Genomic DNA, 144,179 nt, shown 5'->3' on the forward strand with positions numbered 1-144,179 from the left:
TAAGACCCTTTTCTGATTAAGCTACACAGCTCGTAGAATGTGGTATTTGCATAGCGCAAACTTACTTATAACTTATTTTATTGTTATTACTCTGGTCATGGTTTATGTAGCCCGGTGGTCTCCAATCTTTTGAATAGTCAGTGCTACATCTGATCAGTGAAACCCATGCAGAACTACTGCCTAGATATTATATAAGGGTAAATGAAGGTCAAGTGACTTAAACGCTGACCCTTGACAACTCAGTCCTGTAGCAGTGAGCACAATTATGACATTATGCATAACAGTTGTATCCTGTAGTGACCCCGAAGAGCTCTTTAATCCTTTTACTTTGGTGTCTGACTCACCTATTGGAGGCGAGTGTCACTTTTTGTCACAAAATTGATGAAATTCACTCTCAACTGTGGCCATTAGAAATATGAAAATGCAGACTTCATGAGGGTCTAGAAATAAACATATTTCTGCAGATAGATCCCTATCCATGGGTATACATTTGAGGCAAAAATGAAACACACATTAATAAACAAGGTGAGTGCTTTAGAAATTAAATCACTCTCGAGGAGAGAAAGAAAGAATGAAGATAAAAGTGAGAGAAAGAAAGAAATGAAAGAAAAATGAAAAAGTGAGAAAGAAGAAAGTGATAAAAGGAAGAAGGAAAAAGGAGAGAGGGGACAATGGAAAGGAAGGAAAAAAGGAAGGTGTAAGAAGGAAGGGAGAGAAAAATGAAAGAGGGGTGGAAGGAGAGCAAGAGAGAGGGGAATGAAGGAGAGCAAGGAAGGAGGAGAAGGAATAAAGAAAGAAGATGATGCAAAGGCACAGAGAAAAAAAAAACATCTGAGAAGGGAAGTAAAGAAGGAAGGAGCAAAAGGTAAGAAGAGCAAAGAAAGAAAGAAGAGAATGAACAAAAAGAGCAATGAAAAGAAAGAAGGACTGAATGTGAGAAGAACAGGAAATAAGGAATGAAAAAGGTAGCAGGAAAGGAGAAACCAGGAAAGGCAATGGGAAAGGAAAGAAGAATTGAAGATAATAGGGGAACTTGAGACGTAGATAGTGAAGGAGAAGGAGAGAAGGAAATAAAAAAAGGAAATCCTGAACACAGGCGAGAAGGAAGAAAAGTAAGATAACAAGAAAAGAATAAGCGAAGAAGAGACTAAAAGAAACAAATTTGCAAATTAGAGGGAACAAAAAAGAGGCAGAAAGTAGAAGAAGAAATAAGGAGAGAGAAGACAGAAAAGAAAGAAGAGGAGAGGTGACACAGAAAGAACCAGAAACAAGGAGAAAAAGAAAGGCGGGACCGCTTTCACAGTAGGAAATATATCAGTGGAAGTATGCATTATCAAGAACATTTACACAATAAAAATTCAACACATCAGTGCTGGTATTTCATTTTTTCAAATTGAGAATTCTTGTGCTTCATTCTGAACATTTTGTTCCCAAGACTTTTCCTTTTAATCAGTTGCATTGTCCACTATGCTGATTCCTGGGCTATCTGAAAAGCAAACAAGTGTTGAGCAATCAATTTTCTGAGCAGGTGAAAGTTTTGTGTGAGAAAACACTCTCAGGGGTACAATTACCAAGAAGCAAGCTGTGGTGCTATGTGTGAAAGGGCGAGAGAAGACATGCATCATATCTATTAAGATATGGTTTGTGTTTCTGTATCCTAGCACTGGTGCACCTGTGGCAGCCAAATGCCAATGCAGGCTCCCTTGCGCCATGCTGCAAGGGGGCCTTGTTTATGAGCACAATTGTTTTTTTGCAGTAAGGGACACCTTCCTGCATAAAAATAATTTGAGGCATTTGCATGCTGCAGGATGTAGTACGCATAGAAAGGGAAAGTAATGAAAAGAAATAAAGATATTTCTCTGTGTTACTCCTCGGTAGGGGAAGAGCAGCATTTTGCTGTAATCCTATGTTTACTGACTTTAGTAAATTTGGATTGTGTAAAAAACCATGGGTGGATGCATTGGAATGTCCACACTCCACTCATAAAACGCCTCCCTGCCACAACGTAATGCAAAGCAGCAGTATTTGCTGCTTTGTGTTACTTTGGATTTACTAAACTATTCAGAGACATTCTAAGTGTCTTTGCATGGCTCAGTAAATACCATTTAATGTCAGGGACTCAGGCAATGACTGGTGGCAGGGTAGACAAAGTGATTTAATTTTGGGTACAGAGCTGCCCGAGATCACACAGGGAGTTAGTGGAGAAAAGGGATCCAAAGGGGAAACTCTGCACAAGGGAACAAAATGGTCAAAGGTCCGAAATGACAGGCACTCAAGAGATAGTTTAGCATTCAGACTAACACCCGGATGGACATGCAAGACGTATATGTAACATCATTAACAATAATGGTAATGTAGGGGTCAAGCACTTGGGAGTGGCACATGGTAAGTCTGAAGCTCCGTACATTCCTCACCCACAGTGCTGTCACAGATAGTGACTGCACATAATCACATATGGTATATACCTGCAAAGGCACGATCTGTGGCGCTGATATCTACGTTGATGTATGAAAGTAACACAAAGACAGTACTGACAGTGGACAAGAAACACCACCTACATTGTCAGCTGTGCCAGCGGACCGTAGTTGTCAAACATGAACACTCAAGGTGGTAGCAGAAAGGGTACACCGCCACGACAGACAAGGAGTTAGCAAGGAGGTTTGCTTAACAAGAAAGAAATTAAAAGAGAGGGCACACTGGGCAGGAAGCAAGTCACAACCACACAAAGAAACTAGAAGCTAACACAGCAGGAATGATAAGGTAGCAAACGAGAAACTGAATCAAATGCAAAGGCAAAGAAAGCAGGCACAGGGAAAAGGTAAACACAGAAGGAGAGAAAGCTCTAGAGTGCACTAAAATAGTGGCTGCTCAGAATGTTCAAGGGACCATTGCAAGTACTGACAGGTGAGGAACAAGGACTAGTTACAGCTCAGCAATCAGGAATCAAGGAACAAGGATAGTAAAGCAAGGACTCTCAAAGGCTTATGAAACAAAGGCTCAGTCCAACATGAACCTTGCTACAATGATCAATGCTGGACTGAAGGAAACTTGAGCTAAAAGAGCTCAGTGTGATCACATGCGTCATGTGTGAGCAGGCTAGCACCTGCCAGCCACGGGTGTAATGAATTACTCCTCCCATCCCAGGTGAAGATGAAGCAGTGAGCAGGGTTTCTAAGTAATGGAGTTTTTAACATGAGCAGACTCCCTTCCACAAAACCCGGCATGGATAAGAACTAGATGAGAATTTTTGAATTGTGTCAAAAAGCCTGGAAATCAGCAGATGAAAACAGTGGAGGGTCCAGAAGCTTATTAGAACACCGGCGTGTCCCACAGGTAGGCCCCCTGGTGGTGGGCTCTAGAAAGCAGGGAGCGAATAGTGACAACTTAAGGACTTGCGTTGACTTGTGATGGCTTGGCCATGCAAGGGCAATGCAAGCACTTAGTAAATATGCCGCTCAGTGTAGCTTAATATTGTGACAAAAACTGTTGCTTTCCTTCCTAGATATTCCACTGTAGTAATGGACCTTTACTAACCTATGACAGGGAATGCTGCTGTTGTGAAACACGAGTACTGAGACCAGGCATTTGCCTTTGCAGTCAATAAAACAAATGTTAAACTCGCCCTAGTTATCTACAGAATTAACGTTTGAATATAAGTGACCATGACATTGATCTAGTGTGTCTGTCAAAATTATGACAGCCTTTGATTTTAAATTAGATAATTTACAGTAATTGCAAAGAGACCACTAGCACAGGCTTGGATGAGAACTAAATGAGAATTTTCGAATAGTGTAAAAAAGCCTGGAAATCAGTATATAAATACAGTGGAGGTTCTAGAAGCTTGTTAGAAAACTTGAAAGTCCCACAGGTAGGCCCCCCGGGAGGTGGGCATGAGAGAGCAGGGAGCGAATAGTGACAATTTAAGAACTTGCGTTGCCTTGTGATGGATTGGCAATGCAAGGGCAATGCAAGCCCTTAGTAAATATGCCCCTCAGTGTAGATTAATGTTGTGACAAAAACTGTTGCTCTCCTTCCTAGATATTTCACTGTAGTAATAGACCTTTACTAACCTATGACGGTGAATGCTGCTGTTATGAAACATGAGCACTGAGACCAGACATTTGCCTTTACAGCCAACAAAACAAATGCTAAATTCGCCCAAGTTATCTGCAACCTTAATGTTTGAATATAAGCGACCATGACATTGATCTAGTGGTCTGTCAAAATTATGATAGCCTTTGATTTTAAATTGGATAATGTACAGTAATTGCAAAGAGACCACTAGCACACTGCGTCCTTTGTTAAGCCACTCACCGTTTGGCCTTTCTATCTGATTAGGGACGTTTGGCTCAAAACAGAAGTTCAACAGAGCAATCAGAAGTAATCTGAGACACATCTAAGGCCGTGTTTTCCAAGTAAGTCTGAAGGGCCGGATACATGCAACATTTTCTGGATATTCGCTGACGACATGAACGATTTTTACTTAGATTAACTGTACGCCAAATGTATCCTAGGTGTATGTACTAAAATGCTGTCATGGTTTCAGCCTTCCTGGGCATATGTTGAACACCTTTGACAAAATAAGTAGTTTATTAGCCCATTTTCTGAAATGTATGTACACTAACTATCGCCCTTTTCACTTTCTAAATTCTAGCCTGTTGAATAAAATAGCAATGCATAGTAATTTACGAAGACTAATGGTTCTATTCCCGCGAGGTTGCTTTTTTTTTAAAATGTTGAACCTACTTGCAAGAATTATTTTCTTCCTTTTTAGGTTTTTGTAAAATAACAGTAAGGCACCATTGCATGGCTGTTCAGTTTAAGAAGTATAAAAACATAAATGCTATGGTAATGCAGTTTTACATTTTGAAGGAGGTACTGTGGATGTTCATGGAAGTTTTGTGCGATGTTCTTTTGCAACCAGAATATTCCTTACAAAATATGCCGACAGAGTTAATTTATCAATGCTATAAAGCCTGCAGATGATTTCGATATCTGATGTTCCACCATTTTCCAAGAGTGCTGTCCTGGACAGTTTAACAGTGGTAAAGGGGAGGCGCTATGCTAGATCCTGCAAACGAAGAGCCCGCTTCCAAAAATACTTCTCCTAGAATTGTCTTGCTACAGTCGGAGGCTGCTCGTGAAGTAGGCTTAGCTACTGCTCTAACTGTCAATCATTTGTAAACTCCCCTGAGGGAAGGAGGAAGGCTCTGCGACATATAGAAATCTTTCACTTTCACCAATTAGATTTCCCATGAAGGGGGATAGTTATTAGAACATTTAACCCACATTGGATAGACTATGCTTTTTTTTTTTAAACAGCTTTATTTACTTTCTTATTGTTAGACTTTTCATCCTTGGCGTGATCTCCCTTAACTTTTTGCCTCTGTTCCCCAGGTTGTTGATGTGTGCTGGACTCTGATTTTGCGGTTTTTGTTACTCTGGGCACTTTACCAATGCTAACCAGTGCTAAAGTGCAAGTGCTCCTTTACAAAATGTGTATGTAATTGGCTTATCCAAGATTGGCATATTTGATTTACTAGTAAGTCCCTAGTAAAGTGCACTAGAGGTGCCAGGGCCTGTAAATCAAATACTACTAGTGGGCCTGCAGCACTGGTTGGGCCACCCATATAAGTAGCTCTGTAATCATGTCTCAGACCTGCCATTGCAGTGTCTGTGTGTGTACTTTTAACTGTAAATTCGACTTGCCAAGAGTACCCACTTGCCAGGCCTAAACCTTCCCTTTTCTTACATGTAAGGCACCCCTAAGGTAGGCCCTAGGTAGCCCAAGGGCAGGGTGCAGTGTATGGTTAAGGTAGAACATGTAGTAATGTGTTTTAAATGTCCTGACAGTGAAATATTGCTAAATTCATTTTTCACTGTTGCAAGGCCTGTCCCTCTCATAGGTTAACATGGGGGCTACCTTTAAATCTGATTAAAGTGTAGATTCCCTTTGGGAGCGGATGGACATGTGGAGTTTGGGGTCTCTGAGCTCACAATTTAAAAATACATCTTTTAGTAAAGTTGATTGAGCATTGCTTATACCATTTCTGTGACTCTGTCTGTTTGTTGATTTCCTGTCTGGGTCAGTTTGACAGTTGGGCTGGTTGCACCTCACACTAGACAGTGACACAAAGGGGACTGCGGTGTAGTCTGCATTTCCTGATGAGCCATCTCTGCTAGGAGGGAGGGGAGGAGTGGTCACTTACACCTGAAAGGGCTGTGCCTGCCCTCACACAATGCTGTCTCCGACCCCCTGGTGAGTGTCTGGTGCCTGGCCTGGGAAAAGCAGTAGGCCTACTTCAAAGGAGAAATTGGGTATAAAAAGGGCACCCAAAACCACAGACTTTAGATCACTTCTGGACATCAAGAGGAACCTCTGCCTGGAGAAGAGCTGAAGAGCTGAGGAGAAGTGCTGCCCTGCCTGTGACGGTGCTTTGTGAAGCTATCCTGCAGTTGCTGCTTCTGCCAGAGTAAGAGGGCAAAGACTGGACTTTGTGTGCCTTCCATCTTGTGAAGAAATCTCCAACGGCTTGATTTAGACCTTGCCTCCTGTTGTTTGAAGTCTCAGGGACAGCAAAGACTTCTCTCTGCCAGCACCTGGAGTCTCTGGAGAGACTCCTGCTCCGACAAGTGGTGCCCTATCCAGTCCCTGGGCCCTTGAAAGGAAAGCTGGTGGAAATCTAAGTAAATCGACTTCGGACCGACGTCGCTGCTGAATCCGGTGATGCCACCTGCACCCGACGCCGTGATCTTCGCTGGAACACGATGACCTTCACAGGCCCGACGCCGCTGCAGCCCCGCTGAAGTCCACGACTCTGTGGAAGTCGCCGCACCACGTTGTGACCAACACCGCTCGAAGTGCACGGATTCAACATTTCGCACAGACGCCGCGATCCCCGACATTGCGCATCAACTTGTTTTCACTCTTCACCAAAGGTACTGTACATGGGGGTCTACACAACTCCGTGTCCGGCGCCGCTGGTGTCAGCTTGTTGGGAACGACTCCGTCACGACGCTGTGTTAACACCTCATCGAAGCATTTTTTGTTTCTAAACGCTATTTTTGAGTTTAATCTTTAAAAATTCATAACTTGACTTGTGTATGTCAGATTTTTGTCATTTTGGTCTTGGTTTGTTTAGATAAATATTTCCTATTCTTCTAAACTGGCGTTGTGTCATTTTGTAGTGTTTTCGTTTAGTTACTGTGTGTGTTGGTACAAATACTTTACACCTAGCACTCTGAAGTTAAGCCTACTGCTCTGCCAAGCTACCATGGGGGTAAGCAGGAGTTAGCTGAGGGTGATTCTCTTTTACCCTGACTAGAGTGAGGGTCCTTGCTTGAACAGGGGGTAACATGACTGTCAACCAAAGACCCCATTTCTAACACTTATGAACAAACATATCTTAGTATATTCAGCCGAGAGGGTATTAGCAGTACAGAACTCTAGAGTATCAAAGTCTGGATTTAATTTTCATCAAACATAGGGTATAATAGTTGTACGAAAGCCCTAGGCATAAGTCTTTACCTGACCCATCTTCATACAGTCTGTATAAGTATTTCACTTTTTAATTCTACCTTGGTCGTTATGTAACACTTACACAAGAACATAACCATGCAGGGAGTATAAAACTGAACTATAACCACGCAGGAAAGAATCACGCCTGCTAGTTTGTGGCACTTTACAATGAGAGCCTTTACCACACAAGTGTTTTTAGTTATATTTAATAAGGGAATTAAGGTGAAGTAAGGGGTGTACAGGATCAGGAATGGGGATGGGTACAGAGTAGAAAGGGGGTTTTAGGATTTAGGGACGCTTAAGGGTATAGGTTAGTGAGGAGTTTAAAGGGTTACTAGGGTTCAGCGATGGGTAAGGTTAGGAAATAGTAAAGGGTTTTTAAGGTTCATAAATGGCTTCGGGTATGGGATAATAATAAGTTTTTAGGTGTCAGGATGTAGGCTAGTAAGGGTTTTTTAGAGTTTGAGGGTGGATAAAAAGGGGGGATAGAAAATGGCTAAAGGTGTTTTTAGGACTCAGGAATGGGTAATGGTACAGGGTAGTGTTAGGACTGAAAACTCCTCTGTATGGTAAGAGACAAATACTCCTGCCCTGTGTGCCCAACTGTACTGTTGTCTGGATTCCTAATGCTGGTTTTTGTAATAGACAGAAAGCGGATCATGCTTGTGCTCTATGAGATAGGCCTGCCTCATTGATTGCGGTCAGGTTGGACCGTGAGGGTCCCCCAAAGTGCTGCCCTCGTAGTGGTGGAAGGCTCCCGCCATCACCAGGAGTTAAGCAGCAGAAGCACGGTGGTGGCAGCATACTGTGTAGTGATCAGTAGTAGTGAACAGGACCTATTTATTCTGTGTCACTAGAGTGAGGCCTACAGGCTCACTCACCTTTTTAAATGTTCTGCTGCTGTGTGCCCCTGGCCTACATTAGGAAGATGTGGAAAAATGTTCTGAGTGCATGTGTGCTTACAAGAAGTACATGGTAAATGTGTGTATGCTGGCAGTATTTTTCTTTTAAATAACACACTATGGTACAATACAGAAAGGATGCAGTACTAAACAGTGTGTGCAGACTAAATGTGTTGCCTGCCCATAGTTATGCTTATGGTGGCATAATACATAAGGATAACAGTGCTGTGCAGTAAGTGTGCTGTACACTGAGTTCAAGTGTGCCTGCACTGGTACATTACATGAAGGACCTTGAGTTCCATTAATGAGAAGCCCAGGCCTGCCTGGTGAAAAACATGATGAGTTGAGGAATTCCCCCGGATATATTTATGCATTGCTGCAGCCCTGTAAGCTGGGAGGAACAGGCACTGAAGGATGGGAGAATCAGCCTATTTTGCACATTTCAAAGGACTCTGATTCAATAATAGACCACAAGGAAGGGTACTGGAAACATCTCACGAAGACACAGATGGGACTGATAAGGTCATCATAAAGAGTAGGGCTATGAGCCCAGGATTAAACTTTGAATGCACATATCATTGTGGCTAACATCTAGGTGTGATCTCTGGCCATGCCCATCAATATTGCTGTGAATTAATGAGCTTTGGAGTCCTGCAATCTGTGAGAGACATCCTTCAGGTGGACGAAGAAAAAGTAAATAAGCCAGTTTCAAAGAAACAGAATCTCAACATAAAACTTCAAAGACTAAGGGCCTGATTCACAAAGGTAAACTGAAACAAAAAGTCTAAACTTAGACCAAAAGTCTAACTTTGCCATGAGTAATGTTAGTTTTTAGGTCTAAACTTAGACTTTTGGTCTAAACTTAGACTATTGGTTGAAGTTTAACTTTGTGAATCGGGCCCTCAGACACTAAATTACATTTTGTGTCTGGAAAAGGACTATAATAGGGGGGAATTTGAGACCCCAAACTTTGTCATCTGCAGAGCAGCCAGATGGTCTGTGTGAGGAGGGGAAGCTCTGCAAGGTTTCTGCCTGTGACTAGTATTGGGGGTCCAGGCATTCTATTCTCCCTGCTGGGTGAGGGGACGTCACCCAGGGAAACCAAGTCCACCTGCCCTGAAGCCTGGAGCAGCAGCACATGACTGCCCATCAAGACCAGTATGCCCTGTGAGGAAGAGGAGAGGGTTGTAATGAGCAAAGTCCAAAGGGTACTCCTCTCGTGAGGATTCCCTATGTGAGGTGTGAGGAATCTGCTCTTGCACCGATCGAGCCATCGCCTGTGTTCTGGATTGTTTCAATGATGCCCACGTGCCAGGAGGGGCTTACTGGACTAAGGTGAGGAGCCAGTTATATGTGGAGGTTGCCAGAGCTGCACAACCTTGTGGTGGGTGGCCCCATGAACCAGAGAGGGGCAAACCATGAACATCAATGCCAGGTCAGCATGGCCACACTTCTGAGTGCTGTGGCGGAGATCTCATATGTCAGGAGAGACCACCGTAGACACTCAGGTTGAGGGTTTGGGTCATCACTCGGGACTGAGAAACTGGTGCTGTGACCAAAGCAGGTCTGGCCTGCATACTGCAAACTGCAGTGAAGGAAGCCAGAGGATCAAGGGACATTGCCAGAACCCCATCGGATCAGGCAGATCAACCTTCCCTTTTGTGAAGGGAAGTGTGACTTACCTTGTGATCACCGGAGTGGGAGGCAGCAACAAGCATATCATTTGAACCAACCAATAACATGGCTCAGACGAGAGAGCCTGCACCTGCTGAGTGCTGCCACTTGTGACTGTGTGCAGCCTGAATGTGCCAGTCTGGAGCAGGGATTCGCTGTGCTGCTGAAACATGCCATATTTTCGGACCGAGTAAGCCATGAACTGGGCCTTTAGGGCCCCAGGGGACATACTGCCATTGTTACTGCAACCTCATAAACTTTTGTGACTGAACTTCCAAAAGGAGTCAAAGGGGAGTAGTCTTGATTAGGGTCTAATAGTTCACATTCCCTGGACGTGGCCATCACTAAATGGGGAATGCGTTCAAACCTGCTAGACTAAAGTTAGTGGGACAGGGAGTGGCCTGACAGCTACTAGATCCCCGACTCAAGGGGGTTTGAGTTATTGCCTTTGAATGTCATTTACATTTGCATGTGTAGAATTAGATTTAAAATACTTCTTTTATGCAAAAACAAATGTTTGACTGGACATTTATTTATTGTCTGTGCTGCTTGCACATTGAGTTATGAGTCATGTCTACTGATATGTATCTGTGCTCCCCCCAAAAGAGCCTTGACTGGTAGTCAGACACTACCTAAATGAGAGTCAAGTGCAGACGGGGTGCTTGGACCAGCTTAGCAGGATCCATAGTAGATCGGGCCTCGGGACAACAACTTCTTGTCTGACATATAGGGGGTCATTCTGACCCCGGCGGTCTTAGACCGCCGGGGCCAGGGTCGGCGGGAGCACCGCCGACAGGCCGGCGGTGCCCCGCAGGGCATTCTGACCGCGGCGGTAAAGCCGTGGTCAGACCGGCAACACTGGCGGTCTCCCGCCAGTGTACCGCCGCCCTATTGAATCCGCCGCCGAGGGGATTCCGCCCCCCCCTACCACCATCCAGTTCCCGGCTGTCCGCCCGCCGGGAACCGGATGGCGGTAGGGGGGGTCGCGGGGCCCCTGGGGGCACTGCAGGGGCCCCCGTAAGAGGGCCCCTACGAGTATTTCACTGTCTGCTTGGTAGACAGTGAAATACGCGACGGGTGCAGTAGCACCCGTCGCACCTTCCTACTCTGCCGGCTCGATTACGAGCCGGCTTCATCGTGGGAAGGACGGTTTCCCCTAGGCTGGCGGGCGGCCTTTTGGAGGCCGCCCGCCAGCCCAGGGGAAACCTCAAAATACCCACCGCGGTCTTCCGACCGCGCCCGGCGGGAGTCAGAATGACCCCCATAGTACTGTTAGTGAGATGATTGCTGCTTCCACTGTGGTAACATTTCAGTTTTTTTTGCTTCCAGGTTTAATTTGGCATTTTGGCTAAATCATTGTTTCATTTTATAAAGTAATTTTCACATTATTCAGTTTTGATTTCAGCTATATGAAGGTATTCAAATACTATTAGACCTGAACAGTCAACTTAAAATTTGGGCAGCTCTTGAGTTGATACTCTTTAGTGCCACATACCATACAGGGAAGAAGTGACCTGGTGGTATAGGAGAAAATGCAATTTTTAGTAAAGTTTACCATATAGCATTGATATAGGACCAACAGACTATGGTGGTCATTCTGACCCTGGCGGTCTTTGACCGCCAGGGCGGAGGACCGCGGGAGCACCGCCGACAGGCCGGCGGTGCTCCAATGGGGATTCCGACCGCGGCGGTAAAGCCGCGGTCGGACCGGCACCACTGGCGGGGTCCCGCCAGTGTACCGCGGCCCCATTGAATCCTCCGCGGCGGCGCAGCTTGCTGCACCGCCGCGGGGATTCCGACCCCCCCTACCGCCATCCAGATCCCGGCGGTCGGACCGCCGAGATCCGGATGGCGGTAGGGGGGGGTCGCGGGGCCCCTGGGGGCCCCTGCAGTGCCCATGCCACTGGCATGGGCATTGCAGGGGCCCCCGTAAGAGGGCCCCTACAAGTATTTCACTGTCTGCTGCGCAGACAGTGAAATACGCGACGGGTGCAACTGCACCCGTCGCACAGCTTCCACTCCGCCGGCTCGATTCCGAGCCGGCTTCCTCGTGGAAGCCTCTTTCCCGCTGGGCTGGCGGGCGGTCTGAAGGCGACCGCCCGCCAGCCCAGCGGGAAAGTCAGAATTACCGCCGCGGTCTTTCGACCGCGGAACGGTAACCTGACGGCGGGACTTTGGCGGGCGGCCTCCGCCGCCCGCCAAGGTCAGAATGAGGGCCTATGTAACATACCCCACTTGTTGTGCTGGGTCAAACAAAAAAACGATTTGACATAGGTCCTTAAGAAGGTGGCTAAGAGAATTTAGATCCAGCAAAACGTATGTTGATCAATATTGTTTGGTATCCCAGACAAGGCACAATAATGGAAGACTGAAGAAGGAGTGATCTCTTTGTTGGACCTCTGAAGGATTTTTAGGGGTAATGTGGAATGGGTGTATGGAGTGAATGTGAGTGTGATTTTTAGTTTGAATGAGAGGCAGTGACCTCTGAGTAGGGTGGTTTGTATTATATGTTGTTTTGATTTAGTCTTTGCTGTTATCTGTATGTCAGACTGTTAGCAGGATAAATGAGTATGTGCTTGGGGTTTTTTGAGACAAATATGAAGAAAACGATGATGTATAAAAAATGAAACAAAGGTAAATACAATTAGAAAAAAGTGTATAGAAAGAATGATATGTATAAAAAGAAAGATTTTTAAGTGAAATGAATTTAGAAAAAACAAAATAAACATTTGAATGAATTTTGTGGGTCCTTGCCTATGTAGGATTAACCCCATTCATTAATACAGATAAGCAGGAATTCTTATTTAGAAATTGGCGGAACCAGCAGGAGCACTGCCAGCAGAATCATAATGGTCTGTCAGACTCTAAATGGAGTTGGAAGGCCATCAATTGAGGAGCGCTGCAGTATAACAATGAGGTGAGATCAGAGGGATTCAGGATAACCTATCCCCCAGCATCAATACAATACACAAAGACAAATGTAGCAAGACCATAAATTGAAAAAAAACGCTTCCTCTTTTTAAGGACATAGAGCCCTCAGACACCATTGGAACTCATGAGAATATTTTTTAAATGTATTATTTTTCTACATTTGCCTTTGCATGGTGTAGAGAGGAGTGATGAACCATCGTTTTATTATTAGGGGTACACTTCAACTATCACTTAGTATCAGACCTTACCTCGCCTCCAATTAGAAATTATTTACAGCTTATAAATGCCACTATGTTGCTAACCAGTGATGCTAGCAGCTCTGTAGCTGGTATCACAACTGCTTCTCACTTGTTGTGACATGGAACTTCTTTCACCAAGCATATTCGTCATCTAGAGAAAGTGGGTGGATTTTCAGTGGGCCTAGCCACATCATGAACCAAACCTAAAAATACCTGTGCATGGTTCAGAGTGTTTAAAAGAGCACGTTTCACTTGTGTGTATTTTAGCGTGATGTCTGTGCATGCACTCAATACCACACGAGAGCAAAGCAGCTGACATTATTCTGCAAAGGACAGAAGATGCCATAGGACCTTTCTCTCATCCACCTCTTCTCACCCAAGCAATTCACTGGGGACTCTAGCTAATAGTTGCTGACTCACTGAGCTGACACGACAGGTAGACACAGCCCAAGGTCCACTTTCTTGATACGGTCATGAGTAGAGGTGACATCAGGCATATATCATATCAGCTTAATTCCAAAACTAAGGATTTAAAGCAGACTGTTCACCGTCAGCTTGTAATTTATGGTGTAGTTTTATTCAGATCGTCAGCTTTGTAGGACAGTCAAATTATGGTGTGAAAGTGCAGCGTGAAGGGAGTGTTTTATGAATATCATGTTCACAAATACCTACCATATTGACCAAATAGTGAAATTCTGCCTCCTTTTCAACTGCCAACCAGTATCATAGTCTAGACCTATGCTGAAGAACGCCCATTTCATCTGTCATCATATAGATATCCATTGGCGATATCAAATGACTACCTTTTGTCACCAAAGTTGATTAGGGTAATGTAATTGGCTGGACAGTGCCCATTACCAGTGTTCAATGTTTGTGTAGACTGCAAAGGAGAGAAACCCTAGAAACAATTCTCACTTTCTCCTTTGGTCCAGCTTGCAAAAATCAAACACCTTACACAACTACGTTATTAGTTACATTTTCCAAGAATACTCATAATTCTTGTTGTTATAAATGAACCTTTTTATGGGTTAGGAACAGTGCTTAATTTGTGCTTGTTGTTTCCGGTGCTGAGCACCGGCACTTATTTGTGAGGGCCGGGGCTTATTCTTATGCCTCAAGCATTTGCTGCAAGCAAAAGACAGATATGTGAAAGACTGAAGAAGGAAAAACTAAAAAGCGTCATAAAGGGAGAAAGTAGAAAGTTGCAGGATGAGCTGAAGGTGCAGGGGTGGCCGTAAATGGATTGAAGAGGCCCGAGATGGCTTCAGGATTACGCTGCCTCAGTATTCAGTGCTGGCAGATTTAATTACAGCAGCCTTGTGTTTAAGAGAAGGGCTTTAAGCACTGGTTAGGAATCACAGAATCTCATACAAGGTCAGATCCTGCCTACTTGCATTTATGCTGTACCATGTCTATACACACACTGCAGATGACAACAATGGTCAAGCAATCTCACACTGGGTGAAAATGCCCCCTGTTTAAATTCCCAAGTGCCCACCTAAGGTAACTGTTGAGTTTGTAGTACCACTACCTTGAATACTTGCAAATGCTGCAACAGCCGTGAAGTAGCTCCTAAACAATCAGGCACATATTTATACTTTTTTAGCGCCGCATTTTTTTTTCACGCTAAAGCAGCGCAAACTTACAAAATACAATTGTATTTTGTAAATTTGCGCTGCTTTTGCGTCAACAAATGACGCAAATGTGGCGGTAAAAAGGTATAATTATGGGCATAAGTGTTCTAGCCCCAAGACATACTCCCGAGTGCTCAACTATTCATTCTAGGTATCCCTAACTCAGTCCTAGTTCCATAACAAATGCCCATTATAGACACCAAAAGACATTTATAATAATTCGTTTTCTGCTCCATTTCTGTCACTGCTTTCTCAACTTTTTTCACTTCTCCAGTGTGCTGCTAAGGAAATTGAAATATGGCCTATGTATTTCAAAATGCCCTCCTTAAAGACTGAAGCTGCTGCTACTTTTGGTTCTGAAACTTCACCAATCTTAAAATACTGGGTTTCCTTTTTATATGAATCAACCTGACACTCTTTTTCAAATGCTAAAACATTCACCTTTTCAAGTAATCCGCTGGACATAGGCGACTTATGACAACATCTAAAATGACTCACTTGCCATTACCACACTTAAACATTGTTGGTCTTCTGCAAACTCATGACAATTCCTCCCTTTCCTACTTAACAATCCTTAAATTATACCGCTCCGTTGTCACCAATATTCTTTCTTGCATCTGCAGATTCACTTATCCCTATGCAAAGACAGGAAATACCTTATTATTATTTGTTTTCTTAAAAACAGGTGGACATATCTAAGGCAGCATACACAATATGCACTCAAAGGCAGATATGGAGATGGCCTTCCATTTTTCCAGGTACATCATCTCAGCTTTTCCATCAAAAAATCATCATTCATCTTCAAATGAACCCAAGAGGTGCCTACTTTTTCTTCCTTGCCTTTGTTAGGATGGATGATGCTGCAAACATGGGCCCGGAATGACTAAATATGTGCATAGTCCTTTCATTGCGCAAACTAACACAAAGGCAAAGGAAAAGCTTCAGTAGGGTTTACAAAGCTACGCAAAGGGCAATTTGCTCTGCCTTGTGTGGCTTTATAAAAAATGTAGCACAATGCAGTGGCTTTCTCTGCATTACTCTCACATTTCGAGATGTTAGGAATTCCATGGGTGGAGTATTGACATTCCCGTTCATATACCCATGGATATGATGCAATTCCAGATTTACAAAAGTTTGTAAACCTGTGTCTAGTGGGTACACCTCCCAGAGGATGGCATAACAAGGAGAAAAATACTTTTTCCTCTATGTTATTTCCACTTTCAGAAGCATTTTTTGTGCAGTAATGTATCCCTTTTTGCACAAAAACAATTCTGCCAGTAACACAGGCACCCTTACACTATTGTGCAAGGGTGCATGCATTAGCACAAGGCAGCACACAGAGTGCCAGTGCAACTCTTTGAAATGGAGCTTTTCTGCTGTCCCTTTCAAGCAAAGCAAGCAAGTTCCGTTGCTGGGTTGCATTGCGATAAACAATAGTAAAATGACCCATGACTTTTCCCCCATGACATGAGTTTATCTTTCTAAAATGCTCATTGCCCAAAGGAGAAAGTGGCGTCTTCAAAAAACCACTCTAGGTATAAGTCCTATAGAGCCTGAGATGGTCCTTTTACATTTCTACACTGAACCCTTCTGCTGGTGCTAGCATCCAGGCAGTATCCATCTTAACCTGAGATAAGGATTAATAATCTATTTTTTCCAGTCATGGGCAATGTGTTTTCAATTTTATGCACTTAGATAAAGACAAGGAGTATTCAGATTGTGTCGAGGAAATTGTATCTAGGTTTGCTCAGTGCTTGCACAGTGGACGGGTTGTCCATCCAAATATATATATATATGTGTGTATATATATATATATATAGATATATATATATATATATTAACCCAGTTTCAGCACGTCATTACAGGTCTGGGTTTGACTTTGCACTGATCGTACCACAAACTAGAGAGGCTATGAATATTATGGTACAAGAATATTGTGGACAAAATATTGCAGATCAATATATTGAAAGGTAAGTATATATAGAGGAAGTATAGATTCCTAGCTCATCTACATCTATGTGCCTTGAAGATATATATATATATATATATATATATATATATATATATCTCACAAGGTATATATATGTGGAGTAAGGTATAGAAAGTCGATACTTACTCACCTTTCAATATTTGGCACTCAATATTTTGACCTCTTTATTTGACTCCCTTGAAATTCTAGCTTCAAAATTCAGAGTGCAGACCCTTTGCACCCTGTATCTTTGACAGTACCTTACAAATGGCTAAAATGTTTGCACTTTTCCAAATCCTTTTTCATACACTGATGTTACATCCATTAGAAATAAATCCCACAGTAAAAAATCTTGTTTAGCATTTACTTGAGCGATTGCTCTAATAACAACTCTGACACTTCCTAAAGGTGGCAGTGGTGGCCCTGGTAGAACGTTTTCCCTTAGTGGTTTCCTTTTGGTTATAACATTGAAATGCCCTATTAGAAGGGAGTGTGATTACTTTAGTTTAAACTTCAGGCAGCTTGGCCTGGACTTTTCCTACTAAAGGAAGGTCAATACTGATTTGCATTTGGCTGGTTGCAAACTAAGGTGGCATAGTGGGCAAAAGAACAATGGATTGAATGCTGCCCCAAGTGATTACCAGGGATTAGACTAATTGCAAGCATTCCTCCCATCACCTCTTTTGTATGTGAGCTCCATCATTCAGGTGGCAACTGAATATCCCACCTGATGAGGTATGAAAACTTCTTCCAGAGCAGGACAAATGTCTTAGGTGTGGGTCGGTTTATCTGTTCCTGTGGAAGCATGACCATCTGAAGAGGTCTACCTATCACAGGCATACGTTGGCTGACACATAGACAGGGCCCTTCTTTGTTCCCCCACTCAGGCTGATACCAATCCCAGTAGAAGAGGAGATGACCCCAAAACTGATTTGAAGTGACCACTGAAGAGGAGTTGCTCATTTTCTTGGCTTCACCACTGGTGTGAACACAAAGGCTCTACCCAGAGGGAGAATGATTCCGTGATATTAGATTTAGGTAGCGAGGTCAGTGCAGATTGTTTTCATGCTTTGATCCCTGGCTATGCAGAGTGACTCCAAGGGTCAGTTGGCTGACCCCTTTGGGATTTATAGGGACACAACAAGCTTCCAGAAGCCTCCCTATTACAGCCCAGCAGACAAGCACCAATTGGACCTGTCTGAGTCCTGGTGCGTGCTGGCCTCTGCTGGAGTGAGCCCTGATCCCTCCAGGTCCTGTGGTCTTTATTGCCATCAGTGTGAGCTCCTTCACAAGAAAAAGTTGAAAATCCTGAGATTTGGGCTCTTTGTAACCATATGGGGACCATTCACACCAAACCTTGCCACCTGCAATGACTGCCTACGTAAAGTTCCTGTGAGACCTGCTCTTTGCACCAACAGTGACCATCTTTGGTGGCCTGCAATGCGAGACCTGTGTTTCAAAATTCAGCAATGACAGTCCACAGCAATAGCCAACAGGAACCTCCAGCAACGACCGGCTCTTCCTGATACAACTACGACCATTAGCAACACTTGACCTGCTCTTCATGCCTAAAGCCTCTTTCTTGCAGTCTCCAGAAATCAAACCGAACTCTTCACGATGGTCTTTAGAAGGTAACTCTTCAGCGGTACTAATCTGGTCCCTGTATCTGGCCCAGCCTCTGTAATAGTTGGCCTAAACTTGTGACTTGCCCTTCGGTTCAGCACGGACAAATAACCTCAAGTGATCTGCATCTTGCCGCTATTTTCACTCAAGTTTAAAAAATGAATATCTCTGGCTCTATTGATTAGATTTTGTTCATGTTTATGACATTTTATTACACATTTATTTTAGTTGGTTACATTAGTTTGAGGTTTGTCTTCTGTTGTATTTTCACTTTATTATTGTTTGTGTGCCACATAAACACTTTACACATTACCTCTATGTTAAGCCTGGCTGTTTTTGTGTCAAGATGCTAGAGACTTAAACACAGGTCAATTTAGTGACTTTTGTGGTTTACCCTGACATAGATTGTGGTTGTTGCTTGAGTGAGGTTTCTTCCTTTTTCAAGCACAAAATTGTTTTCTTACACTACTGTAATGGACAGGTTTACAGATTCTGAATCCCACAGAAATACCTTACAGCAAAGCATGGGCATTCATTCTGTCTTTGGATCCCTTGATGTCTTCTCCAATTTATCCATTACTATCTGTGTTGACTTCCTTATCAGTAAATCCCTGTATCTCTTACTATTCTTTTAATTTGTTTCCTTGTTGGCAAGCCCACGGCTTACATCTTCCTCTTCATTTACGCTTTTTTTTTGTCCACTGACGCTCTTTCCATTACCCGTTACTGCAGCTTAGTCTTGCCTGGGATCTCCTATGCTGTATTAATGAGTACCTTGAATGACATCCCCACCTGACATTGGCCTGAATTACATTGCCATAACAAGCCTCTTTAATTATGCACCTCCTTAGGATGCAAAAGTGGCTTCTCCTTGGGTGTCCTTTTCAAGAAGCGCTGGTCCAGAATACCTCACATTTCTCCCTTATTAATTTCCCTGCTTCATTTGGCCTCTCCTAATCTCCTTCTTTCTTTAATATTGCTTGCTTTCTGTTATAAATTTACTGCCTTTATTAATATACCTTCCACCTCTTAACCCATTCCTCAGCAGGGCTTGATGTACCAGACTAGTTGCTCTGGTCCGTATTCTGTTTTCTTTTGTATGTAGTCTTTTTCCTATCCCTAATCTTCCTTCTGCTCTCAGAGCTGCTAATAGGATTTTAACTTCTCTTACTCTTCTCTGCCCCTCGTCTTTGTTTCTGACATCTCCTGCAAACCTCTACATGAGCCTCATAATCACTGTGCTTGCTTTATTTATCCATTTCATCTTTCTTCTCCTTTTTCTGTGCACCCCTTCTGCCTTGTATTCCCTGCCTCTTGTAATATATTCCCACTGTTTGCAAAATGTTTTTCCCAGTCCTTTTGTTTGGAACTAATTCTTCTGCTGTTTTGTACTTACTCCGATGGGAGACGAATGGGGACGCGGGGAGTCAGTGGTCAAGCAGGAATGATGGAGTGACAATGATAGTAAAAACATATGAACAGGGATGGGGATATTGAGACATCAACCACAGGAACAGGTGCACAGGGGCAAGAGGGCACCAGAGAAATCTGGAATGTGTTGTAAGGTGAGCAAAGAAGGAATTGGGAAATGAGCCAAACCAAGTTCCACAAGAAATAAAGAAAAAATAGAAAGCGTGGAGCATGGGAACCCCCCAATTTATAACAAGCATTTGCAATGCATTGGGTCTCGCATTTGATCGAGTTTGCGCTATTATTGTTGTAAATTCCTAACTGGAATTTTCTTGCCACATAAATTGAAAATGAAAAGTAAAACAGTTGACATAAGCAAGCCGATTCAAAGCGCCATGGTCACCATGAGCATGAGAGCGAAGAAGAGACAAAAAGAAAAATAAGTTTGCTCGCAGTCAAATGTATCAGCAAATGTGCAATTATCCATGTAACAGGGGCAGTCTGCAAGGCGGTAACAAACCCGCCCCAAGGAGAGACAAACAAAGCATACCAATGATGATAAAGGATTTTTGGAAGGCAAAGCAGCAAACAAGTGAAAATGATGGGTGTGCAGCGGGTGTGGTTAAAGGTCCACAATACTTACAACAGGTCAAAGCGCTTGCGCGCTCGACCAAAAAACTAATTAATCACCAGATAATCAAATTGTCACACCCATAAAACTAGAACCCCTCTAACCAACTTTAGGTGCCACGACAATGACCCATTGCACCACTAAAAGGCAAGTTTCTCAAGCTAGTATCACACTTCTCAGGCATTTCCCAAGCCAATATAACACACATACAGGGACTGCCCTCTGAGGATTATGGCACAACTGCTATCATGCCTCAAGTCTGCATTTGGACCTTGAAGTCTAAGCAACAATATCTGCACCAAAGTCCCTGTACTAGTTTCTAATGGCCATTAGAGTTAAACTTGAGGCAATGAGGCTAACCTATAAAGCTTTCAAAAATACAGTATGCAAACATAAAATCTATGCAGGCCTCAGAATTCGATGACTTTCTAATCACTATCCCAGGTGCAGCAAATCATGTTTAGTAGTTCAATCAATCGGATTCTTGGAACCTCGACATCACCTCTGGTAAAGGTTCCACCTCTACATCTCGGACACTAAAAATAAAATTCTATTTTCTTATCAATTACCAATATAGATAGCGGTCCATCCAAGCCAGAAGAGCCCTAAACACTGCATTCCTTCAAGCCAATCGGTGTCCTTTGTACCACGCCCAAGCCTCACTCCAGAAATACTAAAGCACAATATCTTGAAAATAGAGCTTTCAATATCATAGTAATGCATTCAACAAATATATAAATGTGGAGAAAATATTAGCAGTGGCTTCATTATTTTACTGAACACAAATAAGAGTAAAAAAATGAAACGAGTTTAAAAAAAACTGAGTAATGGCAGAAATAAACATCTTATACTATAAATATGATACAAAGAAGAGTCCTACTTATCTCTAGGCAACCCGTTATTTTAAGAAGTCACTGTTGTAAAGTCTCTCAAGCTTGATTATGTGGCGAGCAGCCTTAGTTGACAAACATTGCTTTAATAAATAGAGCAAGATTTACAATAGTCTCGAGCCATCCACGGCAGGTTACCCACAAGTCTTACAGTGTTATTTACCGCCTGTGATGCTCCACGGTGTCTCTCCTGTGTACTTGGTCGCCCATGGCAGCTGCTGTCACTGCTCGATTTGTTGGCATGAGGCGTGAAAATGAATTATCCTGGATACTACAAGATAGTTCTGCGTATCTTTAACAAGGCTCAAGTATTTTCTGGGTAACAAGAAGAGGAAATGAGCCCAAATGTTTGGTTTACATTTCTAGATCAACGTAAGAACTTGTTACTAACAGACTCATTCAGTATTCTCTGCACAGTAATGGTCACCATAGGCTGGTGGTCAGTATGTGCCCTAGCAAGTGCCTGGGCAGTGAGTCCCACTCAGGTCATTAAAAGTTGTGCTTCCTATGACCACCTTTATAGTAAGTGCCCAATGTTAAGAATCACGTGTCCCCCAAAAATTAAAAGCTCATAGTTGACTCCACTCTTCAAAGAAAACCATTTTGACTGAGTGGTATAACCTTCCAGGTTCTTGTGAAGACTGCTGCCTGGCAGCTGCAGCTCCAGGAGAGATAGATGTGTATACAACTCTAGGTGACAGCGGCTTAAATTTCAATACGGAAAACTGACGGAGTCGAGTGTTTCAGCCAGTCCATACTGTGCTGAAAAATGGTGATAGTACCTGGTTAGAAGTCATTTCAGCATTCTAGAAAAAAATACCTCCGTACTCGGCTTTGAAGGCTCATTAAGTTATGTGAGACACCAGCTGTGGCTGTGTCAGCATTTTAAATCATTCCTTACAAACCGTTCATGACCTACGCTCTAGAAGAATTTCCCACAGTCATTTACATTCCGACAGTAGACAGCGCTTCTAGATCGGCGCTATCCATCCTCGTATTTAACAGTTACACAGACTGTTTCCTCACCAGTGTACAAGTCTACAATGGAACAGAGGAAATCATTAAAAAAAAAAAAAAATCAACATCAATAATATGCAACGGGTCTCGCGTTTGCTCATGTTAGAGCTGATCGCATTGTAAACTCTTAACCCGACTTTTCACCTATGGGCAAAAGTGTATTTATGTACATAACCCGAAAAAGTGAAATCAAGTATGTAAAGCACTCGACTTCTGCCAAGCGAGATCGCCCTGGTAAATTCGAGAAAAAAAAGTCCACGAGCCCGATGGAAAACAGAGAGCCTCGCATGTTTTCTGTACTTGGTCGCTGCGCTCGAGGAGGGCTTGCCACCGGAAAAGGCATGACATATGGGTGCCTTCCACTAATGAAAGCAAGCAGATTTTATTAGGGAAGCCCACTAACCAATAAAAAACATTGACGTGAAGTTGACAGGGCTCCGAGCCCTTTTCTAAATACAAAAGAGTCTCGCTGTGATACGCATGCGCGAGCGCATGCAACGCAGGCTCGACCCAAAACAGGAGGGCTTATAAGTGGGTGGGAACAGGCAGAAAAAAACCCTCTAAATTGAACAAGTAGCAAGGTGCTAAAAAGAAATATGAAAATAACATTTCCCAACATGAACGTTGATGAAGTCGATGAACAGGAGGTGTAGTCCACTTTGCTTTTTGCCAAATCTCATACAAATGGGCTCCATTACATGCTCTTTGTTCTTTTTAATGGTGCTAACTGTCCTTCATCATCACTGTTAGTGTGTCAGACCTTATTAAGTAAACTTACAAGGGAGACGGGAACAGGTCGATGGACCTTTTGACTGCACTTCGAATTTTTCCCACCATGAACCCTATACCAATACAAATCAATAACCATAACAATCAGTAACATCAATAATCTATAGGAGTCAATAATTTCCACACACCATGACATTGCAGTCATGAATAACCACGTTTTTATGTAAAAGTTAGAATGTTTATTTCCCTATATTAACAATGCTATTGTCACGTAACTTAGGCTCAGAATCAAATGATAAACATATAACATCCATACTGGCTGACCAAAGCGGCGAAAGAATCGCAATCTAATCAAAGCTTGAGCCACTACATATTCTAATGTAAGACTACAAATTCACAGCAAGAATGACTGCGCAAACGATATAACATACATTTAGATCTTGCAAAGGAAAGACATCACCTATTATTACATGTAGTGAACTTCATCAGTGAGAACCCTAACTAACACCAAATTAGAACAGCATGTTTGGACTTCATGTAAAACATTTCTGTCACACAAATTTGGAAAAACATCTAACTATGGCTCTATCAAAATTAGTGGTTGGTACCTAGAAACAAAACCAAACAGACATAACATTCAGTAACGTCATTTTATACCTGTCCTCAATATGGTTCAGCAAGCTGTGACAGTCTTCATCAATAGGACATCAGTTCGGATCTAGCTAGACGTCAGGATTCAGCATCAAAGTTCAAGGAAAGAATGATAACTAAACATTAAAAAAAGAAATCGACAGTGGCTCGGGATGGCTTCTCTCTTCTCGGTGCAGTCTGGCTAAGTTAGACTGCTTCCCACGTCCTAATTGGTCAAAGAATAGCATGTTTACATTTAGTCCAATGAAACTAAAACCTAAAATCTACAATTTTACTACTGCATGGTTCACATATCAATGATTGGCTCCTCTTCTCCCACTCCTGTCATTAGGCTCGGCTCGTCAGGTATCAATATTGCTGCAGCTTATACTCCAGTCAGTGCATCCATTGTCTTTTCCTGGGAAGGTCAGTCTTACACACATTACATTAAACATTGTTTCACCAGTAAGTACAGCATCTTCAAGCAAGCTGTTTCTCATGAGAACTAACTTCAGCTAGAAGCACATGGTCACTTGTCCTTTCATTTACAGTTCTTGTTCTGCCCACAGCCATTATTGTGTGCTCTTCAGAGAATACTTTTCTTCAATGTTCCAGGACTAGGTAGAAGGCTGATTCCTGTGAGACAGCTGATGCTTAACATGGGGTGAGGCTGCTCTGTGGCAGTTCATTGTCATTGGATGGACAGAGAGTAATCACAGCCGAACAGAAAACCTGTAAGCATAAATAATATCAGGGAAAAGAGCCAGCTACATTTAAAATAACCACTGCTGTGTCTCTTTTCGTCATTTCCAATAGAATTATCGCTGCAATGTAAAACATTAAGGTTAGTCTGATGGAACATATTTGTTTATGGACTTTCTTCGAACTATAGCCTGGGATAATTCACTCATATTTGAAATCATATTTTCATATAACTCATTTTTGTTTTCTAAAATCTTTTTGCGAACAGTTGAACCAAAAACATATGGAAACTTTAAGGACCCTAGCGAGCCAGGAAGATTGTTGCTAAACACAACCATGTTGCTGATATATTCGATTTACTGTGTAATGATATCTTGAAGGATAGCCGCAGGTTCAATTGCTTTAGATTAATTGCCAATTTCCATTGATGTTTAAATAATCTATGCAGTGTTAGCGAGACCCCTTAAATTACTCCATGTTTAAAAGCGTAACTAGGTCCGAATCCGACTCTTTTTAAGAATACGTGTTATAAATTACAACCTTTTGGAAATTATTTTTAAAGTTAAAGTAGTTCCAATATAAATTAGCAGTGGCAAAAAGCCAATAGGTGTAGCCCTGACAGCGTGCTTTGTATTTGTGCAGCATGTTTTTTTAAATACTGCAATGTTTAAATGATAATGAATGGGATGATTTTTTGTAAAGCACTATTTAGTTTTTATAGTATAAAAATACAAGCACGCTTTCCCTCGGATGGAATGTCACACTCACGCCCCCATTTCAACAGTGAAAAGAAAGATAAAGTGCCTTTCCTGCCAACTGGGGCACAGGCGCTACAAGAACGAAATATTTATTTACAGTGCCTTTCACAAAGCAAGTTAGTCTTTCTTCTCTCTTCCTCGAAGCAATCACAAGTCCATGGTTAAAAGAATGCTAAAATAAATACTAAAATAGGGGTGCTAAAACCTAATTTGAGAGGAGTGATGTCATTCACTATGGAAGAGCTATTTCCCCCTTGAATTGCTGTGGTGGGCAGAACCATAGAGTGGCTACAAGGACCACTTAACACAAGTTAAATATTGGATATTGTTAAGGAAGAGTTACACAGAAGAGTTGCTACAAACTTACAGCACATAGTGTATCAAAGACTAGATATAGGAACTTGCCAAATCCTTTATATGGACTTGAATGTAAAATCTAATGTAGGCTTACATGGAGAAAGCCTGAGGCACTTTCAATCTCCTGGGACGTAAAAAAGCGCTACACCATGGGTTCTCACAAACGTTCATCCAGGGACCACAAAGTATGGTCTGTAGTGTGCCCGAGGGCAGCACTGATGCAGGCTGGGTGGGAGTGGTGCTTTGCGGGGGAAGAATAAGGGGAGGGGTAAGGTGGGTGTGATTGCTGGAGCAGGGACCTCAGGTTAAAATTTGGGTTGCAAGAACGTCTTACCAATTTATGAGTGAGTTAACCAAGCATTGGATAACTATCTTCGGGTCTCTGGATCTTTGACTTTGAGTGAGAATCAATCAGGAGTTGTATATCAATAAAATGACATTACAAGTGTCTAATCTAATTAGAGTCAATAATAAGAGTTTGGTCTCAGTTCAAAAGCTTTATTAAAATTGAAGCAATGCATGAAGCATGTTCCATAAAGGAAAGACTTCCTTTTCTAAGGACAACGGGCCAAAGGTGGCAGCAAAACCCATAAAGAGTTTCAAATTGAGAGGAAGTGAAATCATAAGCATGGAGCTTTGGCATCTATATCAGCAAAAATCAGTAATAAAACAGAACTTCTCATAAAGAGATGTTCAAGAAACTCAGTAGAGTCTCAGAATGAGCAGCGTGCAATGGGTCATTTGTGTAAATCCTACAAGGTTTCCCTACAGAAAATAACAGCAGAAATAAAAAAATATTGGAACTGAGGTAAAAAAACAGCCATTTTGTTCCACGTTTCACTCTGTAACTGTTTCCTCCGACATCAGATTTTCAAAAGCAATATACTGTTACGTTTGCTGGACTCTTCTGATTGCGGGGTATTTAGGGCTTGTAGGTTCATCAAGAACCCTAGGTACCCAGAGCCAATAGAGAAGCTGCACCTTGCAATGTGTTTTCATTGTATACCGGGTATACAGCATTTCATTTGGTGAAATATAAAGAGCAAAAAAAATAGGTATCAAGGAAACCTTTGTATTTCCAAAATGGGCACAAGATAAGATGTTGAGAAGCAGTGGTTATTTGCACATGTCTGAATTCCGGGGTACCAAAATCAGCATGTGAATTACAGGGCATTTCTCAAATAGACACATTTTTTACACACTGTCTTACATTTGGAAGGAAAAAATGTAGAGAAAGACCAGGTGAAATAACACTTATTCTTATATTCTGTGTTCTCCCAAGTCTCCCAGTAAAAATGGTACCTCACTTGTGTGGGTAGGCCTAGTGCCCGCAACAGGAAATGCAACATGGACACATCACATTTGTACACTGAACTCTGACGAGTTTTTTGCAAAGTGCCTAGCTGTGTATTTTGGCCTCTAGCTCAGCCAGCACATAGGAAAAGTTACGAAACCTGTGCATTTTAAAAACTAGACACCAAGGGGAATCCAAGATGGGGCAACTTGTGGGGCTATCAACAGGTTCTGTTACCCTAAATCCTTTGAGAGAGTCTCCTTCTGGTATCCTGTCCATTCAACATAAATGTTCATTTACTCTGAAACAAAAACATGTCTACATTCACTCTTGCCCACAAACAAAGTGTCAGAGCTAGATTTAGGCCTATATACACCAAGCTTTCCTACGTGTTGTACATCTAAAGCTAATTTCCCTTGTGGTTTTATTGCATTATAAGCATAAGCATAATCATTTCTAAAAGTCCTTTTCTCTAAGTCCTTTTCTAATTTCTCCTTCAATGCCTTTCCCCTCTCATCTGGGTGATCTCAGAAGCTCTTCTCTTACGGTGTAAGCAAGCATGTCAAGTTGTTTTGGTGCGCATAAGCTGTCCCAAACGTAAATGTAGGCTCGAAGAAACCCCTCACTAATACTATGTTATTGTCCTTGGCTACTCTACTCAGGTACCTAATTATGGGGAGAAACGAAAACCCTACTTCATAATTTGAATAGAAATATTGAATGTACTCCTGGTTATACAATCTTGTTAGTAACAGACTACAGCTTATCCCATACGTAAGAGGCAAACTATGATAGGTAACTCCTTCTTCAACTGCTGAAGGAATCTGCGTACACACATAACAACTCCTCGCATCCATCGTTTCAACATACTCACTCAATAAGCAATAGAACACATTAGAAGAAAGTTCCTTTTGAACGTTATCTGTGTGCAGAAACATCTCATCTAACCTAAACTTCTCTCTTGCCGTTAATGCACTAATTGTCTCTAAAGCTGAAGTATGGTTGTCTTTAATCTTGTCAAGAACAGTCATACCCACATTCAATATTACACACAATATCACACATACAATTGCCAAACCAATACTCATATATTTACAGCACCTGTTCATCCTACCCTGTTGGCTAATGTTACTCATGATCTGTAAAGAATCAGAAACTAGAAGGAAAAATTTAGAAACTATGCAGCAAAAATCAAAAACTAATATCTTCTTTCAGCAGTTATTTACAGCTCTCAGTCTCACTTCCAGGATCCTTTTTCTCAAAAATCGGTAATTTTGTCAAAATCGGTTTAGCAGCGTGTCAAATCAGGTTATCTTGACAAATCAGGTTTTCAAAAGTCTTTTCCAGTTACTTTCAACAGTATCTTTCTCTTTGTACTTTTTATCAAATTTGTCTCCACAGTTCAGTTCATCAGCTTCCTTCAGGTGCCAAAAGTTTGACCTGAAATGTCTCGATCAAAACAAAAAGACAAAAATTCTCTTTGCGATTCACTTGTTGTTGCATACACCCATTCAAGACCTGCGTACTTTCGACTTGCTATTCTCTTTCTTTTCAACTTTTGATCTCCATTTAATTCTCCTTCACTTCGGTCTTCCCTTCTTGTCGTATCTACTTCTTCCTCTATTGTTGTCACAGCAACTTCTTCCTTTCTCTTTGCTTGTAATTCCGGCCACTTATCTCCTTTCATTGGACCCCTGGTCAAGGCTCTTTTCAGTGTTGAACTAGAAACTTCTTATTGCTCTTCAGAATTTTCTCTTGACAGATCTGCAACTGGTTGAGGAGGAGTCAGACCACATGGGTTTGATCTGTCTCATCTCCTTCTCCCTCAGGGTCTCCCTCAAATGTATCTACTTCTGGGAGAGCCCTCCTGCCTCAATTGAGATTGGCTCACTGTCATCCTCCTGGAGGTCTTCTCCTTCGTCTCTCACAGGAGTGACTAAACTGTCCTCAATGTGTTCAGATCTTGTCTCAGTTCCTCTTTTTTCTCCTTCAGGCTCTGAGGATTTTCTGCTCTCAACAACTCCTCTTAATCCTCCAAAGGACATGGCACTTTTCTCGCATGGTTTGCGTGTATCCAATTCGGAACTCCAGCACACTTCACAGCTGTGGTAGTGGTCAGAACTACCTTGAAAGGGCCTTTCCACTGAGGTTCCAAACACGTCTTCCTCACATGTTTCCGGGCCACCACCCAGTCACCCGCCCTCAGGGTGTTTCCTTGATCTTGGATCAGTGGCAGTGTGGTGGCTTCCACCTGGTAAGAGAAAGAGCAAACTGCATCAGTCAGACCTCTGCAGTGGTCCAACACCACATGATCTGTAATGTTCACAAGAGCATTCGCAGGAACTGCTGGAAACCTCATTGCTCTGCCAATGAGGATATTGTGCGGTGACAATCCTGTCTTCCTGTCGGGTGTCTTTCTCATTGTCATCAGAACTAACAGCAATGCGTCAGGCAATTTTAGATTTGTGGACACACACATCTTCGCCATTCTTGATTTCAAGGTGCTATTCATCTGTTCCACTAGAACTGATGCTTCAGGGCGGTAACTACAATGCAACTTCTGCTCAATGTTTAAGGCTGCACACAGTAATTTCACTACTTGATTGTTGAAGTGACTTCCCCTATCTGATTCTAAAGAGATCGGAAACCCAAAAGGTGCTATCAGTTTCATAAGCAGTAATTTCAGTAATATGAGGCTGTCATTTCTTTGTGTACGGTACGCTTCAATCCAGTGACTAAAGATGCAGACAATCACCAACATGTATCTCAAACCTCCACACACAGGCATCTCAATAAAATCCATTTGCATTCTGCTGAATGGACCTCCTGCTCTTCCAATATGGCTCAAATTAACCACTGTCCCTATTCCTGTGTTCATTTGTTAACAAATGACGCAACAATGGCAAACTGCTTTAGCGACTTGTCTAAACTTTGGATTGAACCAATTATGTTTAAAAAGGCGAATCATGGCATCCCTCTCAACATGGGCTTGACTATAATAATACCTAGCCATTTGAGACAACAGACTGTTTGGCAAAACCAATTGACCCTCTTCTGAAACCCACCATTCATCCTGTCGCTGTACACATTTAATTTAGCTCCATGATCATTTTTCCTCCATGCCAACATTATTCTGCAATGTTTTAAATTCTTCCAGTGTATTTATTACATGTAATGCATAACTTAGACATTTCATCTTCTTCAGGTAACAATTGCCACTTCTCTTTGAACGATATACAGTTAAATGCCCAAAACCTTGCAACTTAATCCGCATCTCCATTTCCCATTGACAAAAAATCTTGCAGTTTCAGATGTGCACTGCTTTTCAACATGGCAATCTTTTCAGGCATTTGGATAGCTTGCAACTATTCTTTAATTCGCTCACCGTTTCTCACTGGTGAACCAGAAGAGGTCATGAAACCTCTCTGTGACCACAACTGGCCAAAGTCATGGACTATTCCATACCCATACTGACTAGATGGTAACTTAAAGCTCAGCAGAAACATGGCACGCTCTAATAAGGGCGACCAGTTCCACCAGTTGTGAATATTCTCCTCGAAACCAAGATGCTTTCAGAATACCAGTTATTGTGCACACCGCATATCCTGATCTCAGTACTCCTTAATTGTCTCTTAGACAGGAACAATCAACAAAGATAATTTAGCCATTTTCTTCCAATCGGGTGTCCCTGATATTAGGTCTTGGTTTTGAGGCACAGATCAGGTGCTTCAAGACAATCATGCTCAATGTCTTCCAACTTTTGAACTTCAACATTTTCATTAGGAAGCAAGGTTGCCTCGTTCAGTACTGTACATCTTTTCAATGACACATTTGGTGACCCTAGAATACTCGTCTCATTATGCATCAATGTTGCACCTGTCAGGTAATAGGTTTTGGTTCGGGTAACTAAAACTTCAACTTATTGTCAGGGGATGTCCCAGCACAATACCTTCACACTTTGTGAGGCTCTGTCCAACTGCTGCAACCGCACGCAAACAGCCTGGTAAAGCTGCTGCAACTGGGTCCAAAGTAGCTGAAAAATATGCTGCTGGGCGATTTACACCTCCATGGACCTACGTCAAGACAGACAAAGAACATGCATCACGCTCATGACAAAACAACGTGAAGGACTTAGGGGGTCATTCTGAGTTTGGCGGGCGGCGGTTGCCGCCCGCCAAACTTTCCCCGTCGAAAGACCGCTCCACGGTCAAAAGACCGCGGGGGCCATTTCGACTTTCCCGCTGGGCCGGCGGGCGACCGCCAAAAGAGCGCCCGCCGGCCCAGCGGGAAAGGCCCTGCAACATTGAAGCCGGCTCCAAATGGAGCCGGTGGTGTTGCAGGGGTGCGACGGGTGCAGTTGCACCCGTCGCGATTTTCACTTTCTGCAAAGCAGACAGTGAAAATCCTGCTGGGGCCCTGTTAGGGGGCCCCTGCACTGCCCATGCCAGAGGCATGGGCAGTGCAGGGGCCCCCAGGGGCCCCACAACACCCGTTCCCGCCATCCTGTTTCTGGCGGTGAAAACCGCCAGAAACAGGCTGGCGGGAAGGGGGTCAGAATCCCCATGGCGGCGCTGCAAGCAGCGCCGCCATGGAGGATTCTCCCAGCCGGGGGAAATCTGGCGGGAAACCGCCGGACCCGGCTGGGCGACCGCGGCTTTACAGCCGCGGTCGGAATAGCAAAGGAAGCACCGCCAGCCTGTTGGCGGTGCTTCCGTGGTCGAGGGTCAGAATGACCCCCTTAGTGTAGTCAGGCATACCCAAAGCCGAAGCTTTGCACAAACTCTCTCTCAATTCAGAAAACACTTTCATGCAAGCCTGGTCTAACACTATGGGATGAAAAACCTCCTTATGGGTCAGATTCTGCTATGGCTTGGAAATGACTTAACAATTTTGAATCCATTGGTGATAATAGCCTACCATCCCTAGGAACATCCTGACATCTCTCTGTGTGGTCAGGGAATTCATCTGCAATATGGCTGTGACCCTTTCTCTGGATATTCTCCTTATTCCTTTCTCAATCTGGTGACCCAAGTATTTCACTTGTTCCTGAAAGTATTGTAGTTTCAGTGGGGACACTTTGGCCCGTATTTATACTTTTTTTAGCGCCGCTTTTGCGCCGCTTTTTGGCGCAAAACGGCGCAAACCTACAAAATACAATGGCATTTTGCAAGTTTGCGCCGTTTTTGCGTCAAAAAACGACGCAAATGCGGCGCAAAAAAAGTATATATACGGGCCTTTATGACTATTCTTTCCCACATGGTTCAGTAAAGCAATCGTTTCATACTTGCAGTCGTCCCTTGTTTTGGATGTAATCAACAAGGCATCAATGTACTGTACCAATGACGAAAGGAAAGGCAATTCCAATTACTCCAAAATCTTTTTCAAGATGTGATTGAATATGGAAGGTGACTCTGAGAACCCTTGAGGAATTTGACACCAACAGTAAACTTGGTCTAAAAATTTGAAACAAAAGAGAAATTGTCTGTCCTCGTGAAATGGCGAAAAAAAGAAGGCTTGTGACAAGTTTATGACGGTAAACCATTCAGCATCACATGGAATCTGAAACAAAATCACATCTGGATTTGGCACCACGGAGCAACATTTGATCACAATGTCATTCATTTTTCTCAAATCCTGGACAATTCAAACTTTCCCACAGGGCTTTTTCAATCCCATTATGAGTGAATTACATGGGCTGTTCAACACCTCTTTCAAGACCCTTGTTTTACGAATTCTGCAATTATATGAGCAACCTTCATAAGGATATCCTGTGGCATGTGGTACTGGGGAATCTGAGGAAAAATTGCATTCGGCTTCACAGGAACTTTAACTGGCTCAACTCAACCGTTATCAGACCTATTTCTTTCCATGTGAAAACCCACACTTTCTCTTTAACCGTTTCCTGTAAATCAGGAGGAAGATCTTTCACTGTGAATACTGGAAAGAAATTAATCAGGGGGTACTCCTCATTTATTGTCTCACACTCGGTCTCTGAAGCTGGGTCATCTTCATCATCACTATTCGTCTGTATCTCGATTCCATCATTTGAGCAAGTAATTGAGCACCTGGTTTGACACAGCAAGTCTCTTCCCAGTATGGTTACCGGCCTTGAATCACAGACTACGAATTTGTGCAATCCTTTAAAGTTGCCAATTTTAACCTGAAATGGTTCTGTGATTGGATTGGTCAAACACTGATTCACTACTCCTACTATGTGGACTGTCTTTCCTGACAGGGGCAAATTCAGAACTTCTGCAGTTCTCATGGTAGAGCGTGTGGCTCCTGTGTCAACCAAGAATGAAACCTGGTGACCCATTGCCTTTCCCTTCACATATAGACCTTTCTGATCTACCTCTGGAGAAGCTGCAAGCACAAATTCCTCTTCACCCGAACTCTCGCTCACCCAGTTTATTCCATTCTCACTGTGTAACGGGAATTGGTGAACTATGTTATTACTTTGGTTGGACCTAAGACCTGTGACCCATTGAGGAAGCATCACCTGCTGCTGTTCCATTGGGGCTTGAGGTACTTGAATTTGTTGTCGAGTACCATTTGAACGTGCTGTTGCATTGGCTGCAACTGTATCATTTGTTCACATGGCATTTGCACTTGCGGCATAGGTGGAAAATAATTTTTTCGATTCATATTCGGATTATGACCTCTCATTTGGTCCTCTCATGTTTTGAAACAAACTGATGTTACTTGTTTGCAGAACAATACCTTCCTGCTGCATCATCGGACATTCCCGCTTCAGTGTCCGAATGCTCCGCAATCGTGACAAGGCAACACTCTCTTCATTTCCTGCACATCATTCTGGACCACAACAGCATTCAAATCAGGACTATGGTTTCCATTACCAATTCTTCTGTGACCTCTTCCTCTCAGCTGAATTTGAAACAACACATTTCCCTGCTGCTGCTGTGGAAAATTTCCCTAAATCCCTGTTTGTGCCGCTTTAATCTGTATCACCATCGCCTTTTCTTTCAGCTTTCTCTGCTTCAACTCAATCTCGTCACTACAATATTTTGCATACTGCAACACCTCATCAATCCGTTTTGCTTACCAGCAAATCAAGTGACTCTCAATCTGCTGGCTAATTTCATAACTTCAAGTCTCAATCTTTCCACAAATCTAAACACAAAATTAATCATGTCTTTCAGCTCAATTGTCTGTGTGCCACTGTAATGCAAATAATGCCTGCAACAATTTCTCGTAATACACTTGTATCGACTCCTTAGCTTCCTGAGCAATCCTGTCTATTGTCTGCCAGTCAATGTTTTTGGGCAAAATTCTCATGTTCAACAATTAAATCACTTTATAGTAATATTTCATTCCTTCAGGAGATGGCTTACCCGTATTCTCTCTGATTCTTTTGTCGGCTAATTTATACACTTCTTACACTCCATCCATAAATCAGCTGGAACTGCTATCTCTAATAGAGTGTTCAAGTCTTCCCACAGGCACTCTGCAAGCTTCACAAACCTGTCTGTTTGCTGGTACCATTTTACTGGCTTCTCTCTCAACCTGAGATAGTCATTTGTAAAGGGCAGAATGTGGCTTCTGCTCCAAGGGACATGAACAAAATTCCCTCCTGAAATCTCTCTCATTGGTAAAATTTTCACTGGATCATTGCCCTGCAGCACATTTACAGTCAGCTCCGCAGAATCCCTTTTTCTTTGCCCATCTTCCTATTTGTCTAAGGCTCCCCATGTCTGAACACTTTGGAGTAACTCCCTAAGGTGTGCCTTCATCCCTGCAGATCTCATGTGTTCAAAGTCTTTTGCGTCAAAATCTAACCTGTAACTTCTTTTCAAATGCTTCATTTTCTCTATTTCCATGCCGTACTTCTCTACCAGGTCTACTAACCTTTGATGCACATTGCTCACCTCCCTCGTAATTGTCGGGCACAATTTTCTCAATTCTGCTTCTGTGTAGGACTCTAATCTGTTCACACCCATAGTCCCTTCAATGAGCTCACCCGCTTCCATTTCTAGTCTCACATAGTTCAAGCACTCCTCTTCCCTAGGAACACTCTGCGGAGTATTCAGCTTGTCTAACCATACATTCAATTGTTGAGCAGTCCAACCTTGCAGCAAAATATTGTTTGCCTGGTGATGTGGCACTGGTTGCACCACTGTATTCGGTGACTACGGCGTAGGTAATTTTAGACTCTGACTAACATCCAACCCTATGGCAGTATCCGGAGGAACTCTGATGCACTAAGGTCTAGCAATGATCTCGATCCGTCAAAGGTCTGTCCCACAGGAGAGACTACTCGGACATTCTCATAAAGTCCTTCCCTCATTGAATCCTGACTCAGGACTCCCCGTCCACTTACACTGTTTTTCTCTTGTGTGACCAAAGGTACAACTGGACCAATGGTAACAGGTACATATACAGTATTTGGGCTTGGTGTAACACGCAAGTTCGTTGGGTGCATAGTTCCCATATTCTGGCTCATCAGTATGGACATATCTGCCTGTGTCCCTGTTATCGGAGCATACTTTGGTATTGCTTGTGACTGCACTTGAGGCAGTAAAAGTAGAGTTGGCTCTGTCTGAACCAACATCAGTTTTGGGAAAACCTCTCCTTTCAACACTATTACGTTTGTGGCAGTTTCCACAATTGGTATATCAGGGTAACTTTTTGGGACATTTGAGAGTGGCACCTGATTTTGTGCTACCAGAGTAATAGGTGCATTAAGGCTTCTCTGCATTGGGCTCCGTGTCATCCTTGGATTAACCTGAACTGGACTCGTTGTTACATTAATCTGAGTCGGTGCTGAACGATTTACACTGGTGCTCGGACCATTCTCTTGTGCAGCATGTGGTGGGGGATGATTTCTCAATACCTGCAAAATAAACTCATCATCGTCTGATTCATCCTCAAATGGCAATGATCCTCTAGACTCCTTTGGTCTCCGCTCCCTTCTCTCGGAAGGGCTCCTGTTTGTTTTTCTGGTAGCTTTCCTTCCTCCTTCCTCGCTGTCTTGTGTTATTGCTGAAAACATTTTAATAGCCTGTAAAGTCTTAGCTCTTCACAATTTCTGAGCACTGTCCCACCTAGCCTCCGCTACTGTTTTTTCTGCCGTTTTCAGTCACCTCTCAATATTTCTGTTGCTGTTTCTCTCTGGCTACCAACTCACAGATTTCTAATGCCTCCAACTGTGCTGGTCTCGGAGGGATTTTAAGATCATACAGCACCCTCCTCAGATTCTCTAAGCTCCTCAAATTAAATGCTCCGTGGGCAGGAAACGCTAAGTTCCCAGCCTTCTCTGTCACTTTGCACCATTGCTTCAGCCAAAGACATGGCACGACACCCTGCTCTTCGTTTACAATGTAAGCTGATGTACCTTCTGGCGATCCAATATCCACTGTACTCGATGTAATGTATATATCTCCCCTCAAAGCACTCTTTAAAGTATTGAAAAATGTCATTTTTGTGACCTTTATGTTATTCAAAATCAAATCAGGAAGTACACAGAATTCTCTTCACCCACCTTCTCAACCAATTGTGCTTCACGGACTGCTGCCAATCTGTGCGCGACCCTTCTCATTAACAAAACTGTCCCAGCACAGCTCCAATGACGTCACACTCACATGTACTGCAGCTGACAAAGTCTTGTGGCTTGTTCTCCCAAACCCAGATTCACACGAAACTAATACAAATTTATTGTGCGAACTAAACAAAATCAACACCCAATTTGTCTGTTTACTACAAGTGAGGTAAAACAATTGCTTCAGGAACTCTACAGATTTTTCACTGATGGCATTTTGCTCTAGAAGCTACTCCTTCTTTCTCAGTTTTCCTGATTTGCAAGCAAAATTCGACCCACAAATTTCACTCTCAGCTGATCAGTGGGTCTGTCCTGTGCACATAGGACTCGCCAGATCTCAGTCCAAAATTCTTTCACTCACTTTGACTCACACTCTGACTTGTCAATCATGTCCAATGGACCTATTAAACCAGACAAGTTACAACAAAAACCAAGTGTCTCATACACTTTTCAATATACTCCGGAATCTTAGAGCACGCAAGGTCCATATACCAACAACCACATGGACAATTTTTGAGCACAAAGCACCACACACATGTGAAGTTCGACGACTTTCCTACTCCCACACTTCGGAGGATGCACACTCCTTCTAGAACTTCATTTGGAGTACGCAAACTTCCTAAACCCTCACAAACATCACAATTCATCTGCAATTTGCATAAGCTGTGCAAGCGCAAAACTTTCTTCATTCACACTGTCACTAGAATGCCAGGAACATCCTCAAACAATCATTAGTAAGCTCCAAGATTTTGGGAAAGTCATGTTAGGTACTTAGGGGAATATTTTCTCTCCACTTTGTATAATCGAATCTGAACTAAAAAGCTAAATTTCACCAATTTCACCCAATTTGCTAATTATTTTGCTTTTTCTAGCAGACTAATCCTTACCCAACTACCATCTCCGGGGAGACCTGTTATTTCTCACTTACAATCTCTGGGGCCTAATACTCTACTACCTATCTCTGGACTGTATGATGGGCTCTTAGGGAGACAGATCTTGTACCGGGCATCTATGATGGTTCTTAAGAGACAAACCATCAATCTCTGCTACCATCTCAGTTAGCGCATCAGACCTTATTATGTAAACTTACAAGGAAAAGACGAATGGGCCAATGGACCTTTTGAATGTGCTTCGAATTGTTCCGACCATGAACCCCATACCAATACAAATCAATAACCATAACAATCAATAACATCAATAATCAATAGGAGTCAATAATTTCCACACACCATTACCTTGCAGTCATGAATAACCACACCTTTATGTAAAAGTTAGAATGTTTATTTCCCTATGTTTACAATGCTAATGCCACGTAACTTAGTCTCAGAATCAAATGATAAACACACAAAAACAATACTGGCTGACCAAAGCGGCGAAAGAATCGCAATCTAATCAAAGTTTGAGCCACTACACATTCTAATGTTACAGTACAAATTAATTTCAAGAATAACTGTGCAAACAATATGAAATATATTTAGATTCAGCAAAGGACAGACATCAACTGTTATTAAATGTAGCAAACTACATCAGTGAGAGCCCTAACTAACACCATATTAGAATAGCATGTTTAGATTTCATGTAAAACATTTTAGTCACACAAATTTGGAAAAACATCTAACTATGGCTCTATCAATATTAGTTGTTGGTACCTAGAAACAAAACCAAATAGACATAACATTCAGTAATGTCATTTTATACCTGTCCTCAATATGGTTCAACAAGCTGTGACAGTCTTCATTAATAGGACATCAGTTCGGTCAGCTAGACATCAGGATTCAGCATCAAAGTTCACAAAAAGCAAAGTCTCTTTAAGCAGTTCGGGAAAGAATAATAAATAAACGTTCAGAAAGGAATCGACCGTGGCCTGCGATGGCTTCTCTCCTCTCGGTGCAGTCTGGCTAAGTGAGATTTCCTAAAACTGCTTCCCACGTCCTAATTGGTCAAAGAATAGCATGTTTTCATCTAGTCCAATTAAACTAAAACCTCAAATCTCCAATTTTACTAGCACGTGGTTCACATGTCAATGATTGGCTCCTCTTCTCCGGCTCCCATCATTCGGCTCTGCTTGTCAGGTATCAATATTGTTGCAGTTTATACTCCAGTCAGAGCATGCATTGCCTTCTCCTGGGAAGGTCAGTTTTACACACATTACATTAAACATTGTTTCACCAGTAAGTACAGCATCTTCTAGAAAGCAGTTTCTCATGAGAACTAACTTCAGGCAGTAGCACATGGTCGCTCCTCCTTTCATTTACAGTTCTTGTTCTGCCCACAGCCGTTATTTTGTGCTCTCCAAAGAATACTTTTCTTCAATGGGCCAGGACTAGGTAGAAGGCTGAAGGTCATAATTCCTATGAGACAACTGATGCTTAACAGGGAGTGAGGCTGTTCTGTGGCAGTTCATTGTCACTGGATGGACAGAGTGTAATCACAGCAGAACAGAAAACCTGTAAGCATAATACATATCAGGGAAAAGAGCCAGCTACATTTAAAATAACCACGGCTATGTCTCTTTTCGTCCTTTCCAGTAGAATTATCGCTGCCATTTAAAACATTAAGGTTAGTCTGATGGAACATATTTGTTTCTAGACTTCCTTTGAACTATAGCCTGGATCATTCACTCATATTTGAAATCACATTTTCACATAACTCACTTTCGTTTTCTCACATCTTTTTGCGAAAATTTGAAGCAAAAACAAATGGAAAGTTTAAGGACCCTAGCGAGCCAAGAAGATTGTTGCTAAACACAACCATGTTGTTGAGATATTCGATTTACTGTGTAATGATATCCTGAAGGACATTGGAAACTTGCAAAACGTATTATGCATGCCACAGGTTCAATTGCTTCTGATTAATTGCCAGTTTCCATTAATGTTTAAATAATCTATGCAGTGATCTTCCCAGTGTACCTTAGCAACACCAAAAACTGAGTTTACGGGAAGCCGTTCATGTCAAAATTATAGCTCCCCATATTGGACACCTCCTGAAATGCATAGCGTGCTGCAAAATGAATATGACACACACAAGAATGAATGTACTATGTGTCAAAATAGTTATGATTCCTGACAGAGTGAATCTGAACTGAACCAAAACAAATATGAAACCTGGCAGAATGAATATGCTACTTAGTGATTAATATGAATAACACACACACCAAATTGAATAAGAAATATACTGAAATATATATAAGTCATACTGAAATTAATATGGCCCTCACTGAAAACAATAAAGCAATCACTGAAACAAATACAATATTCACCAAAAAGAATGGGGCATTTCTTGAAATGATTGACTTACATTGAAATTAATATGGCAGATTGAAAATAATATAAAGTATTGAAACAAATATATTATATTCTGAAAAGAAAACAATGCACATTGAAACTAACACAATGTACATTGAAATAAACATTAAACATGTTGCAATGAATTTGAATTGTGTTGAAAAAATTATTACCGAGATGGCAATGAATATGAGACACACAGAAATGAATAAGAGATGATTGAAAATGAATATGGCTTGTGTTGAAATTAATGCAACCCCATTGAATTGAAGTTGACATGTCTTCAAATGAGTATGACCATAGCTAAAATTGACATGAGATTTGTTCAAATGAATATGGCATGCCTTGAAATTAATATGACACATATTCAAACTAATATGATACATATTCAAATTAAGATGACATATGTTAAAATTGATAAGGTGCATCTTAAAATTAACATAACAAGTGTTAATATGAATATGACATTCATTGAAATAAACTTAACATTGATTAAAAAGAATATAACACATGTTAAAATTAATATGACCTACGTTGAAATGAATATGACCTTCATTGAAATGAATTTGACATGTTTTTAAATTAATACGAGTAACGTTAAAATGATCATGGCATTTATCACAATGAATATGGCTTGCATTGAAAGTGATGTGAAACATACATTGACATGATTACAATATATGTTGCAATGGATATGATTCATGTTAAAATTAAGATGTGTTAATATGAATGAAGCATCCATTGAACGAAATATGACACATGCTAAGATGAATATGACATGCATTGAAACAAAAATGAGCTTCACCTAACTGAATTCAACATGTCTTAAACTGAATATGACAAATGCTGGATCTATGTTGAAATGGATATGACCTGTGTTAAAATTATTATGACAGGTGTTAAGGTGAATATGACATCCATTGAAATGAATGACATTCATAGAAAGGAACATGACACATGTTAAGATGAATATGAGCCACTTTGAAATTAATATGACACCTAATGAAATTAATATGGCCCACATCAAAAGTTATATGACATTCTGTAACATGAATATCACACTTCTTGAAATGAAAATGAAATGGTGAGATAAGTGTAACATGCTTTGAAATGAATTAGGCAAATATTGAAATGAACACAAGCCATGTTTAAATGAATATGTCTGCTGTTTAAATGAATATGGCTTGCTCTGTACTTATGTGGATTTGCTTTAAAATTAATATTACATATTGAACTTAATGTTACATATTCTCAAAGGGTCGCATTACGAGTTTGGCGGTTTGTGCACCACCATGGCAGCGGTGTGACCGCCATCTGCTTGGCAGTCAGACCACAGTATTACAATGCTGGCAGTCCCACAGGGAAAGGCTGCCGCAGTCCCGCCAGCACCACCAGGCAGCGCAGACCACCGCGGTGGCGAGGCAGGCCACAAAGGCCAACAGAGCCGGTGTTTCAGATGGAAACATTATGATGTTGCCTACCGCCAGCGTGACCGTGGCAGTCCAACCACCACATCCCAGCAGGTGGAAACGGAAAGCATAAAGGAAGCAACTCACCTGCAGGCAGTGTTACATGACCTGTGACGCCATGGAGCCCATCACACACACGTCCTGCCGCAGGTGCTGCTCATCAATGGACCCACACAGCACCCACATTGCAACATAATGGAAGGTCAATGGGATGCACAATAGGTTGTGAAACGAATATCCAAAGCTCACAATGCAAACAATACCTGCATAATAGTGATGGCGACATCAGGAGCATTCATGGACACATTTCACTTTGTACATGCCCCTAAAACAGCATTTGCATAGGAACTGACCCTTCATGTATCTCAGGGACAAACAATATTTGAGCCAAGTGATATGCCCAGCTGCCAAATGTGTAAGTGCAAGTCAAGAAAGCACATACAGCGGCAACAGCATGGTCCACACATCTAGATGATAAAGCTGTAAGGTACACATATGAAAGTGGACACATGGTCAGTCAAATCCAAAGGAAGCTACCACAATTTAACACCCTCCATGTGTGGACAAACAAAACTCTAGCTCCCGCACATGAAACGAAAGTACAATCTATATCAGGGGACAAATCTACACCATACATGCTGACATTGACCAACACAAGATTAAATACTTACCCTAGCAAGCATAACACAATGCAATGACACCCCAATTGGATCAACACCCACATATCCATACAATGAACATCTACCCTTGTCTTGGTTGACCAACACATCCCACAAAGTCAGATATAAAAAAACAACAGCAAATGTGGTGGATGTGTCTGTGGGTGTTGTGGTGGTGTCTGGGGGTATGGTGACTGAGGTGGGTGGGGCTGTGGGTTGTGAGCTGTTGTAGGAGGCTGGCATGGCTTGTAGTGGGTACCTTGGGTACTTACACCTTATACCAGATCCAGTTATCACTTATTAGTGAAATGTAGTAGTGTTCTAGCAGCTTAGGCTGATAGAGGTAGCTGTAGCAGAACAGCTTAGGCTGAACTAGGAGACATGCAAAGCTCCTGCAATACCACTTATAGTTACACAGTACTTATACACAATAAAAGACAATACTCAGTGTTACCAAAAATAAAGGTACTTTATTTTAGTGACACAAGACCAAAATTATCTTAGATGCAATACTCCTTCTGGAGGTAAGTATTATACACAATATATACACTAGAAACCAAAATCAGGTAAGTAAATAGTCATAGGATAGTGCAAACAATAGAAAATACCATAGAATGCAATAGGAAGAAATAGGCCTTGGGGCAACACAAACCATATACTAAGAAAGTGGAATGCGAATCACAAATTCCCCCCTAGGCAAGTGTACTGTGTAGAGGGGCACTGTGAGTGTAAGAAAACCACAAAGGTTGGTAAAATACTCCACCCTAGAGCCCAGGAAAGTAGGAGTAAAGTACTGCAGGTTTCCTTAGGACACACTAAAAGTCGTGAATGGAGTTATTGCAAGAAACAAGCAAGATTGCAAGCACCAAATGGTGGATTCCTGGGTCTGAAGACCTGTAAAGACAGGAGACCAAGTCCAGAAGTCACAGAAGATTCCAGGAAGGACAGGAGCCCCAGACAACCTAGAAGATGGTGCATAAGAGGATTCTCCGGTTGGAAGAAGTCTGCAGAAGAGGACCAAAGAAGATGGCTGTGGGTTCCTGCATGATGCAAAGTATGTCCCACATGGAGATGTTGGATGCAGGTGAGGTGTAGCGCTGGATTAGTCCAACAAGCCTTGGTTCAAGAAATGTCACGGATTGTGTCAAAATGGTGCTGCCTGGACCCAGGGGGGGACCTGGGGGCCTCAACTCAGACTGAGGAGGCAGAGAGGGCTCCCAACACTGGAGGAAACCCACAGATGACCAGGCAGCACCCACAGAGGTCCCAGGACATGAGGACAAAGAAGGTGCAAATTCCGGTTGCTGCAGCACTACAAAAGAAGGTCCCACGCCGCTGGAGAACAACTCAGCGAGTTGAGCATCACAGGATAGAGTGCTGGGTTGCTGGGCCAGGCTGTGGATGAAGGATTCTTACAAATAGTGCACAGAGGCCTCAGGAGGTGAAGATGACATGGAGCACAGGGGTACTGTCGCAAACTGGGAAGGCAAGCTCTTACCTCCTCTAAATTTGGACAGCTGGACCTTAGGACAGTCTGTGTCAAAGGGGTCCACCACCTGTGTTCCAAGGAGCACGCTCGTCATCAGGAGAGGAGTCCTAGAGAACCTGTTGTCGTCTTAGAAGGTGCCTGCTGGAGCAGGGAAGTGACTCTGTCACTCCACAGGAGATTTATTTGGTCCTTCTGGTGCAGGGTGAAGACAGGGAGTCCCCAGAGTGTGCACACCATGGAAACTGTTGCAGTTGCTGGCTGGAGCTGAAGTTGTAGAGTCGCAGTAGCCTTTCTGGATACGTTGTTGCAGTTACAGCGGTTCCTGGAGCAGTCTGTGGTTGATCCGAGGTCAGAGGATGAAGCAGGAGTTGCAGAGGATTCCTAGTGGAAACTTGCAAGCCAAATCTGAAGAGGAACCCACAGGTGAGAGGGGGATAGGCTACCTACCCAGGTATGCACCTATCAGGAGGGGTCTCTGACAGCACCTGTTGGCACTGGCCACTCAGAGATTTCCAGAGTGTCCCCACACCATGGAAAACAAGATGGCTAACGCACGGGACACAATGCAGGAGCTCTGGGCACCAGCCCTGGAGTGGTGATTGACAGGGGAGTGGTCACTCCCCTTCCCATTGTCCAGTTTTGTGCCAGAGCAGGGACAGGGGGTCCATGAACCGGTTAGACTGGCTTATGCAAGGAGGGCACAATCTGTGCCCTGTAAAGCATTTCCAGAGGCTCTGGAAGGCTATCCCTCCCAAGCCTGTAACACCTATTTCCAAAGGAAGAGGGCGTAACACCCTCCTACCAAGGGAAATGCTCTGTTCTGCCTTCCTGGGACTGGCTTCTCAGACCCTAGGAGGGCAGAACCCTGTCTGTGAGGTGGCAGCAGGTGTAGCTGCAGTGCAAGCCTCAGAGAGCTGGTTTTGCAGTACTAGGGGTCCATGGTGGAACCCACAGGATGCATGGAATTGGCCACCCAATACCAGATTTGGAATGGGGGGACAATTCCATGATCCTAGACTCCTTACATGGCCATATTCGGAGTTACCATTGTGAAGCTACATATAGGTATTGACCTATATGTAGGGCACGTGTGTAATGGTGGCCCCGCACTCACGAAGTCTGGGTATTTGGCCCTGGGCTGTGTGGTGTATGAGGGCACCTTTGCTAGTGCAAGGGTGCCCTCACACTTAGTAACTTTACACCTAGCCTTCAGTAAATGAAGGTTAGACGTATAGGTGACTTATAAGTTACTTAAGTGCAGTGAAAATGGCTGTGAAATAGTGTGTGCACTATTTCATTCAGGCTGCAGTGGCAGTCCTGTGAAATGGTTTGTCTGAGCTCCTTATGGGTGCCAAAAGAAATGCTGCTGCCTATTAGGATCTCCTGGAACCCCAATGCCCTGGGGACCTAGGTACCATATACTAGGTACTTATAAGGGGGGGGATCCAGTGTGCCAATTGGAATTGGCATATGAAGTCACTAAACTATAGTGACTAATTTGGAAGCAGAGAGAGCATAAGCACTGAAGTTCTGGTTAGCAGAACTTCAGTGACACAGTTAAGCACTGCTGAAAACACACACAGTAGGCCACAAACTAGGGGCACTGGGGTCCTGGCTAGCAGGATCCCAGTGAGACAGTAAAAACACACTGACATACCCTCACAAGCCAAAAGTGGGGGTAACCATGCTACAAAGAGGCTACTTTCTCACAGGTGTTGCCTGGGTGTATGGTGGGTGTGATGGATGTGTCACTGGGTGTTGTGGTGGTGTCTGTGGGAATGGTGGATGTGGTGTGTGGGTCAGTGGGAGTGTCTGTTGAAATGGTGGCTGATGTGGTGTCTGTGGGTGAATGTTGAGTGCCTGCATGCTGGCGTGCCTGGTAGAGTTTGTGTTGCTGTGTGCTGCTTGTGTGTGTTGAGGTTGGTGCATGCAGATGTGTCTGTATGCTTAGGACAAGTAGGGGAATAGGGAATTTCGATAGGGAAGAGAGAGGATGTGGGAGGGATAATTGGGGATAGATTGCTGTCATCATTGAGGAGGCCAGAGCCTGAAAAGATTTCTTTAGGCCAGACACCATCGAAATCATGAACATCATCCACTCCGGCTCTCCATATGACCCCTGCACTCACCACATCCTCAACAAAGCAAGCTCCATCATCGCACCCCAACTATGGAAGATCATCAACAGCTCCTTCGAATCTGCCACCTTCCCAGAGAGCTGGAAACACGCCGAGATCAACACCCTCCTCAAAAAATCCAAGGCGGACCGAAAAGACCTCAAGAACTTCCGGCCTATCATCCTGCTCCCCTTCCCGGCACAATTCATAGAGAAGGCTGTCTACACACAACTAAACCGCTTCCTCAAGGAAAACTGCACTCTGGACCCCTCCCAATCCGGATTCCGCAGCAACCACAGTACCGAAATCGCCCTCATTGCCGCCACCGACGACATCAGAACCATACTGGACAAAGGCGAAACCGTGGCCCTCATCCTCCTGGACCTCTCGGCCGTGTTCAACACCATCTGCCACCACACCCTACGCTCACACCTCAGCAATGCAGGAATCCGCAACAGAGCCCTGGACTGGGTCACCTCCTTTCTCACCGGCAGAACACAGACCGTCCGCCTCCCCATTCCGAGACCACCAAAATCATCTGTGCCGTATCCCAGGGTTCGTCCCTCAGCCCGACCCTTTTCAACGTCTACATGGCCCTGCTTGCTAACATCACCTAATCCCACAGCCTCAACATCATCTCAAACGCCGACGACACCCAGCGGACCCTATCCCTCACCAAGGACTCCGCCAAGACCAACCGCCACGAAGGAATGAAGGACACCGCCGAATGGATGCCTCAAACTCAATTCCGACAAGACGGAAGTCCTCATCTTCGGCTCCACCCCCTCTGCATGGGATGACTAATGGTGCCCTGCCACTCTCAGAGCCGCTCCGACTCCCACAGACAACGCACGCAACCCAGGATTCATCTTGGACTCCCCATTATCCATGACCCAACAAGTCAATGCCATCTCCTGCTCAAACACCCTCCGCATGCTCTGAAAGATCTACAAATGGATACCCACTGAAACCAGAAGTACAGCCACCCAAGCCCTCGTAAGCAGCAAACTGGACTACGGCAATGCCCTCTACGCAGGAACCACGGCCAAACTCCAGAAGAGGCTGCACTGCATCCAGAACGCCTCTGCACGCCTCATCTTGGACATCCCCCACCACTGCCACATCACAGACCACCTGAAAAACCTGCACTGGATCCCAGCCAACAAAAGAATCACCTTAAAACCCCTCACCCACGCTCACAAAGCACTGCACAACACCGGACCAGAATACCTCACCAGACGGCTCTCCTTCTACACTCCGACCCGGCATCTCCACTCCGTTCCACTGACCTCACCCTCACAAGCGTCCCACGCGTCCACAGAACTACAACCAGTGGTAGATCATTCTCTCACCTCGCCACCAAAACGTGGAACACTCTTCCAACCCACCTGCACCAGACCAAAGACCTCCTTACCTTCAGGAAACTTCTAAAGACCTGGCTGTTTGAGCAGTAGGAACACTCCCTCTTTCTCCCCCTCTCCTCAGCGCCTTGAGACCCTCATGGGTGAGTAGTGCGCTTTACAAATTCCTGATTGATTGATTGATTGACATGTCACTATGAATGTCTTCCAGGAAAGCATTTGTCTGAAGTTGGCTTACCAACCCCTGGATGGTATTCACAATGGCATTCTGCCCCACAGAAGGCTATTGACCTCCTGATACTCCTCAGGAGGTCAATAGCCTTCTCACTCAGGGCAGCAGGATAACATGGGCCGGCACTGAGGTACCTAGGGCAAAGGAGACGCCTACCCTCTTAGGTGAGTGGGCATGCCCAATTGGGTTGGGAGCAAAGAGGAAGGGTGGTGCTAGTACTGGGGGTGGCAGACAAGGATGGTACAGGAACAGGTCCTGATGGGTCCCCCACCACTAGGGAGTGGCCACTGGAGGTAGAATCTAAAGATGACGAGGTTGATCCTTTGTCCTCGGTGGCACTCCCCTCACCTTCCGGGCCACTGGGTCCCTCCGTGTCGGTGGTGTAATGACTGGATGTACCGTGGCCATATGCTTCCCCACTTGGTTTCGTCCTGTCTCCTTCACTTGCCTGGGATGATGCTCCAAATACAAAAGGGAAAAGGGTCTCCACATGTTCCTGATCACACCTGAACAAAAGCTGTGATTTACAAACAGGACCATGACGTCAAGTAGGCCCCAGCAACAAACTACTTCAAGGTGACTCCTACATGAATCATACATATGCATGTATGTCATATGAACTGTCAACAGTTGCCCACAGAAAAATCAGGTCTCAGATCTCCAATTGCATGGGTGAAGTTGTGCAATCATAGTAACCATTGAACAAGTAGAAGACCATATCACCTTCAATGCTTTGCCTCATGGACCATACCTGTTACCTGTTGTAATACAATCAAATCAAATCAAATCAAATCATTAACATTTATAAAGCGCGCTACTCACCCGTGCGGGTCTCAAGGCGCTAGGGGGGGAAGGGGGGGTTATCGCTGCTCGAACAGCCAAGTCTTTAGGAGTCTCCGGAAAGCGGAGTGGTCCTGGGTGGTCCTGAGGCTGGTGGGGAGGGAGTTCCAGGTCTTGGCCGCCAGGAAGGAGAAAGATCTCCCACCCGCCGTGGAGCGGCGGGTGCGAGGGACGGCAGCAAGTGCGAGGCCAGCGGAGCGGAGGGGGCGGGTGGGGACGTAGAAGCTGAGGCGTCTGTTGAGGTATTCCGGTCCCTTGTTGTGGAGGGCTTTGTGTGCGTGGGTGAGAAGACGGAAGGTGATCCTTTTGCTGACTGGGAGCCAATGCAGGTGTCTCAGGTGTGCGGAGATGTGGCTGTTGCGGGGTACGTCGAGGATGAGGCGGGCCGAGGCGTTTTGGATGCGTTGCAGGCGGTTTTGGAGTTTGGCGGTGGTCCCGGCGTAGAGGGTGTTGCCGTAGTCCAGGCGACTCGTGACAAGGGCGTGGGTCACGGTTTTTCTGGTGTCGGCGGGGATCCAGCGGAAGATCTTGCGGAGCATGCGGAGAGTGAGGAAGCAGGCGGAGGACACGGCGTTGACTTGCTTGGTCATGGTGAGAAGAGGGTCCAAGATGAAGCCGAGGTTGCGGGCGTGGTCTGCGGGGGTCGGTGCGGTGCCGAGGGCCGTGGGCCACCAGGAGTCGTCCCAGGCGGACGGGGTGTTGCCGAGGATGAGGACTTCCGTTTTTTCAGAGTTCAGCTTTAGGTGGCTGAGCCTCATCCAATCTGCGACGTCCTTCATACCCTCTTGTAGGTTGGTCTTGGCGCTGGCGGGGTCCTTGGTGAGGGAGAGTACAAGTTGGGTGTCGTCGGCGTAGAAGGTGATGATGATGTCGTGCTTGCGTACGATGTCGGCGAGGGGGCTCATGTAGACATTGAAGAGTGTCGGGCTGAGCGATGAGCCTTGAGGTACGCCGCAGATGATCTTGGTGGGTTCTGAGCGAAACGGAGGGAGGTAAACTCTTTGGGAGCGGTTAGCGAGGAAGGAGGCGATCCAGTCCAGGGCCTGGCCTTGGATCCCGGTGGAGCGTAGGCGGGTGATTAGGGTGCGGTGACAGACGGTGTCAAAGGCAGCCGAGAGGTCGAGGAGAATGAGGGCGACTGTTTCACCGTTGTCCATCAGGGTTCTGATGTCGTCTGTGACTGAGATGAGGGCGGTTTCCGTGCTGTGGTTGGTTCGGAATCCGGTTTGTGAAGGGTCGAGCAGGTTGTTGTCTTCCAGGAAGGTGGTCAGCTGTTTGTTGACGGTCTTTTCTATTACCTTGGCTGGGAAAGGTAGAAGAGAGATGGGGCGGAAGTTTTTCAGGTCGCTTGGGTCAGCCGTAGGTTTCTTTAGTAGGGCGTTGACTTCAGCGTGCTTCCAGCATTCGGGGAAGGTAGCAGAAGAAAAAGAAGAGTTGATGACGGTCTGGAGGTGCGGGGCGATGATGTCGTCGGCTTTGTTAAAGATGAAGTGCGGGCAGGGGTCCAAAGGGGCGCCGGAGTGGATAGAGTTCATGATGGATTTGGTTTCTTCCGTGTTGATGTGGGTCCAGTTGTTGAGGGTGATGTCCGGGGAAGCGGGTTCAGTGGTGTATGGTTGGGTCTGGTGTCCGAAGCTGTCGTGGAGGTCGCTGATCTTGCGATGGAAGAAAGTGGCGAGGGATTCGCACAAATCCTGTGAGGGCGTGACGGCGTTGGCGCTGGCGCTGGGGTTGGAGAACTCTTTGACGATGCTGAAGAGTTCTCTGCTGTTGTGGCTGTTTTTGTCTAGTCTGTCGGTGAAAAAGTTCCTTTTGGCAGTGCGGATCAGGTGGTGGTGTTCGCGTGTAGCGTTCTTGAGGGCGGTCATGTTGTCAGCGGTGTGGTCCTTGCGCCAGGCCTTCTCAAGGGCACGACAAGTTTTCTTTGATTCTTTGAGGGTGTCAGAGAACCAGAGAGGTTTTTTGGTGTTGGTCTGTCGATGCGTGCGTTTGAGGGGAGCAAGGTTGTCAGCGCAGTTGGAGATCCAGTTTGTGAGGTTGAGAGCTGCGTCGTTGGGGTCGGTGGTGAGGGTGGGTTGGTTGGCGGCGAGAGCGGAGAAGAGTTGCTCTTCAGGGATCTTGTTCCACTGTCGATGAGGGATGGGTTGAGTGCGGAGGTGGGAGGTCTCGCGTCGGAATGTGAAGTGGACGCAGCTGTGGTCGGTCCAGTGTAGGGCAGAGGTGTGGCTGAAGAAGACGTGTTTGCTGGCGGAGAAGATAGGGTCGAGCGTGTGTCCGGCGATGTGGGTGGCGGTGTTCACCAGTTGTTTGAGGCCGAGGTTGGCGAGGTTGTCGAGCAGGGTGGTGGTGTTGGGGTCGTTGTTTTGTTCCAGATGGAAGTTGAGGTCGCCTAGGAGGATGTAGTCCGGTGAGGCGAGGGCGTGCGGGGAGATGAAGTCGGCGATGGCGTCGCTGAAAGAGGCGCGAGGTCCGGGAGGACGGTAGACGAGGGATCCTCTGAGGGTGGTCCTTGGGTCGGTGCGAATCTGAAAATGCAGGTGTTCAGCGGCGAGGGGGGGGTCTTCGGTGGAGGTGGTGACGCTGATGGAGTCTTTGAAGATGATGGCGACACCTCCTCCTACTTGGTTGGTGCGGTCTTTTCTGGAGATCTTGTAGCCTTCGGGGATGGCGGGTAGCGATGTCTGGAGCAGAGGAGGCGTTCATCCATGTCTCCGTGATGAAGGCGACGTCCGGGGCTGTGGAGTCCAGGAGGTCCCAAAGTTCAACGGCGTGCTTGTGGACGGAACGAGCGTTGATCAGGATGCACTTGAGGTGGTTGATGGCGCGTGGGCTTGTGGTCGTGGTAGTTGCGTGGTGGAAGATGCGTTTGCAGGAGTTGCAGGCGAAGGGTCCATGGGTGCGTTTGGGGTGAGCTAGGAAGCAGGTTTTGGAGCGCCCTGGGTTGAGGGCGTGGAGGGTGGTGGGGTCGTAGCGGATCAGCGGGGCTTGGGGGAGCTGGGGACCAGGGGTCGTGGCGCTGGGCGCGGGCCAGGCGCGGACGGGCGCAGACGGGCTTGCCTCTGGCGCGCCTCCGGCTCGCCAGCAGCGCGCCAGCGGCGTGCCCGCTGCGCGCGCCCACTGCGCAGTCGCGCAGCGGCCGCCATAAGAGGTAGGGGGGGGGAGGGGTCAGCTGGGGGCGAATGGGAGCTGGGGGGCAGGGGCGTGCAGGAGGTCGCGGCGGGAAAGCGCGAGGGAGGGGGGGGGACAGGTAGAGTGAGAGGAGCTGGGGGAGGGGGTTTAGGGTGGAGGAGGGTGAGTGTTAGGAGGTTTGGAGATTAGGGAGAGAGATAGGAGTAGGGTTGTGAAGATAGGGGAGGGGGGGTTGTAGAGGTGGGTGAGGGAGAGAGGTAGAGTGAGAGGATAGGGAGATAGGTAGTAGAGGGGGGTGGCGGGAGGGGGGGAGAGATAGAGAAATAGATAGAGAAAATAGATAGAGAAGTCGATAGATAGGGAAATAGATAGATAGACAGATAGGTAGGTAGGAGGAGGTGGAGAGTGGGGGAGTTAGATAGTGAGATAGGGAGCTAGAGAGATAGGAAGATAGGAGGAGTGAGGGAGGTAGATAGCGAACGGGTTAGCTAGGGGTGAGAGAGGGGGAGGCGAGTGAGGGAGGGGGATGAGGAAGGAGCAGGAGGGCAGGCTCGGGGGAAGAAGACGGAGGAGGTAGAAGAGCCGAAGACAGGAGAACAGAAGACAGAAGACCAGAAGACAGAAGAACAGAAGACCGGAAGAGCAGAAGACGGAAGAACAGAAGAACAGAAGAGCAGAAGACAGAAGAACAGAAGAACAGAAGAACAGAAGATCGGAAGAGCAGAAGAACAGAGAAGAACAGAGAAGAACACAGAAGAACACAGAAGAACCGAGAAGAAGAACACAGAAGCACCGAGAAGAACAGAGAAGAAGAACACAGAAGACCGGAAGAACACAGAAGAACAGAAGGGAAGAACAGAAGAACAGAAGAACACAGAAGAAGATTGCAGAGGGGGAGCGAGGAGGAAGAGACAGAGAGGAGGAAAAGAAGCAGGAGAGAAGGTGAGTGGCGCAGGGCAGGGCGAGGGGCTGGGAGGAGGGGGGTACTTACAGTTAGGTGGGTCTCAGGAACACAGGAACTCGGGAACTTGGAGGAGCTGCAGCGGCAGGGCGAGCGACCTACCCTTGGGTCAAGGGTCGCTACCACTGTCGCGCAGCGGCCGCCATAAGAGGTAGGAGGGGGGGGAGGGGTCAGCTGGGGGCGAATGGGAGCTGGGGGGCGGGGGCGTGCAGGAGGTCGCGGCGGGAAAGCGCGAGGGAGGGGGGGGGGACAGGTAGAGTGAGAGGAGCTGGGGGAGGGGGTTTAGGGTGGAGGAGGGTGAGTGTTAGGAGGTTTGGAGATTAGGGAGAGAGATAGGAGTAGGGTTGTGAAGATAGGGGAGGGGGGGTTGTAGAGGTGGGTGAGGGAGAGAGGTAGAGTGAGAGGATAGGGAGATAGGTAGTAGAGGGGGGTGGCGGGAGGGGGGGAGAGATAGAGAAATAGATAGAGAAAATAGATAGAGAAGTCGATAGATAGGGAAATAGATAGATAGACAGATAGGTAGGTAGGAGGAGGTGGAGAGTGGGGGAGTTAGATAGTGAGATAGGGAGCTAGAGAGATAGGAAGATAGGAGGAGTGAGGAAGGTAGATAGCGAACGGGTTAGCTAGGGGTGAGAGAGGGGGAGGCGAGTGAGGGAGGGGGATGAGGAAGGAGCAGGAGGGCAGGCTCGGGGGAAGAAGACGGAGGAGGTAGAAGAGCCGAAGACAGGAGAACAGAAGACAGAAGAACAGAAGACAGAAGAACAGAAGACCGGAAGAGCAGAAAACAGAAGAACAGAAGAACAGAAGAACAGAAGAACAGAAGAACAGAAGAACAGAGAAGAACAGAGAAGAACAGAGAAGAACACAGAAGAACTGAGAAGAAGAACACAGAAGCACCGAGAAGAACAGAGAAGAAGAACACAGAAGACCGGAAGAACACAGAAGAACAGAAGGGAAGAACAGAAGAACAGAAGAACACAGAAGAAGATTGCAGAGGGGGAGCGAGGAGGAAGAGACAGAGAGGAGGAAAAGAAGCAGGAGCAGGAGAGAAGGTGAGTGGCGCGGGGCAGGGCGAGGGGCTGGGAGGAGGGGGGTACTTACAGTTAGGTGGGTCTCAGGAACACAGGAACTCGGGAACTTGGAGGAGCTGCAGCGGCAGGGGGAGCGACCTACCCTTGGGTCAAGGGTCGCTACCACTGTCGCGCAGCGGCCGCCATAAGAGGTAGGAGGGGGGGGGAGGGGTCAGCTGGGGGCGAATGGGAGCTGGGGGGCGGGGGCGTGCAGGAGGTCGCGGCGGGAAAGCGCGAGGGAGGGGGGGGGACAGGTAGAGTGAGAGGAGCTGGGGGAGGGGGTTTAGGGTGGAGGAGGGTGAGTGTTAGGAGGTTTGGAGATTAGGGAGAGAGATAGGAGTAGGGTTGTGAAGATAGGGGAGGGGGGGTTGTAGAGGTGGGTGAGGGAGAGAGGTAGAGTGAGAGGATAGGGAGATAGGTAGTAGAGGGGGTGGCGGGAGGGGGGGGAGAGATAGAGAAATAGATAGAGAAAATAGATAGAGAAGTCGATAGATAGGGAAATAGATAGATAGACAGATAGGTAGGTAGGAGGAGGTGGAGAGTGGGGGAGTTAGATAGTGAGATAGGGAGCTAGAGAGATAGGAAGATAGGAGGAGTGAGGGAGGTAGATAGCGAACGGGTTAGCTAGGGGTGAGAGAGGGGGAGGCGAGTGAGGGAGGGGGATGAGGAAGGAGCAGGAGGGCAGGCTCGGGGGAAGAAGACGGAGGAGGTAGAAGAGCCGAAGACAGGAGAACAGAAGACAGAAGACCAGAAGACAGAAGAACAGAAGACCGGAAGAGCCGAAGACGGAAGACCGGAAGAGCCGAAGACGGAAGAACAGAAGAGCAGAAGACAGAAGAACAGAAGAACAGAAGAACAGAAGAACAGAAGAACAGAAGAGCAGAAGAACAGAGAAGAACAGAGAAGAACAGAGAAGAACACAGAAGAACCGAGAAGAAGAACACAGAAGCACCGAGAAGAACAGAGAAGAAGAACACAGAAGACCGGAAGAACACAGAAGAACAGAAGGGAAGAACAGAAGAACAGAAGAACACAGAAGAAGATTGCAGAGGTGGAGCGAGGAGGAAGAGACAGAGAGGAGGAAAAAAAGCAGGAGCAGGAGAGAAGGTGAGTGGCGCGGGGCAGGGCGAGGGGCTGGGAGGAGGGGGGTACTTACAGTTAGGTGGGTCTCAGGAACACAGGAACTCGGGAACTTGGAGGAGCTGCAGCGGCAGGGGGAGCGACCTACCCTTGGGTCAATAGAAGGCCAACGCCAAGTTCATTTCAACAGATCCCACAAGGTCATGCAGACATCTATTTGTCGCATACTCAATAACACAACAATAAGAAATAATGCTCCAAATCCTGCCATGTTGCTGACAGCAGTACAGTATCCTGAAGAAGGTGACATGGAAATACTCACGTCACACTGGAAACATGTCAACAATGCACACTTCACCATGTGTAAATTGTCCTAATTGAGTCATGGAGGTAGTACTAATGTTGCTCAGATATACTACATATTTGGCAAGGAAATGTACACTGTAGTCAAAATGTGCAAATTGACAGAGCGGTATGTTGCTGAAATACATAATACAATGAAACAGCTAGCCCCCTGAAAATCACCACTACTATATGGCACCCCTTTCAATGACAAACTCTGATTGCATCAGTAGAAGCCATTAGTTCTTTGTATATTGTAGAGGCCCATGGATTAACAAGAACTTGTAGAAGGCCCTGGACATGTTGCCCAATGGGAAGCTACATCACTGTCTCCATTTTGGTCCTGCAAACTCAGATGTCCGTTGATGAATGGTTCTACCCAACCACATGTGATTCCAACAAAACTGCAAGTCACTCCATGATGTGTGCCAACAGTCCGGCAACAAATCTTCCCCATTTAACATGTGCAGTGCACTTTGCCACTTGATGCCAAATCAATGGAATGGAAATGGACATTGTATGTAAAAACTCTAGTCCTACATGTCATATCTCTCATTGCTACTGAAGTTGTACATGCCAAATGACATGCAAAGCCGGGTGAAAGTATGTGTGAGCCAACAATCAATGGTGACACAATTCTGTCTGTGGCACCACATAAAATGTAGCCCCATTGCATATGTCCAATTCCAAAGACAGGTTGGCGTGCAACTATATGTGAGAGAATACAGAATAGACGAAACATGAAACAGCAGTGTACACATTTTGTTAAAATAGAATGGGACAAATGCTAACATGTCAGCACAGGGAATTTTGGCAACAGTGAAACAGGGACATAAATCATGTCAATTGGCATTCACCAATTACCAAGGGAAAGTTTTGATCTGTAGCTGCACCCAAAGAACAATGTATGCTCTGTCACATGATGCCACCTTCACATGTCAGACAGTAGTGAGGCACCAGCACTCATCACACACTGAAAACAAGTTGCCTCTTGGGAGCAGATGCCAATTTACTCACTTAACCAGACACATGGCTGAGGACAATGATCAATCACTTCTTTTTCTTTGGACTGTAACACTGAGAAGTAGTGGTCTATTGCGTAGAATTTAGACCCACTACAACAAACCTTCCTTGATTGATCACTGTACAAAGCAATGTGTTATCCTCTGAGAGAAATTGTTTGGTGGATTGTACTCAGTTGTGATCTAGGTCCCGGGGCTACTAGGCAAGGCACATCAATATGCACCAAATTACATATCTACACAAACAGTTACTTATCTTGTGTGTCGCACATGGTCCATCCCCAGTCATCAGGAGGAGATGTCAGAACCTAACACATTAAGATGGCTGTGTGACAGGCAGTAATATGTCCTTTACTCATTGAGGCTGCTGTGCTCCCTGCAAATGCCCACCAAGGTCCGGGTATGCTACTGCCAGAATGCGGGCCCTTAGGGGGTTCATGCTTCGAGGTGTGCCCGACCACTTTGGGAGGAAAGCCCTATCTGAATCTCTGAGATCTTCTGGCCCAGTACCTCAGGTCTTTCCACCTCTTGCAACAGTGGGCACTTTGCCGGCTATGGAACCCCAGGGTCTGCACCGCCTGGGTGATGGCTCTCCAAATCTCCTTCTTTTGATGGGTGCTTACCTATATGGATGCAGGAGACAAATCAAGCGATTACAAACACAAGTTTTTTCTCAAATGGTTGTGTCACACATGTCAGAAACACCAAGCATAAAATGGGCACTTTGTCAACACACCACAAGTGTGAAGCACATGCCAATAAGTACAGGGACATGACTACACACTTCTGGATTCATTTGCAGACTAACTCACTACCCTGCTCAAGGCCTACAATGACTAAGCAAGCCTAATGACATCAGGTATTCGATGCTCCAGCAACATGTACTGTGATGTGAGCCACAATGAAACACCACACAGCAAAAGGGTAAACTTGTTAGGCCTGACTGGACAAACACATTTACACTATGCAACACTGACTCAATGCATACAGTCCCTACAGGCAACTATCATAGTACAGATTTCACCCTTACACTTGAGTGACAATGAAAGGGCTGTAATGGTGGGCACGGAAAGTATCTTCCCTGTGCATGTGTGGACATGTGGCCTAGCAAATGCAGATTAATGTCACTTCAGAGTAGGTTTCGGTGGTATGTACCTGTACAACAAAACACTCCTTTAAACATATGTTTCTAACCTACAAACAGAACAACTCAGCGAGTTGAGCATCACAGGATGGAGTGCTGAGGACCTGGGCCAGTCTGTGGACGAAGGAATTCTGCAAATAGTGCACAGAGGCCTCAGGAGGTGAAGAAGACGCAGTACACAGGGGTACCGTCACTCTCAGGGAAGGCAAGGTCCTACCTCCTCCAAATTGCATCAGCAGGACCTCAGGATAGCCTATGTCGATGGGGTCCACCCTCTGTGTCCTTAGGAGCACGCTCGTCGCTGTGAGAGGAGTCCAAGGGTACCGGTCGTCGTCTTGGAATGTGCCTGCGTGAGCAGGGGAGTGACTCTGTCATCCCACAGGAGATTTCTTTGGTACTTCTGGTGCAGGATGAAGACAGGAAGTCCCCAGAGCATGCACAGCGTGGAAACTGTTGCAGTTGCTGGCTGGAGCTGAAGTTGCAGAAGAAAAGTATCCCTTGTGGACACTTTGTTGCTGTTACAGCGGTTCCAGGAGTAGGCTGCAGTTGATCCGAGGTCAGAGGCTGAAGTAGTAGTTGCATAGGATTGCTGAAGAAACTTGCAAGCAGAATCTGAAGAGAAGCCACAGGAGAGACCATAAATAGCCCTGAGAGGGGGATTGGCTACCTCATCAGGTAAGAACCTGTCAGGAGAGGTCTCTGACGTCATCTGCTGGCACTGGATACTCAGAGCCCTCCAGAGTGCCCTCACACCTTGCAAAGCAAGATGGCTGAAGTCTGGGACACACTGGAGGAGCTCTGGGCACCACCCCTGGGGTGGTGATGGACAGGGGAGTGGTCACTCCCCTTTCCTTTGTCCAGTTTCGTGCCAGAGCAGGGGACAAGGGGTCCCTGATCCAGTGTAGATTGGTTTTTGCAAGGAGGGCACCATATGTGCCCTTCAAAGCATTTTCAGAGCCTGGGCAGGCTACCCCTCCCCAGCCTGTAACACCTATTTCCAAAGCTCTCAGAGGAAATGCTTTGTTCTGCCTTCCTGGGACTGAGCTGCTCAGACTTCAGGAGGGCAGAACCCTGCCTGTGAGGTGGCAGCAGCTGTAGCTGCAGTGCAAGCCTCAGAGAGCTGGTTTGGCAGTGTTGGAGGTCCATGCTGGAACCCCCAGGATGCATGGAATTGGTTCCCCAATACCAGATTTTGCAGTCGCTGTGCAATGCCAGATTGCTTTGTGAAGGCGAACGCAGTCGCAAAGCAATGGCAGTTTGCACCCATTGGAAATGGGTGGTAACCCATTCGCAAAAGGGAAGGGGTCCCCATGGGACTCCTTCCCCTTTGTGAATGGAACTGCAAAGAAAAAATTAAACAAAAATGTTTCATTTTTTAGTTTTGTAATGCATCTCGTTTTCCTTTAAGGAAAATGGGCTGCATTACAAAAAAAAACTGCTTTATTTAAAAGCAGTCACAGACATGGTGGTCTGCTGTCTCCAGCAGGCCACCATCCCTGTGAGTGCCGCGAGTCTCAAGGGGGTCGCAAATTGCGACCCACCTCATTAATATTAATGAGGTGGGCCTTTGCGACCCCGTTGTCAGGGACACCATCCAGCAGTCCAATTTGCGACTCGCAAATTGCGACTCGCTCTGACTCGCAATTTGCAAGTCGCAAATTGGAATATATCTACATCTGCCCCTTGGTACTTTCCTACAGCAGTATTTCATTATCATGTAAACATGTAAAATATCCCAGTATATGTCCTATCTTTTAAATACACTGCACCCTGCCCATGGGGCTGCCTTGGGCCTACCTTAGGGATACCTTACATGTAGTAAAAAGAGAAGGTTTGGGCCTGGCAAGTGGGTGCACTTGCCAGGTTGAAATGGCAGTTTAAAACTGCACACACAGACACTGCAGTAGCAGGTCTGAAACATGTTTACAGGGCTACTCATGTGGGTGGCACAATCAGTGCTGCACGCCCAATAGTAGCATTTGATTTACACGTCCTGGGCACACATGTTGCACTATACTAGGGACTTACGGGTAAAACAACTATGCCAATCATGGATAAACCAATCATCAGGTCAATTTAGACAGAGAGCACTTGCACTTTAGCACTGGTCAGCAGTGGTAAAGTGCTCAGAGTCCAAAAGCCGGCAAACACTAAATGTAGCACATAGTCGAAAACATATATTTATTTTAGTTAATTAATTTGTATTCATATCATATCCTTTCATAATATCTAATACTAATTTCAATATGTATAGTTAATTTTAAGGCAAACCAACATCGATTCAAGGCAAGCCATATTTAAACAGTGAGCATTTTGATTTACACATGGCTTGTGTTCATTTCGATATGAGCTTTATAAATTTCAAAGCATGCTATATTTATCTCATATAGTTTCATATCCATTTCAATAAGTGTCATATTAATTTTAATGAATGTCATTATAATGTCAGGTGTTATGATGAATACGACATCCACTGACACGAATATGCCATTCATTTAAAGCAAAATGACACATGTTAAGATTTATAGGAACCATTTTCAAATGAATATGATATCTGATGAATTTGATATGACCCATATCAGAATAATATACTCCCATTCCCAATTTGATATTGGGAAGCCAATTTCATACATCCTGGGGGCTCCAGCATGGACCCCATGCCAAACCACCTATCTGAGGCTTGCACTACAGCTACAGCTGCTGCCACCTCACAGACAGGGTTCTGCCCTCCTGGGGTCTGAGCAGCTCAGTCCCAGGAAGGCAGAACAAAGCATTTCCTCTGAGAGCAGGGTGTTACACCCTCTCCCTTTGGAAAAAGATGTTACAGGCTGGGGAGGGGTAGCCTACCCCAGCCTCTGGAAATGCTTTGAAGGGCACAGATGGTGCCCTCCTTGCATAAGCCGTCCCCTGCTCTGGCACAAAACTGGACAAAGGAAAGGGGAGTGACCACTCCCCTGTCCATCACCACTCCAGGGGTGGTGTCCAGAGCTCCTCCAGTGTGTATCAGACTTCAGCCATCTTGCTTTGCAAGGTGTGGGGGCACTCTGGAGGGCTCTGAGTAGCCAGTGTCAACAGGTGACGTCAGAGAACCCTCCTGATAGGTCCTTACCTGATAAGGTTGCCAATCCCCCTCTCAGGGCTATTTAGTGTCTCTCCTGTGGGTTCTCTTCAGATTCTGCTTGCAAGTTTCCTTCAGGAATCCTCTACAACTACTACTTCATCCTCTGACCTCGGATCAACAGCAGCCTGCTCCAGGAACCGCTGTAACAGCAACAAAGTATCCACAAGGGATACTTTTCTTCTGCAACGTCAGCTCCAGCCAGCAACTGCAACAGTTTCCACGGTGTGCACGCTCTGGTGACTCCCTGTCTTCATCCTGCACCAGAAGGACCGAAGAAATCCCCCGTGGGGTGACAGAGTCACTCCCCTGCTCATGCAGGCACCTCGCAAGACGATGTCTGGTACCCTTGGACTCCTCTCACAGCAACGATTGTACTCCTAAGGACACATAGGGTGGACCCCATCGACATAGGCTGTCCTGAGGTCCTGCTGATGCAATTTGGAGGAGGTAAGACCTTGCCTTCCCTGAGATCGACGGTACCCCTGTGTACTGCGTCTTCTTCACCTCCTGAGGCCTCTGTGCACTATTTGCAAAATTCCTTCGTGCACAGATGGCCTGGCCCAGCTCTCCATCCTGCGATGTTCAACTCACTGAGTTGTGCTGCTCCAACTGCATTGTGAACCTCCTTTGTCCCCATGTCCTGGGACTTCTGTGGGTGCTGCCTGGCATCCTGAGGGCTCTCTAAAGTGCTGAGAGCCCCCTCTTCCTCCTCACACAGAGTTGAAGCCCCCAGGTCCCGCATGGGTCCAGCCAGCGCCATTTTGATGCAAAATGCATATTTGTCATAACCAAGGCTTGTTGGTGACTTTCGACATGAAATCACGTCTGCATCCATCTTTACGTCGTGGGACATCCTTTGCATCATGCAGGAAACCACTGGCATCTTCCTAGGGTGCATTCCTGCAGTTTTCATCCAACCGGGAACTGTTCTTTTGCACCCTCTTCTGGGTTGGCAGGGGCTCCTGTCCTTCCTGGAACTTCTTTCGAAATCTGGACTTGGTCCTAGCCTTTTGCAGGTCTTCAGTTCCAGGAATCCAGCAGTTGTTGTATGCAGACTTGGTTGGTTACTGCCATAATCCATATAACGAGGTGTAGTGTGTCCTAAGGAAACTTGCAGTACTTTACTCCTGCTTTTCTGGGCTCTGGGAGGGGGTAATGTACTTACCTTTACTGTATTCTTACTCGCCCAGCAATTCTGCACACACTACACTTGTCTAGAGGGGAATTTGTTATTTGCATTCCACTTTCTTAGTATATGGTTTGTGTTTCCCTAGACTCATTTTCTCCATTTGCATTCCATAGCATTTCCTATTGTTTGCACTATCCTATGTCTAATAGCTTACCATATTTTGATGTCTAGTGTATATACTGTGTATAATACTTACCTCCAGAAGGAGTATTGCCTCTAAGATATTTTTGGTACAGTGTCACCCAAATAAATACCTTTATTTTTGGTAACACTGAGTATTGTCTTTACTTGTGTATAATTACTGTGTAACTATAAGTGGTATTGCATGAGCTTTACATGTCTCCTAGTTCAGCCTAAGCTGCTCTGCTATAGCTACCTCTATCAGTCTAAGCTGGTAGAACACTACTACTTCACTAATAAGGGATAACTGACCTGGTATAAGGTGTAAGTACCCAAGGTACCCACTACAAACCAGGCCAGCCTCCAACATTGGTGGTGCAGCAGTCGGATAAGTACTTGCAATTGCTTTACCACTTTGTTACCTGTGCTTTTCACAAGAAAAGCTTGCTCCAATACTTAGAGCACATATAATATATACCTAGAAAATATTTTCTAACTTTCTAAAAGTTCTGTTTAACTTTGAAAATGTTTTTACAAAGTTCTGAAAAGTTTTCTTCTTTTCTCTAAAAAGTCAGCTCTGTTATTCTACTAACTTTTTTACTCACTTTTCCTAAACATTTTTCTTTCAATATGTCTTCTATAGATGCTACTCCTAGAGTTGTGAAAACAACATATGAAAATCTTAACTTTAAACGTTTGAGGGGTCTCTGTATTGAAAGAAGTTTGGGGATTGGGAAGAAACCCAATAAGGAGTTCCTCTTAAATCTTATCCTCCAAGATGACCAGGGACTCAGCACTGGTCCAGATCAGACAGGGGAAGAGGTAGAGGATGATTCCAACCAGGAGGGCTCGAAGGAGCAAACAGACAATCCTGGGGAGGGTACTTCCACAGATCTATCTGTCAGTAAGTCACTTAGTACAACTGGTAGTGGGAAGGGTTCACACAAGTAGGGTTCCCTTCACCCCTAGAGGCCCAGTCACTAGAGTGGCCCTTGTTAGGGATAGATCTACCTTTGCACACTCTCACGTTACATCTGTCTCAGAGGCATCCCACAATTCTGACCCTGAGAACCAGTACTTAGATAGAGGACTCAGGAAGCTGAGGTTAGAGGAGGCCAGACTGAGGCTAATGCAGCAACAGTTGGCCTTAGACAGGGAATCCCTGGCTGTGGAGAAAGATAGGCATGGTTTGGGGTTAGTTCCCCATGGTGGCAGCAGCAGTTTTAGAAATTCAAATGTTAGGGAACCTTCATTTGACTCTAGAAATCTGCACAAAGTTGTCCCTCCTTACAAGGATGGTAATTACATCTAAAAGTTGTTTGCTGCACTTGAGAGGGCCTGTAAAGTTCAGAGGGTCCTTCATGTACAGTGGTTATCCTTCTCTGGCAAGGGTAGAGACAGACGTCTTATTGTCAGAGTGGATGATGCAGATAACTATAAAATTCTGAAAAAATGCACTCTTGGATGGTCTGGGCTTAACCACTGATCAGTACAGACTTAAGTTCAGAGAGACTAGAAAGGAGTCATCACAGGACTGGACAGACCTTGTAAACTGTTCTGTGAAGGCCCTAGAAGGTTGGTTAAATGGCATTAAGGTGACAGAATATGAAAGCCTGTATAACTTGATTCTGAGAGAGCATATTTTGAATAATTGTGTGTCTGGCATGTTACATCAGTATCTTGTGGACTCAGATCTGACCTCTCCTTAAGAATTGGGAAAGAAGGCAGACCAATGGGCCAGAACAAGGGTGAGCAGAAAACCTCATACAGGGGGTGACAAGGATGGCAAGAAGAAGGATGGTAAGTCACATGACAAGGGTTCGGACAAAGATAGAAAAACATCAGAGTCTTCATCAGGCCCACAAAAATCCTCTGGGGGTGGTGGGTCCAAATCCTCTTCTCATAAAGATAAGAACCCTTGGTGTTATATGTGTAAAGCCAAAGGCCATTGGGCAACTGACAGTCATTGTCCAAAACGAAACACTAAACATCCCACCACCACAACCCCAACTGCAACCACTAGTGCCCCTAGTAATAGCAGTGGTGGTGGGAAAAACACTACTAATAGCCAATCCAAGGGTGTAGCTGGGCTCACCATTGGTAATTTAGTTGGGGCTGGTCTAGTTAGGGAGATCACTGAGGCTGTTTTAGTCTCTGAAGGTGGCATTGACCTAGCCACTTTAGTTGCTTGTCCCCTTAATTTGGATAAGTACAAGCAGCTACCCTTGATTAATGGTGTTCAGGTTGAGGCCTATAGGGACACAGGTGCCAGTGTCACCATCGTGATGGAAAAACTGGTTGCCCCTGAGCAGCACCTACTTGGTCACCAGTACCAAGTGACAGCCGCCCATTGCAACACTGTAAGCCACCCCATGGCTGTTGTGAATCTCAACTGGGGGGTTTACTGGTCCAAAGAAAGTTGTTGTAGCCACTGATTTACCTGTAGAATGTCTGCTAGGCAATGGTTTGGAGACTTCAGCTTGGGCTGAAGTGGAATGGTGGCCCATGCAGCAATGCTGGGCATTCCTGGGCATATCTTTGCTCTTACCAGGGCTCAGGTCAAGACGCAAAGAGGACAGGGAAGCTTGGATCCTGGAATAATGTACCAAGTGCTCCCAAAAACTAGGGGTAAGAAAGGCAAACCCTTGTCCACTACCCCTCCCTCCACAGATGTTTCCCCTTTTGAGGAAGAGGAATTCTCTCCCTGTGCAGAACCTACACCAGAGGAGCTGGAAGCTGATACAGCTGAACTTTTGGGTGCAGCGGGGCCTGCCAGGGAAGAGCTGAGTGTGGCACAACAAACCTGTCCCACATTGGAGGGCCTCAGACAGCAAGCTTTCAAGCAGCAAAACAGTGATGTCACTGACACACACAGAGTTTATTGGGAGAATAATCTCCTTTATACTGAAGCAAGTGACGACCCTAAACCTGGTGCCACCAGGAGAATGGTCATCCCCCTTCAGTACAGGGTATTCCTCCTAACTCTGGCTCATGACATCCCTTTAGCTGGGCATTTAGGCCAGAGTAAAACATAGGACAGATTTGTTCCACATTTTCACTGGCCCCATATGTCAGAAGAAACCAAGGATTTGTGTCGCTCCTGGGTCACCTGCCAAGCCAGTGGCAAGACTGGTGGCACCCCAAAGGCCCCCTTGATCCCACTGCCAGTGGTTGGGGTGCCCTTTGAAAGGGTAGAGGTTGATATTGTTTGCCCCCTTGACCCTCCAACAACTTCTGGCAATAGAGTTATCCTTCTGGTGGTGGACCATGCCACAAGGTACCCAGAAGTTATCCCCTTAAGGACCATTACATTTCCTGCAGTGGCAAAGGCCCTACTGGGAATCTTTTCCCAGGTGGGCTTCCCTAAGGAAGTGGTGTCAGACAGAGGTAGTAACTTCATGTCTGTATACCTAAAAGCAATGTGGAAGGAGTGTGGTGTTACCTACAAGTTCACCACCCTTATCATCCACAAACTAATGGACTGGTTGAGAGGTTTAATAAAACTCTCAAAGGTATGATTATGGGACTCTCTGAAAAACTCAGAAGGAGATGGGATGTCCTATTACCATGTCTCCTTTTCGCCTACAGGGAGGTACCCCAAAAAGGAGTGGGCTACAGCCCCTTTGAACTCCTATTTGGTCACCCTGTTAATGGTCCCCTTGATCTTGTTAAGGAGGGTTGGGAACAACCTTTAAAAACTCCAAAACAAGACATTGTTGACTATATACTTGGCCTGAGAAGTAGAATGGCTGAGTACATGAAAAAGGCCAGCAAAAACCTTCAGGCCAGCCAAGAGCTCCAAAAGCAATGGTTTGACCAGAAGGCTGTCCTGACAGAGTACCACCCAGAACAGAAGGTGTGGGTATTGGAGCCTGTGGCACCAAGAGCACTCCGGGACAAATGGAGTGGACCCCATCTAATTGAAGAAAAGAAGGGTGAGGTCACCTACCTGGTGGGCCTGGGCACTGCCAGAAGCCCCCTTAGAGTGCTTTATGTCAATCACCTAAAGCCTTACTATGACAGGGCTGACTTAGCCCTACTCATGGCTACAGATGATGGACAGAAAGAAGAGAGTGACCTTCTCCCTGATCTCTTCTCCAACACTGAAGCAGAAGGAAGACTGTAAAAATCTCCTTGATCAGTTTTCTGAACTCTTCTCACTCACACCTGGTACAACTACTTGGTGTGAACATACAATTGACACTGGAGGCAGTTTATCTGTCAAAAGTAAAATTTACAGGCAACCTGACCATGTCAGAGATTGCATAAAAGCTGAAGTTCAGAAAATGTTATACCTGGGAGTTATTGAGCCGTCTGATAGCCCCTGGGCGAGCCCAGTGGTGCTTGTCCCCAAGCCGCATAGCAAAGAAGTAAAGAAAGAAATGCAGTTTTGTGTGGACTATAGGGGTATCAGTACAGAAACCAAAACAGATGCTCACCCTATACACAGGGAAAATGAGCTAATAGATAGACTGGCATCTGCCAAGTATCTAAGCACTTTTGATTTGACTGCAGGGTATTGGCAGATCAAAATGTCAGAAGATGCTAAAGCGAAAACTGCATTCTCTACCATAAGAGGGCATTATCAATTCACGGTCATGCCCTTTGGTTTGAAAAATGCACCTTCCACTTTTCAGAGGCTGGTGGATACAGTCCTCCAAGGTTTGGAAGCTTTTAGTACAGCATCTTTGGATGATATTGCTGTGTTTAGCTTGACCTGGGATGATCACCCGGTCCACCTCTGGAAAGTTGTGGAGGCCCTGCAAAAGGCAGGCCTAACTATCAAGGCTTCAAAGTGCTAGATAGGACCGGGGAAAGTGGTTTATCTGGGCCACCTGGTAGGTGGAGAACAGATTGCACTACTACAGGGGAAGATTCAGACCATTATGGACTGGCTCCCCTACTACTCAGACCCAGGTCAGAGCCTTCTCAGGTCTCACTGGGTATTACAGGAGGTTCTTTAAGAACTATGGCTCCATTGCAGCCCCTCTTAATAACCTCACCAGCAAAAAGATGCCTAAAAAGGTATTGTGGACAGCTAGCTGTCGGAAAGCTTTTGAGGAGCTTAAGCAGGGAATGTTCTCTGCACCTGTCTTAAAGAGCCCAAACGACTCGCAAAAATTTGTTGTTCAAACAAATGCTTCTGAATTAGGGATTGGGGATGTACTATCACAACTGAACTCAGAGGGCCAGGATCAACCTGTTGCTTTCATTAGCAGAAGGTTGATCCCTAGACAAAAGCGTTGGTCTTCCATAGAGATGGAAGCCTTTGCTGTGGTCTGGGCACTGAAGAAGCCGAGACCCTACTTGTTTGGGACTCACTTCATTCTTCAGACAGACCCCAAACCTCTATTATGGCTTAAACAAATGAAAGGTGAAAACCCTAAATTGTTGAAGTGGTCCATTTCCCTACAGGGGATGGACTATACAGTGGAACATAGACCTGGGAGTACCCACTCCAATACAGATGGACTCTCCAGATATTTCCACTTAGACAATGAAGACTTATCTGGGCAAGGTTAGCCTTATTGTCCTTCGTTTGGTGGGGGTTGTGTAGGAAAGTACCATATTCTTTGGCATGTTACCCCCATTTTTATCTGTATGTCAGAATGTTTTTGCCTGTCTCACTGGGATCCTGCTGGTTAGGACCCCAGTGCTCATAGTTTATGGCCTAATGTGTGTGTCTGTATAGTACTTAACTGTGTCACTGAAGTTCTGCTAACCAGAACCTCAGTGCTTATGCTCACTCTGCTTTTAAATTTGTCACTGTAGGCTAGTGACTTCATACGCCAATTCCAATTGGCACACTTGACCCCCCTTATAAGTCCCTAGTATATGGTACCTAGGTACCCAGGGCATTGGGGTTCCAGCAGATCCTTATGGGCTGCAGCATTTCTTTTGCCACCCATTAGGAGCTCAGACAAACCATTTCACAGGACTACCATTGCAGCCTGAATGAAACAGTGCGCACACTATTTCACAGCCATTTTCACTGCACTTTAGTAACTTATAAGTCACCTATACGTCTAACCTTCATTTACTGAAGGCTAGGTGCAAAGTCACTAAGGGCCATATTTATACTTTTTGACGCACAACTGCGCCAGCGCAGTTGTGCGTCAAAATTTTTAACTCCGGCTAACGCCATTCCAAAGAGCCATGCGGGCGCCTTATTTATGGAATTACGTTAGCCGGCGCAGCTGACTGGTGTGCGTCAAAAAAAATGACCCACACCAGGCTGCGCCGGCGTAGGGGAAAATGGAGCTTGGGCGTCAAAAAATGGGGCAAGTCAGGTCTGAGGCAAAATATTGGCCTCAACCCGATTTGCGCCATTTTTTTTTACTCCCAACCCCCATTGAAATGACTCCTGTCTTAGCACAGACAGGAGTCATGCCCCCTTGCCCAATGGCCATGCCCAGGGGACTTATGTCCCCTGGGCATGGTCATTGGGCATAGTGGCATGTAGGGGGGCACAAATCAGGCCCCCCTATGCCACAAAAAAAAAAATACATATACTTACCTGAACTTACCTTAAGTTCCCTGGGATGGGTCCCTCCATCTTTGGGCGTCCTCCTGGGGTGGGCAAGGGTGGCAGGGGGTGTCCCTGGGGGCATGGGAGGGCACCTCTGGGCTCCTTCCGAGCCCACAGGTCCCTTAACGCCTGCCCTGACCAGGCGTTAAAAAATGACGCAAAAGCGGCTGGATGTCATTTTTTTTGACCCGCCCACTCCCGTGCGTAATTTTTGCACGGAAGTTTAAATAAGGCGCACATGCCTTGGAGTCATTTTTTAGATGGGAAAGCCTACCTTGCATATCATTACCGCAAGGTAGGTGTCCACGCTAAAAAATGACGCAAACTCCACGATCTTTGGCGCTAGACGGGTCTAACGCCAAAGTATAAATATGGAGTTAGCTTTGCGTCGGATTTGCTTAAAAAAAACGACGCAATTCCGGCGCAAACAGAGTATAAATATGCCCCTAAGTGTGAGTGCACCCTTGCACTAGCAAAGGTGCCCCCACACAGTCCAGGGCCAAATCCCCAGACTTTGTGAGTGTGGGGCCACCATTACACATGTGCACTACACAACGGTAACTCCGAATATGGCCATATAAGGTGTCTAAGATCATAGAATTGTCCCTCCATTCCAAATCTGGTTTTGGGGGGCAATCCCATGCATCCTGAGGACTCCACCATGGACCCCCAGTACTGTCAAACCAGCTCTCTGAGGCTTGCACTGCAGCTACACCTGCTGCCACCTCACAGACAGGGTTCTGCCCTCCTTGGGTCTGAGAAGCCCAGTCCCAGGAGGGCAGAACAGAGCATTTCCTTTGGGAGGAGAGTGTTATGCCCTCTTCCTCTTCCTTTGGAAATAGGTGTGACAGGCTTGGTGAGAGGTAGCCTTCCAGAGCCTCTGGAAATGCTTTACAGAGCACAGATGGTGCCCTCCCTGCATAAGCCAGTCTACACCAGTTCAGGGACCCTTTGTCCCCTGCTCTGGCATGAAATTGGACAAAGGAAAGGGGAGTGGCCACTCCCCTGTCCATCCCCCTCTCAGGGCTACTTAGGGTCTCTCCTGTGGGTTCCTCTTCAGATTTGGCTTGAAAGTTTCCACCAGGAATCCTCTGCAACTCCTGCTTCATCCTCTGACCTTGGATCAACCGCAGACTGCTCTAGGAACCTCTGTAACAGCAACAAAGTATCCAGAAAGGCTACTGCGACTCTACAACTTCAGTTCCAGCCAGCAACTGCAACAGTTTCCATGGTTTTGCATACTCTGGGGACTCCCTGTCTTCACCCTGCACCAGAAGGACCAAAGAAATCTCCCGTGGAGTGACAGAGTCACTTCACTGCTCCAGCAGGCACCTTCTAAGATGACAACAGGTTCTCTGGGAGTCCTCTCCTGATGACGAGCGTGCTCCTTGGAACACAGGTGGTGGACCCCTCTGACACAGACTGTCCTAAGGTCCAGCTCTCCAAATTTGGAAGACGTAAGAGCTTCCCTTCCCCATTTGTAATAGTCCCCCTGTGCACCACGTCATCTTCACCTCCTGAGTTGTTCTCCAGCGGCGTGGGACCTTCTTTTGTAGTGCTGCAGCAACCGGAATTTGCACCTTCTTTGTCCTCATGTCCTGGGACCTCTGTGGGTGCTGCCTGGTCATCTGTGGGTTCCCTCCAGTGTTGGGAGCCCTCTCTGCCTCCTCAGTCTGAATTGAGGCCTCCAGGTCCCTCCTGGGTCCAGGTAGCACCATTTTGACACAATCCGTGACATTTCTTGAACCAAGGCTTGTTGGACTAATCCAGCGCTACACCTCGCCTGCATCCAACATCTCCATGTGGGACATCCTTTGCATCATGCAGGAACCAACAGCCATCTTCTTTGGTCCTCTTCTGCAGACTTATTCCAACCGGAGAATCCTCTTATGCACCATCTTCTAGGTTGGCTGGGGCTCCTGTCCTTCCTGGAATCTTCTGCGGCTTCTGGACTTGGTCTCCTCTTTTTACAGGTCTTCAGGTCCAGGAATCCGCCATTTGTTGCTTGCAGTCTTGCTTGGTTCTTGCAATAACTCTATTCACGACTTTTAGTGTGTCCTAAGGAAACTTGCAGTACTTTACTCCTACTTTCCTGGGCACTAGGGTAGGGTATTTTACCAACCTTTGTGGTTTTCTTACACTGCCAGTACCCCTCTACACATTACACTTGCCTAGGTGGGAATTTGTGATTTGCATTCCACTTTCTTAGTATATGGTTTGTGTTGCCCCAAGGCCTATTTCTTCCTATTGCATTCTATGGTATTTTCTATTGTTTGCACTATCCTATGACTCTTTACTTACCTGATTTTGGTGTCTAGTGTATATATTGTGTATAATACTTACCTCCAGAAGGAGTATTGCTTCTAAGATAATTTTGGTCTTGTGCCACTAAAATAAAGTACCTTTATTTTTGGTAACACTGAGTATTGTCTTTTATTGTGTATACGTACTGTGTAACTATAAGTGGTATTGCAGGAACTTTGCATGTCTCCTGGTTCAGCCTAAACTGCTCTGCTACAGCAACTCCTATCAGCCTAAGCTGCTAGAACACTACTACATCTCACTAATAAGAGATAACTGGACCTGGTATAAGGTGTAAGTACCTAAGGTACCCACGACAAACCAAGCCAGCCTCCTACAACAGCTCACAACCCACAGCCCCACACACCTCAGTCACCAAACCCCCAGACACCACCACTACACCCACAGACACACCCACCACATTTTCTGTTGTTTTTTAATATCTGACTTTGTGTGAAGTGTTGGCCACCCAAGACAAGGGTAGATGTTCACTGTATGGATTTGTGGGTGTTGATCCGATTGGGATGTCATTGCATTGTGTTATGCTTGCTAGGGTAAGTATTTCATCTTGTGTTGTCCAATGTCAGCATGTATAGGGTAGATTTGTCCCCTGATATAGATTGTACTTTCGTCTCATGTGTGGGAGCAGGAGTTTTGTTTGTCCACACACGGAGGGTGTTAAATTGTGGTAGCTTCCTTTGGATTTGACTGATCATGTGTCCACTTTGACGTGTGTACCTTACCTTCTCATCTAGATGTTTAGACCATGCTGTTGCCGCTGTATGTGCTTTCTTGACTTGCACTTACATATTTGGCAGCTGGGCATATCACTTGGCTCAAATATTATTTGCCCCTGAGATACATGAAGGGTCAGTTCCTATGCAAATGCTGTTTTAGGGGCATGTACAAAGTGAAATGTGTCCATGAATGCTCCTGATGTCGCAGTCACTATTATGCAGGTATTGTTTGCATTGTGAGCTTTGGATATTCGTTTTACAAACTATTGTGCATCCCATTGACCTTCCATTGTGTTACAATGTGGGTGCTGTGTGGGTCCATCGATGACCACCACCTGTGGCAGGACGTGCGTGTGATGGGCTCCAATGCGGCACAGGTTATGTAACACTGCCTGCAGGTGAGTTGCTTCCTTTATGCTTTCCGTTTCCACCTGCTGGGATGTGGTGGTTGGACTGCCACGGTCACGCTGGCGGTAGGCAACATCATAATGTTTCCATCCGAAACACCGGCTCTGTCGGCCTTTTTGGCCTGCCTCACCACTGCGGTGGTCTGCGCTGGCTGGTGGTGCTGGCGGGACTGTGGCAGTCTTTCCCTATTGGACTGCCAGCATCGTAATACTGTGGTCTGACTGCCAAGCAGATGGCAGTCACACCGCCGCCATGGTGGTGCACACACTTGTAATGCGACCCTTTGAGAATATGTAACATTAATTTAAATATGTAATATTAATTTTAAAGCAAATCCACATAAGTTCAGAGGAAGCCATATTCATTTAAACAGCAGTTATATTAATTTCAACATGGCTTGTGTTCATTTCAATATTTGCCTAATTAATTTCAAAGAATGTTACATTTATCTCACAGTTTAATTTTCATTTCAGAAAGTGTAATATTCATGTTACCGAATGTCATATAAGTTTTGATGTGGGCCATATTCATTACATCAGGTGTCATATTCATTTCAAAGTGGCTCATATTCATCTTAACTGGTGTCATATTCCTTTCTATGAATGTCATTCATTTCAATGGATGTCATATTCACCTTAACACCTGTCATAATAATTTTAACAAGTGTCATATCCATTTCAACATAGGTCATATTAATTTCAATATATGTAGTATTTATTTTTCTGTGTATCATATCAATTTCAAAGCACAACATATTCATTTTGACAAGTTTCATTTTAATTTCAGCATTGGTCATATTCAGTTTAAGACATGTTGAATTCATTTCGATGGAGCTCATATTTGTTTCAATGCATGTCATATTCATCTTAGCATGTGCCATATTTCTTTCAATGGATGCTTCATGCATATTAACACATCTTAATTTTAACATGAATCATATCCATTGCAACATATATTGTAATCATGTCAATGTATATCATATCACTTTCAATGCAAGCCATATTCATTGTGATAAATGTCATGATCATTTTAACGTCACTCGTATTAATATTAAAACATGTCAAATTCATTTCAATGAAGGTCATATTAATTTCTATGTAGGTCATATTCATTTTAATATTTGTAATATTCTGTTCAATCAATGTTAAGTTTATTTTAATGGATGTCATATTCATATTAACACTTGTCATATTAATTTTAAAAGGCAACTTATCAATTTTAACATATATCATATTAATTTGAATATATGTATCATATTAGTTTGAATATGTGTCATTAATTTCAAGGCGTGCCATGTTCATTTGAACAAATCTCATGTGAATTTCAGCTGTGGTCATACTCATTTGAAGACATGTCAACTTCAATTCAATTGTATTAGTTTCAATGTGCATTGTTTTCTTTTCAGAATATAATATATTCATTTCAATACTTTATATTATTTTCAATCTGCTATATTAATTTCAATGTATGTCATATTTATCTTGGCATAAGTCAATCATTTCAAGAAATGCCCCATTCTTTTTGGTGAATATTGTATTCATTTCAGTGATTGCTTTATTGTTTACAGTAAGGGCCACATTAATTTCAGTATGATTTATATATATTTCTTATTCAATTTGGTTTGTGTGTTATTCATATTAATCACTAAGTAGTTAATTCTGTCAGGTTTCATATTTGTTTTGGTTCAATTCAGATTCACTCTGCCAGGTGTCATAATTATTTTGACACATAGTACATTCATTCTGGTTTGTGTCATATTCATTTTGCAGCACTCTATGCATTTCAGGAGGTGTCCGATATGGGGAGCTGTAATTTTGACATGAACGGCTTCCCATATGAGTTGGCGAGACACCTAAATTACTCGATGTTGAAAGGCGTGACTAGGTCCGAATCCGATTCATTTAAAGAATACGGATTATAAAATTACTACGTTTTGGAAATTACTTTTAAAGTTACAGTAGCTGCAATATAATTTAGCAGTGGCAAAACGCTAATAGGTTTAGACTTGACAGCGTGTTTTGTAATAGTGCAGCATTTTTTAAAAATATTGCAATGTTTAACTGACAATGAATAAGATGATTTTTTGTACAGCACTATTTAGTTTTTATTGTATTAAAATACAAGCACGTTTTCCCTTGGATGGAATGTTACACTCACGGCCCCATTTCAACAGTGAAAAGAAAGATAAGGTGCCTGTAGCCGGTTGTCTTCCAACACGGCTCCGGCATCCGAGTGGCGCTGTTCGCGCGGCTGCGAGATCAGCGTCACTCGTTGCCCTGACGACCAGGAGGCTGGCGTCGGTGCAATGATTTCCGGGTCCCGGGGACATTAAAGAGCGAGGACGGGTTAGAGCGGGCATCGGAGGAGCCAGACGCGGCGGACCAAGACACGGAGGATACAACTGAGGTGGAGAGCGGAAACCGGGAGGAAACCGAGAAAAGACCTGGAACCACCAGCGTTTCCAGAGACGCAGAGCACACGGGGGACCAGAAACGGAGTGAGGACACGCTCAGAAGCCGCCACGTCCCAGGAGGGGCGTGGCTAACCAAGGTACGGTCCTTTCTGAGGGACAACCAACTGCTAAAACAGGAGAAAGGTGGCAGGAGGGGAGAGGGCAGGGACGGTGAGGAGGGGGTTGGAGAGGGGAGCAGCTGGGAGGGGGTAAGGAGGTGAGGAGAGAAGGAAGAACTAGGAGAACAGAAACAATACTGCTATCGGTTATAGAATTAACCTAAAGAAACCTTAAGTTTAGCATTATTCTCTATGGCAAGACACAGAGGATGACTGCACTCACAACATTCCATTCTTACCTGATCACGCTCTCACCCGGGATCTATCTCTCTCTCTCTCTCTCTCTCTCTCTCTCTCTCTCTTTCCCTCTCTTCCCTTCTTGTCTATCATTAGTACGGTCTATATAAATACAAACCCTGACTTACCTTGCCTTTCGTTCCTTTCCGGTGCGTCGGGGAGACTAACCAGAGGATCATCGCCAGTCAAGATGGGAGCTGGGGAGAAAAGACCGAGAGAGAGATTAAGGACTAAAAGGACACCAATACACTGTTAAAACTATATGAACCTATAAATAAATACACCCTATCACTTACCTGAGTCTCAGAGTTCTTCCTATCACCTACCCACTGTAACAATGGTGTCAGAAGTGGGATTTTAAAAAAAAGGTGATACGAAGGAGACCAGGAAATCATGGGGGAAAAGCCTACCCTGGAGGACATGATCCAGCAACTAGCCGAGGGACAAAGGCACCTCCAGCTACTATGGGAGGCGCACGAGAGGGAGGCCAAGGAAGATCGGGAAGCCTTACAGAGTGCACTAAAGAGCCAAACCACCATCATGGCCAATAACCAATTAGTGCACGAGACGGCTCTACAGAAGCTGACAGACACCATCGCGGCGAGTAAAGTTCACCCCAATGTCCCTAGTTCGGTTCTCCAGAAATTTCAAGACGAGGAGGATCCAGATGCGTTCTTCACGAACTTTGAACGGGTGGCCTCCTCTTCCCAATGGCCAGAAGAACGTTGGGGACAGTACATTGCACCGCTTTTAACCAGCATTCTACAAACGGCTTAGCAAGCTGCTAATCCGGGAGGCACGACACCCTATAAAGAGATTAAAAGAAGTATATTAGAGAGGGTAGGCTATGACTCCGAATATTATAGGTTGAGATTTCGGAATATCAAGTGGGGACAGGCCGAGGACCCCAGGACCTTCTACTTTAAAGTCAAGGACCTCGGGTTGAAATGGTTAGGACCCCTGGGAAAGGAGAGGGAGGATGTAATTAAGGCAGTAATATTGGAACAATATCTGGAATCCCTTCCCTCTTCCACCAGGAGTTGGATAAGACAACACCCTAATGTGAACACAGACATGGTGGTAGATTTGGCCTGTGCCTATCATAGATCAGTCGATTTAAAAAATCCCAGCCCTAAGATAACAAACAAACCACCTATTGTACCCTTCAAGTCCTTTCCCTGAAAATTCCCAGAAGAGACAGGGCCAGGCCGCAGCGGAGATATCCCTCCCATGCAACAACCACAATGTTACAGCTGTGGGGAGTGGGGCCACATAGCCAGACTATGCCCGAGAAAAGGAGAAAGAGGGGAACCCATGGAAATCAGGGTCACCCGGGTAAGGGATTTGTGTACAGGGAAGGGTACTCTCAAGTATAAACAAACCATTAAAATAAATGGGCGAGCTGTCCTAGCTCTTATAGACTCGGGGTGCAGTCAATCAGTGGTGCGAGCAGAGATATTAAATACCTCAGACCAACATACCAACCAATAGGTATCCATCTGTTGCATCCACAGGGACAAAAACAACTACCCTTTGGCAGTAGTTCAAATAGAATGGGAAGAGAATCAGGACCTCGTACCAGTTGCAGTCATGGACCGACTAGTGGAAGAGTGTATTCTGGGCACGGACTATATAAGCTTTCCTGAGCTTTTAGAGAAGGTCAAATCTCATACCTTGACTACTGACTGGTGGACAGAAGCACCCTTCCATAACACTTGTATCGAAAATAACCCATGTTGCATCAAACTGACGAGACGGGAAAAGAGACAAGCAAAACAAAAATATCTGGCTTCCGGACAAGGGAAGGTCACAGAGAAAGTAGCGGCCAATATCATCACTTCCCCACCATCATTTAGAGCGAGTCAACGAGAAGACCCAACACTACGTCATGCGTGGAGGAGAGCAAAATCCAAATCCACGAATGAGGTGGGTCCCTACTTTCTTATCCAAAATAACCTCTTATATAGGGTCCTAAAATCCAACAACATTGAAAAGAAACAATTAGTAGTACCCGAACCGTATCGCGTACAGGTCCTTTTCCTAGCACATAACCAACCGGGGGGGCACTATGGAAGAGAAAAGACCGAGGAATACCTACTAAGAAGGTTTTATTGGCCCGGGGTCTATGGCCAACTCAGAAAATATTGTGCCCAATGCCCTCGGTGTCAACTGATCGATCCCGGAACCCCACAGGAAAGCCCCACTACAACCCCTTCCTATTATCGATATTCCCTTCTCCCGGGTCGGTATGGATCTTGTAGGCCCCCTTTTGCCCTCCACCAAGGGACACACATATATATTGGTATTAGTTGATTATGCTACGAGGTATCCCGAAGCCATTCCCCTCTCTATAATGACCACTAAGGCAGTGGCCCAAGCGATGACCACGTTCTTTTCAAGAGTGGGATTTCCTCAGGAAATCCTAACGGATCAGGGAACATCTTTTATGTCCGCTCTAATGAATCACATCTGTAAGATCCTCGGGATAAAGCAATTCAAAACCTCGGTTTATCATCCACAAACGGATGGCCTAGTCGAACGCTACAACCGTAATATCAAAACACTACTCCGGAAGACGGTATCTGAGACAGTGAGGGATTGGGACCAGAAACTCCCTCTAGTCCTTTATGCTATAAGGACCCACGAGCAGGCTTCCACCGGACACAGCCCTTTTGAGCTGGTCTTTGGGAGACAAACCCGCAATCTCTTAGATATGGCCGCAGAATTCTGGGAAGAAGAAGGCGTGGAGGAGAGACATCTGCTGGAATATGTACACAAATTAAAAACTCAGCTCCAGTCCGTGTGGCAAGACGTCCGTAAACACTTAGAAAAATCCCAAATCAATCAAAAGAAATACTATGATCAAGGAACCAGACCTCGCTCCTTCCAACCAAACGATAGGGTCCTAATATTAAGGCCCTGTTCTGATAACAAACTCTTACCACGGTGGTAAGGCCCATACACCATCTTAAAACCCATATCCCCAGTCACGTACTTAATTGAGCTGTCCCCACACCCCAAAAGAACCCAGATATATCATGTCAACTTATTAAAAAATGGGAAGAACCCAATGAGACCCCACCAACGGCGGCTACGGGGTTTTTAGTAACTCCAGAGGCCTCCCTAGGAATAGAACTATTTCCCACCAATCAGGAGGAGATAGAAGAAACTCCACACATCAATCCGGACCTTACAGAAAGTCAGAAGACCCAGCTTATGGGTTTATTAAAAACACATCAAAAGTTCTTTTCCGGAAACCCCGGAAGAACGAAGATAATCCAACATCACATCCGGACCCCTGAGGGACAAACAATAAGACTAAGACCCTACCGTATACCTGAGGCCCGCAGACACCTCATTGAAGAGGAAGTACAAAAGATGCTAAAGTTAAATGTTATAGAACCTTCCACTAGCCCGTGGTTCTCCCCAGTGGTTATAGTGCCAAAACCCGACCGATCTATACGTTTTTGCATTGACTTCCGTCGACTGAATGAAATATCCCTATTTGACACCTATCCCATACCCTGAGTTGACGATTTACCAGAAAAGTTGGGGAAAGCACGATATATGTCAACCCTAGACCTAACAAAGGAATATTGACAAATTCCTCTAGCACCCGCAGATAAGGAGAAAACGGCGTTTGCCACTCAGTCAGGGCTCTATCACTTTACAGTTCTTCCTTTTGGCCTACACGGGGCTCCTGCAACGTTCCAACGATTAATGGACCATCTGTTAAAACCATTCCAATCTTTTTCCGCGGAATATTTAGACGATATTGTCATATTCAGTAATACATGGGAAGAACATCTAGAACACCTACATAACATCTTCCGTGCCCTGCTTCAAGCGGGTCTCACAGCCAATCCTAAGAAATGCAATCTCGGGAACAATAACATTGCATACCTGGGGTACTTCATTGGAGAGGGTCAGCTACGACCCCAAAAAAATAAGGTGGAGGCCATACTACAGGTGCCCACTCCCACTTCTAAGAAAGGGCTACGTTCCTTTTTGGGTCTCGTAGGATATTATCGTCGTATTATTCCCCTATATTCAACGTTAGCCGCTCCCCTCACTGACCTCCTTAAGAAACAATACCCGTCGAAGTTGCCTCCCTTCTCCGCGACACAGTTATCTAGTTTTCAGCTACTAAAAACTTCCCTCACTTCTTAACCGGTCTTACGATGTCCTGATTTTTCCAAACCATTCCATATCTACACGGATGCTTCTGATGTTGGGCTAGGGGTGGTCCTCACGCAGCCAAGCGAGGTGGGTCTGGACCTCCCTATTGTTTACATCAGTAGGAAGTTGCTGCCCCGGGAATGTCATTATCCCATTATCGAGCGTGAATACTTGGCCATTAAGTGGGCAGTGGATAACCTGAAATATTACCTTGTGGGTCGCCCTTTTGTACTGTTCACCGACCATGCCCCTTTAACTTGGTTGGCTTCACATAAGGACTCCAACTCCCGGGTGCTTCGCTGGTTTATGGAACTCCAGCCTTTTTCCTTCCATATCCGACATATTCCGGGTTCTCAACAAGGTCCTGCCGACTTTCTGTCCCGCTTTCCCGGATCCTGCGGTACTGTATCAGTCCCGATCTTGGGATGGGGTGTGTAGCCGGTTGTCTTCCAACACGGCTCCGGCATCCGAGTGGCGCTGTTCACGCAGCCGCGAGATCAGCGTCACTCGTTGCCGTGACAACCAGGAGGACGGCGTCGGCGCAATGACCCCAGATTTCCGGGTCCCGGGGACATTAAAGAGCGAGGACGGGCTAGAGCGGGAATCGGAGGAGCCAGACGGGCTAGAGCGGAAACCGGGAGGAAACCGAGAAAAGACCTGGAACCACTGGCGTTTCCAGAGACGCAGAGCACACGGAGGACCAGGAACAGAGTGAGGACACGCTCAGAAGCCACCACTTCCCAGGAGGGGCATGGCTAACCAAGGTACGGTCCTTTCTGAGGGACAACCAACTGCTAAAACGGGAGAAAGGTGGCAGGAGGGGAGAGGGCAGGGACGGTGAGGAGGGGGTTGGAGAGGGGAGCAGCTGGGAGGGGGTAAGGAGGTGAGGAGAGAAGGAAGGACTAGGATAACAGAAACAATACTGCTATCGGTTATAGAATTAACCTAAAGAGAGTTTAGCATTATTCTCTATGGCAAGACATAGAGGGTGACTGTACTCACAACATACCATTCTTACCTGACCACGCTCTCACCCGAGATCTATCTCTCTCTCTCTCTCTCTCTCTCTCTCCCTCTCTTCCCTTCTTGTCTATCATTAGTACGGTCTATATAAATACATACCCTGACTTACCTTCCCTTTCGTTCCTTTCCGGTGTGTCGGGAGACTAACCAGAGGATCGTCGCCAGTCAAGAGGGGAGCTGGGGAGAAAAGACCGAAGAGAGAGATTACGAAGTAAAAGGACACCAATACACTGTTAAAACTATATGAACCTATAAATAAATACACCCTATCACTTACCTGAGTCTCAGAGTTCGTCCTATCACCTACCCACTGTAACAGCGCCTTTCCTGCCAACTGGGGCACAGGCGCTACAAGAACGAAATACTTTTTTACAGTGCCTTTCACAAAGCAAGTTAGTCTTTCTTCTCTCTTCCTCGAAGTAATCAAAAGTTAAAGGTTAAAAGAATGCTAAAAAAATACTAAAATAGGGGTGCTAAAACCTAATTTGAGAGGAGTGGTGTGAATATTTATGGAAGAGATATTTCCCCCTTGAATTGCTGTGGTGGGCAGAACCATAAAGTGGCTACAACGACCACGTAACAAAAGTTAAATATTAGATATTGTTAAGGAAGAGTTATACAGAAGAGTTGCTACAAACTTACAGCACATAGTGAATCAAAAACTAGATATAGGAACTTGCCAAAGCCTTTAAATGGACTTGAATGTAAAATCCAATGTAGGGTTACATGGAGAAAGCCTGAGGCACTTTCAATCTCCTGAGACGTAAAAAAGCGTTACACCGTGGGTTCTCACAAACATTCATCCAGGTGCCACAAAGTATGGTCTGTAGTGTGCCCGAGGGCAGCACTGATGCAGGCTGGGTGGGAGTGGTGCTTTGCGGGGGAAGAATAAGGGGAGGGGTAAGGTGGGTGTGATTGCTGGAGCAGGGACCTCAGGTTAAAATTTGGGTTGCAAGAATGTCTTACCAATTTATGAGTGAGTTAACCCAGCATTGGATAACTATCTTCGGGTCTCTGGATCTTTGACGTTGAGTGAGAATCAATCAGGAGTTGTACATCATCAAAATGACATTACAAGTGTCCAATCTAATTAGAGTCAATAATAAGAGTTTGGTCTCAGTTCAAAAGCTTTATTAAAATTGAAGCAATGCATTAAGCGTGTTTCAGAAAGGAAAGACTTCCTTTTCGAAGGACAACGGAGCAAAGGTGGCAGCAAAACCCATAAAGAGTTTCAATTTGAGAGAGAGTGTAATCATAAGGATGGAGCTTTGGCATCTATGTCAGCAAAAATCAGTAATAAAATAGAACTTCTCAAAAGAGATGTTCAAGAAACTCAGTAGAGTCTCAGAATGAGCAGCGTGCTCTGCACATGAACGTGGCAAGTGAAATAGCTTTATCTGCCCCAGGAATTCGTAATTCAAATATATATATATATATATATATATATATATATATATATATATATATATATATATATATATATTTATAAGATGTTTTCTAAGTCAGCTTCTCAGTAAATGCTTTTTAGGCCTAGTGCATGTAATTATGGCTGCCTACTACTTTATTTATGTTTAACCCATTCGCTGCCGGGCCTTTTCCCACTAAGGTGCCAGGCCTTTTTTTGGCTATTTGGGACAGTTCATGCTTAGACCCTCATAACTTTTTGTCCACATAAGCTACCCACGCCAATTGTGCGTCCTTTTTTTCCAACATCCTATGGACTCTAGAGGTACCCAGAATTTGTGGGTTCCCCTCGATAAGACCAAGAAATTAGCCAAAATACAGCAACAATTTTGTTTCTTTCAAAAAAATGGGAAAAAAGGGCTGCAGAAGAAGGCTTGTGTTTTTTTTCCCTGAAAATGGCATCAACAAAGGATTTGTGGTGCTTAAATCACCATCTTCCCAGCTTTCAGGAACAGGCAGACTTGAATCCGAAAACCACATTTTTCAAAACAATTTTGGCCTTTTACTGGGGCATACCCCATTTTAACTATTTTTTGTGCTTTTAGCTTCCTTCCAGTTAGTGCCAGAAATGGGTGTGAAACCAATACTGGGTCCTTGAAAGCTAAATATTTCTAAAAAAGTAGATGAAATTCTGAATTTAGCAACGGGTCATTTGTGTAGATCATACAAAATTTTCCTACAGAAAATAATAGCTGAAAAAAAAAATATTAGAATTGAGGTAAATAATCTGTCATTTTTCTCCACGTTTTACTCTGTAATTTTTTCCTGCAACATCAGATTTTCAAAAGCAATATACTGTTACGTCTGCTGGACTCTTCTGGTTGCGGGGATATATAGGGTTTCTAGGTTCATCAAGAACCCTAGGTACCCAGACTCAATAAAGGAGCTGCAACTTTCAATTGGTTTTCATTGTATACCGGGTATACAGCATTTCATTTGGTGAAATATAAAGAGTAAAAAAATGGGTATCAAGGAAACCTTTGTATTTTCAAAATGGGCCAAGATAAGATGTTGAGAAGCAATGGTTATTTGCACATATTAGCATGCGAATTACAGGGCATTTCTCAAATAGACATCTTTTTTACCCACTGTCCTACATTTGGAAGGAAAAAATGTAGAGAAAGACAAGAGGCAATAACACTTTTCTTGTATTCTGTGTTCCCCCATGTCTCCCGATAAAAATGGTTCCTCACTTGTGTGGGTAGGCCTAGTGCCCGCGACAGGAAACGCAACATGGACAAATCACATTTGTACATTGAAATCTGACGTGTTTTTTGCAAAGTGCCTAGCTGTGTATTTTTGTCTCTAGCTTAGCCAGCACCTAGGGAAACCCACCAAACCTTTTCATTTTGAAAACTAGACCACAAGGGGAGTTCAATGTGGGGTGGCTTGTGGGGCTCTCACCACGTTCTGTTACCCAGAATCCTTTGCAAACCTTAAAATGTGACCAAAAATAAACATTTTTCCTCACATTTCGGTGACAGAAATGTCTGGAATCTGGGAGGAGCCACGAATTTCATTCCATCCAGCATTTCCCCAGTCTCCGAATAAAAATGATATCTAACTTGTGTGGGTAGGCCAAGTTCCTGCGACAGGAAATGCCCCAAAACGCAACATGGACACATCACATTTTTACATTAACCACTGACCTGATTTTTGCAAACCTGCCTAGCTGTGGATTTTGGCCTGTAGCTCAGCCAGCACCTAGGGAAACCTACCAAACCTGTGCATTTTTTATAACTAGATACATAGGGAAATGGAAGATGGGGTGACTTGTGGGGCTCTCACCAGTTCTTTTACCCAGAATCCTTTGCAAACCTCCAAATGTGGCAAAAAAACACTTTTTCCTCACATTTCGGTGATAGAAAGTTCTGGACTCTAAGAGGAGCCACACATTTCCTTCCACCCAGTATTCCCCCAAGCCTCCCGATAAAAATGGTACCTCATTTGTGTGGGTAGGCCTAGTGTCCACGAAAGGAAATACCCCAAAACACTATGTAGACACATCAAAATTATCAAATAAAAAACTATCTGTTTTTGCGGGGGAGGCCCTGCATTTTTGTCCTGGGCTCAGCAACCATATAGGTAAACCTACCAAACCCAAACATTTCTGAAAATTAAACACCGGAAGGAGTCCAGGGAGGTGTGACTTGTATGGATCCTCCGGTGTTTTCTTACCCAGAATCCTCAGCAAATCTCAAATTTAGCTAATAAAATCAAATTTTTGCAAAATTTCTGTGTGGGATCACTGCAAAGGGATATATTTCCTACCACCCAACGTTCCCCTCAATCTCCTGGTAAAAATGATACCTCACTTGTGTAGGTGGGCCAAGTGCCTGTGACAGTGAAGAACCAAAAACATGTCGAAATTGAGTGGGAACTTAAGCGGGTACAAAAGGGCATTTTGAAAAAAAAAATGTTTAGGCTGACAAGCGGGCAGAATTTGTATTGGTACAGATGCAACAATGCTGGGTGGTAGGAATTTTGTGGATTCCTGCAGATTCCGAAAGGTTCCATCACAAAAATGTTGGAAAAATGTGTGATTTCCAGCAAATGTGGAGGTTTGCAGGGCATTGTGGGTAAGAAAATGGTGTGGGGTGAATGTGAAGCACACCACCCTGGAATCACCCAGATGTTTAGTTTTCAGATGTGTCTAGGTCTTGTAGATTTTCTTACATGGGAACGTCCCAAAGTCCAAAAAGTGCAGCCCTCACCCTTCGAAGTGGGATGATTTTGAGAGTTGCACAAGCTCTCATGGTTCAAATGTAAAACCAAAACCCAAATAATCAAATGTCCTCTTGCTTGCCATGGGATAAGATGTTTTAGTGTGCAGGGGGAGAGGTGAAAAACTTTTACCCCCATCAGTTGGGGTGGGGACATAACCATGCCCATACTGGTTGGTAGCCACTACCCCACTATTTTAAAAAAAAAATCCCTGGCATCTAGTAGGCTTTCTGCAGCCCCGGGGAGTGGGCTCAGGGGTAATTGCCCCCATCTCCCCACTGGTGGGCAGAGCAACTTTGTCCTCATTTATTTGGGGTGGGCGTATGGCAATACCCCCACCCCTTTTTTTTTTTTAAATCTTCCCTGGTCTCTGGTTGGTTTTATGCCCCCCTTGGGTGCAGATGGGCCTTACAAAAATAGACAGAACTGCGCCCGGGGGGCAGATATGGCCAACAGTAATGTGCCCCTATGGGGAACAGCCGTTGCCAAAGGGGCTGCCCCCCAAACAAAACACACACACACCAATCCCTGGTGTCTAAGTGGTTTCTGCCCCCCCCCCCCGGTGGCAGATCAGCCTAATAGAAATAGCCTATCTGCCCCCAAAGGGGGCAGGAATGGCCTAAAATAAATTTGCCCCTGAGGGCAACGACCCTTGCCTAAGGGGTGGCTCTCCTTGCGTGAAATTTATGGGAAAAAAATCCCTGGTTTCTAGTAGTTTCTGCCCCCCTTAGGGGCAGATTGGCCCCTAATTGGGGGCACGTGGGTGAAAGGGGACGCGATTCCCTTTCCATTCCTGCCCATGGGAGGGGGGTGCTTGGCCATCCAAAGGACCCATAGAAGGACGTAACGGTTACATCCTCGGCACCTGAACGGTGCAAACAGGAACGTAACCATTACGTCCTGGGCACCCAAAGGATTAAGAATGCATTTCATTTTTACTAAAGCCCACACATTAAGTTGCATATTATTATTGTTAGATGCATTATTTTCTTAATTTTAGTATACTTGCTTTCCCAATCCCCCATCTCATGGTTATCTTAACAATCACAAATTCTTCCACAATGGAAACGTTAGATCTGACTCTCTTTTTCAGTTGAGTCTTTTCTTTTCAAACATTCAGACATTCTAAGGTCTTTTATACTTTCTATTGCTGTGTTCATTTAATTTGAATTTTATACCCGTTTAAAACCTTAATATACCCAAAAGCAAAAAGTTAAAATCAGTTTAATCCCTTCTCATGCAGTTGAAAATTACATTGCAGTTGAAATTACATAAAGCAGAAACTCCTCTTCCCAAGGTGTCTAAGACTCTAGTAGCTTCAAAAGATTCTAGTTGTGATTTTAATGCAAAATTGCTCTTGGTATATTCCAAGATCTTCTTACTCAAGTCAGGTTTGTAAGTGCAGAAATGCCAAGCTTTCAACATCTTGCACTCTGTCGTTTTGGGTGAGTAAAATGTCTAATGCTAATAGATTTTGTAAAACCATGGAGCTAATTTCAACTAGTTGAGTATTTACAACTAACAATGCTCAAAATGTACTTGTTGCCAATTTGTCTACTACTGTTAAAAGCTTTCTAATTTTCCCATCATATAATACAATTCCTACTAGTGTGATAGCTGTTCCACAAATGTATCTAACTAATTTATTTCCATCCTGTATACTACTTGTGTACCTATGTGAAGGTGTCATGGTCAAGGCATTTCTGGTTACATGGTGATTTTAGGAAATATCAGACCTAAATAACAAATACCTTCCCAATCTGTTGGTAATTGAAAATAACCATCTTGTCCAAAAATGATATAGATTCCAGGTATAACTCTTCCTTCCCTGGTAAGATTTTCCATTTACCCCCATCAGTTCAAATGTATGTTTACAATTGCTAATCCCTACATGTCTTTACCTACCCTACTTTCTTCTCTTGTAAACACAAATCTAGTCTTTTTGTCTCCTGTTCAATTTTAGCTTAGGTTTGACCATTTTCTTTCTAAATTCATCTTTATCCCTTTGCTAAACATTTTTTTAAATGTATTTCCCTTGATTTCTATTGTGTGAATTGTTTGTTCTTCTTTGTTCTAACATCATAACAAAAACCTTTTCTGAAGGTCTCATTAGATAGGTTGCATATGTCTTTACTGTGTCTATTTGTGGGGTTGGCATAAAATAATAGCAAACAATGGCCATTTCTCTTTCAAGTGGTTGTAAATTCATGCTCTTCTGTAAAGAAACCTGTGATTATACATACAAACTCAGTTTCTTGTAGATTAGCCTTTATTACACATCACTACTGCTTCATCTCTCTTCCTGGATCCTCCTCAGTCTTCACTCCCTTCACTCGTCTCACCTTGTCCACATTCTGAGGCAAGCTCTCAGGTCAACTGATGAGATGAAGGAGAGTAGGAATATACTAATTCTGATCTTTGCCATATTTCACCACCTTTTTCCACCTATAACAAAACCATTATGGAAAATAAGCTCCTAAGATAGAAATACCTATTGCAAATTACATAAAGAAAAAGAAAGATGAAGGTTAATACCTATTGCAAGCTCACATTGCAACCTTTAAACTACAAAGGAACTTTTTAAAGAGTCATATGAAAAATGTACATGTTCATTTTGTAATCTTTTTGCCATACATGAGCTTGGATTTGTCTTCTAGATCTCATTGCAAAGTAGGCATCTCTTTCAATTTGTCTTGATCTGTCCTCCACTATGGAACTGGATCCCATGATATCCTCCTCAGTAGGCCTGGATGGTGGTCTTGTTTGACCTGTCTGTCCATGCTCCAACACCGGCGATTGTCAATAACAACAACCTTCTGTTTAGTGTTAGCAATACGCATGGGTTAAAAATATTTAGAGTCGATACCAGTTCTTCCCAATGGTGTTTTGACATACACAAACTCACCCACCTTCCCGAGCTGATGCGTTGTGCCTTGTTTGATGTCATAAACATTTTTATACTTAAGCTTGGTGTAGAGTCATTTTGTTTTTAACTAACATGGAGTTATGCCCAATTCATGAAGGAAATACTTTGGTGCTGGGTTTCCTACCTTTTAATGCAGAGAATGGAGATACATTAGTAATAGAATTAGGCGTAGTGTAGTATGCCCATCACATTTCTTGGATAGCCTCCTCTACATCCAAGAGGTTTATGCTAGCCAGTTGGATATACTCTTTGACCATACAATTAATTCTCTCTACAAGACCATTGGCCCATGGGCAGAACAAGGCTGATCTGTGATGAACTATGTTGAGATATGAGGGTAAATCTGCCATTGCAGATTATGTTAACTCTACCCCATTAACTGTAATAATGGGTGCTGATATCACCTCTATGTGTCTTTTAGACATTTAAAGAGGGACTCTGTTATAATTTGGTTAACCATTCTAACAATCACCCAATGAGAGTGGTAATCAACTAATACAAATGCAAAATGGTTTGCCACATCCGAAAGATTAATAGGACTGGTTATATCTACAGCCAGTTTTTCCCAGGGTTTGTCTAGTATTATTATTACACTTTTCGATTTATCACTGTTTGCACAAATAGAGCAATCCTTAACTTTGACTTCTATCATAGATCCATATTAGGGAATCAATACTGTTCTCTAGTGCATGACTTGTGTGAGACTTGGCCAGGCTCCCACCCAATTGACCTTCTTGAGTAAGGTCAACGATGTTTGGTTATTAAATTTGTGGGAGGAATTACTTTGTCATTTCTGAGATTGAAGTTATTATTGTCATTGTTTTAATAATTTACTTCCCAATAACATTTGATGTCATCATCCACTTCATTATTATGGCTTGGTACACCATGCAGATCATTCAACTTAAGTTTAACCAATGATTCATACTCCAAATTAGCTGTACTCCATTCATCATTAGTAATAGCAGAGGAGATAATTGCCATGACCGGATACTTCAATGTTTCAAGTCCTCCTTTATGTCTAAAGGAACTCTAGATAAGAAATCAGCAGCAGTATTTTGATTGCCCGGAACATATTCTATTTTGAAACAGAAGCTTTCCAGTACCAGGACCAATCTGGCAATCCTCTGCTACAGAACATGTCAAAAGGAGTTTGTGGTCAGTGCAGATGTCAAATTGTATGCCCCATAAAAAGAACTTGAAGTGCTTGATAGCTCAGAAGCAATCTAGGGCTTCTCTTTCTACTATTGAGTAGTTAGACTCTGACTTGCGAAGTGCACAAGAGGTGAGAGCTACAATTTGTTCTTTGCCATCTGTAATTTGAGATAGAGTGGCACCTAAACCTTTATTGCTAGCATCCATCATACAAATGGTTTCAATTGTGTTCAAAATTGCACAGGTAAGGTGTTGATAAAATAGCTTGTTTACTTTTCAAAAGATAGCTGATGATCTTTAGACCATTTGTAGGGAACGTGGCTCTTCAATAAATATCTCAGGTTGAAAGTAAACTCTGAAACGTTTTCACATATGTAGCCATAAATTCAGCCAAACCTAAAAATGATTTAAGTTTGTCTTTATTTTTGGGAGCATTTTGCTTTCCTGACAGCTTCCAGTAAGCAAAATGTGGGTTTGAAACCATCTCTGTAAATGGTATGCACTAGGTACTCAACTGCACTCACACCAATTTAGCAAATTTCTTTGCTTTCTTAAGTTTGTTAAGAACAGTTCTTAGAAGGTTATCATTTTCTTCCACTGTGGCCCCATATATGAGAACATCGTCCTGAAAGTATAGTGTTTTAGGATCACCATCTAAAATGTGCTGCATGATTTTCTGGGATACTGCAGCAGCAGTAGCCAACCCGAATAGCATCCTGTTCAACATGAAAGATCCCATGGGAGTGGTGAGTGCGGTCAGGCATTTGGATTCTGGATGTAACTCCATTTGATGGTTGGCATTGGAAAGATTGAGAACAGAGAAACATACAGCTTCTCCCATTGTGCTCAACATTTCTTGAATACGAGGAAGGGGGTGTTTTTCTGTCCAAATGCTTTTATTTAGATCTCATAGATCTACACATAATCTAATGTCATTACTGTGACTTTTCTTAACAATCACAATGGGAGCTAGCCAATTCGAACTTTCAATGGGTTGTAGTATCCCTAGGGATCTTAATCTCTTCAGTTCTTTTTCTAATGACCTATCATGAGATGTGATATAGGTCTGGTTTTATATAAAGTTGGTTTCGAATCTGACTTTAATTTAATTTTATGTTGAAATTTGTTTTAATAAACCTGATTTGTCATTGAAAAATTCTGGAAATTCTTTGCAGATTTGGTCATCGTGATGGACTAGTTAACTACCATTACCTGATCTGGGTTGTGGGGATCCAGTTTATTTCCCAGTTCTTTCTGGTGTTGCAAACCCAACAAATTGGATCCTTATTTGGCCACATTCACTTTACCCGCAGTGGAATGGTCTTTGAACGTTATGCAAGATTTAAACATACCTTTAAGGGGAATAGGGCCTTTATTGTATCCACTGGAATTGATGTCAGGATTAAGCACATTTAACACATTCTTGTCTGTCATTTTATCAAATTCTGAAACATTTATGAGAATAAAAGGGGAGCAGGAGTCAGCAAATACCTTAATTGGATTACCAACAATGTGTATGTATAGTGCCTGTTCTGGCTTTGCATAGGGTAGAATTTGCTAGGTGATTGCTACTTCCACAACAGTAGCACTTTAATTTTCAAGATGAGTTTTTTGGCGGGAAACATTAGATTTGTTTTATCTTGTATACCTCAATATATGATTTCTATTCCCTAATCTCTGACACTTGTCCAGAACAGGGCTGTGATCCGATTTCTTATAAACATATAGCTGTATGCTCAATTGGGTTAGCTATCTCTAAAACTTCATGCAAATCTGGTTGTTTTTTAAACAAATTTCCCTGGATTCTAATATTGTTAGTGTATTGTACTAGTGGATCACAGATGAGAGAATCATTCAAATACCCAAAGTTACAGAAAGCACTCAATCCTCTAAGAGTGGCAACATAGTTTGTTATGCTTTCCTGTTTACCTTGAGTATGACAGAAACATTTATGGTGCTCTAAAACAACCTTAACTTTATCCCCAAATTGAGCTTCTAACCTAAGATATGTGATTTTATATTCATCATATTCATCTACTTTATCCTGAGATAACTCTTTTTCAGGTAGGGATTTGGAAATTTCCCTGCTATGCAGGCCTAAGTTATGGAGTACAATGTGTTGCTTTCTCACTGTGCTTAATTTCTCACCTCATATAGCAATTAAGTAGGATTCAAATGTCTTCACCCATTCTTTCCATATAATGTTAGGTTCCCCCATTTCATTAAAAAATGGAACAGGTTGCGACATCCCTTCCACTGCCATCATGAGTACAATAATATCACAATTTCAGTTAATTGACTAATTTTAAGTAATTCCCCTAATTAAAAGAAATCTTACATGGAAAACCTTCCTATTATTATTATTTGCACATAAATCAGGGTACTTTAAAGTGATTTGAAACAAGAGATGTTTAAACACGATGACAAAACGCAATAATATCAAGATTATAGTAAAAAAGATAACACTCTATCTCAATATTTTTGTATGATGAAGGGTTAATCTAGCTTGTCTGTAAAAGCTGTAAACAGGAGGTGTATTACTCCTGTGATATATTACTAATTTACCATTGACAAACAGAAGTGATAATAATCTAGAAAGGAAGATTTGCCTCCTGTACACCAATATCACTTTGTAAGATCTAAATAAATATACATATATTTATAATATTTATAACTAATATTAGCGTTTCTTGAGTGAGTACAACATAGTTTATTTTAAAAGCAACTAATTGTAACTCTTAAGGTGTGTGCATCACTGATAGGACACAAGCAATGGTGTATGTTTGGTACTGAGAAACCTCAAGGTGTGTGCATCACTGCAAACAAGAAGAGGCGCACTCTAGTTTTTCTGTTTAATGCAAGTTAAACACCTTAAAAAGGTGGAAACATCTTTGGCAGGCATGAATGGATCTCTTTAGGTCTGCCCTTCATCAACATGAAAATGATGTCAATGCAAAAATGTTGTGACAGGCTGAGTACATATCGGCTGTGCCTGCCAGCACTCATTCCTGACAGCTTGAGAACGTATCGGATGTGCCTGTAAGCGCTCCTAATTTGTGGAATCAGTTCAGATGCTGGTCATGCAGAAAAAACTGACCAGAATCCAGTCTCTTGAGAAGCACAGCAGCCAAGGGTGAACGTCACTGGCAGCAGCTCCCCTGAGCCTGACCATGCACCTGCGGCTGCTAATTGCTGAGGGTATCTGAGGTTAGCTCAGAAGCACGAATGCTGATAAATGAATACCAAGTAAGAATATGCTTTTGCTTCTCTTAAGTACAGTAGATTTGGCAGAAATTGTGCTAGATATATTTAACCACTTCTCCAATTATTGAATAAAGCATGCAATAATATTGAAAGCTCTGCCTGTCCAACGCTGATTCGAGGCAGGCTAGGTAATAACCTGTGCTTGTCAGTGGGACAAACAATGAATGCATGCACCTGGAATCACAGCTTGCTCAGTGCCTCATGTAAATTAATACAGGGCAATATCAGTATTTAGTGCCAGTCAATGTCTTTCCATCCTGCGATTGGTTTCCCCCTGTTCCACTTCTAGAATATTGCCCCTGAAGTGCTTAAGAATTAGAGAGTCCGTAAAAACTGGAACAACTCAGTTCAAACCAGGGTAAAAGGCACTAATTTAGCGAACATATAAGCAATAGTAATGTTGGCAAAATAAAGAGATGTATGATTGATCTCCAACATTAGGTTAGAATGGTACAGTACTGTATCTTCTTGACGGTATCAGAGTAAAAAAAATAAAAGGATGAAGAATCTCAAAAGGGGAGTAGTAGTATTTTCCTCCTTACGCAAACCAACTTGTTTCCAGTGTTGTAATAAGTACAAATGTGGAACCCTGTAGATTAGTCTTTTTTACACATATCCACTGATCCACCTTTCTTCCTAGAGTCTCCTCAGTCTTCACTCCCTTCACTCATCTCCCCTCGTCAACCTTCTAAGGTAAGCTCTCTGGTCACATGATGGAATGTACTACCTTTCCAAAGGGGAAGGAGAGCAGGAACATATTTACTCTGATCTTTACCACATTGGAACAGAAACATTGAAAGAATTGTATCATAATGTGAATAATAATACTCAAAGGGATCATGCCTATATACTAAGCTAAGCAAAAAAGTAATGTGATTGCATATTACAAAGGAATGAAATAGTATGTCACCTTTTCTGCAACTAAGAAAGGTAAGTGAGCACACACCTAACAATCATTAGCATTTAACATGTGTGTATATGCTTGCACTAGCCTAGAGTAACCATGTGTTGAATAATCTTGTTTCATGTAATCTACAAACTAGGCTTTGTATATGTGTCATAGGTATAGATATTAAGTTAGTTCTCTCTGTTTCTGGCATAAGATAATCCATAACTAGCCTAATTGTGACTAGCATTACAGCTAGTAAAAAGGTAATGTCCATAATTATCTTGCATCTAGCTCTGGTTAGGAAACAGTTGTTTGTCTGCAGTCAAATCTAAAAACGAAAGTGTAGCAGCAAGAAATGGTAATAGTTTGCCTTTAGAGTTTGTTTTTCTTAAGCAGTCTTTGTTCTTTGCAAACAGTTTTTTTAAATCTCTATTTACAACAATCTTCATAGTCATCACTAACCCTATTCCATCTTCTAAATGGTATGACTACTTTTCTACTGCAGCCATGGGCCTTGTGAAATCTTCTTCATTCTTTTTTGTTTACAATATATCAGTTCTTTTGCATAGAATGATTTTGTCAAACTGTAGTTTCTTTTAGAAACTATTTTCATTAACCTGTCCCCAAAATTGTGTTTGGGATGACATCATGGGGGTACAGACAGTTCAGATTTCACATCCATCAAATCTGATATTGGAACATTGAGCACCTGGTTCACATAGTATGTCCATTCAGGCACAGAATACCTCCGACAAGGTACTCTAGCTCTCTTTGACCTCCTTAGAGCTGGTTGATTTTCATCTTTTGTGTCACTTATACTCCTTGTCTCAACCTCCTCAGCAATTATTGGCGGTATGAGTTTCACTTACACTTGATTCCAGTCTCTTCTGACCATAGCTCCTTGGCCATACAGCCTTGTGAGAGACCACTCTTGATCCAGTTGTTGTCCATTCACCTGGGTCATATAGTTGTTCATGCGGTACCTCAACTAATCTCTCTGACTGAGTCCTAATTTCTTCTTCTTCTTCAGCATCATTTTCAATTTCTCTTTGTGAAATTCCAGGAAGCTGAACAAGTAGGCTTTTTTACTTGTTTCTTTGCCAACACCCAGTCACCAGGGGTGAAGTCACGACACTACACCTGATTTGGATTCACAGTCATTGCTTCAACCAGTCAAGAAAAAGAATGCACCTCATCAGCTAATCCTTTGCAATAGTTGAGAATCATATCATCTGCGATGTTCACAAGTGCATTTGCAAGAACCTCAGGGAATCTCATTGCGCACCCCATGTGAGTTTCATAAGGGGATACACCACTCCTCCTGTGAAGGGTATTTCAAAAGCTCATCAATATGGATGGTATAGCATCGGGGCATTTCAAGAAAGTGGATACGTGGATGAACAGACATTAGCCAATCTTGAATGAATAGTACAGTTAAGCTGTTCAATATTTACAGAGGCTTCTGAACAGTAACTACAATGTAACCTCTGTCCCACTTGTGATGCTGCACACAACATTCTGATTATTAAAATGAGTCCCTCGATCTGACTCCAGACAAACAGGGAATCTGAACCTTGGCAGCAGTTTAGCTACAATGAGACTGTCATTTCTCCATGATTGGTATGCTTCACCCCATAAAAAGAAAATGCACACTGTAATCAAGATGTATCTCAGCCCATTACAGATCTCAATAAAGTCCATCTTTATAACATAACATATAACATCCTGTTGAAAGAACCACCAGATCTCCCTAAATGGCTTGGTGTTAATGGTATTCTTTTCCCGACATTAATCTAGCGACATATTACACAGCAATGGCACAATTCTTCTGCAAGAATTCTGAATTTTGAACTTAGGAATAAACCAATTCTGTCTGAACAACATGACCATTGTATCTCTCCTTAAGTGTGTAGGACCATGAAAATGTCATGTCATGGTAAACAGCAAACTGTCTGGTAGCACTGTTCTTCCATCATCTGAAATCCAAATGCCACATTAGTTTTTACCACAGTCTGAATATAGACACTCGCAATTGGGCTGTTAGACTGGATGCTCTAATAAGAACAATCAATTCTGCAACTTGTGCTGATGTTATACCTTGGAGCCATGAAGCTTCTACAACCAATTGTATAGTGCTGGCAGTTGAACCTTTTTTTTTCTCAGACACAAGGCATCCACCATAATTGCATAATCAGGTTCAATCTGTCGTTCATCTTTTATGTCTGATTGATGCATAAATCTCATGTTCAGGGAGTGGTAAAAGCGTGGAAGGGTTTAGTATTTTGCAAAGCTTCAACAACACATTTTTTAATGCTAAGATCTGCTACTCATATTTAGTTAACCTTCTGCTGGTCATGTATTTGGTTTTAGTGCTAATAAGCAGGATCTCCATGGAGTGTGGGACCATAACAGTTAAAAGGGTGTCCCATCACTGTGTATTCACTCCTCCCTATGCTGACACCCTCCACTGCTACCACCTTAAGACAACCAGGCAGTCCTAAAGCTGAAGGGTCAAGGATAATTGAAAAATGAGCCACAGGTCATTGAGAATCTCTATGCATTTGAGGAAGCACTGAGAAATCACAGCCAACCCCCTCACTGCAAAACAAAATGACCATCTGACTGTAATCAGGCATTCCTATTGCTGGGACACAACAGAGACTTTCTCTCAGCTCTAGGAAACCTTTTAAACAGCCAATGTCCCATGGAAGCTGATCAGAAACATCTTTGTGTGTCAGCCCCCATAGAGGCTTATCCATTAGGGGAAGATTTTGAATACCCTACTTACAGTAGCCAACGATACACAGGAACATTCTGACATCTTTCTGAGTTCTGAGCAGATTAATATGCGATATCATTTCCAGTCTCTCTTTTAACACCTTCTCACTCCTTTCTCAATGATGTGTCCCAAGTTTTTGACTTCCATTGTAAGTACTGCAGTTTATTAGAGACACATTTCATACCTATTCTCAGCAAGATGATTCAACAGGGCTATGGGGTCCTGTTTGCATGCTTCTCGAGTGCTCGATGACACAAGTAGGCCATCCTTGTACTGCACTAAAACTGAATTGCAGGGCATTTGTAAGGATTTGAGATTTAGAATATGATTGAAGATAAAGGGACTCTCAGCATACCCTTGTGAAACTGAGCACCATGCCAAAAATTCTTCTCAAAATACAAATGAGAACACATATTTGCAATCCTCATGCAATGGAATGGAAAACAAGGCCTGGCAGAGATCCACAATGATAAAACTTTCTGCAGTACATGTACTTTGAAAAGGTCTCTGTTAATCTTGAGGAAATCCTGAACAATCCAATATTTACCATTAGGCTTCTGTAAGCCCATGATCAGAGAGTTGCAGTGACTCCCAACTATCTGTCTCAGAATTTCCTTCCTCAATATGTCCTCAATTGTTGGTATTATTCCCACCACTGTTTCTGGTGTCAAGGTTTATGGTAGAGTTCTTGGAAAGGTGGCATTAGGTTTTACTGTGATCCAGACTGGTTATACACCTTTTATTGGTTTGATATCTTTCCCTGTCAAATCCCATAATTCTGGGTTCACAGTTTCTTTTAAATCAGTGGGCAGCTCATCTAGGGTTCTTAATGAGTACATTCCCACAAATGCATCTTGTCCTCCATGTCCTCATCATGTGTTTGATATTGGATACCATACGGTGTACAGTAAATTGTGCAATTTAGCCTGCACAACGAATGTCGCCCTAACAGATTAACTAGGCTTGAATCACAGAGAAAAAATTGATGGTTTTCCTCAAATGAACAAGTATTAGTTATTTGCTTGTTTGCAACTCCTAAAACTTGGATATTCTTTCCCGAGAGTGGTAGGTTTGGAACTTTCACTTTTCTAAGTATCAATCAGGAATGATACGGGATGGCCATTCACCTCACTTTCTATGAATGGACCACTCCAATCAACCTCTAAGACAGCACCAAGCACACAATCTTCCTCCTCCTTCAGACACTGTCATTATTGAATTGTCAGAGGCAAAACCCTTGTTGTTTAAAATTGGAAATTGTGGAAAAAGGTTCTGGTCCTCAAATAGATTTAAGTTAGCTTAGGGCATCTTATTTGTGTTGAATCTGAGATGTTCTATCTCTGTGGAACAATCTGGGCTTGGGTATGTGCAGCCTGCATCACTGGAACCTGTATCTGCATAAGCACTTGCATTTGTTGAACAGACACATTCTGCATTTGCATCTGATTTCCTCCTTGCATCCGATTATTTCGGCCACTCTTTCTATGTCGATTCAGCCTAGTCACCCTCTTCCAATGCCTGATTTAAAAATATGACAAGGAGTAATTTTCTTTAATGTTATAATGGCTGCGCCAGAATTCAGATCAATCTGAACTCTTTGACCTCTACCCTGTGAAATGAACATACCTCCCTGAACACCTTGGACTCCAACTTATAAAACATCACCTTGCTTTCCACCAGGATTTCTTGCAAACAACTGATTCTGAAAACCTTTCTGCACCACCTTCATCTGGGCCAACATGAACATTTGCTTAAGCTTCCTCTGCTTCATTTCTTGTTCATCACTACAGTATTTCACATACCTCGGAATCTCCTCTAACAGCTTTGTCTGCCTGCAAAGTGCACTTTGTGGTATATGTTGACTGATCTCTGGTCTCAACCAACAAAAACAATCTTATGTCACTCTGATCAAGATGCAACTGTCCACTGTGCTTCTGAAACACAACAATATCTCATAGTATTCATGCAATGACTATTATGGCTCTTGTTAAGTTTTCTTTATCTGCACACAATCCAGATCTTTAGGAGGAACCTTGCCTTTCACAATATATGGTGAATTAGTGAATGGATCTTTTGCTGGTTCATTAGTCAGCCACTCTGTCGCAATTTTACATTTAGCCAATAAATCATTCAGGACCACAATGTCAAAGAATGTGTTCAAATTGGTCCACACACACTTTGGGTATCTTAACAAATCTTTTGACTTGCATAGACCATTGCATTGGATTCTATCTCCTTTTTAGAAAACTGTTTGTAATAATGCAAGATCTCTCCTATTCCATAATATATGGACATATCCTCCACCTGGTATTTCTCTCATTGAATGAGCAAAAGCTTCTCCTTCACCTGGGGGACTAACGGTGGTTTACTATTGGCTCCAATCGCCTCTTTCTGTTTCTTTCTTTTTCTTCTCGTTTCTTTGCCCATTTACTCTCTAATTCCTCAAAATTACTCAATCTTTCAAATGAATTTTACTAATTGAGTAATGTGTAAATGCATTCCTAAAGAATGCATTGTCTCAATAGCTCTATCATCTAGTTGTACCCTGTAACGTTTCTGTAATGGTAGGCTTTTTTGGAGATCAACCTCATATTTGCATGCCAGTTCATGTAATTTCTTATTTTTAGTGGCAGCAAACCCTGTAAATTATTTACAAACATAAATCAATTATTTTTGTTGGTACTGGTTCATGTGCTCAAGATACAAACTCTAATTATTCCTCACATTCAACCTTTAGTCTAGTAACATTTATTGGTCTCTCCTTCTCTGTCTCCTGAATGATGCTAACCTGATTTTCTGAGGTTCATGTTGCTTTATCTTCTACAACTTCTTCAAATCAGGGGGGAAACATTTCAGCTTCAAACAAATTGGTTTCTCTCTGTGTATCTGAAAGACAAGCCTTCTCCTTTCCCTCAAAGACTGAGCAGTTTGTGGTTTCAGAGCACCGATCTGCTGATTCTGCGAAGCTGGGATCAACCCTGTCGCAGGTGCTTCTCCATCAGCTCCCTGATTTACAGCTTTTGGTGTAAATTTAAACAGAGCAGTTATAACCCTTGTAACAGGTGCTGATAAGTCATAATAGCAGTAGTAAGCCTTCAAGGCATCACTGCCAGAACATTTTCAACTTGTATAGGCACAGTATTTGTAATAACAGGTTTTACAATAGGCTGTGTCTTTACATGCTGTGCCATTGGTAATGCTTGTCAATTTGTATCACATTTGGGTCAACAGGGGCTTTAGCCTCTGTCACATTTAATGTCAAAGTGCTCTCAGTGGCAGAGACCACATAAGGTGGTGGACGCACGGGTTGCTCCACAGAGATAGAACATCTCAGATTCAACACAAATAAGATGCCCTAAGCTAACTTAAATCTATTTGAGGACCAGAACCTTTTTCAACAATTTCCAATTTTAAACAACAAGGGTTTTGCCTCTGACAATTCATAATGACAGTGTCTGAAGGAGGAGGAAGATTGTGTGCTTGGTGCTGTCTTAGAGGTTGATTGGAGTGGTCCATTCATAGAAAGTGAGGTGAATGGCCATCCCGTATCATTCCTGATTGATACTTAGAAAAGTGAAAGTTCCAAACCTACCACTCTCGGGAAAGAATATCCAAGTTTTAGGAGTTGCAAACAAGCAAATAACTAATACTTGTTCATTTGAGGAAAACCATCAATTTTTTCTCTGTGATTCAAGCCTAGTTAATCTGTTAGGGCGACATTCGTTGTGCAGGCTAAATTGCACAATTTACTGTACACCGTATGGTATCCAATATCAAACACATGATGAGGACATGGAAGACAAGATGCATTTGTGGGAATGTACTCATTAAGAACCCTCGATGAGCTGCCCACTGATTTAAAAGAAACTGTGAACCCAGAATTATGGGATTTGACAGGGAAAGATATCAAACCAATAAAAGGTGTATAACCAGTCAAACCTTCCAAAGTCTCATCCCCTGAATCACTTTCAGAATCTGATTTTTTCTCATCCTTTTCATCCTTATCATTAGGGCTTTTCAGATTTCTCAGTAGTAGTAGCTGGTTTTGATATAGCTCCCTTGAGGATCCCTTTCTCCATCTCTGTGTTGTTTTTCCCATATAGCATTTGCATAGTTACACACTGCTTCCTTAGCTTTGTTCTGATATTTCTCCTTCTCTCTAACCTTTTCCTGGGCATTTAATGTTTCATACTGGGTAGGTCTAGGTGTTTGCTTAATCTCATAAAGCTTTTCTCTCAGCATTTCAATAATTCTTAATTCAAAAGTACAGTATTCCAGGAAGCTTAAAGGACCTTCTGTTCAGTGATCTTTAACCATTGATGAAGCCATAAACGTATATGTAACCCTACATTTGTTGTCCTATAAGCTGCTGCTGTGCTCTTGGGAGGTGCCCCTTCACCTCCTACCTGTACTCCAATTGCCACATCACCTCTCACCAAATCTTTAAGAGTTTTAATAGACTTTGGTGGTCATTACAACCCTGGCGGTTGGCATTAAAGCGGCGGTAAAACTGCCAACAGGCCGGCGGTAAAAAAGTGGAATTACGACCGTGGCGGAAACCGCCAACATAGACAGCCACTTTAACACTCCGACCACCAAGGCGGTACAAACAAACACCGCGGCGGTACCCACCAACAGACAGGCGGAGGACAATGTACCGCCCACAGAATTACAACAGGCCAATCCGCCACCTTTTCCGGGGCAGATTCACCGCGAACAAAAACACAGTGGAAACAGGACTTGGAAGGGGAAGCGCTCACCTCTACACATTCCACGAGGAACCAGGACACCATGGAACCGGAACTTCAGATTCTTCAAGCTTCTTCTTCCTGCTCCTCTACCAGGAGCACGAACGCCGGCGGAGAATACCATGGTGAGTACTGCACCTACGACACAGGGGAGGGGGGAGGAAAAAACTGTGACACACACACACGCAACACTCCCACCCCCACCCTCACCCACGACAACACACACACTAATACATCATTATACATTACAGTTACACCCCCAACCCCCTCGGATGAATGCAAGGACAAAAGGAAATGAGTCGAATGATTGTAATATATCCGAAGACAGTAATCAAAAATATATACATATATATAAAGATATTTACACTATAAACAAATACATACACCAAGAATACAAGTCCAAGGTATTCCACTATCATAGTCCGTGGACCACTGGGCCCAAAAGGCATGAGCGAGGCCCAACTCATTACCTGAACAAGACGGAGAGAACACTGCTGGGGCATCAGATAGAAATAAAAAAGGCACCTCAGGGGGAAGGGAATGGGGGGCACCTCAGCCGGGTGAGTGCACGACGCCAGATTCATGAGGGGGCTCCATGCCCACTGTTCAATCCTGGGGAGTGCAAAGCCACAGTCTCTCAAATCTCTCCAGTGGGTGGTTTGCCCACTGTTCAATCCTGAGGAGTGCAAAGCCACAGTCTCTCAAGTGCTTCATCCTTCCAAGAACTGAAGTAGTGGATGTCTTTCTCCACTGGTTCTGGAGGGGGCTTTGTGCCCAGAGTGCTTCATCCTGCCAAGGACTGAGGTAGTGGATGTCTTTCTCCACTGGTTCTGGAGGGGGCTTTGTGCCCAGAGTGCTTCATCCTGCCAAGGACTGAGGTAGTAGATGTATTTCTCCACTGGTTTCTGTAGGGGGCTTTGTGCCCAGAGTACTTTATCCTGCCAAGGACTGTGTGAGTAGATGTGATACTCCACTGGTTCTGGAGGGGGCTTTGTGCCGAGAGTGCTTCATCCTGACAAGGACTGAGGTAGTGGATGTATTTCTCCACTGCTTCTGGAGGGGGCTTTGTGCCCAGAGTGCTTTATCCTGCCAAGGACTGAGGTAGTGGATGTCTTTTTCCACTGGTTCTGGAGGGGGCTTTGTGCCCAGAGTGCTTCATCCTGCCAAGGACAGAGGTAGTGGATGTCTTTCTCCACTGGTTCTGGAGGGGGCTTTGTGCCCAGAGTGCTTCATCCTGCCAAGGACTGAGGTAGTGGATGTGATACTCCACTGGTTCTGAAGGGGGCTTGGTGAAGAGAGTGCTTCATCCTGCCAAGGACAGAGGTAGTGGATGTGATACTCCACTGGTTCTGTAGGGGGATTTGTGCCCAGAGTGCTTCATCCTGCCAAGGACTGTGTGAGTGGATGTGATACTCCGCTGGTTCTGGTGGGGGCTTTGTGCCCCGAGTGCTTCATCCTGCCAAGGACTGAGGTAGTGGATGTCATTCTCCACTGGTTCTGGAGGGGGCTTTGTGCCCAGAGTGCTTCATCCTGCCAAGGACTGAGGTAGTGGATGTCTTTCTCCACTGGTTCTGGAGGGGGCTTTGTGCCCAGAGTGCTTCATCCTGCCAAGGACTGAGGTAGTGGATGTCTTTCTCCACTGGTTCTGGAGGGGGCTCTGTGCCCAGGATGCTTCATCCTGCCCGTGGCGGCCACAGTAGCATCGGAATCATTGGCGCTCACTAGCCTGCGGTGCTGCTGGCGGCGGTGTCCTGGGCAGCGGTGCTGCTGGCAGCGGTGTCCTGGGCATCAATGCTGCTGGCTGCGGTGTCCTGGGCAGCGGTTCTGCTGGCGGTGGTGTCCTGGACAGCGGGGCTGGTGGCGGCGGTGTCCTGGGCAGCGGTGCTGCTGGAGGCGGTGTCCTAGGCTGCGGGACTGGTGTCGGCGGTGTCCTGCGCAGCGGGGCTGATGGCGGCAGTGTCCTGGGCAGCGGGGCTGGTGGTGGTCTTGTCCACCGTGCAGATCTTCCCAGACTTGCCGGTTTTACTGTGCCCCTTCCCCACCTTGGATGGTGGCACAGCTGTGTCCACACTCCCAACTGTACCCCTGGGAGCGGCTTTGCTGGTTGATTTCTTTCCCCTCTCCCGCCAGGCACTGGCCACATTTTTATGCTTTACAGGTGGGGGACTGTCCGTGCTGTGGCTCCTTGCCACACTGGCTGCCCTGCTGCCTGGCGCACGCCAGAAGCCGGTTACTACTGGCACTACTGGTCCCGCCAATGTTGTGGCTGAGGTGCTGGGTTGGGACCTGGAGAGTCGGGTCCTAGGAGACTGAAGGGGTGGGGGAGGTGAGGGAAAGAGGTCAAGGTTGGACAGGAAAAGTTTCTTAGGAACACTGGGACGGGTAGATGGAGGAGGTTTGGGAGCGGAGGAAGAGGTAGTGGTTGTAGGAGGTGTACGTATGGTGACTTTTGGGTGAAGGTGCATGGGTTGGAGGCTGTCGTGAGGTGGATGGCTGTTGGGTGGGTGTGTGGCTGTGTTTGTGTACCTTAAGAGGTGGCCTCACAGACACACTGGGAGAGGACACAGGGGGCGTGTGAATGGTAGTGGGGGTGGTGACTGCATGTGAGCGGGGTGTGGTGGTGGGTGTGCTGGTGATGGACATAGTGGCTGAGGATGTAGTGCATGCAGGTGTGAGTGTAGACGAGTCTGGGAGGGAGGAGGGAGACGAGAAGGAGGGGGACACAGTGGAGGCAGTGGATGTTGGTGTGTCTGCATGTGTCTGATGCTTGCGTGAGTGCTTGTGGGATGTGTGGTGCTTATGTTTGCCAGAGCTTCCCTTGTGTGTTGAGGTGTGTGCATGCTGGTCTGAGGTGTGCTTGGGATAGGCTGAGGTACAGCGGTTTGGGTCTGGGTGGAGGAAGTTGGAGGGGGGAGGCTAGAGACAGGGACAATGGCTGCCATCAGTGCTGAGGCCAGAGTCTGAAAAGCTCGCTGATGGGCTGCCTGACCAGAGTGAATGCCCTCCAGGTATGCATTGGGCTCTCCATCCCACTGGTGAATTCAGACTCCGTAGTGTCGCCCTCCAGGGACATGTGGGATGCAGCTCCCTCCTGCTCTGGTGCCACTGCTCCTCCGCCTGATGATGCTAATGCACACAAGAACAGGGACACCACAAAATGAGGGGGGAAGACAGAAGAAAGACTTGTTGAGTGCATGCAATACCGCTACCGATGGCGGACACTACAGATACAGAAGCCCCTGCACTACGCCGCGCACTTGGAGTTCCCTATTCAATCCCAGGGACATGGGTTACAAGGCTATACCCGATTGCTGCACACATGGATGTCACAGGAGCCTGACTAGGTGTAGTTGGCACTATACACAGGTGGGGTGGGGTGCCACAGGGCCTGCCTTAAGAAGGTCCTTGCCTACTATACTCACCCTGGCCTAGGGGAACCCACAGCCCACCTCCCCCACCCAGACACCTACAATGCGCGCTGAATCAGCAGAATGAGAGTGTATTCACCCCCTTGTGGCTGCTGTGATGCCCTCAAGCGCCCATCCAACTCCTGGCACGCCACCGCCAAGATCCTGAACATCAGGGGGGTCATGGTGCGACGGGCACCCCTCCCACATTGGCAGGCCGTCCCCAGCAAGGCCTCCGCCATCTTCTTGCTCCAGTGGCGAATGTTCTCCCATCTTTTCCAGTCTGTGGTAGACCCACAGGGTCCGGACTTCCTTGGCGATGGAACGCCAAATGTCCTTCTTCTGGTGGGCGCTGACATACAGGAATAGTACAGGGGAAAACTAGTAGTTATTACCGTTTGCAGCGTCACAGTCATTGGCCTGCATCCCTACCCTTGCCATAACGCACATGCACTCACCGTCGTTTCATGCATGCCTCATTCTCACCCCCTCATATCTTTCATCCACACCACTCCACACAGGCATTGCCCATACAGCATGCTCACAGTGTACTTACCTGTTTGTCTGGAGGGCCATAGAGTAGCGTGTACTGGGGGAGGACCCCATCCACAAGTTTCTCCAACCCCTCTGTGCTGAAGGCAGGGGCCCTTTCCCCAGACACACGAGCCATTGAATCTTCCAGACTGAGGTCACAGCAGCACTTGCAGTGTAGGTCCTCTCCTGTCGAAGATCACGTATCAAGTAATTGAACAGGAAGAAAATGGCGGTCACGTCCGCGGGGGTGCGTACCGTCACCGCCAGCGTACATCGTCATTGGCTCCTGGGACACATAGGGTCCAATGTTAACCAATGCAGGATTGTGCTGCGGTCTTTGACCGCCTACCGCGACGTGTACAACGCCAGCGCAGTTACATCATATCCCCTTGTCCCACTTTACAGGTCAGGCAGCCACCATTTTATGGGCCCACATGGCATTATTTTGGACTGCGTCACACATTTTTAGGCCTTGCCTAAACACTTATACAGGCATATGTCGATTTGCTAATATTTTCAGAGAAAGCTGTGTTTACGTACCTCACAGTTGGTTGACTCTCTGCTCGCTGTTCTCCTCCATAGGCACTGTATGTTGGGGCATGTGAGGAGATGGCGGCATCCTCCGGTGTACAGACCGCTGGTGGACCTGTCGACAATGGAGGAGCGACATGTGATCATCACCTACAGACTTGATCGTGCCACAATCCAGGAACTGTGGGTGTGATTCTGACCCTGGCGGTACAAGACCGCCGGGGCCAGGGTCGGCGGGAGCACCGCAGGGCATTCTGACCGCGGCGGTTCGGCCGCGGTCAGAAGAGGCAAACCGGCGGTCTCCCGCCGGTTTACCGCTGCCCTTAGAATCCCCCATGGCGGCGCAGCTTGCTGCGCCGCCATGGGGGATTCTGACACCCCCTACCGCCATCCTGTTCCTGGCGGTTCGCCCGCCAGGAACAGGATGGCGGTAGGGGGTGCCGCGGGCCCCTGGGGGCCCCTGCCTTGCCCATGCCAATGCCAATGGCATGGGCACGGCAGGGGCCCCCGTAAGAGGGCCCCGCAAAGTATTTCAGTGTCTGCTAAGCAGACACTGAAATACGTGACGGGTGCAACTGCACCCGTCGCACCCCTGCAACTCCGCCGGCTCAATTCTGAGCCGGCGTCCTCGTTGCAGGGGCATTTCCTCTGGGCCGGCGGGCGCTCTTTTGGAGAGCGCCCGCCGGCCCAGAGGAAATGTCTAAATGGCCGCCGCGGTCTTTTGACCGCGGTGCGGTCATTCAGCGGCAGTACCTTGGCGGACGGCCTCCGCCGTCCGCCAGGGTCATAATCAGGCCCAGTGTGCCCAGTTGGAGCCAGACCTGATGTCAGCTATCCGCCATCCCACAGGAATCCCCCCTCAAGTGCAGGTGCTGTCAGTACTCCATTTCATAGCAAGTGGGTCATTTCAAACTACAGTGGCTACAGCATCAGGGATGTCCCAGCCTATGTTTTCCAACGTGTTATCAAGAGTGTTGTCTGCCCTGCTGAAACATATGCGGAGCTACATCGTTTTCCCTCAGGTGGAGGATTTGCCTACAGTGAAAGGTGATTTCTATGCACTGGGACATATCCCTCACATCATAGGTGCCATTGATGGGACACATGTGGCCTTGGTCCCCTGGCAGGAGTGAACAGGTGTACAGAAGCCGGAAGAGTTACCATTCGATTAATATGCAGATGGTGTGTTTGGCAGACCAGTACATCTCCCATGTGAATGCCTAATTCCCTGGCTCAGTGCATGACGCTTACATTCTGAGGAATAGCAGCATCCCTTATGTGATGGGGCAACTCCAGAGGCACTGTGTGTGGCTATTAGGTGAGGACATGGACCCAATACAGTGTGAATAGTTGTTTGGGTCTGGGGATGTCCCTATGAGTTAGTGTGTGTCTAACAGTTGTCCCTCGACATTTGCAGGTGTCTCTGGTTACTCCAACCTGTCATGGCTACTGACCCCAGTGAGGTATTCCCAGGACAAGGGCAGAGGAACGCTACAATGAGGCCCATGGGCGAACTAGGAGGATTATAGAGCGGACCTTCGGCCTCCTGAAGGCCAGGTTCTTGTGCCTCCATATGACAGGTGGTTCCCTACTCTACTCACCAAAGAAGGTATGTCAGATCATTGTGGCCTGATGTATGCTTCACAACTTGGCTTTGCGACAACAGGTGCCCTTTCTGCAGGAGGATGGTCCAGATGGAGGTGTTGTGGCAGCTGTGGAGCCTGTGGACAGTGAAGATGAGGAAGCAGAAGAAGAGGACATAGACAACAGAAACACAGTGATCCTGCAATACTTCCAGTGAGACACAGGTAAAAGACAACACTGCCTGCTACATCTGACTCAATTCTACTACCTCTCATCTGTCTGTCATTTTCACCCAGTGTATGGTCACTGAGTTGTCACTTTCCCTTACGATTCCACCGATGTGGGTCCCACTGTGTGACATCTGCTTTGTTTCCGCATGGACTAGAGCTGTGTGACATAGGTATGTTGACATTACATTTGATATAGCATTTTGCCACTGTAATTGCTAACACGCAATTTCGAAATCACAGACAGACTCCTGATTGTTTTGTGATTTAAGGGTGTTTATTTAAGTGCTCAATATTGGAGGGTGTTGTAAAATGGTCAGGGGTGATTGTGGAGGGATGTCCATGGCAGAGTCCAGTCTATCAGTCTCACAGGTGCATTGTCCAAAGGGGCATAGGATGTGGAGCTGGGGCAGTTTAAGGAAGGATAGGGTGACAAAGTGTGACAGAAGGATGACATTCAGGGTGGTCTCATTTCTTGGCGGGTGTCTTGGCATTGTTCTCTGTCTTCGTCCTGGATCTCAGGGACTGCTTGCGGGGTGGTTTTCCATCTGCAGGGGGTGGGGTGCTGATGTGGAGGTCTTGTGGCAGTGCCTCCTGTCCACTAGCGCAGGCGGAGGTGGTGGGCAGTTCATCGTCCAGGCTAGTGTCAGAGGCCCCTTGTTGTACCACAGTGTCCCTCCTGGTGTTGACGAGTTCCTTCAGCACCCCTACGATGGTGCCCAGGGTGGAATTGATGGATTTGAGTTCCTCCCTGAAGCCCAAATACTGTTCCTCCTGCAGCCGCTGGGTCTCCTGAAACTTGGCCAGTACCGTTGCCATCGTCTCCTGGGAATAGTGGTAGGCTCCCCTGATGTTGGAGAGGGCCCCGTGGAGAGTGGATTTCATGGACCTGTCCTCTCCCTGTCACACAGCAGCCCTCCCAGATCCCCTGTGTTCCTGGGCCTCTGTCTCCTGAACCGTGTGCCCACTAACACTACCCCCAGGTCCCTGGTGTTGGTGGGGTGGTGGGTTAGCCTGGGTTCCCTGTAGTGGTGGACACACTGCTGATTGACGTGTCCTGGTGACAGAGGTATGGGCCTGCTGGGTGGGTGCTGTGCTGGTGTTTCCAGAGGGGGAAGCTCTGTAGTGGCCTGTGCCAGTGTGAGGGGAACCAACTGTCCGAAGGTCCCAGATGGGCCGGACTGGTCATCTTGATCCAGTTGGACAGAGCTGCTGTCATCACTGTGGGCCTCTTCTGTGGGTGGAGTGGACATATCTGGACCCTCCTGTCCGGTGACATTGGGTAGGGGTCCTGCAGGGGTGTAAAGGCGTGATTATTGCATCTGTGTGTGCCATGGTGTGCAATGGTGGGTGACCGTGTACCCCAGTGCTTGCATTCCTATGTAGGACCTTGTGTGATGATGGTTTAGGGGGGTGTATGGGTATGTGCAGTGGCCATGCTTTGGTGATGCGTGTCCATGATTTGTTGTTGCATGCAGGGTTTGGGTTTGGAATGTGTGGTTTGTGATATTGGGACATCTGTGAGGAGTTGGAGTGATGGGGGTGAGGGCGAGGGTGGGGGTATGTGATGGCATGCAGGTGGAGGGGGTAAAAGTAGTGAAGAGTGACTTACCAGAGTCCATTCCTCCAGCTACTCCTTCGAGGCCCTCAGGATGCAGTATAGCCAAGACCTGCTCCTCCCATGTTGTTAGTTGTGGGGGAGGAGGTGGTGGTCCTCCGCCAGTCCTCTGAACCGCAATGTGTTGGCTTGAGACCACGGAACACACCTTCCCCCGTAGGTCGTTCCACCTCTTCCTGATGTCATCCCTATTTCTTGGGTGCTGTCCCACTGCATTGACCCTGTCCACTATTCTTCGCCATAGCTCCATCTTCTTAGCTATGGAGGTGTGCTGCACCTGTGATCTGAATAGCTGAGGCTCTACCCAGATGATTTCCTCCACTATGACCCTGAGCTCCTCCTCAGAGAACCTGGAGTGTCTTTGCGGTGGCATGAGGTGGTGTGGGTGATGTGTGAGGTTGTGTGTGTTGTGATGTGTGGGGCAATATTTAGAGGTGTGTTGTGTGAGGTGCTTGGATGTTGTGTGCGTGATGGTGTTGAGTGCCTGTGAATGCTAGTGTTGTGTCTGGTAGTGTCTCTCTCTGGCCTTCAGTCGCGATTCTGGTCGTAAGGGTTTGTGGGTGATGTGGGTGCCTGGTTTATATTGTATTGGATGTGTGTGAGTGGTGTGTGTATGTGTATCAGGTGTGTGTATTTGCAATTGTCCAATGTGGATGTGTTTTGTAAGAGTGTGTGTAGTTTGATTGCGTTGGTGTGTACCGCCAATGGAATACCGCGGTTGAAAGACCGCTGCTTTGATTCATGGGCTGTGATAGTGTGGGCGTATTCCTGTTGGCGTGACGGTGGAGGTTTTGTTATCACCAGTTTATCACTGACCTTTGGTGTGGCGGACTTGTGTGGGTGTCTGGATTTTGGCAGATTCCGGGCTGTGAGTCATAATTACCGTGGCTGAATTCCGCAGCCGCGGCGGTGTGTTGGCGGTCTTCCGCACGGCGGTAAGTGGCTTTTACCACCAATGTTGTAATGACCCCCTTTATATTTTGAAATTTCTCAACAATAATCCAAACAATGTAATTCGAATCGCAAATGTCTTGATTACAAATGGTTTGATTATGTTCTGTATATGTAATTTTCTTAACAAGCCAATCTCTAAATCTCAGCAGAGCTCTACACACAGACTACCAAATCCCTACATGGCGTTTCACACAAACCAATTGTTGGAACTGGGGTTTCTGATTGTCAAAGTATACAACCTTTACAAGCAGGAACCACTACATCTAAACAGGGAAAGCTAGATACACACATGGCACAGAACAGTCAGGCGTATCTAAAGAAACAATGTGTAAAGTATTTGTGCAACACACGCACAGTAAAACAACACAAAAAGACTCTGCACCAGTTGAGAAACATAGACGACATTTGTCTGATTAACATGACACAAAAACAACAGAAATCCAATCAGTAAAAGTTGAAATATGAATTTTCAAAGAATAACCTAAAAATAGTGCATGAAAGTAAATATTGGTCGAAAGGTTACTTGAGGTCTCTAGGGACTGGTGCAAATTCAGATTTTAGGCCAACCATGATGGAGGGTAGGCTTGCTACAGGACTCATGCAGAGCCCGCTGAAAATGTACCTTATAGGTTGAGGCGTCAGTTACGATCTGCTCAGTTGGCTCAATGGGTCGGTGCTGAGCCTCGCAGTCAATCAATCAATCAGGGGATTTGTAAAGTGCACTACTCATCCGTGAGGGTCTCAAGGCGCTGAGGATAGGAGGGTGGGAGGAGGGGGGAAGTGCTGCTACTGCGGGAACCGCCAGGTCTCGAGAAATTTCCTGGAGGTAAGGAGATCTTTGGTCTGGCGCAGGTGGGTGGGGAGAGTGTTCCACGTTTTGGCGGTGAGGTATGAAAATGATCTACCGCCAGTTGTAGTTCTGCGGACGCTTGGGACGGTTGAGAGGGCGAGCTCAGTGGAGTGGAGATGCTGGGTCGGGGTGCAGAAGGAGAGTCGTTTGTTGAGGTATTCTGCTCCAGTATTGTGCAGTGCTCTGTGTGCGTTGGTGAGGAGTTTGAAGGTGATTCTCTTGTTGACTGGGAGCCAGTGCAGGTCTTTCAGGTGGTCTGTGATGTGGCAGTGGCAGGGGATGTCCAGTATGAGGCATGCAGAGGCGTTCTGATGCGTTGCAGCCTCTTCCGGAGTGTGGGGGGGGGTTCCTGCGTAGAGGGCATTGCCGTAGTCCAGTTTGCTGCTTACGAGAGCTTGGGTGACTGTTCTTCTGGTTTCGGAGGAGATGGCGTTGACTTGCTGGGTCGTGGGGAGTCAGAGCATCTCCGAGAGTGGCAGGCCACCAGGAGTCATCCCATGCAGAGGGGGTGGAGCCGAAGATAAGTACTTCCGTCTTGTCCGAATTGAGTTTGAGGCAGCTGCTCTTCATCGATTCGACGATGGTCTTCATTCCTTCATGGAGTTAGTCTTGGCGGAGTCCTTGGTGAGGGAGTGGATCAGCTGGGTGTCATCGGCGTATGAGATGATGTTGAGTTTGTGGGATCGGGCGAAGTTAGCGAGCAGGGCCATGTAGACGTTGAAGAGGGTTGGGCTGAGGGACGAACCCTGGGGTACGCCGCAGATGATTTTGGTGGCCTCCGAGTGGAATGGGGGGAGGTGGACTCTCTGGGTTCTGCCGGTGAGAAAGGAGGTGACCCAGTCCTGGGCTCTGTCGTGGATTCCAGCATTGCTGAAGCATGAGCATAGGGTGTGGTGGCAGACAGTGTTGAACGCGGGCGAGATTTCCAGGAGGATGAGGGCCGCGGTTTTGCCACTGTCCAGTATGGTTCTGATTTTGTTGGTGGCGGCGATGAGGGCGGTTTCGGTGCTGTGGTTGCTGTGGAATCAGGATTGGGTCCAGGGTGCGGTTCTACTCTAGGAAGCGGGTTAGTTGTCTGTTGACGGCCTTCTCAATGACTTTTGCCAGGAAGGGGAGCAGGGAGATAGGCTGGAAGTTCTTGAGGTCCTATAGGCCCACCTTGGGATTTTTGAGGAAGGCGTTGATCTCGGCGTGTTTCAAGCTCTCCGGGAAGGTGGCAGACTCGAAGGAGCTGTTGATGATCTTCCGTAGTTGGGGTGCGATGACGGAGCTTGCTTTATTGAGGATTTGGTGAGGGCAGGGGTCAGATGGAGAGCTGGAGTGGATCGTGTTCATGATTTCGATGGTGTTGTTGTCGTTGACGGGGGTCCAGGAGAGCAGGAGGTTGGTCGGAGGTGAATCTGTGGTGTTGGTGGTTGCTGGGGGAGTCTGGGTGCTGAAGCTGTTGTGGATGTCTGCAATCTTGCTTTGCAAGTAGGAGGCTAGGGAGTCGCAGAGGTCTTGGGTTGGCGGGATGGCATTGGAGCTGGGGTTGGAGAGTTCCTTTACAATGTTGAAGAGCTCCTTGTGGCTGTGTGCCTTGTTGTGTATTCGATCTTTGAAGGCGGTTCTTTTGGCGGCTCGGATAACTTGGTGGTGTCTGCAGATGGTGTTTTTGAAGGCTGTGTGGTTGTCCATAGTCTGATCTTGGTGCCACTTTCTTTCGAGTCTTCGGCAGCTTTGCTTAGATTCGTGGAGGTCGGCGGTAAACCAGAAGGCCTTTCTGTCGGTGCGTCTATTGGAGGGATTCTTGATTGAGGTGAGAGTATTGGCACAGGTGTTGACCCATTGCCTGAAGTTGCGGGCAGCTGCATCAGTGTTGGTAGTGTTGATGGGTGGGTTCTGGGAGAGGGGCGCGATAAGTTGGTCTATGGTTACCTTGTTCCAACTGCGGTGGGGGATCCGTTGTGGGTGGTGGTGTGTTATGGGTTTCTTGAAGGAGAAGTGGATGCAGCAGTGGTCTGTCCAGTGGAGTTTGGTGGTGTGGCTGAAAGAGACATGAGTGCTGGCGGAAAAAATAGGGTTGAGTGTGTGTCCTGCGGAGTGGGTTGGTGTTGTGACGAGCTGTTTGAGGCTGAGGTTGGAGAGGTTGTTAAGCAGGGTGGCAGTGTAGTTGTTATTGGTGTTCTCGAGGTGGAAGTTTAAGTCTCTGAGGAGTATGTAGTCAGTGGATGCGAGAGCGTGCATGTTGATGATGTTGGTAATGGAGTCGCTGAACTGCTGTCATGGGCTGGGGGGCCTGTAGACGAGGGTCCCTCGAAGGGTGGTGTTTGGGTCACTGTGGATTTGGAAGTGCAGGATTTCTGCGGTGCTGAGGGTGTCTTTGGTGTTGGTCGTGATCCTGAGGGTGTTCTTGTGGATAATGGCGATGCCTCCTCCTGGTTTGTTGGAGCGGTCCCTGTGGGTGATCTTCTAGCTGTCTGGGATGGCTATGGCGATGTCAGGCACTGAGGAGGGGTTCATCCAGGTCTCAGTCAGGATGGCAACATCTGGGGAGGCTGAGTCGAGTAGATTCCATAGCTCTACTGCATGCTTGTGGATGGAGTAAGTGATGAGGAGGATACATCTGAGATGGTTGCGTCCTGCATTGGTGGGTGTGTCGTTGGCGTGGAGGCTGGAGAAGGTGTAGTTCCGGCAGGAGAAGGGTCCGTGGGTGGTCTGCGGGGAGGCTTAAAGGCAGGCATGAGAGCTGCCAGTGTTGAGGGCACGGAGGGTGGCGTCGTTGTAGCGAAGACGTACGTGGCGGCGGGGGGGGGGACGGGAGCCAGGGGTTCTGGCACTGGGCGCGGTCATTGCACAGATGGGCACAGATGGGCTTGCCTTTGGTGCACCTTCGGCGTGCCAGTGGTGCACCCTCTGTGCGCGTCCGCTGTGCGGCCACGCAGCGGCCGCCATTTAGTAGGGAAGGGGATGAAAAACGGCATGAAAAGGGGGCGGGGCTGAAAAGGGGGAGGGGCCGGTAAAGGGGCAGGCCGCGGGGCAGCAGCAGCAGGGGAGAGCAAGAGGGGGAGAGTGAAAGTGAGAGACAGAGAGCAGAGTGAGAGAGAATCAAGGAAAAGGGGCACTAAGGGACAGTAGTGGAACAGAGAGCAGAGCAGAGCAAAGCAAAGCAAAAGAAGGAGAGATGCAGAAGGTAGCCTAGTAGGAAAGCAGAGCTCACCCACTAGACACCAGGGATGAGGCGCAGGCAGAAGCCTACGGGTGGAGGAGGGCCTCGAACTCCTGACAGGGGTCAGCAGTTCAGAGGAGCCAGGGAAAGGCCTCTACTTAGATGGAGCCACGGGAGGCAGAGCAATGCACTGATGAGGTCAGTGGTATTGCTCAGCATACCACGCAGCGACCGCCATTAATTAGGGAGGTGGGGGGGAGGAGAGGACAGCTGGGAGGCAGAAGGGGGATGAAAAAAGGCGCAAAAAGGGGGCGGAACCGCAAAAGGGGGCGGGCCACGGGGGCAGCAGCGGCAAGGGAGAGAGAGAAAGGGGGAGAGTGAAAGTGAGAGAGAAACAATGAAAATGAGCACTAAGGGACAGTAGTGGATCAGAGAGCAGAGCAAAGCAAAGCAAAAGAAGGAGAGAGGCAGAAGATAGCCTAGTAGGAAAGCAGAGCTTTCCCACTAGACACCAGGGATGAGGTGCAGGCAGAAGCCTGCAGGTGGAGGAGGGCCTCAAACTCCTGACAGGGGTCAATAGTTCAGAGGAGCCAGGGAAAGGGCTCTACTTAGACGATGGAGCCACATGAGGCAGAGCAATGCACTGACCAGGTCAGTGGTCCCGGGTCCCGCGTTGGTGTTGAACTCCATTGAAATGAAGGCAATGCGGTATCCTCTAGCTGACAGACCATCGTTGTCAGGCCATACAGGTTGTGGATCCACTGTGGTGAAGGCACAAGTTATAGTCACCTTAGGTCGCGAGTGATAGTTACTTGAAAAAGCTCTAACTATAGCTGCTGAATTTCTATGGTTTTGTATGAGTACATTCAGAACCTAACTATAAGGTCCATGTAACCTTTGTTTTTTTCAGTCAATTTCTATGTTTTTTTTAACGGAAAGTAATGGTAATTACTAAGGCCCTCATTATGACCCTGGCGGTTGGTGATAAAGCAGCGGTATAACCGCCAACAGGCCAGTGGTAAAAAATTTGAAAATATGACCACGGTGGAAAACGCTCAGACAGACAGCCACTTTAACACACCGACCGCCAGGGCAAAATCAATAGGCACCATGGCGGTAACCACCTACAGCCATACTTCTCCCACTGAATTATGAGACACCACTCCGCCACCTTTTCCGGGGCGGTGCCAACGACATTAAAAGCCTGGTGGAAACAGATCTCAGAAGTCAAAGGACTCTCCTGTGGAGACTGAGGGAAGAGTCACACCGCCATGGAGCCCTAGTTGCATGTGTTCCCCATGATCTTCTACCTTCTGCTCCATTACGAACACCAACGCCGGTGAAGACGACCACGGTGAGTACTGCCGCCTAGCACACAGGGGAGGGGGGAAGAAAAAGAGAGCGACACACATACGCAACGCACCCACCCCCAACACCATACACATTACCAGATGCAGCAACATTACATATACTCCCTTTACCATTCAGGAATAATGCAAGGACAAAAGGAATTGATGAAAGTGAGTGTAATAAGATAAAATGCTATAAATACGTGCATCAAAATCAACAAGTATATACATATTTACAAATGTAGGGACACTGCCCAGTCCTCAATGTCCGTGGGCCACAGGGCCACATCACATAGTCCAAGGCCCCACCTTACTCCTGCAATAACACGGAGAGAACAGTGCAGGGGCATCAGGTCGAAAATAGACAGGCACCTCAGAGGGAAAGGGAATGGGGGGGCAACTCGGCCAGAAGATGGTACAACGCCACTGGTCCTGGAGGGGCCACATGCCCTGTGCTTGGTCCTGGGGAGTGCAAGGCAACAGTCTCTCAAGTGGGTGATTTGCCCACTGCCTGGTCCTGGGGAGTGTAAGGCCACAGTCTCTCAAGTTGGTGCTTTGTCCACTGCCTGGTCCTGGGGAGTGCCAGGTCACAGTCTCACACCTGGGTGTCAGACCCACAGTATTTTCTGGGGCCAGGCCGCACAACAGCCCATGGAGTCAAGACTACACACTGTCCGCCGGCAGTGACGGCTGCTCAGTGGTGGTAGTGGTGGTGCTGCTGGTGGTGCTGGCAGTGGTGGGGGGAGGCTCCAGCCCTTCCCCTGCAGCCTCGGACGGCTGCCCACTGGGGCTGCTGCTTCTGGCAGTGGTGCTGGTGGCGGTGCTAGTGGCAGTGCTGGCAGTGGTGAGGGGAGGCTCCAGCCCTTCCCCTGCAGCCTCGGGCGGCTGCCCGTTGGGGCTGCTGCTGCTAGCAGTGGTGCTGGTGGCGGTGCTGGTGGCGGTGCTGGTAGGGGTGCAGCCTCGGATGGCCTCGGAGGGCTGAACCACCATGGTTGGTGGTGGGGGCTCCGACTGAGTCCAAGCACTAGGCCTCTTGCCCTTTCTGCCTGCTGGTGAAGGCCCCTTGCCCTTCCTTTCAACAACCTGGGATCGCTCTTTGCCCTTCCGTTTAGTAGCTGGGGGTGCCTCCTTGCCCTTCCGTTTAACAGCTGGTGTGCCTCCTTGCCTTTCCTTTTAGCAGCTGGGGGTGCCTCCTTGCTCTTTCTTGCAGCACTTGGTGCAGGCACCCTTTCAGTGTGGCTGCCTGGTGCCCGGGATCCTCTACCACCTGGAGTAGTTGTGGACACTATTGTGCCCGTGGTCTGGGTGGCTGAGGTGCTTGCCTGGGTTTTGACCGCCCTAGCTTGACATGAGGGACAGGGAAGAGGTCAATGGTGGAGAGGAAAAGCTTCTTAGGGACATTGGGGCGGGAAGAGGGAGATGGTTTGGGAGTGGAGGAAGAGGGAGTGGTGGTAGAAGGTGTCAGTCTGCGGTGTTTTGGTGCAGGTGCATGCGCTGGATGCTGTTGTGAGGTGGATGGCTGTTGGGTGTCTGAGTGCTTGCGTTTGTGTACTTTGGGAGGAGGGGGCACAGACACAGTGGGAGAGGAAACAGGGGACGTGTGCACGGAAGTGGGGGTGGTGACTGCCAGTAAGGGGCGTGTGCTGTTAGGTATGCTGGTGATGGGGATAGTGGATGATGAGGAAGTGCATGCAGGTGTGAGTGGAGACACAACTGGGAGGAAGGTGGACAACGAGGAGGAGTGGGCCACAGTGGAGGCTGTGGATGTTGGTATGTCTGATTCTGGATGGTGTTTGTGTGAGTGCCTATGGGATAAAGTGGGGTGCTTGTGTTTGCCATGTCCACTCTTGTGTGTTGTCCAGGGTGCATGCTCATCTGACTGTGTGCTTTGGATAGATTGGGGTTGAGGGGAATGGGATTGGGTGGAGGAAGTTGGAGGGGGGAGGCTAGAAACAGGACAATGGCTGCCATCAGAGAGGAGGCCAGAGCCTGGATTAACCTATGTTGGGCCATCATGACAGTGTGAACGCCCTCCAGGAATGCATTTGTCTGTTCACAATGATTGACTGCCCAACAGAGATGGATCACAGGAGGTCAATAGCCTTCTCACTCAGGGCAGCAGGGCTAACTGGGACAGGGCATGAGGTGCCTGGGGCGAAGGAGATGCCCACCCTCCTGGGTAAGTGAGCACAGGCAACTCGCTGAGGAGCTGCTCGGAGGGCGGTGCTGGTATGGGGGTGGCGGCTGTACCTGTAGATGGGGTGGGCACAGAGGTGTCTGCCACCACCAGGGAGCTCACATCGGAGGAGGAATCCGTGTCCGAACTGTCCCATCCATTGGATTCGGCATCCTGGGTCCTGTGGGATGCAGGTCCCTCCAGTGTCTCTGCTCCTCCTCCAGATGATGCTAATGCTCATAAGGACAGGGTGACAAAACAAAAAGGGGGGGAAGACAAAGGATACACTTGGCCAATGGCACCAACAACACTACCAGCGGCGTACACAACACACTCACACACCGGGAACGGCCCTAAACACTAGGCAATGCACTACCAGTCACAATGCTAGTCACGAGGCCATTGATAGAGACACGTAATGCCAACTGCAGCATACCTGAGACGCACAGACCCCTGCCCAGTAGTGGATGCCTATTAGCTTGGTTGGAGTACTTTCACATCAGAACCCTGCCCAACATGGGATCAACCCTGCTATACCAGGCCTGGCCTAGGGGCACCCACAGGGCCCCTACCCAGATCCCATCCCACCATGCGAAAGTTGTATATTGGTGCATTGTACTCACCCCATTGTGGTTGCTGTGATGCCCCCAAGCGGCCATCCAGCTCCGGATAGGCCACTGCCAGTGTGCGGGTCATCAGGGGGGTCAGGGTTCGATGGGCACCACTTCCTCGTTGGGAGGCCATCCCCAGCTGGGCCACCGCGTTCTTCTGTGCCCAGCATCTCAGGTCCTCCCACCGTTTCCGACAGTGGGTGCTCCGCCTCCCGTAGACCCCAATGGGTCCGCACGTCCTTGGCAATGGCACACCATATACCCCTCTTTTGATGGGGGCTGACCTGCAGGGAAATGGACACAGGGAAAGGTATTAGTCTGACCGTCCTGCCTGTTACATTCATGGCCCACCATGCCCCTTCCCATCCCCATTAACACCCACATGGCCCACCATACATGCTGCACACTGCCCAGGGCCCATCCACCACCCACCCCCTACATGAGGCCTTCACACACAGCACTCCATGCATTCACACACCATGCATCGTACTCACAGTGTACTCACCTGTTGGTCTGGAGGCCCATACTGCATTTGGTACTGGGGAAGGACCCTGTTTACCAGGCAGGTCGCTCCCCTCACCGCCACGCAGCCCCTGTGAGACCGCTGACAGCTGCTTTATTCCTGTGTCCTTATGCTGCCTTGTACTGCTCCCCTCACCTTTTTCTGCCCAGTTTGTGGTCCTAATTCTCTGTTTCCCTGCGCACCGCGTCTCCCCCTCGCCGCCCGTTTCCCGCCGCCGCGTCCCGTAGCTCCGCCCCCCTCGCACCCCATTGCCTGCCCCGCTCCCACCTCCCAGCTGCTCCTCCCTCCCTCTCCCACTCATATGGAGGCCGCGCAGCGGTAGAGAGAGCGACCTCTGACCCTGTTTACCAGGCAGGTCGCTCCCCTCACCGCCACGCAGCCCCTGTGAGACCGCTGACCGCTGCTTTATTCCTGTGTCCTTTTGCTGCCTTGTACTGCTCCCGTTACCTTTTTCTGCCCAGTTTGTGGTCCTAATTCTCTGTTTCCCTGCGCACCGCGTCTCCCCCTCGCCGCCCGTTTCCCACCGCTGCGACCCGTAGCTCCGCCCCCTCGCACCCCATTGGCCGCCCTGCTCCCAACTCCCAGCTGCTCCTCCCTCCCTCTCCCACTCATATGGAGGCCGCGCAGCGGTAGAGAGAGCGACCTCTGACCCTGTTTACCAGGCAGGTCGTTCCCCTCACCGCCACGCAGCCCCTGTGAGACCGCTGATCGCTGCTTTATTCCTGTGTCCTTTTGCTGCTTTGTACTGCTCCCCTCACCTTTTTCTGCCCAGTTTGTGGTCCTAATTCTCTGTTTCCCTGCGCACCGCGTCTCCCCCTCGCCGCCCGTTTCCCGCCGCCGCGTCCCGTAGCTCCGCCCCCCTCGCACCCCATTTGCCGCCCCGCTCCCACCTCCCAGCTGCTCCTCCCTCCCTCTCCCACTCATATGGAGGCCGCGCAGCGGTAGAGAGAGCGACCTCTGACCCTGTTTAGCAGGCAGGTCGCTCCCCTCACCGCCACGCAGCCCCTGTGAGACCGCTGACCGCTGCTTTATTCCTGTGTCCTTTTGCTGCCTTGTACTGCTCCCCTCACCTTTTTCTGCCCAGTTTGTGGTCCTAATTCTCTGTTTCCCTGCGCACCGCGTCTCCCCCTCTCCGCCCGTTTCCTGCCGCCGCATCCCGTAGCTCCGCCCCCCTCGCATCCCATTGGCCGCCCCGCTCCCACCTCCCAGCTGCTCCTCCCTCCCTCTCCCACTCATATGGAGGCCGTGCAGCGGTAGAGAGAGCGACCTCTGACCCTGTTTACCAGGCAGGTTGCTCCCCTCACCGCCACGCAGCCCCTGTGAGACCGCTGACCGCTGCTTTATTCCTGTGTCCTTTTGCTGCCTTGGACTGCTCCCCTCACCTTTTTCTGCCCAGTTTGTGGTCCTAATTCTCTGTTTCCCTGCGCACCGCGTCTCCCCCTCGCCGCCCGTTTCCCGCCGCCGCGTCCCGTAGCTCCGCCCCCCTCGCACCCCATTGCCTGCCCCGCTCCCACCTCCCAGCTGCTCCTCCCTCCCTCTCCCACTCATATGGAGGCCGCGCAGCGGTAGAGAGAGCGACCTCTGACCCTGTTTACCAGGCAGGTCGCTCCCCTCACCGCCACGCAGCCCCTGTGAGACCGCTGACCGCTGCTTTATTCCTGTGTCCTTTTGCTGCCTTGTACTGCTCCCGTTACCTTTTTCTGCCCAGTTTGTGGTCCTAATTCTCTGTTTCCCTGCGCACCGCGTCTCCCCCTAGCCGCCCGTTTCCCACCGCTGCGACCCGTAGCTCCGCCCCCTCGCACCCCATTGGCCGCCCCGCTCCCAACTCCCAGCTGCTCCTCCCTCCCTCTCCCACTCATATGGAGGCCGCGCAGCGGTAGAGAGAGCGACCTCTGACCCTGTTTACCAGGCAGGTCGCTCCCCTCACCGCCACGCAGCCCCTGTGAGACCGCTGATCGCTGCTTTATTCCTGTGTCCTTTTGCTGCCTTGTACTGCTCCCCTCACCTTTTTCTGCCCAGTTTGTGGTCCTAATTCTCTGTTTCCCTGCGCACCGCGTCTCCCCCTCGCCGCCCGTTTCCCGCCGCCGCGTCCCGTAGCTCCGCCCCCCTCGCACCCCATTTGCCTCCCCGCTCCCACCTCCCAGCTGCTCCTCCCTCCCTCTCCCACTCATATGGAGGCCGCGCAGCGGTAGAGAGAGCGACCTCTGACCCTGTTTAGCAGGCAGGTCGCTCCCCTCACCGCCACGCAGCCCCTGTGAGACCGCTGACCGCTGCTTTATTCCTGTGTCCTTTTGCTGCCTTGTACTGCTCCCCTCACCTTTTTCTGCCCAGTTTGTGGTCCTAATTCTCTGTTTCCCTGCGCACCGCGTCTCCCCCTCACCGCCCGTTTCCCGCCGCCGCGTCCCGTAGCTCCGCCCCCCTCGCATCCCATTGGCCGCCCCGCTCCCACCTCCCAGCTGCTCCTCCCTCCCTCTCCCACTCATATGGAGGCCGTGCAGCGGTAGAGAGAGCGACCTCTGACCCTGTTTACCAGGCAGGTTGCTCCCCTCACCGCCACGCAGCCCCTGTGAGACCGCTGACCGCTGCTTTATTCCTGTGTCCTTTTGCTGCCTTGGACTGCTCCCCTCTCCTTTTTCTGCCCAGTTTGTGGTCCTAATTCTCTGTTTCCCTGCGCACCGCGTCTCCCCCTCGCCGCCCGTTTCCCGCCGCCGCGTCCCGTAGCACCGCCCCCATCGCACCCATTGGCCGCCCCGCTCCCACCTCCCAGCTGCTCCTCCCTCCCTCTCCCACTCATATGGAGGCCGTGCAGCGGCCGCGCCGCTGGCGCGCCGAAGGCGCGCCTAAGGCAATCCCGTCTGCGCCCGTCCGCGCCTGGCCCACGCCCAGCGCCAGACCCCCTGCCCCCTGCAGAGGCCAGCCCACCCGCAAGACCTACAACGCCGCCACTCTCATCGCAATCAACACCTCTCGGATCCTCGGCTGCTGCAGAGCCACCCCTAGACGCACCCACGGGCCCTTCACCTGCCAATCCTGCAAGTTCTCCTGCATTCAGACACGGACCGCACCCGCCAAGCCAAGCACCAGCAGCAACCACCTGAAGTGCATCCTGCTCAACACCCGCTCTATCCACAGACACACCGTGGAACTCTGGAACCTGCTCGACACCACATCTCCAGACGTCGCCTTCCTCACAGAAACCTGGATGAACGCCTCCTCAGCGCCCGACATCGCCATCCCGGACGGATACAAGATCACCCAGAGGGACCGCGTCAACCAGACAGGAGGAGGCATCGCCATCGTCCACAAGAACACCATCCGCATCACGACCAACTCCGACGACACCCTCACAGCCGCCGAACATCTCCACTTCCAGATACACACCGACCCCAAGACCACACTCAGAGACACCCTCATCTACAGACCCCCAGGACCCCGCACACAATTCAGCGAAGACATCGCAGACTTCCTCAGCCCACACGCCCTCCCCTTCGGTGACTACATCCTCCTAGGTGACCTCAACTTCCACTTGGAGAACAACAACGACAACAACACCACCACCCTGCTGGACAACCTCGCCAACCTCGGACTCAAGCAACTGGTGAACACCCCCACCCACTACGCCGAACACACGCTTGACCCAGTCTTCTCCTCCAGCAAGTACATCTCCTTCAGCCACTCCACCGGACTCCACTGGACAGACCACAGTTGCGTCCACTTCAGCTTCAGAAGAACCACAACTCACCACCACCCACAACAGGCTCCCCGCAGGAGCTGGAACAAGATCACCACCGACCAGCTCTCCACATCATTGAGCCAGAACCCTCCCGCCAGCTCAGCGGACCCTAACCAAGCAGCCAACAACCTCACACAGTGGATCACCAACTGCGCAGACAACCTCGCACCTCTGAAAACCCATCCCACCAGGCCCAACAGCAAGAAAGCCTCCTGGTTCAACAACGACCTCAAGAACTCCAAGAAGAACTGCCGCACCCTCGAGAAAGCCTGGCGAAAAAACCCGACCACAGATAACATGACCGCCCTCAAGCACGCCTCCCGCAAACACCACCAGCTGATCCACACCACCAAGAAGACAGCATTCAAAGAACGACTAGACCACAACGCACACAACAGCAAGGAACTCTTCAGCATCGTCAAAGAGCTCTCCAACCCCAGCGCCGGAAACAACGACATCACTCCCCCACAAGACCTCTGCGACTCACTCGCCTCGTTCTTTCACCGCAAGATCGCCGACATACACAACAGCTTCGGCGCACAGACCACGCACCCAACCACCAAACCGACACCCCCCAACACCACCCTCCGCGTCTGGACCCCGGTCAGCACCGAAGACACCATCCAGATGATGAACACCATCCATTCCGGTTCTCCAACCGACCCATGCCCCCACCACGTCTTCAACAAAGCCGACTCAGTCATCGCACCCCATCTCCGGGACATCATCAACTGCTCCTTCAACACCGCCACCTTCCCGGAGACCTGGAAACATGCCGAACTCAGCGCCCTCCTGAAGAAACCATCAGCTGGCCCCACCGACCTCAAGAACTACCGCCCCATCTCGCTCCTCCCGTTTCCTGCCAAAGTCATCGAGAAGACCGTCAACAGACAGCTAGCCGCCTTCCTCGAGACTAATGGATCCCTCGACCACTCGCAATCCGGCTTCCGAGCCAACCACAGCACAGAGACCACCCTCATCGCAGCCACCGACGACATCCGAGCCCTGCTCGACAACGGGGAGACAGCGTCCCTCATCCTCCTGGACCTCTCCGCAGCGTTCGACACTGTCTGCCACCGCACCCTAGTGCAGCACCTCAGCAACATCGGAATCCAAGAGAAGGCACTAGAGTGGATCATCTCGTTCCTCGCCGGAAGAACCCAGAGAGTCCGCCTCCCCCGTTCAGATCCGATGCCACCGAAGTCAGCTGCGGCGTACCACAAGGATCATCACTCAGCCCCACCCTCTTCAACGTCTACATGAGCCCCATCGCAGCCATCGCACGCCAACACAACCTCAACATCATCTCCTATGCCGACGACACCCAGCTGATCCTCTCCCTCACCAACGACCCAGCCACCGCCAGAACCAACCTGCACGAAGGGATGAAAGACGTAGCCGAGTGGATGATGAACAGCCCCCTGAAACTGAACTCAGACAAGACGGAAGTCCCCATCCTTGGATCATCACCCTCTGCCTTTCCTCCCCCTGTCACACAGCAGTCCTCCCAGCTTCCCTATTTTCCTGTGCATCTGTCCCCAGAACTGTGTGCTCACTGACCCCGGGTCCCTGATCATCCTGTGTTTGTGAGGTGGCCTGGGGTCCCTGTAGAGGTGGACACACTGCTGATTGATGTATCCTGGGGACAGAGGTATGGACCCGGTGCGGGCGGGTGCTGTGGTGGTGTTTCCTGATGGGGGAGGCTCTGTGGTGGTGTGTGACTGTGCCTGGGTAACCGACTGTCCGAAGATCCCTGATGGGCCAGGTTGGTGATCCAGATCCAGGCGAGCAGAGCTGCTTTCATCACTGTGGGCCTCTTCTGGGGGGGACTGGATGTTGCTGGCACCTCTTCTCCGGTGACATTGGCTGGGGTACCTGTGGGGATGTGAGTGCAGTGTTATTGTTTCTGCGTGTGACATATTGTGCATGGGTGTGTTGCCCTCTATGGTTGTTGTTGCACTGGCAGATTTGCCTTTGTGTGAGTTGTTATTTGGTAGGCTAGGTGATTCTCTCAAGTGTGCATGCAGTGGTGATAGGTGTCCATGCAGGTCTGTGAGGGTGTCCATGCATTGGTGTTGCATGCAGGGCTTGGTATTGGGATGAGTGGGTTGTGATGGTGGGGTATGTGGGAGGTGGTGAAGTGATAGCATGCAGGTGGGGGGATAGTAATAGAGATTTGACTTACCAGAGTTCAGTCCTCCTCCTACTCCTGCCAGGCCCTCAGGATGCATAATTGCCAAGACTTGCTTCTCCCATGTTGTTAGTTGTGGGGGAGGAGGGTAGGTCCACCGCCAGTCCTCTGTACAACTAGTTGGTGTCTTGCTGCCACAAAATGCTCCTTCCCCCGTAGGTCATTCCACCTCTTCCTGATGTCATCCCTTGTTCTGGGGTGCTGCCCAAGGCGTTGACCCTGTCCATGACTCTCCACCATATCTCCATCTTCCTAGCAATGGATGTCTGCTTCACCTGTGATCCAAATAACTGTGGCTCTACCCGGATGATTTCTTCCATCATGACCCTTATCTCCTTCTCTGAGAACCTGGGGTGTCGTTGTGGTGCTATGGTTGGAGTTTGAGTGGTGTGGGGTGATGTGTTGGGGTGTGTGATGTAAAGTGCATGGATGGTGTACAGGTGATGATGTTATGTGGCTCTGGTTGTGTGGGTGATCTTACTGTATGTCTCTCTGGTGGCAATTTTTTCTAGTCATAAAGGGTTGTGGGTAATGTAGGTGGGTGTTTTATAGTGGTGTGGGTGTGTGGGTGTGGTGTGTGTATGTGTGTCAGGTGTGTGTAGTTTGAATTGTCCAATGTGGTGTAGTTTTGTTTGAGTGTGTGTATTTTGAGAAAAGGCGGTATGTACCGCCAATGGTTTACCGCCATTGAATGTCTACCGCGGTGATTTGTGGGTCATAATGTTGTGGGTGTAGTTCTGTTGGCAGTATGGGTTTGGATACCACTAGTATATCACTGACCTTTCTGCTGGCGGACTTGTGTGTATGGCTGTGTTGTGACGGATTGGTATGTGTGTGTCATAATATGCTTGGCGGTTATCCGTCGCGGCGGCGTTATGTTGGCGGCAGTCGGCATGGTGTTAAGTGGGATTTACCGCCAATGTCATAATGAGGGCCTATATGTTATTCCAACCCCCTTCGGCCGTATGTAGCGGGGGTTGGTTGCAAGGCTTGCCTTGCACCCAGGCCTTGCAGCCAAGCCCTTATAACCAACCAACCGTGCGCCACGCATGGACTTTGGCTGTGTGCAGAACAAGTTGGCCACAGGGTCTGTCTCTGTCAGTGGATCTGGGTATAGGTGTGTGAGTGGGTCTGAAAGTGGGTGTGTGAGTCTATGAGTGGGTCTGAGTGGGTGCATGAGTATCTGAGTGGGTGTGTCAGTGGGCGCATGAGCCTCTGAGTGCATGTATGAGTGAATGTATGAGTGTATATATGAGGCTGTAGTTTTTCTTTCAAATGTTTCCAGAGTCATGAATATTTTGCAAATAAATTGTGGACATTCATGAAAAATCACAAATTGTTTGTGAATATTGCGTGACGTACTGCAAAATTATATTAAACTTATTATTTGCCCATAATACACACCTTTATCAAAACCCTGGGGTCAGTGTAGCTTCACCCTGATCCCTTATGCCATTCTCAACTTCAATTTTCATCCCCGGGGACCGGGTCCAGTAAAATAAAATAACAGTTGCTACTTTCTAGCCAGATTGTGGTCAGCCAATTGAAATGCTTCTTTTCGCATGAGTATTTGCAAACATTTGCGAATTTCTTGATTAATCACGGCAAGAGATATACAAATGTATTTGCCAATCAGTATCTCCTAAACTACTGAATGGATTTATACCAAATAAAAATAGCACAATCAGTGTACCGGCAGCCAGCTTTCTGCCAAGTGTGGTGTAATTCCATCCAGCGGTTTGTGCTGTAGAGGTGTTGACAGGCCTATGGGAATTATAATGGGAAACACAACATTTTTTGAGCCCCCTTTTTCTCAGCCCCCGCTAGAGGGATCACCTTGAAACTCCCCATGTGCAACAAGAATCATCAGGCCACTGTTTTTGGAAAGCTTTGTGATGATTTGTCAAATTGTGCCAAAGATATAGGCAAGTCAAATAACGCTTTTTCTATGGAAATATGGTTCTAACTATAACTATCCACAGGTGACTGCCTGTAGGTTATATATATATGTATATATATATATATATATATAAGATATATAGATATATCACTGAAAAACAAAGGTTACAGGGACGTTATAGTTAGGCTCTGAATTTACTCATACAAAACCATAGAAATTCAGCAGTTATAGTTCTTTCATGTAACTATAACTCGCACCCTAAGGTAACTATAACTCACGCCCTTGCCAAGTGAATATATATATTTAAAACATCACACTTTTGAAACGCATCAGCTTTGTCTAACCTTCTTCTGTCAGCAACCAATTAGCCAATCAGCAAATTAAGCCTTCCTGGGAACAGGACTACTTCTCTTTGCTCCTCAAGGAAATAATACCACAACTGCAAAATCAAGTGACTGCAGCCACTTCTTACTATCGAATGTCCTTATTTTTCATACTGTGTGATTCATTCTTTTATTGAGAAAAACATTTTCAATGTGGATCACTCTTCTCTAATCTAGGCCAAGGTGGAACTCACAGAGTTTTCCTCCAGAGTTCCACGGTGTGCCACAAAAAACTGCGAGATTCTGTGGAACTCCGCAAACAGTTGAAAGTGCTCGTCCGTGCTGATTTTTTCAGCCAAGTAGCACAATGTGTTCTTCTGCACTGAAAAATCAGTGCAAAGGACACAGGGGGTCATTCTGACCTTGGCGGTCCATGACCGCCATGGCGGAGGGCGGCGGAAGCACCGCCAACAGGCTGGCGGTGCTTCCTGGGCGATTCTGACCGCGCCGGTAAAGCCGCGGTCAGAAAAGGGGAGCCGGCGGTTTCCCGCCGTTTTCCCGCCGGCCCAGGGAATCCGCCGTTGCGGCGCTGCTTGCAGCACCGCCATGGGGATTCCGACCGCCTTCCCGCCAGCCTGTTTCTGGCGGTGTCCACCGCCAGAACCAGGATGGTGGGAACGGGTGCCGTGGGGCCCCTGGGGGCCCCTGCACTGCCCATGCCACTGGCATGGGCAGTGCAGGGGCCCCCTAACAGGGCCCCACAAAGATTTTCACTGTCTGCTGTGCAGACAGTGAAAATCGCGACGGGTGCCACTGCACCCGTCGCACCCCTTCAACTCCGCCGGCTCCATTCCGAGCCGGCTTCATTGTTGAAGGGGCTGTCCCGCTGGGCCGGCCGGCGGTCTTCTGGCGGTCGCCCGCCGGCCCAGCGGGAAAGCCGGAATGGCCGCTGCGGTCTTTTGACCGCGGAGCGGTCTTTCAGCGGGAACCGCTTGGCGGGCGGCGACCGCCGCGGTCAGAATGACCGCCACAATGTGGTCCAAGTGGGGGCAGCCATTTTGTCTTTCACCTGCTTCCTTTTCTTTGTATGGTGCTGGGCCTGATTGTTGGATTCATTTAAATCCTCCCCCTTTCCCACTTATCCACCTCTCATTTGCATTTTTTATTAGTGTGTGTCTTTCTATTTGTGTATATTGCGTTGTGGTCTGGGGAGCAAGTGGCAGTGCCAGTGCGGCTACACCAAGTGGCACACCTTGCAGTCACCGGCACTGCCAATAGGTGAAGCCCTGCCCAGTTTTTCTAAGGCAGAGGTGGCTGCACTTGTTTTTTATGTGCAGCGCCACCTCCACTTCATGCTGGCAGCAAGCAGCAGGCCTGGGAGAAAATTCACCCCTTGAGAGCATCAGTTGCTGGAGAGTGCACCAGTGTTTGTGCCGGAACAATGGGGTGCAGCGCATGGTGCAGCAGCTGACTCACTGAGCTGACATCATTGACTGCAAACAGGACCTGCTCGACCTGCTGGCTGTTGAGGTTGTGGTCCTCATGAGTAATTATTTATTGTTTGATAATATTCTTTTCAAAGAGCATGCTGCTCACACTCAGAGGTAATACGTTTATGTCACATTATGAATATCATCTGATCCAGCTTGTGCTAGCCTGGTACTCGGTGCTACCTAACTGTACTCGTCAGTGCTTCCTTTGTCTGATTATTTCAAAAGTCATGCAGACTCTTTTGTCCTGTGGTCATAATATGAGTTAGCATTCCCTGTGCTTTTCTTTATGTAGCTTATATACAGTCCCAATCTCCCAGTGATGTGTAGTATGCATCTAAGCATTTAGAAGCCCATCAAAGGAGGTGAGAAGCAAAGATAATTTGTTTCAATGCATTAGTAGTTCCAAATTCTGTTTAGGTTTAAGAAATTAGGAATAGGGTTTAGGTGCAGGAAAAAGGAATAGATCAACTCAATGCTAATGTAGGTAATCTGAATTAGAAAAGTACAGTGTTACTCCCTTTGCCTTTGCCTGTCAAAATATTTTTGGGAGAATGTTAGAAATGGGGTCTCTAGTTGGAAGAGGTATACACCCTTGTCCAAGTAGGGAGAACAATCCTAGTCAGAGTAAGTCACACACAGTTCAAATTCTCCTGTTCCCACCCCCTAGTAGTTTGGCACTGAGCAGTGAGCACTGAGCAGAGACTTAATTTAGAAGGCAATGTGTAAAGTATTTGTGCAATAAATCATACAATAACCTAGTGAAAACACCACAAAAATACACCACACAGGTATAGAAAAATATAAGATATTTATATGATTAAATTAAGGTCAAAACTTTTGAGATGTGATAAGCACAAGTTGAAATATAACTTTTGGAAAGTTAAGAAGGTTCTTAAGTTATAAAAATCAACAATAGTCTCTTGGGTGCACAAAGTATCTGGTTTGTGTAAAAATTAGACACACGGATACCGCAGAGGAGGAGATGCGTGGAAAAAGGAAGGTGCGCGTCCAATTCCCTGACGCAGCACAGACAATGCGATGTTTCTTCCCACACAGCAGGGCTTGGCGTTCATTTCCAGGGTCTTTTGATGCCCAGGCATGATGCGTGGAAATCCTGGGCGTGCGGGACAAAGTTGATCCAGTGGGTGAATCATCAGATTTTCTGTCGCAGGCACTGCATCGATTCTTCACTCAGGAAGTCAGGCTGAGCCGTTCCGGCTCAGCTGTGCATCAATACGTTATGGCTGTGCGTCGAAGTTATTTTGGCAACGCAGGCACTGCTTTGATCTCCACTTGGGGAGCTAGGCTGTGTCATTCTGGTTTGGCGATGCAGCAATTTTCTTGTCACTGGGCAGTCTGTGTGTCGTTTCCAGCAGGCTGTGCGTTGATTTTTGCTGATTTTCCTCGAAGAGAGGAAGTCTTTTTGGCCCTGAGAGGAACAATAGGCAAGCTCAATCCAAGCCCTTGCAGAGCACTTCTCAGCAAAGTCAGATGCCAGCAAGGCAGCAGGGCAACAGCAAGGCAGCAGTCCTTCACAGCAAAGCAGTCCAAATGAGTCCTATGGGCAATCAGGAAGCTCCTGTTGACAGGTTGCAGGATCTGGTCCAGAAGTGTCTAATCTGGTGGGGTCAGGAACCCAGTTTATATACCCAAAAATGCCTTTGAAGATGAAGACTTCAAAGAGTGCTTTTGAAGTGCGCAAGGTCTCCTTTCAGTACAACCCTGTCTGCCAGGGTCCCAGTAGTGGGTTAGGCAGTCCATTGTGTGAGGGCAGGCCACCAGCCTTTGAAATATAAGTGTCAGGCCCTCCACCCTTTCAGGAAGACCCATTCAGTATGCAGATGAGTGCAGGTGTTACTGAGTATCCTGTGTTTGTCGCTTGTCGTAGTCGCTTGTCGTTGTCGTTGTCTGTGTGAAATGTACAAGGAAACTGTCAACCAGCCCAGCAGACCTGGATTGGAAACAGGCTGTATGGCATAGATGGATTTTAAGAGCAGAGAAATGCTCACTTTCTAAAAGTGACATTTCTAAAATAGTAATATAAAATCCACCTTCACCAAAAAGCAGGGTTTTGTATTACCATTCTGGCCAAACTAAATATGACCTGGTTACCCATTTCTGATCAGAGTCCACCACTCAAACAGTATATGAGGGTAGCCCTAATGTTATCATATGAAAGGAGCAGGCCTCACAGTAGTGGAAAACAAATTTAGGAGTTTTACACTACCAGGACGTATAAAACATACATGTACATGTCCTCCCTTTTACCTACATAGCACCATGCCCTATGGGTACCTAGGACCTACCTTAGGGATGACATATGTAGAAAAAGGGGAGTTTAAGGTTTGGCAAGTACTTTTAAATGCCAAGTCAAAGTGGCAGTGAAACTGCACTCAGAGGCATGCAATGGCAGGCCTGAGACGTGGTTAAGGGGTCACTTATGTGGGTGGCACAACCAGTGCTGCAGGCCGACTAGTAGCATTCAATCTACAGGCCCTGGACACATGTAGTACACTTTACTAGGGACTTACGAGTAGATCAAAAATGCCAATTGGGGATGAACCAATGTTATCATATTTAAGGGAGAGAGCACATGCACTTTAGCATTGATTAGAAGTGGTAAAGTGCGCAGAGTCCTAAAACCAGCAAAAATGGGATCAGAAAAAGAGAAGGAGGAAGGCAAAGAGTTTGGGGGTGACCCTACAGAGAACCAATTTCTAACAGAGAACAACTGTACCACTAATCTATTGTTTTATCTTCTTTATTTCTCACATCAGCACCCAAGGGCAAGAAGAGGTCACCATCGAAGGTTGGTCAGGGTGGAAGGGCTGCCACCACCAGTGCTGCGGCGAGTGGAAGTACCACCACCAGCACTGCGGCCGATGGATCTGCTGGTCCCAGTAAGTCTTGTTATTATTATTTCCCTAACTTTTACTTTTCCCCATTTAGAGTAATTTTACCATGTTTGTTTGTTTTTATACTGTACTCCTTATCTTCCATCTAATGTTTGTTAAATTCTTGTCCCTGCATTATCCTTTTTTATTTATTACAGTAGCTGACTTCCTCCTGTCTGTAGGCTGTAGCTTTCTTCTGCTTTGTTAGTAAGCTTTCCCTCTCCCCTTATATATCTTGTGGACTAGTACTGTAAGACGAAGAGAACATATTTTAGGTAATCTACTGTGAAGATTGCAGGCCCAAGTAAGCTATTTTAATTCATGCATGGTTGTTGAGAAGGCTTTCTTTTTCTTGCTCATGGTCAAACAGTAAAATGAGAGAGTAGATATGGTGCCCCCTCCCCATTATTGTATTGTGTCATCATTCATTTTATATCAGCAGTTTCCATGACCATGCAGCATGGCAGTAAAGAAGTATGAGGTCCCATTGCATTTGCCAACCAAGATCATATGTCCTTCATTTAAAAATTTATTCTACTCCCGTATTGCACTTCAACGACTTAGAGTCACCATAGCTCTATCTCTCCATTTTGAAAATGTTTTGGTTAGCTTGGCTACCTGGATATTCTAACATTGTCAGCCAACAAAATGCCCAAAGTAATATTTTCGAGAGAAGATGCCGCTAACCGAATTGTAGTGATGTATTGCAGTTGTATTTTGTAAACAAAATAAAATAAGTGAAGGCATATCTGGCATCTAAAATATATAGGCCCTCATTACAACCCTGGCGGTTGGTGATAAAGTGGCAGTAATATCGCCAACAGGCCGGCAGTAACTACTGCCAAATTTAAGACCATGGCGGAAAGAGCTCAGATAGACAGCCACTTTACCACACGGACCGCCAGGGCGGAAACAATAGGCACCACAGTGGTAGTCGCCTACAGCCAGGCGGAATGTTCCACCCACTGTATGAAGATCCTGAAATACGCCGCCTTTTCCGGGGCAGTACCAACGACATCAAAAGCCTGACAGAAACACTGCACAGAAGGAAAACGACTTACCTTTTGAGAAACAGGGAAGAACCACGCCGCTATGGAACCTGAGCTGCAGATGTTTGCTATGATCTTCTACGTCCTGCTCCACCACAAACACCAACGACAGTAAAGATGACCACGGTGAGTACAGATGCCTAGCACACAGGGGGGGGGAGAGAGTGACACACACACATGCACAACACACACCCCCCCCACCCCTAACACCACACACACAATCAGATGCACAAGAAAAAATATTTACCCCGTACCCCTCAGAAATAATGCAAGGGCAACACGAATAGATGAAAGTGAGTGTAATAATATGAATACATCAAAAGTACGTACATCAAATCTAAAATTATATACATATGTACAAATCAAGGGACACAGCCCAGTTCTCAATGTGCGTGCTCCACAGGGCCACATCACAAAGTCCAAGGCCCCACTTGTCTCCTGCAACAACACGGAGAGAACACTGCAGGGGCATCAGTTAGAAAATAGTCAGGTACCAAAGGGGAAAGGCGAACAGGGAGGCACCTCAGCTGGCAGATGGAACAACACCACTGATCCTGGTCGGGGCAACATGCCCATTGATCTTTGTCCTGGGGAGTGCAAGGCCACAGTCTCTCAAGTGGGTGACTTGGCCACTGGCTCTGGAGGGGGCAACATGCCCTGTGCTTGGTCCTGGGGAGTGAAAGGCCACAGTCTCTCAAGACCGTGACTTTCCCCCTTCCTCTCGAGGGGGCAACATGCCCTGTGCTCTGTCCTGTGAGTGCAAGGCCACAGTCTCTCAAGTGGGTGACTTGCCCACTGGTTCTGGATGGGGCATCGATGAGAATGGGGTGAGAGGGTGCCATACCCACTGGTTCTGGAGGGGGCATTGTGCCCTGTGATCTTCATCCTGGGGAGGATGGGGGGAGAAGGTGCCTTACCCAGTGGTTCTGGAGGGGGCATCATGCCCTGTGATCTGCATCCTGGGGAGGATGGGGTGAGGTGGTGCCATACCCACTGGTTCTTGATGGGGTATAGTGCCCTGTGCTTCTGATCCTGGGGAGTACAAGGTCATAGTCTCTCAGCTGGGTGTCATACCAACAGGAGGGGGCAGGCCACACAACAGCCCATGGATGCAGGTCTAATGAATGTCCGCGGTGGTGATGGCTACTGTCTGGTGGCAGTGGTGCTGCTGCTGGTAGTAGTTGTGGGGGGAAGCTCCAGCCCATCCTCTGCAGCCTCAGACTGCTGCCCACTGCTGGTGGCAGTGCTGCTGCTGGTGGTGGTTCTGGGGGGAAGCTCCAGCCCATCTCCTGCAGCCTCGGACGGCTGCACAACCATGGTTGATGGACGGGGCTACGACTGAGTCCCTGCACCAGGCCCCTTCTCCTTCTTACTTGCTGGTGCAAGCCCCTTGCACTTCCTGGCAGCAGCTGGGGGTGGCTCCTTGCCCTTCCAGGCAGCAGCTGGAGATGGCTCCTTGCCCTTCCTGGCAGCAGCTGTGGATGGCTCCTTGCTCTTTACGGCAGCAGCTGGTGCAGGCCCCCTGCTCTTACTAGAAGCAGCTGGGGATGGCTCCTTGCCCTTCCGGGCAGAAGCTGGGAATGGCTCCTTGCCCTTCCTGGCAGTACTTGGGGCAAGCACCCTTTCTGTGAAGCTGGCTGGTGGCCTGGATCCTTTACCACCACGAGTTGCTGTGGACACTACTTGGCCCGTGGACTGGGTGGCTGAGGTGCTTGCCTGAGTTTTACCCACCCTGGCCAGATGTGAAGGACGGGGAAAGTGATAGGGAAGATGTCAATGGTGGAGAGCAAAAACTTCTTACAGACATTGGGGTGGGAAGAGGGAGAAGGTTTGGGAGTGGAGGAAGAGGGAGTGGTTGTGGGAAGTGTCTGTCTGATGTGTTCAGGTGCAGGTGCATGGGCTGGATGCTGTTGTGGGATGGATGTCTGTTGGGTGTCTGAGTACTTGCGTTTGTGTATCTTGGGAGGGGGGGCACAGACACAGTGTGAGAGGACACAGGGGACGTGTGCATGGCTGCTGGGGTTGTGTCTGCCAGTGAGGTGTGTGTTTTGATAGGTGTGCTGGTGATGGCAGTAGTGGCTGAGGATGTAGTGCATGCAGGTGTGAGTGGAGACGCAACTGGGAGGGAGGTAAAGGAGGAGGAGGAGGGGACACAGTGGAGACAGTGGATGTTGGTATGTCTGCATCTGGATGGTGTTTGTGTGAGTGCCTATGGGATGATGTGTTGTGCTTGTGTTTGACTGAACCACTCTTTTGTGGTGTCATGTGTGTATGCTGGTTTGCCTATGTGCTTGGGATAGGTTGGGGTTGAGGAGAATAGGAGTGGGTAGAGGAAGTTGGAGGGGGGAGGAGGGAAACAGGGACAATGGCTGCCATCAGAGAGGAGGCCAGAGCCTGGATTGACCTCTTTTTGGCCACCAAGCCAGTGTGAAAGCCTTCCAGAAATGCATTGGTTTGTTGCATTTGGGCTGCCAGCCCCTGGATGGCATTCACAATGATTGACTGTCCAGCAGAGATGGATCGCAGGAGGTCAATAACCTCCTCACTTAGGGCAGCAGGGCTCACTAGGGCAGGGCCTGAGGTGCCTAGGGAGAAGAAGATGTCCACCCTACTGGGTGAGCCGGCACGGACAACTCTCTGAGTGGCTGCTGGGAGGGCAGTGCTGGTAAAGGGGGTGGCGGCTGTACCTGTTGCTGGGGTGGGCAAAGAGGTGTCCGCCACCACCAGGGAGCTTCCATTGTAGGAGGTATCTGTGTCCAAACTGTCCCCTCCAGTCTCCACCGTAGTGCTCCCCTCGCCCTCCGTCCCACTGGTGCCCACAGCGTCGGTGGACTCTGCCTCCTGGGTCCTGTGGGATGCAGCTCCCTCCATCACCGGTGCCTCTGCTCCTCCACCAGATGATGCTAATGCACATAAGGACAGGATGACAAAACAAAAAGGGGAGGGAAAGAGACAAAGGAAACACTTGGTCAATGGCTGCACCAACCACACCGTTGGCGTACACAGCAACCTCACACACAGTGAACAGCCCTAGCACTATGCAGTGCACTACCAGTAACACTGCTAGTCACCAGGGCATGGGGAGGGACACATACTGCCAACTGTGGCATACCTGGGACCCACACAGCTCTGCCCAGCAGTGGATGCCTACTAGCTAGGTAGGAGGAATATCACATCTGAACCCTGCCCAACATGGGACTCATTCTGCTATATCAGGCCTGACCTAGGAGCACCCAAAGACACACATCCCCCACCCGGACACCACCCTACCATGCGTAAGTTGTAATTATGGGCACTGTACTCACCCCCTTGTGGCTGCTGTGACCCTCAAGTGCCCATCCAGCTCCGGATAGGCCACCCCCAGTATGTGGGCCATCAGGTGCTTCAGGGTTCAATTGGCCCCCTTTCCTCATTTGGAAGCCATCCCCAGCTGGGCCTCCACCATCTTTGTGCCCAGCGTCTCAGGTCCTCCCACTGTTTCTGACAGTGGGTGCTCCACCTACCATAGACCCCCAGGGTCCGCACATCCTTGGCGATGGCATGCCAGATACCCTTCCTTTGATGGGCGCTGACCTGCAGAGTAAATACACACAGGGAAAGGTATTACTCAGACCGTCCTGCCTGTTACACTCATGGCCCACCATACCCCTTCCCATTCCCATTTGCACAGACATGGCTTAGCACACAAGCTTCACTTTGCCCAGGGGACGCCCTCTAGTGCCCCCCTACACAAGGCCTTCACACACACTACTCCATGCATTCATGCCCTATGCATCGTGCTCAAAGTGTACTCACCTGTTGCTTGGGAGACCCATACAGCAGTCCGTACTGGGGTAGGACCCCATCCAACAGTCACTCCAACTCTGCCGAGGTGAAGGCAGGGGCCCTTTCCACAGTCACACAAGCCATGGTAGGTTCCAGACACAGGTCATAGCAGCACATGCAGTATAGGTCCTCTCCTGTTGAAGGTCAGGTAGCAAGTGAGTGAACAGATAGAAAATGGCGGTGACGTCCGCGGTGATGCATACCATCACATCCGGCGTACATCCCCCTTGGCCTCTGTACCCCAAAGGGGCCATTATTATCCAATGAGGTGTTGCACTGCGGTTCACGACCGCCTCCCACAAAAGCGCACAACGTCAGCAGAATTATCTCACTTCCACCTGTCCGTCCACACAGGACAGATGGACGCCATTTCAGGGGGGGCAGGCCCTGGATTAAAAATGCATCACAGTTCACAATTGTACAATCTGGACAAATGCCACATACACATTTCAAAATAACATCATGCATTGTACTGTTGTGGCGATGATGTACAGTTTATGACCGCCTCCTCACTCTTTTGCCCCCTAGATTGCAACCACTGCAGATAATTAGGAGATAGAGACATATCCCCATGTAAAGACCACTGGTGGACTTGGCAGCAATGGAGGACAGGTATATTATCCTCACCTACAGACTTGACAGGGCCACTATCATGGAGCTGTGTGCCCCACTGGAGCCTGACCTGATATCTGATATCTGTCACCCCACTGGGATCCCCCTCTTGTGCAAGTCCTATCTGTGCTCCATTTCCTGGTAACTGGTTCATTCCAAGTGACAATAGGCTTGGCAGCAGGAATGTCACAGCCAATGTTCTCAATAGTGCTGACCAGAGTGTTGTCTAGCCTGATTAAACACAGGTGCAGCTACATTGTTTTCCCCCAAGTGGATGATTTGGCCACAGTAAAGGCTGACTTCTATGCAATGGGACATGTCCCCAACATAATTGGGGTGATTGACGGAACACATATTGCATTTGTTCCTTCCCCCCCAGCAAAATGAACAGGTCTACAGAAATCAAAAGAGTTTTCATTCAAGGAATGTCCAGATGGTGTGCGTGGCGGATCAGTACATCTCCCACATCAATGCAAAGTATGCTGGGTCTGTGCATGATGCCTTTATCCTGAGGAATAACAGCATCTCAAATGTGATGGAACAACTGGTGGCCTGTTGGTCCTGTGGCAGGGCTTCCTGTCCACTAGTGGCAGTGGAGGTGGAAGGTTTGTTCAATTGTCTGGCTAAGGTCAGGGGCCCACTGTTGTGAGGCTGCCTCCCTCATAATTTTGGCCATGTCTGGCAGCATCCCTGCAATGGAGACCAGGGTGGGGTTAAGGGCCTGCAAGTCCTCCCTCATCCCCTGGTACTGTCCCTCCTGCAGCCGCCTGTTCTCCTGCATGTTGGCCAGGATCTGGCCCAGCGTATCCTGGGAATGTTGGTATGCTCCCTGGATCTCAGTGAGGGCCTCCTGGAGAGTCGGGTCCCTGGGCCTGTCCTCCCCCTGGTGCACAGCAGTCCTCCCAGCTTCCCTGCTGTCCTGCGCCTCTATCCCCAGAACTGTGTACCCACTGCCACTGACCCCAGGTCGCTGATTGTCTTGGGTATAGGGGGTGCCCTAGGTCCCTGTGGTGGAGGTACACTGCTGATTGACATGTCCTGGGGACAGAGGTGTGGGTACACTGGGTGGGTGCTGTGGTGGTGTTTCCAGATGGGGGAGGCTCTGTGCCTGGGTAACCGACTGTCCGGAGGTCCCTGATGGACCAGGTTGGTCATCCAGATCCAGGCGAGCCGAGTCGCTGTCAACACTGTGGCCACCTTCTGTGGAGGGACTGGCTAGTGCTGGCACCTCTTCTCAGGTGACATTGGCTGGGATACTTGTGGGGATGTAAATGCAGTGTTATTGTTTCTGTGTGAGACATTTTGGGGGTCATTCTGACCTCGGCGGTAAAAGACCCTTACCGCTGGTCCGAAGTCCGCCATTCTACCGCCGTGGCCGCGGTAAACCGCCACGGCCATTCTGACCCACAACTGACAACCCGCCAAATATCCGACATCCACAGCAGGCCGCCACATCAGCGGCCAGTGGTAAACTGGAGATGACCAAACCTCCACCGCCACGCCAACAGAAACACGCCCATGTCATTCTGATCCACAAATCCACGCGGCGGTCTTTCAACCGCGGTATTCCATTGGCGGTACACACCGCCGCGCTCAAAATACACACACAGCTCCAAAACACAGCCACATTGGACAATTTGAAAAACACACACCTGATGCACATACACACACCACTCCCACACACCCAACCCAATATAAAACACACACCCACATCACCCACAAACCCCTATGACCAAAGATCAGAGACGAAGGAGAGAGAGACACATCACAGAATAGAGAGCTACATCACACAGAGGCACACTACACCATCACACACACCACATAGAAGCACAAAGCACCACACACCAACACACTCATCACCACATACACCACCCCACACCTCATACACACCACCCCATGGCACCCCAAAGGCACCCACGCTTTTCGGACCAAGAACTCCGGGTCATGGTGGAGGAAATCATAAGAGTTGAACCCCAGCTATTCGGCTCACAGGTGCAGCACACCACTATAGCCAGGAAGGCGGAGCTATGGCAGCGGATCGTGGACAGGGTCAACGCGGTGGGACAGCATCCCAGAAATCGGGACGACATCCGCAAACGCTTGAACGACCTACGGGGAAAGGTGCGCTCGATGGTCTCGCGACACAACATCGCAGTGCAGAAGACTGGCGGGGGACCCCCACCCACTCCACCCGAATTCACAGCATGGGAGCAAGAGGTACTAAACATCCTGCATCCTGATGGCCTCGCTGGAGTACACAGAGGAATGGACTCTGGTAAGTACAATCTCAACTACTTCACCCCCCCCCCCAGCATGCTAACCCCCACCACCACCCTCACCCCCAACACCCCATCACACATCCTCCTGAGAATGTCTCTCCAGCACAACCCACCCAACACCAACCCCTGCATGCCACCACAAACTATGGACACCCATCACCTAAGCATGACCACTGCACATACCCCCCCCCAAAACACCCTCACAACACCTCCCCCAAGGGAATGGCAGCACTGGGGGACAAGGGCACCCATAAATCGCACGCAATAGCACACACAGAAACAATAACCATACTCTCTTACCCCATGCAGGACCCGAACGCCAACACACCGGTCAGGAGGGTCCAGAAATGTCCATCCCACCACCGGAAGAGGCCCCCAGTGATGACAGCAGCTCTGTCGACCTGGAACCTGATGACCAGCCCGGACCATCGGGGACCTCTGGACAGTGGGTTCCCCACACACAGACACAGGCCACACCAGACCCAACCCCCTCTGGGACCAACAGCACAGCTCCCACCCAGCGGGCCCATGCCTCTGTCTCTAGGACAGGTCAATCAGCGGTGTGTCTGCCACTACAGGGCACCCAGGCTAACCCACCACCCCAACAACAACAGGGACCTGGGGGCAGTGGTAGTGGGCACACAGTCCAGGGGACAGAGGCCGGGGGAAACCGGGCAACTCGGAGGGCTGCTGTGCGACGGGGGGGAGGAGAGGCCCAGGGAACCCACTCTCCAAGAGGCCCTCACCACCATCATGGCAGCCTACCACCACTCCCAAGAGACGATGGCGACGGTACTGGCCAGGTTCCAAGAGATCCAGGCACAGCAGGAGGAACGCTACATGGGGTTCAGCAATCAACTCACCAACATCTCTACCGCTATGGGGAGCATAGTCCTGGCCCTGAACCGTATAGAAGACACGTTGCGGGACCATGTGGCACCACACAGGGCCCCTGTCACTAGCCCGGACCAGGAACAGCCTACCACCTCCGCCGGCGCTAGTGGTCAGGAGGCCCCACCACAACGACAGGCCACCAGAACCCCACCTCCTGCTGAAGAACAACCACCCCGCAAGAGGAGCCTGAGATCAAAAAAATAGACAGAGTAGGATGTCAAGACCCCCGCCAGCATGAGATACCCCCTGAAGTCATCCCACTGTCCCACATTGCCACCCTGTCCAACCTTGAACTGCCCCTGCTCCATCCTTCCACAGGCATATGGACAATGCACCTGTGAGACTGAGAACTGGACTCTGCCATGGACATTACTCCACCCCCACCCATCACCGTGTTAATATCATGTACCATTATCTAGCACTACAAATAAATCACTCATTGCACTGAAATCTATCAGGAGTCAGCCTGTATTATTTACAAATGTATAACACATTACAGATCAATTATGTTCGGTTAACTTTGTGTTGAAAACATACCGAGGTTAATAAGCATTAGTCCATGGGCTAACCAACCAGAAGTCACGCAGTGGGTCATACAGCACTGAAAAGGGAAGGGAAAATCAAACATCAGTCTAAAAGAACTGGGGGGAAATAGACAAAGTTGAGATGCAGGAGTCTTCAAGTAAATGTAAAATGGCGTGGGTGATTCTTACCTGTGTGCTACTGAAAATACTGTTGGATAACTCTGTCCCTGTTGTCTGTGTCGTCCTCTGAGTCTTCCTCCTCTTCACTCTCCGCAGGCTCCACAGCTGCTTCAACACCACCATCTGGACCATCCTCCTGCAGGAAAGGCACCTGACGTCGCAATGCAAGATTGTGAAGCATACAGCAGGCCACGATGATCTGGCACACCTTCTTTGGTGAGTACATCAGGGATCCCCCTGTCATATGCAGGCACCTAAACCTGGCCTTCAGGAGGCCAAAGGTCCTTTCTATGATCCTCCTAGTCCGCCCATGGGCCTCATTGTACCGTTCCTCAGCCCTGGTCCGGGGATTCCTCACTGGGGTCAATAGCCAAGGCAGGTTGGGGTAACCAGAGTCACCTATTAGCCACACACGTTGTCCCTGTAGCTGTTCCATCACATAAGGGATGCTGCTATTACGCATCACATACGCGTCATGCACTGAACCAGGGAACATGGCATTTACATGGGAGATGTACTGGTCAGCCAAACAGACCACCTGGACGTTCATAGAATGATAACTTTTCCTGTTTCTGTACACCTGCTCATCGTCTTTTGGGGGTACTAAGGCCACATGGGTCCCATCAATGGCACCAATTATGTTGGGGATATGTCCAAGGGCATAAAAATCACCCTTCACAGTGGCCAAATCAACCTCCTCAGGGAATAGAATGTAACTCCGCATGTGTTTCGTCAGGGCAGACAACACTCTAGACAAAACTTTTGAAAACATGGGCTGAGACATTCCAGATGACATGGCCACTGTCGTCTGGAATGAGCCACTTGCAAGAAAATGGAGGACTGACAGAACCTGCACCAGAGGGGGAATTCCTGTGGGTTGGCGGATGGGGGACATCAGGGCTGGCTCCAGCTGGGCACACAGTTCATGGATAGTGGCACGGTCAAGTCGGTATCGTAGTATGATGTGGAGTTCTTCCATTGTCAACAGGTCCACCAGCGGTCGGTACACACGAGGATTCATCCTTCTCCTCGTAAGTCCCAGCGGATGGTTCCTAGGAAGGACAACATGGAGCACAGAGTCAAGCAACTCACAGGTACGTTCACCACAGCTTGCATAGCACACGGTTATCTATGTATTGAGAGGGTGTATGTGTGGCAATGCAAGGCCTAGGCCTGTGTGACGCAGTACGAATTATGCCATGTGGGTCCTTGAAATGGCGGCTGCCTGACCTGTGAAGTGGGACAATGGGATGTGAGGTCAATGCGCTGGCGGGGCGCACCATGGCGGTAGGCAGTCGAAGACCGCTATACGAAGCCGCATTGGTTAACATTGTAGCCTATGGGTTTCAGGAGCCAATGACGAGGTGCGCTGGCGGTCGCGGTACGCACCGCCGCGGTACGCACCGCCGCGGGCGTGACCGCCATTTTCTATCTGCTTAATCACTCGAGACCTGATCATCCAGAGGAGAGGACCTATACTGCAAGTGCTGCTGTGACCTCGGTCTGGAAGTGACAATGGCTGCTGCGACTGGGGAAAGGGCCCCTGCCTTCACGTCTGAAGAGTTGGAGAAGCTCGTGGATGGGGTCCTCCCCCAGTATGCGTTACTCTACGGTCCTCCAGACCAACAGGTAAGTACACCGTGTGCACATGGAATGGGCGATGCCTGTGTGGAGTGGGGTGGATGTAAGTTGGTGGGGTGGGGGGCGAATGAGGAGTGCAACGCACAACAGATGAGAGCATGTGCCATTTGGCAAAGTTGGTGAGGGGGGGCCAATCACATCTAACATGCAGTTCATTGATGAATGTTTCCTTCCCACCCTGTACATGTCAAATAGGTCCGCGCCCATCAGAAAGTCGACATTTGGCGTGCCATCGCCAAGGAAGTCCGGACCCTGGGGGTCCACAACAGACGGGTCACCCACTGCTGCAAGAGGTGGGAGGACATCCGCCGCGGAACCAGGAACACCGCCGAGTCACTGCTGGGGATGGCCTCCCAACCTAGGAGGGGTGCCAGTCGTACCATGACCCCCCTGATGTCCCGGATCCTGGCGGTGGCCTAACCTGATTTGGATGGGCGCTTGAGGACATCACAGCAGACACAAGGGGGTGAGTATCAGCACATTCTCCTATCCTTCTGCGCAGTGGAGGCGTCTGGGTGGGGGAGGAGGGCTGTGGGTGACATTAGGCCAGGGCGCTTTCTGTAGGCTAGTCCCCTCCCTTAGGCATGGCCCTGTGCTCCCCGCCCCCACCTCTGTAGGGTGACAAGTACAGCTATTGATGGTCCAGCATCACACATGTGCGCGTTTGTCGTCTCTAGACCTGTTGTCCTAGTCAGGAGTACTGAGTAGTGTACCCCGAATGCGCGGCGTAGTGCATGAGGCTCCTCTGTCTGTCCTCTCCGCCAACGGTGTTGACATTGCATGCACTCAACCTGGTCTTCGTTTTTCTCCCCCCACCCTTCTTCTTCATCTTCTTGTGCATGTGTGCATTAGCATCATCAGGCGGAGGAGATTTGGCATCGGAGCACGAGGCAGCTGCCAGTCACAAGGCCCTGGTGTCCCTAGGAACAGACACCGAGGGCACCAGTGATCCGGAGGGCGAGGGGAGCACCACAACGGGGACCGGTGGTGAGTCCAGCGACACAGACACGTCCTCGGATGGGTGCTCCCTAGCGGTGGCGGCAACATCCGTGCCCCCCACCTCTACAGGTACAGCCGCCACCCAGCGCACCAGCCCCGCCCTCCCAGCAGCCCCTCAGCCTACGCTCCGTGCCCGCTCGCCCAGGAAGGCGGGCGTCTCCTTCGCCCCAGGCACCTCAGCCCCTGCCCCTGTCACCCCTGCTGCCCTCAGTGCGGAGCTCAGTGACCTCCTGAGGACGCTCATTGTTGGGCAGACTACCCTTTTGAATGCCATCCAGGGGGTAGAAAGGGAGGTGCATCGGAGCAATGCCTACCTGGAGGGCATTCATTCGGGTCAGGCTGCCCATCAACGATCGTTCAATGCTCTGGCCTCAGCACTGACGGCAGCCATTGTCCCTGTTTCCAGCCTCCCTCTTCTGACTGCCTCCACCCTGTCTCTGTCTCCTGTTCCTCAGCCTATCCCATCCACACCATCTGACCAGCCTGCACACACCTCAACACCCAAGGGCAGCTCATCCAGACACAAGCACCACAGATCCCACAAACACTCACCCAAGCAACACCCAGATGCAGACATTCCAACAGTCACTACCACCTCTGTGTCCCCCTCCTCCTCGTCTCCCTCCTCCCTCCCTGTGACGTCTACACTCACACCTGCATGCACACCAATATCAGCCAGTGCTTCCATCACCACCACACCCTCCAGTACAGTCCGCACGCGTGCAGTCACCACCCCCACTGCCATTTACACGTCCCCTGTGTCCTCTCCCACTGTGTCTGTCACCCCCTCTTCCAAGACACACAAACGCAGGCAGCCACCCACCCAACAGCCATCCACCTCACGACAGCCTACAGCACCAGCACCTTCACCCAATGACAGCACACCTGACTCTCCTACAACCACATCCTCTTCCTCCACTCCCATCACCACTTCTCCTACCCTTTACCTTGGTCCTAAAAAACTTTTCCTCGCTAATCTTGACCTCTTTCCCTCCGATGACCCACCCCCTCCATCTGCAAAGAGTCCCAAGAGCACCACAGCCACCACCAGCCCAGCTACGAGTGTCACTGTTGTGCATGGGTTCTGGAGTCCACCCTTTGCCAGCAGTGACACTTCAATCAGCAGCAAGGACACATCCAGCCCCTCCCCAGGGAAGAGGACCAGGAAACACAAGGGCCGCCGTGAGAGGACTGACACGGCTGCCCCCAAGGAGCAAACTTCGCCCACTTCACCTGCCACAACATCTAGGGGAGGGAAGGGCCTGAGAGCCACATCTAAGGAGCGAAAGGGCAGCAGGGCGGAGAAGTCAGGCAGCAGGAGCGCGGAGCAGGTGGGCCCCACATGCCACGTCCCAGCTGTAAGGGAGGACACCCATGGGCCCAGGACTCCGTCACCGAAGGGTCCAGAAACATCACGGTCGGAGGGGGACTGAGCAGGGAGTCCAGCCCAGGTCTGGCTCCCTTGACTTACTGGATGAGCACCGCTGAACAGGGCCCGCCGTGCAGAAGAGCACCGCTGAACAGGGCCCCGCCGTGAAGATAGGCACCGCTGAACAGGGCCCGCCGTGCAGAAGAGCACCGCTGAACAGGGCCCGCCGTGCAGAAGAGCACCGCTGAACAGGGCCCCGCCGTGAAGATAGGCACCGCTGAACAGGGCCCGCCGTGCAGAAGAGCACCGCCGAACAGGGCCCCGCCCTGCAGAAGAGCACCGCTGAACAGGGCCCGCCGTGCAGAAGAGCACCGCTGAACAGGGCCCCGCCGTGAAGATAGGCACCGCTGAACAGGGCCTGCCGTGCAGAAGAGCACCGCTGAACAGGGCCCCGCCGTGAAGATAGGCACCGCTGAACAGGGCCTGCCGTGCAGAAGAGCACCGCTGAACAGGGCCCCGCCGTGCAGAAGAGCACCGCTGAACAGGGCCCCGCCGTGAAGAAGAGCACCGCTGAACAGGGCCCGCCGTGCAGAAGAGCACTGCTGAACAGGGCCCGCCGTGCAGAAGAGCACCGCTGAACAGGGCCCGCCGTGCAGAAGAGCACCGCTGAACAGGGCCCCGCTGTGAAGATAGGCACCGCTGAACAGGGCCCCGCCGTGAAGAAGAGCACCACTGAACAGGGCCCGCCGTGCAGAAGAGCACCGCTGAACAGGGCCCCGCCGTGAAGATAGGCACCGCTGAACAGGGCCCGCCGTGCAGAAGAGCACCGCTGAACAGGGCCCGCCGTGCAGAAGAGCACCGCTGAACAGGGACCCGCCATCTCAAGCACCGCTCCGCTGGGCCCTTCCTGTCAAGCACCGCTCCGCTGGGCCCCGCCGTCTGAAGCACCGTTCCGCTGGGCCCCGCCGTCTCAAGCACCGCTCCGCTGGGCCCTTCCTGTCAAGCACCGCTCCGCTGGGCCCTTCCTGTCAAGCACCGCTCCGCTGGGCCCTTCCTGTCAAGCACCGCTCCGCTGGGCCCCGCCGTCTCAAGCACCGCTCCGCTGGGCCCCGCCGTCTCAAGCACCGCTCCGCTGGGCCCTTCCTGTCAAGCACCGCTCCGCTGGGCCCTTCCTGTCAAGCACCGCTCCGCTGGGCCCCGCCGTCTCAAGCACCGCTCTGCTGGGCCCCGCCGTCTCAAGCACCGCTCCGCTGGGCCCCGCCGTCTCAAGCACCGCTCCGCTGGGCCCTTCCTGTCAAGCACCGCTCCGCTGGGCCCTTCCTGTCAAGCACCGCTCCGCTGGGCCCTTCCTGTCAAGCACCGCTCCGCTGGGCCCCGCCGTCTCAAGCACCGCTCCGCTGGGCCCCGCCGTCTCAAGCACCACTCCGCTGGGCCCTTCCTGTCAAGCACCGCTCCGCTTGGCCCTTCCTGTCAAGCACCGCTCCGCTGGGCCCTTCCTGTCAAGCACCGCTCCGCTGGGCCCCGCCGTCTCAAGCACCGCTCCGCTGGGCCCCGCCGTCTTAAGCACCGCTCCGCTGGGACCTTCCTGTCAAGCACCGCTCCGCTGGGCCCTTCCTGTCAAGCACCGCTCCGCTGGGCCCCGCCGTCTCAAGCACCGCTCCGCTGGGCCCTGCCGTCTCAAGCACCGCTCCGCTGGGCCATCCCTGTCAAGCACCGCTCCGCTGGGTCCTTCC

This window comes from Pleurodeles waltl, chromosome 2_2, assembly GCF_031143425.1.
Source record: "Pleurodeles waltl isolate 20211129_DDA chromosome 2_2, aPleWal1.hap1.20221129, whole genome shotgun sequence".
Classification (NCBI taxonomy): Eukaryota; Metazoa; Chordata; class Amphibia; order Caudata; family Salamandridae; genus Pleurodeles; species Pleurodeles waltl.